The sequence below is a fragment of the Melozone crissalis genome, unplaced genomic scaffold (assembly GCF_028551555.1).
Source record: "Melozone crissalis strain CALT ecotype California unplaced genomic scaffold, PUWL_Pcris_2 ptg000111l_1, whole genome shotgun sequence".
NCBI classification, from domain to species: Eukaryota; Metazoa; Chordata; class Aves; order Passeriformes; family Passerellidae; genus Melozone; species Melozone crissalis.
Window position 1 is genome coordinate 8,738,991 of NW_026535888.1, and position 119,031 is coordinate 8,858,021.

A 119,031-nucleotide genomic window follows, 5' to 3' on the forward strand; every position below is an offset into this window, starting at 1 on the left:
CCGTGAGATCAGCCAGGATAACTCCTCCGCCGCTCCCATCCACCACACCAACCGCGCCCAGCTCCGCGCCGGGGCCTTGCGGAAACTTTCCTTTCCCCTCCCTGCCCCGAGCGCCCTCAGCCCCCCCAAAATGGCGGCCGGGGCCTGCCCGCCCTCTCAGGGCCGGGGGCGGGCGCCGCGGAGCCGCACGGCGGCCGGGCCGGGCCGCCAGCCCCCGCCCGCTCACCGTGACGTCAAGCACCGCCCGGTATCGCGTCCCTCCCCTCATTGTCAGCGCCCGCACCCGCCGCCCGAGCCCCGGAGCCCCTCGCGGGCTGCGGCTGCCCAAGCCCGGGCTGGGAGGGAGCGAAGCCTGGCCGCTCCTGCTGCCCAGGTAGGCAGAGGTGCGCGGTGAAGGGGCGGAGGGCGGGGGTTGCCGCAGACCGGCGGGGCGGGGAGGAATTTGAGGCATCCGCTTTGTCTTTGACCGCCGCCGCCGCCTTTCCCGTCCCTTCCCGTGCGGGCGAGCGGCTGCCTCAAGGCCGGGTTGCCCGCGGTGTTGGCGGCGGCGGGGACCCCCCGCGGGAGACCCGGCCCTGAGGCGCCCGCCGGGGCCTCGGCTCCCGCTCGGAAATGGAGCCGCCGTCGGGCTCCTTCCGACGGGACCGGAACAGCCGCTTTCCTGAGCGGAGATCGGCCCCGTCCCCGCCCGGGAAGGGCACGGTCCCGCCGCTCCTCGCTGTAGCGAGCTGCCCGCAAGGAAGTTCCTAACTCCATTGGCTGCGGCTTGGTTGAGGTTTTGAAGGTTTCCAGGCGCTCGACGCGTTTTCTGTGGATAACCATTTTTTTTCCCTTGCTGCAGCCACATACTCCCTTTCCTGTTGCTTATTTTTCCCGAGTTCCCCCTTCTTTCCCAGTCCGCCCACGTTTATAATATAATTAATAACGTTCTTTTATATATATGCTTTTCTGATGCTCTGACTTTGTTAATCACTTCGTTCTTCTTTGCTCCCCCGTCGTGAGGGAGTTAATTAAGGGAGCATTGTAAAACTTTTTTTTTTGCCTCTTTTGGAAATTTCTGAAACTTCCCTCATTTGGCTTTGTCAGGTGTCCCATGTGCTGGCATGTGAAGCCAGTGGCACAGCAAACCTTTGCTTGTTGTCCTTGGTGATTGCGCTTTCATTGCCTATCTGCATTTTTCCCCCTTTGTAATGCCATATCTGAAGCCTTTAAACCAATTAAACGCAAGTTAAAGTTACCATCCCAGTTTGAGTTAGGTGCGGTGGGGTTAGGCTTTAACTGGTGCGTAAATTCTGTTAAAATATTCCACAAAAACCGGGGGAAGGAAAGGAGTGCTCGTCGCTGTCGGGGCTGTTGCTTTATCGAGCCTCTCGCCGGGGTGGGTGATGACAGTGGGAAGGGGGGAATTTTACAACCTGGAATGGTCTGTGGCATTCCGTGTTTAGAGGGGGAAAAAATGCAGTAACTTCCCACATGCCTGCAGCCTCATGGCAGAGGTATGCATCTGCTGACCTGCGGGACACTGGGGGGAGGCGTCGTTCCCCAGCGTTACAGTCCGTGCGAGGACGGAACCGGCAGCTCCGTGCCCGGGTCGCTTTGTGCAGCCAGTACCAGCTGGCACGTTTCGGCAGGGACAGCGTGCTCTGTGGCTGGTTTGCGGCACTTGCAGGAGTGTAATTCCTCCATTGTATCGGCTCTGCAGCGGTAAGGACCGCACAAAGTCCCTGACACGCCAAGGGACCCCTCCTAGACATGGGACCCTCTCACCAGCATCGTGCCTGCACCCTTGGAGCTACTCAGTGCTCAGCCCTCTGTAGCCCTGCAAGGAGGAGGAGGACATGGAGAGCTGATTGCTGTGTTTCTTTTGGATATGAGTCTGAAAGTTCCTGGTAGAGGAATGAGTTGGGGTAAAGGCAGTGTGGGAGAGCAGCACAATTCAAGAGTAGTCAGGTCCCTATTAACCAACCTCTGCATCTCCCGATTGAAGTAGTTCTTCACCCTCAGCTTCCTCATAATGCTATGAAATAATAAAGTTTCTGCACTCCAGTACAGGCCAATCTGACCGATGTTGACTTCCTAAGAAGCAGAAATAAGTTACAGGAGTGTAGACTTTTCGCCAGCCTTCTGGCTGTCTCTGTGTTCTGAAAATTGCCCAACGAGAGGAAGTTACTGATTTTCTTTATTTAATACGAGGCTAGGAATTGTAGGCAAAAATAACTCGTGTTAAAAAAAAGAGAACTCTCAAGAAATGATAATATTTAAAAGCACGTATGCCTTGCAATCTAGGCCACATTATTTTGTATTGGTGATTACATCTTTGAGCATGACCTTACCAGAATATTGTACCAGGGACTCTGAGGCTGTGCATGTTCCCCATAGGCTTTCCTTCCCACCCTGGGCTGCAGTTGGTGAGGAACCAGAGATGTCTTTCCTCATGGGAATTTTTCATAAATGAGCGAAATGACAAAGAAGGACAACTTTGATACAATTGTTACACTAAAATGAAGCATATGATGTCTTTAGGCGGTTGTTTTTATTGGAAGATTCCCATGAGGGTGATGATTTGTAGCAGTAATATGTTTTATACTAAATAGTGGACTGCAGATCATGGGAGCCTTTAAAACGTGATGGAATGGAGAACCTTTGTTGTGATGGCTGTGGCATGGTTACATACATCTTCACACCTCTAAGGCCTGCTGTACAGATTTTTGCCTTGGGTAATGCTTGTATTTGCACACTTGAAGTAGAAAGCATGAATGCTTTCAAATACTTGGTGGCAGCTGATGAGCAGGTGTTGCTTGCCAGCACTTCTTGCACTCCCAAAGCTGGTTGTTGGCTTTGTCCTTCCACACTGTTGTTCTCTCTGCTTTCAATGTGCTGAATCTTTGGAGTGCTTTAGTCTTTTAACTTGATCTCCTCTTCCCTGGTAGCCACCAAAGGTGTGATTAGTCTCCCTGCCCAAGCTCATCTGTTTGCCAGGGTAACAGGGCTGGCAGCCTTCTCCTGGTGGTGACTGCAGCCACTCACTGCACACTCTGTGAGCAGTCACATCTCTCTGGATTTGAGGGTTTACAGCTGGTGACTGAATCAGTTTGGTGGAAAAGCCACAAACCCATTTGCCCTTAACTGTCCAGATTTAGGAGCCTTCATAACCACCCTGCCTGAGCAGGCATGCCAGGCATGCCATTCCTGTGAAGTCGGTGAGGTTTGGCTTGATTCAGCAGCCTGAAAACCAGCGTTTTTGAAATGATCCAATATAAAGTGTGGCATTGGATGTCAGCCATCAGAATGTGGCAATTTAGGCCTTAATGCTTTTGTGTGTTAGGTTTTGGCAGTGATGTTCCCCTGCTGAGGCCCTAATCTGGGCAGATAAGGGTTTGTAAGATGCCTCAGCCCTGTGTGCATTAACCCTCACCAGGGTGGAGTAGGATATGCAGGTGCAGCACTCAGCTTTACCTGAGCGTGACAAAAGTGTGAATGCTGTGCACAGGCAGTTTCTGTTTCCTTTTCTGTAAAAGAAAGCTGAGAATATTTTTGCTGTGCAGAGAATGTAACATTTGTGTTCCTGAACATTTGAATTTTGCATAGAAACACAGTTAAAGGTGAATGCACTCTGTGAGTGATGGGCTGAAAGGAGAAGGGGATGTTTAGAAAAAGGAAAGTTTTAGTGTTGTACTTAGCAGTCAGCCTACTCTGCAGCTTTGTCTTTTCTCCTAATAAAGCCCCCTAGGATCCACCCCAATAACCCAGGAATGAAATGCATCACTTCCTTGCTTAGGAACAAAGTTGCCAATGCACAGGTATAAAGTATAAGAACACTTAAGCTGGTAAATTTATTTCAGTGTGACTGTGGGCGGATGAGAGTGGCTGCTTGCTCCTGTCAAGCTGGAGGAGAGATGAGTTCTCACATCCTCTCCAGCCTTGGATCTGGGAGGAGCTGCATCAGTGCAGGTGGGCGCTGTGCCTGGAGGAGGTGGGTTTGCCTTCCCCCTTGTCCTCTTTTCTCCTCCAAGTGCCCTTTCCAGCCCTACCCCGGCTGACAAAAACTCCATGTAGCCGCGTTCAGAGAGTTGATCTGGGTGAAAATTAACCATCAGCCTCCTCCCAATCCCTTTAGCCCTGCCACATTCCCAGCCTGGCTGCAGGGCTGCTTTACTCTGGCCAGGGGAAGGAAGCATGAGGCTAGGAGGAGGCAGGCACAGTGCAGGACCACCTGAAAATAACTATAAAACTTAAGTTTGAGGATCTGGTCCAAAATTTGTGAGGTCACTTGTGCAGTAATAGCATCCCTTGAACATTTAAGCATTGCTGTGTTGAGGTCTGTCACCACCATGCTTTTGCAGTGAGTTTGGATGTGCTACCTTTGCAAAATTCCTGCTTGCACAAAGTGCTGCCCAGGTTTGGGCAGAGGAATGGAAACATCATATTAAGAGGACTTTAGTGGAAAATTTTCTACATTTTTTAAGTCCCAATCTTTTTGGCTCTGTTTGTCAGAGCTTCGTTGAATTGAGCAAACCTCAATGTCCTCCTCACAAAGTAACTTCAGAGTCCTGTCATCTGGGCTCTGAGCAGCTCTGCTGAATATGGGCCAGCAAAGTGCACCGGTCCCACGTGTGTAAATACTTTGTGTGAGCTGGAAACTTCTGTGTGGCTGCTCCTTGGCCTGCTGCAGTGTGATAGCTGTCATGCTGCCCTGCCCTGTGTGTCAGGGCTGTGCACAGCCCAGCCATGCCCACTGCCCTCCCTTGGCTGCAGGCCTGGTTCCACGCTTCCTTGTCTGCTCCTGAGTGCCCCAGGATGAAGAAATGGGGGACATGCACTGTCAGCTGTGGATAATTCCTCATCCCTCCTTGCTGTCTGCCTTGCTTTGTGGGGAATGTGGTGGTTGAGCTGCTTCAAGTCACAAAGTGGAAAGCTTTAAGGATTTTTAATCAGTACTGGGTGGACAAGCCCCTGCATGTAAACATTTATAGTTCTGAATTTACTTAGCTAATTGGTTTTTAAGTCATAGTTTGACCTGCTGTACTGCCCAGGCCATAGTATCAAACCTTACTTAGTATTGAATTAACTCATTAACTCAGCCAGTTTTGAGGTTTGTGATTTCAACTTGCAAACTTGATGCCTGGAGGAGGGGGAGGGGGTGTTGATCTAAATAAGATTTTTTTGCCACAAAAACCCCTGTGTGTGTTTGTGATTGTTTGGCTCAGAAGCAGTAGGACTGATTTCATTCAGACCCTTTGCAAACAGTGCTGTGGCCATCCTTGATTGTGCTCTGCATGCCTCTGAGAAAGCAGAGCAGCAGGAGATGAGAAGCAAGGCTTTCTTACCCTGCTAGGATTCAGCTTTGGTGGTTAATATTACAAAACCACTGGAGCTCGGGGCTCATGTGTCAGGCTGTGCAGTAGAACAGCATCTGTGGCTGCAGGCAGGTGATGTGAGAGGGCTGCCTGACCTGTGCCGTGGCACAGCAGCCCTGTGGGGCAGCTGAGGAAGGTGCAGTCTGGTGACACACATCACCTGTGCTCCAGACAGCAGCTGTCCCACTCTGGGACCAGTGGGCAATGTCTATCAGGTCATCCCAGTGACTGCTCCCATGTCCCCTGAGGGAGCAGGTGACAGCAGGGACCCTGCACTGGAGGTGCCAGGGTAGGTGAAGGGGGTGTGGGAGCAAAAGAGGGAGCATGTTGCTGTGTGACAGTGCAGGGCCTGTGTTCCTGCTCCTCGTGTGAGTGTTGCAGTGTTCTAATTGACCTCTAAAAATGGAAGCTTCATGCTAAGCTGAAAATGTCTTTCTGCATGACTGATCGCGATGAACAGAAGCTCGAGCAACTCTTTAATTAGCTCAAGAATGTTTCTCTTTACCTCGAATGTACCTCTGGTTACCTTCCTTTTCCCATTTTCCCCTGCTGCTGCATGCAATGCAGGGCTTGCAGAAGGGCAGCTCTGGGCTGTGCAGCAAGGCTGGTTGTGCCAGGGGGGTTCTGAGGGTTGGTGTCGTCAGCCCTGCCACCCTGCTGCATGCAGCACAGCTCTGCACGATGGGAGTGACAGCTTTTGCTGCAGTGCTGCACCCTCCCTACGTGTTGCAGCAAAATCTGTCAGCCACGTTCATTCTCAGGATTGCATTCATTAAAATTGCTTCTATAAGCATTAGCTGGCTCGTAAGGTTCAGCGCTGCTTTGTGTCTTTCCCCTCTGGATTGATTTGAAAATCACAGGATGTGTTTCTGAGGCTGCAGAGGCTCCAAGGTTGTGCTGATCATCTGATTCCACTGCAGCACTTTCTGCTCTTGTGCCTTTGAGGTGCCTGTGCCTCACGTGGGAGTGCAGTGGGTTACCTTAAAGGGAAAATCTGATGAAACTTCTTCAAGAACTTGTTGTTACATGTGATATCTTAGTGGAATTTACTGGAATAGAATGGAGATTCCTGACCTAGGATCTGGAACAGAGCTGCAAACACATTAATTTCTCAGGTAGTGTGAATCATTTGGAACTATGTCTGTTTTTACTGGAAAACAATAATTCCTGGATGATAATAAATAACTACTAGTACTGCTTTGTGGTGAGAATTTGAACTTGAAGCAATTGTGAATTCCTAATGAAGTCTCTCACTCTTCTGTCTGCATCCTATTCTGTATAGCTGCTCTTCAGGATTGTTTTTAATGTTACTGAGTATGACTAATGTCCTTGCATAAAGGCATCCTGTGTAATGTGGGTGTTGTTTCTGTGTGAGTTTTGGCTGCTAATATATTGTAAACTGCCTGCATGTTTAAAAATTCTCTGAACGTTACCTTTTATGCACTGGGCAGAGCATAAAAGGTAGTAAGGAGTAAGAAGAACTGGGAGTAAGAAGCCCAGTTTGGAATAGATATTTTCCTTTTGTCTGTAATCACTGTCAGAGGGGCTGTGAAGGGAACAGTGCGTATCAGCAGTGCTTTGGGGGAGCTGTGAGATTGTGTGTGAAGGTGACTGCAGGAACAATGCTGCAGTGGAGGTGTGGAGCTCCTTTCCAGCCCTGTTGGGAAGCTGGGGAGGCTCTGTGGGGTGAACTCCGCAGAGCACAGAGCACAAACAGAATGCTGCTGTGTGAGAGCTGGGCTGAGGCTGCCTGGAGGTGCAGGCAGAGAGAAGCAGCAATGCTGAGTGCAGGGAAGCAGCTGTGCCCTGCTCACTGCCAGGTGGCACTCCCTGGCTCTGGGTCACCTGCCCCTCATTTCCCTCCTGCAGCAGCAGGAGTGGCCAGCCCCATTCTCTGCTGGCTTTCTCTGCCTGCCTTACACCAGGAGCGCTCTCCCAAGTCCTCACACACGCATCTCCATTCACTTTTCCTCAGCTGCCTACGCCTTGAGCTGATTTGCAAAGCTGGGTGGGTTCTCTCTTTTTTTTTTTTTTTTTTCTTTTTTTAGTAATCTCTGCTTGTGTGCCTCTATTGAGTGCTGCAACTGCTGGGTTTGTGGCTGAGAGTTCAGCACAGTCCTTGCTGTGGAGCCCAGCTGTGTGTGAGCTGGTGGGGCACACAGAGCATCTCTCTCTGCAAAGGCAAGAGTGGCAGCAGCAAGCTGGACAGGCTCAGCACAGCAGTGGCATGGACTGAGTGCCTGTGAGGCAGATCAAGAGAAGGTTTTTCTTTCCTGCTCAGTACTGGTGAGATGCTGTCTGAAGTGTCATGAGGTTCAGGTGGATATTTCACTTTAACAGGTTATCTAAATCCCCATCCAATTTGACCTTGGACACTTCCCAGGATGGGGCATCCACAGCTCTTTTGGGCAACTTGTGCCAGTGACTCACCACCTTCACAGGGAAAAATTTCTTCCTAATATCCAATCTTAACCTACTCTCTTAGTTTGAAACCAGTGCCCACATCCCATCAGCACAATGCATGGTAAAAAGTCTGTCTGTGTCTTTCTTATAAACCCTCTTTAGATATTGAAAGGCTCCCCAGAGTCTCCTCTTTTCCGGACTGAGCAACCCCAACTCTCTCAGTCCTTCTTCACAAAATTATTACAGTCCTTGGCTCTTTTTTGTGGCCTCTTGTGAACCCACTGCAGTCTTTCTGAGGACACCAGAACTCCAGATGTAGTGCTGCAGGTGGGGTCTCATGAGAGCAGAGTGGGGAAATCACTTCCCTTGACCTGCTGGCCATAATTTTTTTGATGCAGCCAAGGATCATTGTTGGCTTTCTAGGCTACAAGCACACATTTCTGGGTCTTGTCCAATTTTTTGTCCAGCACCCCCAAGTCTGTCTCTGCAGGGCTGCTCTCAATCCATTCATCCACCACTCTGAGCTGATGCTGGGTATTGCCCCATCCCAGGTGCAGAAAGTGGCAGCGTGGTAAATTCTGACTGAACATAAAGGAAAATAATTTTCTCCCTGAGATTGTTCTGACAGGAAACAGGGCCTGAAAGATTGGGGCATTTCTGACCCTGGAGATTTTCACAACTTAATGCAGTCCTGAGCAACCTGCTCAGCTTTCAAACCCTGTTTGAAATCAGAGCTGGACTGAGGTTAGCTTCCTCCCCTTACTCTAAGATGAGAGAGAAAATGTGAATTTCCTGCTCTTTCCCTCCTCTGTAGAAAGGAGCAGCATGGGGTGGGGGAAGCAGTGAGGTCCTGTCTCAGTACAGCCACACCAGTGCTTCCTTTCTATGAAACATCCTTCCTTCCTTCAGCCCAGGGAGTACAAGGGGAAAAAAACATGTAAATAACAATGCAAGTGAGCACGGTGTCCTGGAGGGAATCCTCTGCTGCCATTTTTGCTTCGTGCTCTATTTTTCACTCTCCACTTCTTAAATGTGCTGCAAGAAAAGCCTATGCCCTCTTGGCTCTGATCTTCATTTAGCATAGGATTCAGATAAATTAATGCTTGGCATTAAGCCTGCAGATTTTGTCATTAGCATCTTGTGTAATCCTTGCAGGAGAACCTGTGCTCCAGGAGAATTTGTCTGTTTGTCCAGTAGTCAACAACCTTGGATTACCAGTGGGCTTAAAAGCAAATGCAGCTGCCCTGTAGAACTGCCTTGTTTAATACAAAGTAATTCAAGATTGTTGGTGTTCTAGCAGCCTGAAATGGAGAATTTGGAGCAAAGTTTTCCCATAATACTCATGAGTGGAGTGGCATCTTTAACCCTTTCATGACCTATTGCCAAGGAAGAGCTTTGAAGTTGCTGATGTTATTCAGCCCTGTCTGTGGAAGAAGTTTGGCTCAGGACCTTCCTGATGGAAATCCTGTGCCACACTTCTGACCCCAAACAACTTAGCTGCCTGCTGGAGGGGGCAGCTGGGTGCTGGGATGGTCTCTCTGGGGTGTTACAGCTGTTGTGCTGTTTCAGTGCCCTCCCTAGCCAAAGGAGACACTTTTCCCCAAGCAAATAGGGAATTACTCTGGCCCATTTTTGAAAGAAAGAGCAGAGGCCAGCTATCTCTCTGCTCTCTCTTTCTGCATGAAGGAGCATCCCAACAGTGACTGCTGAATGCCCCAGCCAGTTCCCACACCTTTCACCTCTGGCTTATGGAGAACATCAGGTGCCCTTGCAGCTCTTCCCAGAGCAGAGTGTGGTGCAGGGTGTGTGGCTGCTCTCTGCCTGCCAGGGCAATGAGGTGCCCTCACTTTTATGTCCTGTTTGCCCTGGCACAATGCTGAATGTCTGTGTGTGAAATGCCTGTTGTCATTTTGAGAGGCTCAGCCTGCAAGTGAATGTATTCCATCCATAAATCCATCGAGGCTTTCAAGTGGGCAGTTTTCAGTGGCAGAGCTGCCCAGTGTCATAACACCATCTTGGCAGCTTGTTTTGGAGTCTTCCCATTGTCCATGGAGGGTTAATTTTGAGGTTAAAGTCCCCACAGCTACAAGCATGCTCTCACAAAGGCAGCATATTCCTGTTTGTAAATGTTATTTTATTTACTTTATTGTTACCTGAGGGTATTTTCAGCAATAAATTGAACACAAAGACAACTGTTAGGATCTTCTGTCCTCATTGAGCAAATCATATTTAAGAGTGATTTATAAGACATTTTTAAGTTCCTGAATACTTCCTTTCATTTGACTTCACACTTGCCAGTGAACAAAAAAGCTGCAGGTTGGGAGCTGAGAGAGGAAAGAAAAGCTGCTTGTGATATTAGTATTTGTGGTACAGCAAACACTAACAGGGACAGAGTTACCAACTGTTTGTGTTGGGTGGCCTTGGAGGATGGGGAGATTACTCAGGGTGTGTGATTACCCAGCCAGCCCTCACTTTCCTGTGCAGGTGCCTGTGAGACGCTGTGCCCGTGGTCCACCCAGTTCATGTGACTGGGGAGAAACCAGCCAGGCCTTGGCTGCCCTGCCTGTGAGTCAGAGCCTGCTCTGCTCTGCTCTGCGTGGGTACCTGGTGATGGAAGGTGCCCTGGCTTGCCTGCCTGTTCCTGGCCTGGCTGCTGCTCCTGCAGGGTGGCTGTGGGATCTCAGCACATCAGCCCTGATGTGCAGAGTCACTGAGACAACCCTTGTGGGGCTCGGAGGTCCTGGAATGTTGCCAGGAGTGTCTGGTGGCTGGACTTTGATCCTGCACAGGAGATGACACCTGTATGAGGATGGGAGGATCTCACTGGGATAAATGGTGAAGGGATAGGTTAATTGTAGTGTGAAACACAGGGTTTAGAATCCCGGTACAGGGGGGTCTAGAGAAACAAGATGGAGGAATTGGGGCGTGTCCTGTCCTCCTTCTTCTTCTTCTTCTTGTCCTCCATCTTCTGTGGTGGTGGTGGCACTTTGGGATTGGTTCTTACTAAAAGTGCACTTGTCAATAAGGGTGAAAAGCATTGGGGAAAATAGGTAAATATCTTATAGGTAGTTTTGGGTATAAAGATAAGTGACCGCCCCGCGGGCTCTCAGTGTGTCCATGGCTGACGTGCTGTGCGGACCTCGAGAGAAAATCTTGTAGATAAAAACTAATAAACACTGAAGACCGAGAAAAAACCTGAAGACTCTTTTCGTCCTTTGGAGCGCAGGCTGTCCCAAGGCCACCCCGAGCCTTTCCAGGCCATCAAAAACAGCCGAGAACGGGACAGGTGGCCAAGCACCCTGAGCTGGTGATGGTGACAGCACCCGGTGTCTTGCTCCAGAGCATGTGGATTTCATGAATTGCAGCCAAAGGTTTCCCTCAAGCTGGCAGTGATGCTGCTGCTGTAACCCGAGCTGGGCAGCCTTTATGCCAGAGGCATTTCTAATGGCTGACAGCTTCCTCCTGGGCTTTTCATGACAGCACTGTTAGCCCTGCTGTTCCCCAGGCTGCTGAACTGAGGGGTGCTGCTGCTCTCTCCTACATCTCTACATCCTACATCCTGATGCCTAAATGTGAGAATTTCCAGAACATGGCTCAAGAAGCACCACATTGAAAGACTGACTTTCCCCATTGCCCTCAACACAGTGATCCAGCTGTTGGGGTTTTACTGCCATAAACGATGCCAGTCTTAAAACATCATTATTGGTGGACAATGTTTGTCCAAAAGCTGCAGAGTGGCACAGCTGCAGTGAGCTCCAGCATGTGCCACTCTGACACACAGCCTCTCACTGGGAGTTTACAGCTCGAGTCCAACCCCTGGTTTGCTCCAGGAGCAGCAGCAGTGGCACCTCTAACCTGAATCAGATTCCTTGGCCTCCTCAGGGGCCCTTCCACGAGTCTGAATTGCTGCTAATTGCAGACTTTGTTCAGCTCTTTGCATTTTGGCTGCAAACACAGGGCAGGCCAGGCTGTGAGCTGCCTGCAGAAGTGCTACTGTCCATCTATCCCAGGGCAGGGTCCTGAAAACCTGCCAGCAATTTAATCTGCATCTGCACTAAGCAGGGCAAGATGTGGATTTGGATGTGTTAGCCAGGCCAGGGCAAGCTTCTCACAGCCAAATCAAGAGAAACAGCAACATGCCCTGATGAGGGATCCCCTCAGCAAGAGAAGCTCTGCAGAGACTTGGGGTAAAACTTCTACTGATTTGGGAGATTTCTGATGATTGTGTTTCTTTCTAGCTGTAGGGCTGTTCTGTTCAATGTATGGATAGCAATGCTAATGATTTATAAAGTTGACCTACAAGACAGAAGTTAAAATTGGGTTTATTCTTGAATATTGAATTTTATCAGAGTAATTAGTCTTAGATGTCTGCTTAGAATTTTTGAGTTACAGGGCTGTTAGTAAAGATTAATGGAAAATTAAATTTTTGACACTTACTGAAATATGAATGATCATTTTTATTTCAGGTCCCATTTTATTTCCTTGTGCTGCCATGCCAGCAGTCTGAGGGTCAGTGCAGTGCCTGCTGGACCTGCTCAGAACAAAATCCTGGGTGCACAGAGCAGAAAGAAGTGCAGGGCAAGGTGTGCAGAGAGGACAGGGCACCTCTCCTGAAATGGAGTTTAAAGGTGACAGTCTGAGCTGTTCCCAAAAGATCTTCCCTGCTAAGGAGTGGGGACAGTCCTGACCACATCAGTGCTGCCTTATGTTTGCCCAGTTCTTGGCATGGCTTGGCCTGGATCTTCCCAGACAAGGTCAGTCATGTTTGGAGGCAAAGCAGGTTTAAAAGGGCAGGAGTTGGTGCCAAGGACAGACCTAAGCCAGGTTTATGTTCTGGTCCAGGTGAACCCTAATGCTCTTCTTGGTTGCTGATGACAGTGCAGTCTCCAGGAGCCCATTCATCCAGCTGGCCTGACACGCTGGGATCAGCTGGGTGATTATCTGACAGTGCTGCAGATTGTTTTTGTGTGTGGAGAATGCCTGAATGTTTTTGTATTGAATGCACAGCTCTAGCAGATTACATTTTGGGTACACAGGTACCACACACAGGCTGGGCGCCTGCCTGGCCTTTCATTTTTGCCCAAGGCAAAAAATTGATGGATTGGGAGCTGCAGCAGTCCAGTAGCTATGGCAGCTCCCCAGGCTGTTCCTGTGCCAGCTGTAAGAGCTGAAAAACTTTCCTTTTAGCACTTACAAACTTCATTGAATAAATTCTTCCAGGGAGAAAGTCACAAGAGTTGCCAGTTGTCTGTGCTACAGAGTTCATGAGCTTGATTTTGTGGGACGACCTTTGGTTAATCCCAGTTTTGTGCAGGGTTTGTAGGGATCTACATGGAAACCTCTGAGTGCCTGAACAGATCTTTTAGCCAGAAAAACTCACAGCAATCAAAGGAGTGTTCCTGCAAAGCTGACTCAGATGTCCTTCTACTCTGTTAGGAGAATGGAATGTGCCCTGGATCAGAGAGGATGCAGAGAAACAAACAACACTCCATAAATTTAATGCCAGCAGGGATATGTTTGTAGCCACGTGGCTCTTGGGTATAGTATTAGGGAGAATGTGAAGGTTAGAGCTGCCTATGCCTAATCAGCAGAATGATCCAAAGATGGTTATGAATACTTGAAGCTAATCTTATTGTGTATTGTACCAGGCAGGCCTTTCCCAGCTCTGTAGGTGCTGCTGGATGAAGGATTGTGTGTGATTTTGGGTGTGTAGCCACTTTGCAGTGTGGCACTTGTCAGATGTGCAGTGTCAGCCCTGTTTCACCTGGACAAGTGTTTGTGACAGGACAATAAAGGAGCTCAAGAAGATAATAAAAGCTCTGGTGGATGAGAACAATGCTGGAAATGGACACCTGGGAAGGAGGGACAGCAGCAGGGGAAGTGTTCAACCGTGCAGATCAAAGGGTTCTTCCAACCTGCAAGTTTTCTCTCAAGTGGTCTTGCTGAACTAGGAGTGGGTCCCTGTAGGAATAACCTTGAGGGATTTTTCTCCCATGAATGTTTCTCATTGCTGCTTTATGACCCATGAGGACTTCCAGCTTCCATAACATTGTGCAGCAAGAAGTTCCCTCATGAACCACCACATACAAGCAGAAGGAGGGCACTGAACACAGTGAGCCCAACCAGAGACAGGCAGAAGGCACCAGGATGGGACAAGGGAGTGAAAACAGCAGCAGGAACTGAGGTTGATGGTACTGACCCAATTTTCAGCACAAGCATTCCAGAGGAGGGTGGAGGGAGTAGCATTGTGCTTGAAAGGTAAAATTTATAGTGGCCAGATGAAGAGAGGAGCAAGTTCAAGAGTCAAGGGACAATGTCTGAGAAGAGCTTTTACTCTGTGCTAAATATCTGGGAATAATGGAAGTTTGAGAAGCACAAAAGATGCAGTGATGCAGGAGAGAAGAAAAGGAACAGAGGAGAAGGCACTGTAGGTGCAGCTGAGGTTTCTGTCTCCTCAGCATCCTAGCTGTACCCATAGCCCAAACCAGCTGTTGGGGAGGAACATGGAAATAATGAATGTGTGTTTCCCTATTGTCTGCTTCCAGGGGTGTCCTGAGTCACAGAACTTTGGGTTCTTCACATTCAATAATCTTTGACATATAATTTTATTCGTTTTTCTAACAATTTTCTGGATCTTGCTTGCTCTGAATCTCCCCTGAATCTTTTCAGTTAGTCTGGGCCTTTCAGCCAGCCCATGGGTGGCTCAGCTGATGGATCATTTGAGCATCCAAGAACAGACACCTTGGTATCACTCCTATGCTATGGTTGCAATCACCTAATGTTTTTTGTCTAGCTGTGGCCATCTTCTAGCACTTCAGATAATGGCAAACTCCACCCCACAGCTTCCCTTCCAGCCCTGCATAGTACATATAAAGCTGAGTGTGTTGTTCTCAGAAAAACAAAATCATTCTAGGTTTTGGGGGTGTGACTGCATGAACCTTGCAGAGCAACAAATTCTATAGGTACACCTAAGGTGTCTGCTCTGACAGCTCTCTCTGGAGACCTTAGGAAGAGGTGAAGAAGACATTATGAAAATTTATGGGAATGTACATTTTCTCAGCAATATTTAAGACTGATAATAGTGAAATAACAGATTATAAAAGTGCTTTTTCTTGTGCTGTTTCCACAGTTGTACAGGATAGACACCAGTGCCAAGGGACCAACAGTACAAGAAGTGGCTAGCTACCTCAGCTAGCACATATTTTGGGCCAGTGCCAAGGGACCAACAGTACAAGAAGTGGCTAGCTACCTCAGCTAGCACATATTTTGGGGCTGAAGTGATGGTGAGAGCCATCCCTGAAGTCCCTTCAAAGCTGAGCTGATGGAGATGGGAGGGAGGATGGAGGGTGAAGGAGGTGGGAGATTTCTGTGTCCAGTAATGATTACAAAAGCACCACTGAGCTGGGGCTGCCTTTCCCATGCCATCTGCAGGATGCTGCCAAGTTTGTGACTCGCTCAAGAGATGCCTGCATAGTGTTTGTGAAATCAAATGTGACAGTCAGATCTGCTCCTGAGGACAGCACAAGTGGCAGCATGGGAAGGAATAAAACATCTTTCTCAGCTTTGATTCCAGTGCAGGGTGGCACATAGGAGCAGCACTCTGAGGGGCTTTGGGAGTATCAATCCATTGCTGAGCAAGAGCTCCAGAGCATGGGAAACATCTCCCTTGTCTTGGAGCTCCCAGGGCAAGGGTGCCACTAGCAGCCCTCTGTTTGGCACTTGTGCAATTCTGTATTGCTGAAAGGAAGGTGCTGCAGCTGGCCAGCAAATGCTCAGACCTGCTTTGAGTGAGCATCAAGCAGTGATTTCAAGGGGGAGCTGGAGGAGAGTGGCTTTGTTGAGGAAAGCAGAATCTCTGCTGTGCATGATAAAGCACAACTGCTCAAACCCCAGTGCTGCTCAAAGCATCTGCTGTGAGCAGCCCTGGGTGGTTTTATGCTCTGTTGCTTTTTTTGGTCCTGCCAGCTCCATATAGGGAAATTTATTTTATGTTGCAAGGGGAAGAGCAATGCTGAGGAGTTCAGTGGGTGATTAGAGTGTTGACGTAGGGTCAGTGTGACTCAGTGATGTGCCAGATCCTCTCTGGCATCTGCAGAGCCTGCTGCAGTGCCTCACATTGCTGTGGATGCTGTTTGGTGTCATAATTTGAGTTTCCTTGAAGATTGTGGTCACTGTGGTTATTTTTGACTGCTGTCTCATCATTTCACATCTCTAGTCTCACATTGTATTGGTCAATAGTCAATCCACTTCCAGATTGCTGAGCTTTTTTCTGACTTTTAGAATTTCCTGCTCCCTTTAGATGCAGCAATTTCTGAGACAATTCATCTCTCAAAATATGTGCATCCCCCAAAAGTCACTTTGTGTTCAGTGGGACCAGGGAGCCCCTGTCCCTTCCCATGTAAGCAAATCCACAATCTGCCCCCTCAGCTGTCCCAGGTTGTTGGATGCCTGCAGGGCTGATGTCACACAGGGGACTTTGGCTCTTGTTCAGTCTGTCTTGTTTTAGACCCTTTTTATGTTCTTGAGAGAACAGGAGTGTTTTTCTCCTGTTCTCATGACTGTGTGTCATTGTGTCAAGTCAAGAACCAGGTGCTGGGAAGAACTTTCAAAAGGCAAAATCCTATGAAGAAAAACTTTCCTTCTTTCTGTTTTTAACTGATTGAAGGCTCTGGCTGCAGTATTGCCATTTGCTGCATTTTGTGACACCTGTGTCCTTTTTCTGTATAGATGGCAGAGAAATTTTACTTTACAAATGAAGGATGACATGCTGGACTCCTCCCAGCCCATTCACCCTGGGGCAGGGAAGAGAAGTCCCAGTGATGCTCTCACCACGTTGAGCTGTGGTACAAGCATGATTCATCAGCAGCATTTCTGTTTGTGAGCATGACATGTTCACACTCCCTTCCATACCTGTGCAACACTAGAAATGTTGTAATTAAACCTGCAGGTGTATGTGCACATGGTGCAGAATCCAGCAACACATCTAACCTATACCTCAGGTGGAAAAGTATAAATTAGAACAGTTTCATCAGCTTCTCCCTGACCTGCTTGGCCACTGGGGACTGCTCAGAGAATTCCCTTGCTGCCCCAGGTTTTGCTGATGTGCACCCACAGAGCTGCCCTCATGCCTGAAGTGACTCTCAGCCACCTGATGTAGTTTGAATTCATAGTTCTGGAAGCATTGCCTGAGGTTCCATTTCCCCAGATGTGTCCAAACACTCCTAGCATTCTGATCAATGCAAAAATACAGTTTGCAGGGGTATTCTGAGTAATAGTTTAGCAGAAAATAGAACAGGGGGGATTAAAGTTCACCTCAGCATTTAGGGAAGTGGAGGGAGTAGTACCAGATCTATGCTGCATCCATAAAAGCATGGACAGTAGCCCTGCTCTGCTCCTCACTCTGGGCCACCTGTCAGCCAAGGAATGCAAACCTCTGTGTGCTTTCACAGCACAGGGCATCCCAAGGACTCAAACTTCAATGAGGCAAATTGCTTTTCTAATCTCTGATTATAGCTGTGCTTGCATCTATTGATTTCTATTGCCTTTGATGAGTGCTGCTCTCAGAGTCTATGGGAAACCCTGGCAACTGCAAGAACAAACAAATAAATTAGTAAAAAGAGATTGGAGACTAAGGCATTAATAATTCTCATTCACCTGTAGGATTGGGCAGAGCCACATGTGTCATATATGGGGGCTGTGACACACCAGCTGTGCCATCCCTGCCACCTCAGGCTCACCCAATCACAATGATCTTGCATTATCAGTATAAAAGTGCCAGCAAAAAGATTAAAAAACCCCAAAGATTAAATGCAAAATGTGCTTGTGAGAGATGTCAGTCTCTCCTAGTACTCCACAGACGTGTGGCAGCTGCTGCATTTCTGTCTTGGCATAACAGAGGGCACAGCAGGAGTCTGTTCCAAGTTATTTTCCCAGATGAATGTTTTGGGGACATCCTGAAATCAGGAGCAGTGGGTGCCTGTGGGACTCATCCCAACAACCAAACCAGAGCAAGGATGTGTAGGGTGAGATGATTCTTACATCTGGAGAGGAGCAGCATTGCAAGCCTAAGGAGCTCTGGCTGAGATGATGTGAGCAGGTCTCAGGTAGCAGCCATTTAATTGTTGTTTCTGAAAGAGATGATTCTTATCTCGTAATTCATGCAGAGTTTAGCTAACACAAATGTTTCTAGCTGCAGGTTTATTCCCTCTGTTCACAGCTGTGAACTGACTGTATGTGTTTTGTGCAGGCAACATAAAGTTATTCCAAGGGAAGTTAAGTCCAACAATTCTGCTAAAGAAAAATTTTTATAAATAGTAGATAATGAGCAAAAGTGAGTGTGCAGAAAAAAAAAATAAATGTAAGAATATTAATGGTAATTGAGAGTTTTAACTCAAGTAAATGTCTTGAACACTGAATTCTCACAGCTGTATAGCCAAAACCATGCAGAGTCAGAAGAGCCCTCCAAAGGCTGAAAAGGCTGCCTTAAACTGTGGGAGCAGGCAATTGATAATGCTAAATATGAGTGTAGTTAGGAGATAAGCACACTTGTTGAGGAAGATCAGAAAACCCAATGATAAATCTGTGGGGAAAGCAGGATCAGAATGAGTCATTTAAATAGTGAATCCTGGTAAATCACTGCAGTGTTTGGTGTTACAGTTCTGCTTTGAATTGGTTAAATGTGTGAAATTGGGGTTTGACTCCATGTGCTCTAATAAAGAACATTTTAGATCAGACAAAATGTTTTTCCTTCTTTTTTCTGTAGGTAGTTACTGGCCACATATTTTGCCTTGGTGTTTTATTTGAGTACCAGGTATTTGGAGGCTCCCCAGGCTTCCTGTGTGTCTCATTTGAAGAATGTTCTTTCAGAACTCAAATCCAAAGGGATGCTGTTGTGCCTCTTGGCTTAAGGCAGGACTGCCCTTGTTGTTGAGGCAAAAAATCAGATCTTTAAGTTTTAAAGAGTCAATAATCACACTTGATTGCTTTTCTGAGCTTTTCCAAAGCTTTCAGTTCATGTTCTTGATGCATGGCCCTGCAGAGAGAGTGGCATCATTGCTGGGGGACAGCTGCCATCAGATCCCTGAGCCCCCTTTGTTGTCAGTAGGGGAAGAGTTCTCCTCCTGTGCAAAGTCCTGTTTCCCTGGCAAGGTCAGGTGAAGACAGCTGAGCATCTTTTCCTCTTTCAATCTAGAAGACTTAAGAGCTGAGCAAAAGGAGATGCATCAGTCTTGGTGTGGAAATATACAGTCCAGTACCACATAAAAAATAATATCATCCCTATTGCTGTAGGAGCATTTCTGTTCAGTATTTCCTCTGGTACAGCCATGAGGAGCTGTCCTGAGCTGCAGGAGCACATCAGCTGCTGCTGTGACCACTGAGCTTTTCAGTGTGTCCAGGAATGCAACCTGCCAGAGTCTTTAATCTGATTTTATTGCTGACTCAGATGGCTCTGTTAAACTCAACTCCCCCTACTACATTTGCCACTGCCACAGTTTACTTGCTGTTATGAAAGTTATCATCCTCTTTCCTTCCTGTGGGTTTTTTGTTTTGGTTGGGGTTTTTGTTTGTTTAGTTTTGGGTGGGGTTTTTTGTTGTTATTGTGGTTTTTTGTTTGTGTGTGGATTTTCAATTGTTTGGGGTGGGGTTTTTTTTGTTCGGTTGGTTTTTGGGGCTTTGTTTTGGTTTTTTGTTGGTTTGGGTATTTGATGGGATTTAGTTCCAAAAATTTTAAGATAGAGATAGGCTGAGAAAAATAGAAGTCCATACATCCATATCAGATTGTTCAGTGCATTTACAACCATTAGATTTATTTAACATCTCCTTTTTAAATATCCACCAACAATATTAATTAGCATTAGTAATAGTCCCAGTGTTTGAATCCTGTACCATTTGCTCTGATTCTTTAATATCATTGACAGACTGGAGAAGGGCAGTCACAAACAACCAGAGTAGTTTAGGTTGGAAGTTCCTTTGAGTTCTGTGGTCCAAGCCCTAACCCAATTCATGACTTCAAAACAGGCAGATATCTCTATCTCTATATCTCTATATCTATATCTATATCTATATCTATATCTCTATATCTATAGCTATATCTCTATATCTATATCTACATCTGTATCTGTATCATCTATATCATCATCTCTGTGTATCTATGTATATCTAATATAATATTTTATATTGGCCAATTCCCCTCAATCTTATACATGTGCACTTTATTTGTAGTACTGATTTGGTCTGGTTCTGTCTCCCAGCACTGAGGTTACTTCTGGCTATGCCAGAATGTTAAAGGTTCTCCAGGTAGGAGATTTGTTGTAGATCCTTTTGTTTGTAGCTCTTATTGTTTGTAGGTGTTGCTTTACATCTTCTTCTCCTTATTAAACTAATTAGATTGAGCCTCTTTGCTCTCTGGCAGTAAATCATGTCAGCTGGGGAGGTTCTGGGACATTCCAGAGCCATCTCTGGTACAGCTCTGAACCCCTCTGTGATGTCCCCCAGCCTGTGTGGAGCCTGTGGCAGTGTCAGAGCAGTGTCACAGCCAGCAGCCCTGTGCATTTCTGCCTGCATGCTGCTCTGGCTGTGTGGGGAGGAGGCTGCTCTCACTCCAGCCCAGCTGCTGCTGGGTTAACCATTAACTCCCAGCTCCTGGCCTGGCAGGGACAAGCTTTTGTTTTCAGACTCTCTGTGGCCTTTCCTGTGCTGGTCCAGTGCCATTCCTGGGGTTCTGCTGGGGCTGAACAGCCTTTCCTGCCTGCAGGCAGCTGCAGTGGCCTCAGCAGTGTGGGGAGAGCTTGGGGGAAGGTGGGGCAGGAGCAGGACATGGCCACGGTGGTGAGGGAGGGGACAGGCACGTGGCCAAGGCTGTGCTCAGGACACCAAGGTTCCTCTCCTGGTACTGTTTGCAGTGCTCCTTCAGGGGCTGAAGAGCCTGAGTTGAACCGTGTGGGATTGACCACAAATCCTCCAGTGGTCCTTCAGGAGATGGTCCCACAGGTGCCCAGGGTGCACCAGGAGGGTCCCCACGGTGGGGACAGCCTGGGCCCCCTGCCTGCCTGGAGATGGATCCCCTGCAGCCCAGGGTGTGCGTCAGGGTGCTGCTGCCTCCCTTGCTGGCACTGCTCACATCCTGCTCATCACACTGTGCCGTAGGAAACTCCTGCGTGTTTCCTCTGCAGACAGTCCACAGAAATTCTGGAGGTCAAGTTCTGTTCCAAGACAGATTGCCTGAGCAAGGCTGAGATCAGAGCTGCAGTCATCCTGCCTCCACTCAGCTTTGCAGCAGCCCTCTCATGCCTCAGGCCCCTCAGCCCAGTGCTAATGCTGAGTGCCACAGGGGACTTCAGATCCTCCCAGGGGTCCCTTTCCTGCTCCTCCCTCAAAGCACAGAGGGATTGTTTAAAAACCACCCTGGCAGCTCTGAGCTGAGCTGGAATAGTTCACACTGAGTGTGTCAGTGTGCTGATGAGTTCTAATTGCTGCTCGTGTCAGCAGCAGCAAGGAGAGGGATAAGCAACTGCTCATCTCCTGGGTGGGTGAGTGGGTGGCAGCTGAGGGCAACAACAGCTTTGGAAATGGGAGGGAGAAACTTGAAACTCCACTGGTAGAGTGTCCTTGGGATGTGACTACAGCCCAGGTGAAGATTTCTGCAGAGCAGCCTGAGATGCTGGAGAAATACTGCAGTGTCAAATGGCAGCAGCTCCCAGTCCCCTCCATGTGCCAGCTGGCATGGGGGGCCTGCCCCATCCCCAGTTATGGCTGGGGTTTGCCTTTTTCTGATTCTGTTTGTGGCTCCTGAATCTTCATCACCAAGGTATCCTCAGGAGAGAGGTGCAGGGCTGGAAAGAGAGGTGTCTGCTGCAGGTACAGGGACCTGAATCCTGCATGAGTGTGACCCTCTCCACACGAGTGTGACCCTCTACACACGAGTGTGACCCTCTGCAGCCTGGGGTCTCACAGTGAGCAGCTGCCCTGGCTGGGGAGCCCTGGCTGAGGCTCCACTGGAGGTGCCCAAACCACCTGGGCAGAGCAGCATCGAGGACCCTTCCTGCCCTTAGCCCTGGGCAACAGGCTGCTTTTGGTCACAAAGGAACAAAACCCAACTTCAAACCCCAACAAACCCCAACTTCACACATTTTAACCAACTCAAAGCAGTAATCTAATATCAAACACTGCAGAGTTTTGCTAGGATTCACTATTTAAATGACTCATAGTCACAAAGTAAATGGACTGTGGCTCTTCTCTGCAATTTCATTTCACCTAATGTAGCACTCAGAAATGTGTTTAATTAAAAAGTTATTTATATAAACATTGATAGCCTAACTTAAACTGTGAATATATTTTATATTATGAGCTCTTATATTGATTTGGAGCATTTTTTTCTTTCAGGGTGAGATTGCCTCCACTCAAAGGAACAACAACACACTGGAAATACACAAGGTGTATACCATTCACCCAGACTAAGAAAAGCTCTGTTCTGAAAGGAATAAAAGAATCATGGCAGAATGTACAGGTTACAAGGAAACCTCAAATCGACACCTCCGTTTCAAACTGCAGAGCCTCAGTCGCCGCCTCGATGAGCTGGAGGAAGCAACAAAAAATCTGCAGAAAGCAGAGGATGAACTGCTGGACCTCCAGGACAAAGTTATCCAGGCAGAAGGCAGCAACTCCAGCATGCTGGCTGACATTGAGGCCCTGAGGAAAAGAGTGCTGAAGATTGAAGGCAAGGATGAAGAAATCAGGAAGGCTGAAGAGCTTTGCAGATTAATGAAAGAAAAGCTTGAAGAGGAGGAGAGTCTCACTCGAGATCTGAAGTCAGAAATTGAACTCCTTCAGAAGAGAATGGCAGAGCTGGAGAAGCTGGAGGAGGCTTTCAGCAGGAGCAAGAATGACTGTACCCAGCTGTGTCTTAGCCTCAATGAAGAAAAGAACCTGACCAAAAAGATATCTACAGAATTAGAAATACTTAGGGTGAAAGTGAAAGAACTGGAATCATCTGAGGACAGGCTGGATAAAACTGAGCAGACCTTAACAGCTGAGCTGGAAAAGCTGAAATCCTTAGCCCTGAGCTTTATCACCGAAAGAAAACATTTTAATGAAAGAGAAAAGCAAAATGAAAAAATAATCCAGGAGCTAACACAGAAACTAGAACAAAACAATAAACTAAATAGGGCAGATCAAACTAGAAATGCATCCAACTTGCTAGAAAGGTCATCCAACAATCTCTTGGACAGAAATGATATGAGAATTGAAGATGACTTGACTTCTGCACTGCCTTCTAAGGAGACCAGGAGGAAGGGAAGTGTGGATTACCTGAAACATGTAGAAAATGAAACCAGGAATAAATCAGAAAACCAAAAGAATAAAAACCAGGAAGACAACAAAGTGAAAGATCTCACCCAAGAAATTGAGAAACTTAAAATTCAGATCAAACATTTTGAATCTTTAGAAGAAGAACTTAAAAAAGTGAGAGCCAAAAATAATGATCTGCAAGACAGTTACTTGAGTGAGCAGAATAAGAACAAACTCTTAACAGGTCAGCTAGAAGAAATAAAAATGCAAATAAAGAAACAGAAAGAGCTGGAGAATGGAGAAGTTGAAAATGAAGATACAAGCTTTTCTAGCAGGGGAAAGCATGACAGACCTAAATACAGAGGTGTCCTGGCTGATTTGGCAGCTGCTAAGCACAAGCCAAGGGAGCTCTCACCACAGCAGCGCCGGGAAAGAGCGCGGAACAGAGACTTTGCTCTCAGCAATGACAGCTACAGCCACACTGCTAAAAGGGTGCCCAGTCCAAGCTTGATGAACAGAAAAGCAGGGAAAGCTTCTGCTGCATCTGCCCTTTTAGACACTGCTGTCACAGATACAAGGAGACTGGAAGAGAAATCTTTAGTTTCCACTCTTTCTTCTGGTCAGAAGGAAAGCTGCGTCGTGCAGAACGAGGGGAAGAGATCCAAAGAGCAGCCATCTGTCCTCAGCCGGTATCCTCCTGCTGCACAGGAGCAGAAGGCTTGGAAAGCACCTTCCAAAGCCGTTGGTGACACAGGCCTGAGGTGCAAGGTGGAAAAGCCATCTCAGGTGTTCCGTGGGAGCTGCCAGAATGGCGCTGACGCACGGGATGAAAAGCCAAGCAAAGGAGAATCAGTGGGTTCTTTGTCTGAGAAGCTGAAGACAAGTCAGGCTGAGGTCAGTGAGGGCTTGGGGGACCCACAGCTCGCCAGGGGTACCCACAGCTCTTCCAATGGCACAGCCTCAGCATACAGGTACCACGTGTCCTCCAGCGGGTCAGCCTCAGACTCTGCTGCCTCCAAAGTGGAAGCAGCGAGCACTTTTGCCTCATCACACAGACAGCCCTCAGAGGGGAGGGCCAAAAGGGCAGTGATCTCCCAGGAAAGAGAAGCTGCAGACACATCACCTGAAAGTGGGAAGTTTTCAACGCTGACAAAGCGCTCCCATCACTCCAGGAGTCAGGAGGACATTCTGCAGCTTCTCACAGGTCTTGATAAAGAAGGCACTGAGCAGTCTTCAAGCTCAGCAGCAGATCATGTAAATATGGGTTTAAAAACTGACTCCAAAACCATACAGAGTAACCAGGAAAAAGTTAATTCAGATGAAGAATCAGGGAGAGGCAAAAAACCAACCACTCTGTCAGATTTTGAGACGAGAAAGAAAGTCAGTTCCAAGCAGTTCTCCAATTCTAGGGGAGTTTTTAGAGCATCACTTTTTGAAAATGACAGAAAAACTGTGAATGATGAAGACTCTACCAAGTGCATAAAACCATTAGATTCCAGCACTGGAGAATTGAAATCCAGAAGATCCTTCAGCCCTAGAGAAGCTCTGAGATCAAAAGCCATCATTAAACCTGCAATTGTTGAGAAGGATATGAAGGCAGTCATGGGAGGGACTGTTTCAGAGGCAGAGTCAGAAAAACAGAAGTCTGCTGTTAAAATGGTAACAAATAAAATGACAAGCAGCATCACAATCTTTCCTTCTGAGCCAACAGCTCCAAGGAGCACTGCAGATACAGCAGCAAAGGAAAGGCATGTTACCACCAGCAACATCAGAGTGGCTTCAAATGAGCCTTCACCACCAATAACAAACAATGTCCCTTCACCCTTTGAGGTGTCAATAAATAGAAGTGCTCTGAAGCCATCTGAGGCAGACAGAAGTGGAGAGGCAATGCTGAGGAGTAAAGCTGAAACAGTGGTCTCGAGAAGCAGCATTATGCTAAAGACCTCTGAACTGACAGAGAGGAACAGTGGAGAGAATCAGCTCTCTTCCAGAGAGCCTGTGGAGACAATCAGCTGGAAGAGTCACAGCTCATCAGATGCAGGTTCATCCGAAACAAAGCACGTCACTGTCAGAAGTTCCTGGAGAACAAGGCAAGGCCTGCATTCCCTGGAGGACTCTCAAACCAAAGTGGAGAAAAGTGCAACTTTCAGTGCCACAAACTTGTGTAGATCCTCAGTGGACCTTTTAGAAGGGGAAGGGAGTAGTTCAAAACCAGACTTCATGGAGCAGCCTTCCTCAAGGACAAGTGCCACAGCTAATTCTTGGAGTGCCCCTGAGCTGGGGTCCCGAAGGACCAAAAGCAACTTGAGTGCCCCTGAGCTGGTGCCCCGCAGGAGCTGTGCCAGTGACCCTGCAGCAGCTGCTGCCTGGCAGCGCTCCACGCCACCTGTGAGTATCCTGTCCTGGCACTCTTGCACTTGATGAGGTTCTCCAGGTTGCCTGTTCCTTGTAGGCTGCATGATTTGAAATTTTACAGCTTATTTCCTGTCTTCAGCACTGTTCCACTTGGTAAGGTTCTCCAAGCTGCCTGTTCCCTGTAGGCTGCATGGTTTCAAATTTTATTATTTCCTAAGTGCTGCCTCTCCCAGCTCCTGCTGTCCTCCTTCAGCGAATTCACAATTCACAGCGCCCACAACTTTCTCATGTGTGAATTACCAGATTTAGACTTCTTGAAATGAGATCCATCTGCTTGGGGCTTGTAATGCCATATGAATAACCACATAGTAGCATCAGAGAAATGTAGTCACAGCTTAAGTAGGACGTGGCATGCTTTTCAGAGTGACTTTATGGAGCATTTTAAATTTGGAGTAGCAATGAAAAAATGATGGGAACGAGCAGATTGGAGTGGGGTTGTGCCTGAGGCAGAGTTGTAGCTCTAATGGCAGCTGTAGAGATGGATAGAGCTCCATGGTTTCCTCATGTGAAACCAAACTCTGGTCTGCAAATTCCTCCTGGGCATCCCCATACCAGGGGGATGGTGGTTGGTAACACAAAGCTGCTCCCTCCTTGCTCTGTGTCAATATTGCACCTGACAAGGAGCAAGAGCCACAAGGAGAGCTGTGCTTTCCCTGTTCCTCTGACTGGGGTCCCTTGAAGCAGTGACACATGCAGACACCTGCTCTGGTGGGATGTGCTTGCCACTGGAGCTGAGGCCCTGGCAGATTTGAACTCACTGGCAGCACTCACTGGTGCCCTTCTGGCCATTAAACCCACACTGGTTCTGCTGCAGCTCCTGCCTTGCTATTCCTTCAGCACTTTTCTGAGCAGCTCCTGCTGTTGGCAGTCTGCAGGAGGAAGCAGGCTGGGTAATCTGACAGGGCTGGTGGCAGAGGGGATGGGGTCATAGCTGAATGGCTTTGGCATTGACAAAATGAACTGGTGGAGGTAGGCAAAGAATTTTACATTTTCAAATCTCTTCCGCTTCTCTGGCTATGAGAAGCACAGAAGAATTTGCACTTGGCTTTGCAGAAAGTTTGTTAGCTGGCGTTAGAAAGTACAGGGTGGCCTTCCAGCTACATTTGGAAACTGAGAATACATTGTCTCCCTGGCCAGGGTGGGTCACAGGCAATCTGTTCTGTTTATTCATGAATCCAAGCAGAGCTGATATAATTGAAGTTGTTCTCCTGCAAAACAGCAGTTTGTGTGCTTGGGAAATGAGAGATCCATTCCTTGGGTGTCCTTTATCCCAGGGGTTTCAATTCACTGAGTTCATTTACAACTGAGTTCATGTGTGGTTGGTTGCAGACCCCCAAGCAGTGGCACTCAAGGATTTCTTTTCAGTTTTCCTCCTGGCAGCCCACCCAGGGCTGAAGTGGCTCTGCAGGGCATTCTGCAGGTGCTCTCCTTGCTGTCAGATAAATTTGCCAGCTGTGCAGTTTAACTTCCCAGCAGCTGAGGAGTACCTGACACAGCAACCTGGTCAAGCCAAGTATATCCAGGATTAGCTGGATTCCAGCCTTTCTGTGTCAGGAGAGCAGCCATGGTTGGTTCACACAAAACTGAGCTCAGGATCTCTCTCTGTGTCAGACTTTGCAATAAAATCACACTTGGCAGCACACAGTCACAAGCCTGACTTCATAGATTGTGCACTGTTAGTTTGTAAATTATGAGTATGAAGTTAACCTGAAAGACTGCAAATACTCAATTGGACTAGATACAGCAAGTTGTATGCAACTTAAATTGTTGCATGTGCCCTTGGAAAAAAGCCCTTTGAGAGGTATCTTCAGGCTTGTAAAATGCCTCTTATCACAGCAGCTTGGATTTGTGTTTCAGTTAAAGATGGGGCTTTTTCTCTGGCAGAAGGCTGAGCACTGAGCTGTCCTATGGAGGTATCACTGTCACCTCTTCCCAGCTCCACTGTCCACAGTCTGACATTGCCTTGAGAATCTTATGTGGGAAACATGAGATCTGTGCTGGTTTTGCCAAAATCTTCCTCTCTTCCATTGCAACCTTCCCTTTGTGTACTGCTGATTCAGACAAATGTCTCCAATGCAGCTCAGGAGTTCCTGACTCTCTGGAACGCTGCTTTGGGAGCCCCAGGGAGCAGAGCTGATGATGGTGAGTGGGTGTTGCAGCCTGGGGAGCAGCTCCCTCTGCTGCCGGCAGCCAGCCTTCCCCAGCTCCCTGAGCACCTGAGGAAATGCAGGGCCTGGAGCAGTCCCTGAGCTGGGGTTCATGTTTCACAGAGTGCAGCCTGTACTCCCCTGGTGTGATGTTTGATGAAGATTGGTGCAGATGTGCTGGAGGCAGGGAGCAGATGAGCAGCAGCAATGTCAGATGAATGCATGGTTTCTCATGCCTCTGCCATTGATCACTGGAGCTGGGCTGTCTGCTGCATAAATTGGCAAAATTCTAAAGTAGCCTTGTCTTCAAGGGAGGCCATCATCACTTCTCTGATGGTAGAAGTCTCCCAGGCAGTGTCCAGGGATGTTTTTGACCTTTCTCTCCCCTCCTTTGGATACCAATGAGGGCATCTCTAGTGGGTTGACCCTGGCTGGATGCCAGGCTCTCAGCAAAGCCCCTCTCTATCACTGCCCTCCATAACTGGACAGGAGAGAGAAAATAGAATGAATCTTTTCTTGGACCTCAGTAATTCTGTCAAAGGGATCTGTCCTGTTTTGTGACCATGCACCCATAACTTGGGTTAAAATTACTGGATGGTTCTTGAGAAAAGCTCTGTATGAAATAGCACATAAATGAGGCCATGGCAGAGCTGGCCTGGTGGTTTAAGTCCCTCCTTGCTAAAAGGACTCAGACCCACACCTTACACTGCAAACCTGGCACTAGGACCCCAGTGCTGTTCCAGATCCTTCACAGACCCTGGATCCCAACCCTTTTTATTTTCCTTTGCACAGGATGAGAGCAAGGATTTTGTGTCCAGTTCCAGGAGGAAGCAGTATGGCTCTTCTGAGTACCTCCTCCAGGCTGACACTCTGGGCAAAAGGACAGCCAAGGTGGAGCTGCAGGACCCTGAATCCAACTCCCCTGCACCACCAGGGCTCCAGGGAGAGGAGCAGGTATGTGAGGGAAGGTAGTTACAGGGCAAGAAACCAATATCTGAACTGACCTCCCAGTAACCTTAGAGTTGCTCAAAAAGTCTTCATTCTTGTAGGAGAAACCAAGTCTGAAGTTAGCACTTGCCAGGGGTGGAGTGGCTGCTGTATTTTCTCTTATAAACTTGTTTCAGCAAGCTTTATGGTTAAAAATATTCTTAAATAACTAAGAGGTACTGCATCTAGTCATCCTCTGGTACATGAATCAATCAGGGATGGAAAAAAACATTTGGAGAGACAAAAGCAGAGTCCCTGCTTCAGCTGGCAGCTTTACTGCTGGAGTGTTTGCTGCTGTGCCACCTAAAGAACTGTGCTCCTGTGGGATTTGGGATGGTTGCCAAGGGCATTGGCAATCTTGTGTGCAGAGCAGGGATGCCCAGGGCAGCTGGGGGCAGTCTGTGAGCTGTGGGTTTGCCTGTGAGCTGTGGGTTTGTGTGTGAGCTGTGGGTCTGTGTGTGAGCTGTGGGTCTGTGTGTGAGCTGTGGGTTTGCCTGTGAGCTGTGGGTTTGTCTGTGAGCTGTGGGTCTGTGTGTGAGCTGTGGGTCTGTGTGTGAGCTGTGGGTTTGCCTGTGAGCTGTGGGTCTGTGTGTGAGCTGTGGGTTTGTGTGTGAGTGTGGGTTTGTGTGTGAGTGTGGGTTTGTGTGTGAGCTCTGGGTTTCTCTGTAGCTCTGGGTTTCTCTGTGAGCTCTGGGTTTCTCTGTGAGCTGTGGGTTTGTCTGTGAGCTCTGGGTTTCTCTGTGAGCTGTGGGCAGTCTGTGAGCTCTGGGTTTCTCTGTGAGCTGTGGGCAGTCTGTGAGCTCTGGGTTTGTGAGCTCTGGCTTTCTCTGTTGCAGGGCCCTGCCCGCGCTGGCCGCACATCACGGAGATGAGCTGTGCTCCCCTCTCAGTGCCCATGGTGAAGCAAGAGGCAGGACAGTACCAAGCTCAGAGGTATCACCACCTGTTTGTGACCTCTCCAGAGGCTTCAAGCAGCCTGGAACCAGTTTTGTAATGAGATTTGAAAGGTACAAGAGCTTTACCAGTGAATTCTTTTTCTTCATTGCTGAAGAGGCAGCTGCAGAGACTTTGCTCAGGGGACTCCCACTTCTCATCTCTGTACCTGCAATCCTTACCTTCCCTGTAGGATGATAACTCTGTCTCCATATGGAAAGTCTGACTACCTAGCCTCTCTGAACAGTGGTACTCCTTGCACAAGAGAGAACTTTTTGTTCACTTGCATTCACACAAGATCCCAGCAGTGTCCCTGTGATTGCATCCACCAGCCCATTGCATCCACCACAACTGAAGGCTTTCGGTTCATATGGAGTTTGCATTTTCCTTGCTGGCTGGGGCAGTGGTCACCTCAGCAGCTGTGTTTCCAGCACCCTTGGGCAAGAGGAGACTGTTCCCCACTGGGTACTTTACAAATTGAGAGGGAAGGAGAGCAGAAAATGTTTAGAAGGAGTTGGTTCCCTATCACTGTCAGTCTCTGCAACAAGCTTTGCATGATCTACTCATCACCAGGTGAGATCTGCACCAAGAAATCATCCAGTGAGCCAGAGCAACACAGCAGTGACACCTCCTCCTCCTGGGCCCAGGTGCCATTTATCTGGAGCTTTGTGTTACACTCTGCAGGCAACAGCTCTGTGCTGGTGCAAGGAGCCCTATGAGAAAAAGAAACAAGTGCTTTTCCTCACAGACAAGCAGAATGTCCTTGTTCCTTCCCACAGCAGGATGGAGACAGCTGGATTGGACCCTGAGCTGATCTCTGGTGGCTTTGGTCTGTGCCTCAACCCCTGTCTGCCATGCCAGGTGTGCTCAGAGACTGCTCACACACAGAGCTGTGTCCCCACCAGTGCAGCTGCTGTCACTGTGGGGCAGACAGGTCCCCACAGCTCCAGGAGCTGCTCAGGTCACCAGCAGCTTGTCCTGAGCAGGGTCATTGTCCCTGGCCCTCACAGCAGGGCTCTGACAGTCTTCCTTTTCCTTTCCCTTTCCTTTTCCTTTTCTTTTTCCTTTTCCTTTTCCTTTCCCTTTCCTTTCCATCCCATCCCAGCTGCTGGGCTGGCCCCCACACAAACACCCCCAGTGCTGCCTGTCCCTCTCTGCAGCAGGACAGGGAGAATTCTCCAGACACAAAAGGTCCTTGATCTGTCTCAGAGGTGCTGTGGGCAGAGCTGCACCCCAACAGCTTCCCTGAGCTGCACCCCACACTTGTGCCCATGTCCCCCCTCTGCAGGAGCAGGGACCAGACTGCCTGCACTGCACCTCCCTGTGCTCCTTCTGGCCTGGGAAATGCACACCTCAATTCTGAGAAGAGAATTAATCAAAAAAAAAAAGGAAAAAAACCAATAGAGCTGGTTGCAAAATATCTATGAAAACATTTCTATAAAAGGGATGTGTTTTAGTGACATGATTATTTTTTTTATAAAGATTGTTTGGAGGAAGGGAAAAATTATTTTTGAAAAAAAAAAAGTTTCCTTTTGGAATTTTAAAGATGCTTTCCCAAGTGTATATTTTTAACCCCTCATTTTATTCTTTTACATATCATGACATATGTGTCAACTTGCATAACAAGGCAAAAAGATGCTTTTAAATTAGTACTGAGTGGCAGCTCTAATAATCTTTAAATTATATTAAAATAAATTGCATCAACTGCTCTCTCTTACCATTGACATGGTAGTGCTAGTAGAATGAAATAATGGGGAAAAAAAATTTAAACTGAAACTAAAAATGAAAGAAAGTGAAATTCTGAAGATAAATTCAGACTTCTTACTGCCTCCCCCTGCCCTGTTTATCAGGAAGGATTAGAAATCCTTATGGATTGTGCAATCTGAAAGCAGTGGATGTATCAGTCCTGTGCATCCTTCCTGAGCACCCTGCTCTGCCCAGCACTCACTGTGTGCCAGGCTCACCACCCACAACCAGCTGCATTGTCTGAGCAGCAGCAGCAGCAGCTTCCCTCACCCCTGTGTGCCCAGCCCTGTGCCCAGCAGTGCCCAGCTCTGCTCTGCTCTGCTGCTGGCCCTGCCCACCACAGGCTGCTGCTGCCTCTGCCCCTTCTGTGCCCTCCAAACCAAACCTGTGCCTCAGCTGCCTCCCTCTGTACCTGCCTGCTCACCCTGGGAGCAGCTGGGAGGCAGCTTGGTGTGTCCCTGCCTCCTCAGGTGTCACAGGGAGTCCCTCTCTGCTGGGAGCAGCTCTCCTGCTGCCACCTGGACCAGCCACGGTGGCTGTGGGAGAACCTGCAGGGTGTGGGGCTCCCGTGCCCTCCAGAGCCCTGCAGGGTGTGGGTGTGGGGCTCCCCTGCCCCTGGGCCACTGCTGCCCACACCTGCAGCCTGGACAGACAGCTGGACAGCACGGACAGACTGAGGACAAGGATCACTCTGGGCAGTGACTGAAGCCTCCCCTCACAGTCCCAGCCCCATCGTGCTGCAGGACACGGCCTCACACACCACAGGACGTCCCTGCACATCCAGCAGCTTCCTCCTCCTCCTCCTCCTCCTCACCTTGTTGGCGTGGATGTGGCTCAGAGCCTCCCAAGGGAGGTGGTTTCAGCTGTGCTGAGGAAATCTCTGCATCCCTGTGAGTCAACGCAGGGGTGAGATCAGCTTCCCTGAGCCTGCCCACAGAACTGGCTTACCCATCAGCTTTTCTGCTCACCCAAGAACACAGCCCTGTGCCTGAAGTGCAAGGGAAGAACCACCAGCAGCAATGGCTGTTGGCTTTTCTCCTTCTGCCAGCCAGGACAATGGGAGGGCTTTAGCCCCAGCTATTGCCCCAGCAACACAGAGCTGCTGGCACTGTCTTCAGGCGCTCCTCACAGATGATGTCTCTCCTTTCTCCAGCTGCCTCAGATATTTGTTCAATATTTTACAGCAGATACCTTGAACTGCTCTAGACTCAGTTTCACTGCTTGTAAATACTGGACACAGATGTCACTTGGTAACTGCACACTGGTTGTTTTTACCACAGCTGAGATGAAATCTGAGAAAGAAAACCCTACCTAGTATGGAAAGGGGCCATGCCCTCTAGTCAATGAGTGCAATAGGAGCTGATTGTATTATTAATCTTATAGCAATGACTTCAGGAAACACAATGTGTTGACTCGAATTGCACACTTTTTTTTGAACAGCTGTAAAATAGAGTATATGTGTAAATATTGCCATCACTGAAGAAGTATTTGTAATTTTAGCATATAAATATAACAGGCTTTCCAGTAGGCTCGATGATGCACAAGGCCAGGCATCGAGCCTTGGGTAATTCCAAAGTTGTAAATGTATTTGCTGTACAGAGGAAGTGTGTCAGTGCTTGCTGCTCCCAAGGAACCTCAGCTGCTGCTCCCTCTGGAGAGCCAGGGCTTTCCCCACAAGGGCTGGCTCCAGTCTGAGGGCCCAGCAGCTCACTGCTTCATGGAATGCTTCCCTCACCTCTGAACGCCTCTGCAGCCTGCAGAGCTGCCTGTCCAGCTCCTGGAGGCTCTGGGGACAGCCTGGCCCCTGCTGCTGTGCAGGGCAGCCTCTGCCAGGCCCCCAGCAAGGGAGAAGGGCAGGAAGCACAGGGCAGAGCCACGTGCCTTGCTGCTCCAAGAGACACTCGACACAACAATCTCCCAGCTGCAGGCTGAAGCAATAGTCACACTGGTGTCACTCTAACCTAGCGGACCTCATCCCTGCCACCCTTGCACACGGCTGAAGCAATCAGGGCACTGCTCCAGGCCAGCCCCAGGCTGAGCTGTGCACAGAACACGAAGCCATTGTCAGCAGCTGCCCCCATGGCCAGAGCCCAAAGGATCCCCCTGGGCTGCAGTGCCGGCTCCTGCTTTGGGGAAGCAGCACTCCAGGCTGCATGGAATGTATTTTTAAGAGAATAAATCTATTTTTTTGTATTTGTGAACATATATTTGGGTGGGGCGGCTTAGTTAGAAGACAAATAATGCAAGCAATCTTTTCATAATCACAGGTTCATCCGAGTTAAGCAGATTTTCCAGGGTTGCAGTATTGCCTTTCCCCCTAAAATAAACTTTGTGTCCAACAGAGCTATGAGCAGTGTTCCACCCTTAGAACTTGCCCTGTCTCAGCATGCTGAGTAGAGGAAAGCCAGCACTTTCCTCCCCAGGCTGCCCATGCAGTGGATACAGATGGTGCTCACCTCCTTCCAGCGACACAGTGCTCTTAGTCTGCATGCCAAATGTAAACACACTCTTATCTGCATGTCTCTCCTGACTCAAACACTGTCAGTGCTACAGTATATAACCAATAAACACTCTTCTCTTTTTACACGGTGTGATGTGGTGTTTGCAGCAGTGCCCATTGCTGCTGCCCCTGGGAGAGGCACTGAGGCAGCAGAGTGTGTCTGTCTGTCTGTCTGTGTGTGCTGCAGGCTGGTTCAGTGCTGGAGCTGAGCACCTTGCAGTTCTTTTTGTGCCTTGGTTGAGGCAGATCTCAGATCTCAGATGCCCATTCCAGGATGCATCCGAGGCAGGGATGGTGCACAGACAGTTGCACACAGCCATTCTCCACTGAGGCTCCCTGAGCTGGACATGGCACTGCTGGGAATGGCCTGTGCTGTGTGAGGGGTTCCAGGAGCAGGGGGTGTTTGCCACGAGCCTGGTGTCACAGAGGGCAGGTGCACACAGAGCATCCCCAGAGCTGCTGCAGGTTAAGGCAGGGGGTCACAGCCAGACTGTTTCTGTACCAGGCAGAAAGGTAAAACTACAACCAAGGCATTATAGCAATGTCCTTTCATCAGACAGCAGCCCCAGAGCAGGGATTTCCAGGCTGGGGATGTCCCAGCTGGAAATTGTTCCTCTCATCCCAGCTACCACTGCCTGTTCTCCTGGTCCTGTTAAGGTTACCTGCCCTGGGATGATCATTTCCATCTCCTTTGGGATGTTTAACACACCAGGAGCCATTCAGTGGTTCCATGTACTGCAGCAGGGGGTCAGCAGCACAGCACCAGGCTGTACCACACACAGAGTTCACCTCAGGACACTGGAACACAGTTCAGCATCTTTTCTTTTGTTGGAAGTATTTAATAAATCAGTATGCTTAGCATACTCAGTGATACCAGGTTACTCTACAGCAGAATGCAGGTGGTGTAGCAGCCAATGGACCATTTTGGAGAGCTGTGATTTGCTACCAGTAGGCAAACAGTTGCCCCAAATTCTTGAATGCCAGACAGGAATAGAATTGGTCAAAAATATTACTCTTCAAAACAAAGCCATAATAAAAAAACCACAAAGAAATTTACATACATTCTACACTAAGCTAGTATTCATAGCAACCAGCTTCTAGAGGCCCTTGTGCAAGTACCAAATTGCAAATACACACATAGGTAGAAAAAACCCCCAAACACCCTAAAAATTTCTCCAGCTATTTTGTCTTCCAAGAAGTATCTGCAGAGTGAAGCTTTGCAGTAAAGGATTCAGTTTCAAACAGCTCTAAAAGGCTGCCAAGCCAAAGCTTCTGTAAGGCCATCTCAGACAAGGCTCGTCCAGCGACTCGGGCTCCTCTCAGCAGACACCGCTACAAACCACTCCAGGCTCCACTGCAGGTGCTCTTCCTCTCCTGCAGGGCTCCCTCACATGCTGGCAGCCTGCTGGGGGGGCACCCCGGGCGTGGGCTGCCGGGGCAGGGTGTACATGGCCCCCAGGAACTGGTCGGCGATGCGGCCGGCCTCGCGCAGCCCGCTCAGCAGCGCGCCGTGCACCGTGGCCGGGTAGTTGCGGATGGTGTGCTCGCCCGCGAAGAACAGCCGAGGGATGGGCTGGGGGAAAACACAGCAGGGCTCGCTCAGCAAATGGATTGAAAGGTGTTAAAGGTTCTATAATCACAGCAAATCTCTGTTAGCGTGAAGGTGGTGGGCCATACCGAATTTATTACAAATTACCAAGAAAAGAAAGCGCTATTCAATAAGCAGTGTTTGTAACTGGAACTACAGCCAAAGGTGTTTAGGGAGAATACTTTCTAATCCTGGAATATGAACTCTAGTTCTTTACTTTATTCCTAAGATGGAGCCTGCTTTGCTCTATTTCTGGTCACATCACAGCAAATCTCTGTTAGGGTGAAGGTGGTGCATACAGGATGGGCCATATTGAACCTATTACAAATTACCAAGAAAATAAAGCGCTACTCGATAAACAGTGTAACTGGAACTCTACAGCCAAAGGTGTTTAGGAAGAATACTTTCTAATCTTGGACATGGACTCTAGTTCTTCCCTTTATTCCTCAGGTGGAGCCTGCTTTGCTCTATTTCTGGTCACATCACAGCAAATCTCTGTTAGGGTGAAGGTGGTGCATATAGGATAGGCCATACTGAATCTATTACAAATTACCAATAAAAAAACTCTATTCGATAAACAGTGTTTGTAAGTGTAACTCTACAGCCAAAGGTGTTAAGGAAGAATACTTTCTAATCCTGGAACATGAACTCTAGCCCTTTTCTTTATTCTTAAACTGGAGCCTGCTATTTCTGGTCACTTCTAGCCTAGAAAGGTGCTTCCCTGGCACAGCAATTTTTTCCAGTTAACAGAGAAACCTGTCCTGCTTATGACAGAATGGAAGAAAACCCACTGCTCACCTGCTAAACAAGTAACTCATTTAATAATGCTCCTTATCATCTCACAGCAGACACTAGGGAGAATGTATTTTCATGGAGCACTGGCATTGTGCCAATGTCAAACCATGACAGTAAGTCAATACAAACTTCAAAACTTCATTTAAATCAGCAGTTTCTTTTTAAACTGAGACCTTCAACAACTGCTCACAGAATCATAAAAAGTGGGAGAAAAATAAATGTTCATATAATACATTGAGCAATCTAATCCTGGAATATTAACTCTAGTTCTTTCCTTTATTCCTAAAGTGGAGCCTGCTTTGCTCTATTCCTGGTCACACCTCACAGCAGACACAAGGGAGAATGTATGTTCATGGGGGCACTGTGCCAGCATCAAACCATGACACACAGTAAGCAAACAAAAACTTCAACAATTCACTTAAATCAGCAATTTCTTTTTAAACTGAGACCTTAAACAACTACCCACAGAATCATAAGAAGTGGGAGAAAAAGAAATGTTCATATATTATATTTTGCAGGGAATCATTTTAATAATAGCTGTGTGTATTAATGACTTGTATCATTAAAACAAGAACTCAAAGCCAAAGCCACACAGCCTTTCCTGGCAGTGATTTCAAACTTAAAATCTCTCTATATGATCTGGAGATAACCCCTGCCTTCATTGTGTCTGCTCCCTCATTTGGAAGAGACCTTTTGATACTTGTTCTTCTCTGGCCTTTACCCTCTTTCAAATCACTACAACTCACCTAAATATGGTAATGGACAATAAAAATATGGAGTACAAAACACAGTATAATATTAAATACTCTGTACAGACATAACCAAACTGGCTTTCTGAATAAAAATGCCTTTTTTTTTAGCAAACAAATGACACCAAACCTGTGATAACAGAACGAATGAAAAAATTAATTAATTTTGTTCTAAGCTTTTTCTAAAAATAATGTCTCACCTGTGGAGCACCTGGAATGGCTGGTCCTGGAGTGATTGGCTGAGCCATCAAATCATAATCATTTCCAGAGGATCCAGCAGCCACATAGGAGTATGAGCCCCGGGCCCAGGGGTCAGCACGCCAGCGGGACACCACGGTCTCCTTGGGCTGGGACAAGACAGGAGCTTCAGTTGTTGGCAAAGAGCAAATTCTGCACTTTGTGACAAATACAAACAATGCAAACTGCAACAACATAAGGGACAAAGTCCTTGGGCTGACGTTGGTGATGAACTCCACGTTTATATTCTATGAGAACACACACTAAGGTGAATTTTTGATGGCAATTCCTTAAGGCTTTCCAAAACATTACCAGACCCTGCTGCATGTAGATCCTCAGCTGGAACTCAGACATTTATAGTGCTGTTTCCTCTGTTCCTTCTCCCACTTCCCACATGGTGGCAATGCACTCTTCCCCCTACTGACCTGGGGCACAGCACTGCTGCCAAAGATGCCTTTGAGGATGGCCAGGCACCGACCCACAATGACATCATCACTGATGTTCTCCATGATCCCTGCTGCTTCTCCTGCCACCAGGGCCAACAAAATCGGTGCTGGAGGAGGGTAGGAGAGAAAAAAGAACAATTTAATTAATTAAATTGAATATTTTGATCAGACGAGTTGGACTTGGATAGAAATGGATCTGCAGTTAAGGCACAAAGTTAGAGACTAAACAAGTTCAATGAAATAGTCCTAAATTTTCCACCATATATGGAAAATTTTCCAAAATAGGACTATTTTGGAAAATCCAAAATAGTCCTATTAGAAAATTAGGACTACTACTACTACTAGTATTACTACTATTAGTACTATTAGAAAATTAGGACTACTACTAGGAGTATTACTACTAGAAGTCGTCCTAAATTTTCCACCATCATGTCAATATAACAAAAAGAAAATGAATTTTTATATGCCATGGTACTATTTACAATTATCAAGAGAATCGATGTATTAAAAAATAAATAAAAACGCCAGGAATGATGTTTCAGTGTTTCATAATCTAATCACATTAACTGAAATGTTAATTATTCTTTTGGATTTCAGCCATCTGATTTGTGCTTCAACACAAGGTTTTACTGCATTTCTGTTTCATTTCTACCTGCTCTGCCTTCTTCATGAGAAGGAAGGATGAGAATGCAGCATGTGAAGCTGATTTGTACATGACATGATCTTTCCATCTAAACCAAAACCCTGACCCTACTTGTTAACTCCCTAATAGAGACACAAAGCCACAAAAGCCACATGAACAACCTTGCTATCCAAGGCTCATTACTTGTATTTCTCCAGTAAAATCTTACCAAATATTTATAATTCAATAGCCTAGAAAGGTGCTTCCCTTGCACAGCCAATTTTTTCCAGTTAACAGAGAAACCTGTCCTGCTTATGACAGAATGGAAGAAAACCCACTGCTCACCTGCTAAACAAATAACTGATTTAATAATGCTCCTTATACACATCTTTGCTTTTAGTCTGGTCAATGGCTGTAACAAAACCAGTACAATTACTGCAGAGATCTCCTGACAATCTGTTGTGGCAGCACCAGCTACAGAGAAACCAAAATTACTAATGCAAACTACTAATCTAACTAATGCAAACTACTAAACTACTAATCCTGCTGTGGTAGTAATGCAATTTAAAGGTACAGCCTGGAACTGTCTGCAGTCAGTACTGTTCTCTGCTTCCATTTGTCTTCCTAAAAATACAATCTCCTTATCATAGCCACATGTGAACACTAACAGCATTTTAAAAAGATTTTTTCTAGATCTGAAACTATACAATAAGACACTGGCAAAAGCAGACATGCACCACAGCTACCTTTGTACAGGTTCCAAAAGAGGAAAAGTTCTCCTCTGCTGGCAGTAGTGCTCCCAACATGGCCAAACAAATTGACACTGGGATCCCAAAAAACACGGTCAAAACACAGCACAACCTGGAAAGAAAGAGTAAAAACAGTTAGGGGGAGTGAAGGGAAGAAATAAAAATAAAGATAATTACACTCATGGATGTTTATCACTGGACAGGTTGTGAAAGGGAAATGTGGTGAATATAGAGTGCATATACATAAAAAATAGAGGTGTATGCCTGTAACTGCCTTCCCACAGGTTAGTGTGCTCTCATTTTCTGGTTAACAACTTCCATCATTCTGCAAGTTCCCCAGACAGTTTTCACCACCAAACCCCAGCAAAGCAGCAGTGGAAAGGCATTTTGCTCTTCCCCCAGCAGCCACACTGCACCCACATTTCAGGTTCTGTCTCTGACAGCCCTGCTCTGCTGCAGCCCCCAGGGACCATTGTTACCTTGTTGAGGTTGCCAAACCCCATCCTCTGCACTGCTGAGGTTTTCCACTCTGGAAGAGGTGGCACAAACTGAACTGCTGGGGGCTGCTGCTTCAGCACTCCCAGGGGCAGAGTGCACAGCACAGCATCGCACTTATAAATGAAGGTCTGGCTGGTGGATCTGGTGTTTACAGCTATCACTTCACAGCCTGGAAAGGGGAGAAAAAACCACTTTAATAGGCCATGAGGCAAGAGCATTGGATTAAAAATGAAATAAATTACCATAACCACATCAGAAAGTATTTTGTTTGTGGAGACAGCTTTACAGTAACAGCACTAAACTTGCAGGCAAGCTGTTACTGGCCATTTAACTCTATTGCAGGAAACACAATTAAAGCAGCATCTGAAAATGGCCTTACTGGGATAAGCCTAAAGGTTCATCCAGGTGAGTAAATATTATTTAAATATATCCATAAATAAACAAGGAGAGTGTTCCTCTCATTACATTGCTCTCCCAGCTGACAGTTTCCCAAGCCCCATGTTTTGAAGAACAACAGACACATTCCTTCCATTACATTCATTTATACTTCTAATACCAGGTCCTTAAACAGGCCCAGACCTCTTACTCCAAATGCTTCAATCAATGAAGTAAATAAGTAAGAGAATAAATGTGAACAATCAGTAAATACAACTGAAACAGACTGTGTCAAATGAGACTCAGAAACAATAAAAAAAAATTCAAGATTAATAAACCTCTAGCAACTAATTACAGAATTCCAATAAGAAATGTGGCTGTTTATTTAGCCCAAACATGTCATGGGAAGGGTTTTACAATTTCAATCCTCACAAGTGCTTCCAGCAGCACAGAAATCTGCTTTCCATGCCCCCAGTCCCCCAGATCAGGTACCTGAGGCCGTGTAGCGAACCTGTCGAACTGCTGTGTTCAATTTAATGTCCAGCCCTTCAGCCAAGGCCACTGGCACACAGGAATATCCATTCCTCACAGTCAAGTGACTGCCTGTGAATTCAAAGTCATCATCCTAAAAGGAAGAGGCATAAAAAAAGCATGCAGTCACATAATGAAGTCCTTTAAGTCAATAGAAAATAATCAACTCTACACAACTGCAAAAAATATTTCAAAACATTTTTTAAAGATTCAAACAAATGTGGAATTATTTCTGATTATTTATCAAGTAATAAGTATGGAAACTTTAAGCAGAGAGTACTGTTACAGATTGTTTTGGCACTAACAAAAAGCTGTCTGGAATTTCATCATCAAATAATAACCACATAAGAATTCAGTACCTGCACAAAAGCAGGTACTTAGTTAAAAACTCTTAATATTGACAAACTTTCATGAGAATGAAATAAACATAGTTTATTTCATTTTTGGCTACCTACCTGGTCCCAGTGCTTCAGTGACAGTGTAGAAAGGGGTGTAGCATTAGCAAATTCTAGGTTTGCAAAATGCCAGTCAAGTATTTGCCTGTCTCTTGATGACAAATAAACATCACTAGAAAAAAAAAATATAGCACAAAGACATTCAGCTTGTTAGAACAGGATATTGTAAATGCATTGCTTCTGAAAATTTCTTCACAAGTCATTTTTGACTCCCTCCTTAGCCCAGAAATAAAAACATTTATCAGACTCTCTTTTGAACATCCAGAGCTCTCTCATGAAAGCTGAGTATCAAAATCCAGCAAATTCAGGTTTTTAAAGCAGAATTCATGTAAAATACTCAAAGGGAAGCTAAAAACTTCAGAAATAAAAAAGGTTACATAAATAATGGCTTGAGTTGCATGCATAAGGACAACAAGAAAAAGCCTAGTGAAATTGCACAGAATAACAATATTCTACCAATATAACTAGGATGGTATGCTGTCATTACTGACAGGAATTTAAAACCTCAAATGCCTTTTGGGATCAGGCACTGATCACTGCCAGGATTTCTACAGAATCACTCTCTCAAAATCAACTTTTCTGTTTGAGTCATCTCTAAAAATGAGGAAATTGAATTCTAAAGCTGAGGGAACTCAAACTCCATGTTTGTGCCTTTGTAACCTCTTCAGTTCCCATAACACCATAGCATTTCTGAAACTCAGGGAAAAGGCAGTAAAAGAACTGCTTTCCTAAGTGTTTTAACTTTTAGTTTGTCTCTTTACCTTGGTGGATTGGCTTCAAGTTCTTGTAATTTCTCTTCCAGCTTTCCTTGTGTTTCTGCCAATTCATCATACTCCTATTAAGATTAAAAGGTAACATTAAAACCAGTTTATATACAAAAGGACCTGAAGGCATCATGCAGCATCAGACTGGACCTGGTCTCAATAGAAATCACCAGAAAAATCACTTCATGGAACTAGTGGAAGCTAAATCAAGTTTGTTACTTTTTTCAACATTTAATCCAGCATATTTTGCTCTTCTGCTCTTTGGATACACAAAGCTCTGTGCCATACTGCAGAAAAGATTCGTTTGGTGATATTTCAGGGATTTATACACTCAGAACTGAAGAACATGAGGGTCCATTACACTGTTGATATTTTAAGGGTTCCTATGGTTCTGAGAGCTTCATATTCCACAAACTGCTCCTTCTATTCTTCTCCCCCTTAAAAGTTTAGAGCTAATATTGATCATGAAGATTTCCAAAGCAGAATCAATCACACTTAAAAACCAAAGACATGATCTAATTCAAGCTTTTATGCTTTCCTTTTTAAGGCACATCTCTACATCAAGATACTCCCAGAGAGGGGAAGTAACTCTGCTTGTCAAGACAGAGTTCTGTACATTATAATCTTTAGCTAGAAGGAAGTATTTTAGTCAAGAAACCATCTGATTTATCTTAGAGAAAAGTTATCTCTCTTCAAATGTAGATTTTATTTCTGGCCTATTTTTTAATTATTATAACTGATATGATAACATTTATATTATATTATATTATATTATATTATATTATATTATATTACATTGTATTACATTGTATTGTATTATATTATATTATATTATTATATTACATTACATTATATTATAGTATGTTATATTATATTATGTTATATATTATATTATACTATATTATACTATATTATATTATACTATATTATATTATATTGTATTGTATTATATCGTATTATATCGTATTATATCATATCATATCATATATATTGTAACATATATTATATCATATTATTATATTACATTATATAATATTATATATTATAATATATTTATGATTGTGAAATCCAGCTGTATTAATGACCAAATCTAAGAAAAATTCATCTTCCAAACATTACATGCTGACATGAGCCAGCACATTTACCTAAACCTGAGCTTTATCATTCCCCAGCTAAAGGTACTCAAAGCAGATCAGTGTTAGAACCCAGAATTATTGTAAATTACATTCTCTTGAAAGCACTGGATCATAGAGAGATGTGGAAACATTTATATTGGCTACTTTTATCTCCTGAAAATATGGCTAATTGGATAAGTTTTGGCTGCTGAAGTCCTGAGAAAACACTGCCACTGCATGTGTGTGATCCTTCACCTTGCAAAGTGCAGTCAGATCTCTGTGCTTGCTTTTCACAAGGAATTCTGCTGTGATATCCCGAGGTGGCTTCACTTCTGATGCCTCCTTATACTGCTGATGAAGCTCTTTAATCTTCTCTTTTAAATTCACCATCTTTAAAGATAGAGCATGAAAAGGAAGAAAGAAAGAAAGAAAGGGGAAAAAAAAGTCAAAAGGCAGATTTCAACAAGTTACTGTGTAAACTGGATATTCACCTCAAACTGTGCCATTATAGCAAAGAGATTTCCTGGTTTTGGCAGGTATCACTTACACATACAATTCTACCTCCAAGAAGCCACAGCAAATACCACCAACCCTAAACAACATGGCTGAAACCCAACATCATTGATTTCTTACTATGCTGCAAGTAATTTGAGAGCAGCCCACAAGCATTTTTAATGTGAGAAACATAGAAAAGTGAAAACATCATTTACCATGAGCAAAAATAATGGAAGTTGTCCTAAACCACTGTTTCTGTACTACAAATCAGATGTGTAGTGAAGAGAGAGAACATTTTTAAATAGCCCCCAGAAGCCTCAGCCAGTATCAGCATCTCCAAAGGAAGCTCTGAAACATCACTGTTTATTTGTCTGTCCTCTTCCTTTCTTTTCCACATTCTGTTTTATGGTTTTCTGCCTAATCAAGCAGGTGACACATTTGTCCCAACAGGGCTTCTTTGTAGGTCTTAAGCAAAGACATATTTTAAGAACAGCATTAACAGCAATTTTCTGATATTTTTCTTTGGATATTTTTGTATATTTTGCCATTTTCTGAGGCACACAATGCTTATCATCTTGTTCTAAATGTCATCATCTGACCTTGTTAAGAAGATCTTTCAACTCCTCCTGTGTTTTCACAATTTTTTTCCAGTGCTCAATCTGTTCATCCTTCACATGCTTCTCCTGCAATCTGGAAAAGGTGAGAAGCAATTGTCAGCTCAACATAAAATCCTTGTGTTAATGAGAAAACTTATTATAACAATCTAATTAGTGGAATGCAATAAAACCACATGTCATGGGGTATTTTAGCAAATACTTGTGTGGCAATTGGAAAATTAATGGAAGTTTCTGTAAATAAGAGATATATCTGCTATTAAAGGCCATTATAATTGTCATTAGCTTTCAAGTAGTGTGAGTGCACTGTATGGACACCAAGCACACTGAGCCACTCCAGCAATGATTTTTAGGAGTTTTAAGAAGAGAGGTTTGCTCCTTTAAACCATCTGTGATATTAAGTATTATGTAATGCTTACATCTAGGAGCACCACAATTGTTTGAGGTATCTTTTGGAAATTCACCCCCAAAACAAGAAAGTCTACCAAAAATAAAAGTCACTTACTGTATGACAACCTCCAGAGCCTGACCTAGGGAGACAGGTTTATTATTGAGAACATTAAAATCCAGCTGGTGGCTGAGATAGGATGTGGCTTCCAGCAGACGATTAAATTCTTGTTCCACCATTTCATCTTTCTCTTTGGGAACCTAGGAGACAAAAGAACAAGAATTGTTCTTAAGTAATTCATAAATAATTCAGCTGCTGAGAGTAGCCCTTGGAAAAAAATAATTTAATACCCTCAACTGTCTGAAATGGTCAGACCCCAAGGTCTGTAGAACACAATGTCACACTTTGGCAGGATGGGCACAAGAAGAGCTGTCAAACCACAATGACAACAAATTTCTCTGGCAGGAGAAAACCAAACTGCCTTAAGGGCTCAGAAGATTTCCAAACTGGAAAGGGAGGTGTGTTCATCACAGCTACAGAAGCTTGCCAAAAGCCTCTGATGGCAGGATGGCTCTACACAATCACAGGGCTTTAGGAGGCTTGGCACAGCTCAGTGAGGTACAGACAGTAATTTATCTTCTGGAATGGTTATTGGGAGTAACAACTACCAATCCAGCTTGTCTAGGATGATGGTGGAAACACTGCAGGACACACATGGAAAGGTGGATTTAACTGTACTGAGGATACTCAGTTAAATAGTGAGTGCTGCCAGTGTGAAAATATCTGTTACATGGTGAGAGCTCAAGTGCTGGAAAGAGCAAACCTCACATCTGTTAAACCACTCACAGGTTAAACAAAGGTGAGAGAACTTGACTTCCACAAAACCTCTCAAATGCAAAGGTAAAAACTCTGTGGAAAGAGCAGGTTTTAGAAGAATAGGTGCAGGTATGCTACAATATAACTAAAATGCCTAAAAGGGGGGACACAATATTTCCTTTTTCCCTCTCTCTGGAAGCCATCTCAAGCTACACCAATAGCCTGGTAACAAACAGAATTGAGATATTACTTCTGTTTAAAAGGTTCATGGAAACAGTATCAGACTTACAGCTTGCCCATTTGCTTCATAAAGTGGACACTTTTGTTTGATCTTTGCCAATTCCATATTTACTTGTTTGCTGACCACAGCCATGGGATTTCCTCCTGGAAAAGATTTTATACAGTTAACAGAGAGTCCTGTAAAATCTGCCTGCAATTAAACAAAAACTCCACAGTTAAAGCAATTTCAGAGACTAAAACACCAATTCCAGTGTATGCATTCCAGTGACCTGGTGTAACCCTGCCAAAGGTCTGCACTTCACAGGGATTCCTGCAATGAGGACATGGAAAAAAACCACATTTCTACTTCCAGGACCTGCAGGGATCCTACAGGGCAGCCATGGAGGGACTCCTTGTCAGAAGCAGCATTGGTATGACAAGGGTAATGGGTACAAACTGAAAGAGGGAAAATTTTAGCTGGATTATTAGGAAGAAATACTTTCCTGTGAGGGTGCTGAGATACTGGAACAGGCTGCTCAAGGAGGTTGTGGATGCCCCAACCTGGCAGTGTTCAAGACCTTGAGCAACCTGGTGTAGTGAAAGGTGTCCCTGTAAAGCAAGGGTGACTGGGACAAGATGATCTTAAAAGTCCCTCCCAACCCTTAAGATTCCATGATTTTATGAGTTAAACATAAAAATATTACAGCCTTTCAATAGGCAAACTGAAATCTGTTTTTCCATGACTGTGCAAGTTCAGTTCTTTGGAACCAGTTTCTGTATGCAATTTAATAAGACTGATCATGAGACAGACACCAAATTTAGGCTGTCAGTAAAACCAGGAATTTATTATAGGTTTTACAGTATTTTATCATTTCACTACATTGCTGAAGGATATTCCACACTAAACAGTCGCCCATCTTCTCAGCAGAGTAACCATGCCAATAACTGATGCCATCCCATAAAATAGTAACAAATAAGTAGAAATGTGGCTTGTTTGCCATTATTTTTACAACTATTTTTGAAATCATATGGAGAAAGTACTTTTGGGGTTTCAATCCTGAAGAAAGGCTTTCTCTTTAGAATGTCTCCATTTCTCTTCCTCCCTTGTTTTCCCATGTAAATTGAAAGAATACATTCTGTCTCTTTAGGGTCTCTCCTATCATACAGCTTTGCTATTTATGAAAATACTAACTGCCAGAAAAGGCTGAATGAGAACACACACTTTGAAAGAGTTACAAGTACCCAATTATTTTGGCCATGAAAGAAAACAGCATTAAGATTTCACATTTGTAGCATCGAGATTTCACATTTATAGCATCTTGGCCCCCTGTTTTCCTCCCCTGTCTTTTTGATTTTGAAAAACTCACCAAGTCCTGTCACCACCATTGCTCCCAGATCAGCCACGTAATTCCCTTTGCGAAAGGTGGCAACTCTTCCTCCTACTCTGTCCTTTGGAAAGCACAAGATTTAAACTTCCAGTTAGTTACATTCAGTAAGAAATCCACTGAAATATAATCCCTGAAACATCTACAAAACATGGTGCAAATATTGTCTTAACTGAGGGTTCAATAAACAGAATGTACACTTTTCCACAAAAATCTGCAAATGAACTCTATCACAATTAATTTGCCTAAGTTAAGGAATAAAATATTTAAGTAGCATTTAAAAAAGAAGAAGGAAAGAAAAAAGGAAAGAAATAGAAAAAGCTATGCCTAATCTGATTTGGAAATATTTCACTATTTCTACAGTAGGATCCACTGTGATTCCAAAGCCAATCTCTTCACTGTCCATGCACAAATTTAGTTATGTACTAGGTTTCCTCCTCCCCCTTATGCCTAAAGATTTTTAGTTTTTTATATATTTTTCATATATTTATAACTTTGTAGACTGTCAATACACAGAGTACTTTTCCTGCCCTCTCCCACAGTTTAACAACCCCTTAATAATACACTCTTGAAATTCTGTTCAGTCTTCCCTTTAGTCTTGCATTCTGCTTTCTGATGAAAAACCAATTTCTAATCATGAAAGAAGTTATTTTAAGCTATTTCTGGTGTGAGCACACAACATTAGCATCTGATCATCCAGCCCAGCTCTGAGAAAGCATCAGAAGCTCCCAGCAAGGACAGATCCACTCACTCCTTGTGAGATAAGTTCAGTAGCACAATTCCTCCTGACTGCCTGGAACAGCCCACAGTGACCCCAGCATGCTGCAGGGACACAGCCCTGCTCCAGTAATGAACAGGTTAAGTTGTAATAAAGTAAAATAGCACAGAAATTCATACTCTGGCTTCCAGAACTGTGACATCCATTCCAAAACTCTGCAACTGGCGAGCTGCTGCCAACCCAGAGACTCCAGAGCCAATAATGATCACCTTTCCTGTCTTCTTGGCTAAAGAAAGAGAAAAATCAGCTACAGTAGTCCTTAATATGTGCAGTATTAAATTGAAAACAGTCTTATAAGAGATACCAAGAACAAAAAGCAGCTTTCTTCTCATGAGTGAGAGAATAAATTCTTTAACAAAAAGAAAACTGAAGTAATTCTGAATGTCATGCTGAAAAAGGGACAAGGAAAATACTCTAGCAGTACATCTGGAACAAGGAAAAAACAGGAGAAAAATGCTTCCAGACAATTGTCTGAAGAAGAAAGCAATTCATATTAATTATGGGGGACAAAGTATCATAGTCTGATTTCTTTCTGCCCCAGAAGAATAAAACTTAAAAAGGGCAGAGAAGTTCACTTGCAAAATTCCAGAATCACTTAAGCATGTAACAGATCTAAGTACAACATTGTGTTTCTGACTTTAGATATTCAAATGAAGACCCAAGATAACTCATTAAAAAGTGACAGTCACTGAATTATCTACAGATTTGCCAACAGTTTTTCCTCTTAAAGTGATTTACATAAATATATGGCTTCTCTATGCCAAAACAAAACACATTAACATCAATAGCCAGATGGCCTTCCAGCCTTTTTTTATTTTCTTAGCACTGCAATTCTAAAAAAACACTCAAAAAGCTGTCCTAAGAAATCATGGAATAATAAAACAAAATTTGAACTAGAAACAATGTTCAAGGCTCTTACTTGGAAGGGGTTTGACTCTTTTGTAGATGCCAAAGTTGATCAGCCCATGGCGCTCCAGGTAGCTGTGAACCCTGTGAACGAGCACTGTGTCACCTGAAAAATGGAGAAATGTCCAAAATTATTATTATTATGCTCAGCAGCACATACATACTGAGCAATATTCACAGTAACCTGGTCAAATCCCACTAAACACATCCTGCCCTACAGCTCTGCTGCCCTACTGACCCACTCACCTTCCTGAGGAGGCCTGATGCTGCTTTTCTGAAAAACACCCATGTGTACTTCAGTCCTGAATCCTGCCTGAAAGCAGTACAGGATATCAGGTGCTTCTTCCAATCTAGTGCAGAATAACACCTTTTCTGAAAATGACTGCAAAATCCCAAGATCATGACACTGTGATGTGATTTGCCAGTATTATGCCAATACTTACTGCAGCACTGAATTCTCATTTCTATTTTTAAAAGCACAAGAACTCACTGTTTTGCAATCCTTGACAGGATATTTGCATTCATTTCAGCACTATTTTCCTCTTCAATTATATTTTTTATGGCTACCCTCCACCTTTTTCCAGTTTATTGGGATTTTGTCTGAGAAGTGTGGAATGGTCTCCATTTGCAAGCAGCAACTCCTCACTCTTTTACTGCCTTCTTGCATCATATCCAGTCTGTTTAAGTCTTGAAAAACCCTCCCAAAAACCATGATTAATACTGTTTTACAGCTGAAAAAACGATTAATAATGTTTTACATCTGAAAAACCACCAAGAAGCTGTGGCAAACCTTAAAAGCTGCACGTGGATTAACCCTACTGTAACAATCCATTTTTTAGCAGCTTTTATGAATCCTGCTAGTGATATTTCTTTACCAGACAATGAACTCTACTAAATCTGAACCAATATCCCAGTCTGTACATGACCACTCATGGAGCTCCACTAACAAAGGACTCAAACATCTGAAGCAGCTTTTCCTCAAAAAAAAGTGAAAGAAAACAGCAATGATTCATACAATATGATTTTGGCAATGAAAAAATGACTTACTATTATAAGGTGCTTCTAATTGTTGGATAGTTGCTTCAAATGTCAGCTGAATCTTTGGGTTATCCAACCAGAGCTGCAGCTGGATTTAAACAAACACAACAAATCATTTTAAACAATACAAGAGGTATTTTCCAGCCCCATGTTTGCTACCAAATACTGTCAGGACATGAAACCCCCTAATGAATTAAATTTTGGCAGGACTACCAAACTACCACACTGAACTTCACCTTCCAGTGTTCATCAAGGTGCAATACAGTCTGTTTGAAATTTCCACACTATTTCAAATACTGGAAATGCACCAAAGTAGCACAAAGATGTGTGATTGTCTTTTTGGTATCAGATTTCATGTTTTCCTCAAAGCTACAGCAGTACTTATGATGTAATAAGGTTTATTTATCTCCAATATTTAATGATCCAATCCATCTTCACTAAATAAGACACAATCATGGACTATACTGGCCACATACACACAAAAAAAGCACATTTACAGGTCAAAAACTGAGCAGGAAGAATTGTCTGTGATATGTTAGTAGGTCAATTCATGCCAGAAAAGACCTGTTTTCCCAACAGAACTCTTACTTTGTAGCACAGGATTAAATAAATAATTTTACTAGGTGATACACAGCATTTCCACTCCATTTTGCCTTCCATAATTAGTCATTTATTTGGATATTTCCCTGGAGTTGCATTACTGAGATTCACAGTTCCTCACAGATACCACATGAAAGTCGAAATCTTACAACTATAATGAATAGGAATGGTTAAGAAATATTTTCTTTATAATTTGGGAGGCTATTTGAGGCAAATGGCTGATTGAGAGGCTGCACACTGCAGTTTGCTGAGCTCTGGGTTCATATCAGCTGTTCCATTCTTGCTGGAAGAGTTCCTCTCACAAGCCTTCCTCAAACAGGATTCCTGCTCAGGAATGTTCCTCTGTAGTGAATAAGGCCCAGCAGTGCTGCTTTCCCCTGCAAATATCCCTCTCCAGTAATTTCCTAGTTTCAGAGGAAGGCTCTTCTGCTTCCAACACATTTGTAAAAGGATTACTCACTGTTCATTTTGTGCAAATTTGTTTTCAAAACTTTCTGGCATGCTCTGGCCTGTTTTTACACATCTCATGGCTTCCCAGAAGTTACAACTTGAGTTAGAGGAAAACATGACAGGAATAGCAGAAGTCATGCTACTCCACACATAAATTTTAAATAACTTAAACTTATTAAGCACTGGGTGTTACCATGGTCAATGCCCCATGATGTTTCTTGATCATCTTTAGTCTGAAAAAACTGAGTGGTGTTTTGTCTCTTAACTATGGTAACACAGCAATTTTTTAAACATTTTTTGCTTTCCCACTGTAATTTTTCTAACATTACTTCAGTTTTCCAAAATACAGGAGAAAGCCTTGATCCCTGTTTTGGATGTTGTAAATACACTACAGATTCTTTATGTTGCTCACAGCACAGATCAAGAACTGGCTAGCACATTTCTAAACAACTTAAGAGGATGCCAGAAATGAAACCCCACTGCCTCAAAACCAAAAATTCAACTAGACATGGTAACTACCAAAAACTCTTAGCAAGGCCTTTCCTGCCCTTTTTTCACCAATATTTTTACCACAAACTTACAGTGCGGTTCCTGATGTACAGAAACACCTTCTGAGTCTGCTGGGGCCCACTGATGATGTCAGGGAAGCAGGCAGCCTCTTGGGATGTCATTCGGTCATGGGGGAGTCTGCTCTGGAAAGCTGCACCCTCCACACCTACAATAAAAACACAAGTAGTGTACAGGCACTGCCAAGGAGATGATAAAATGGCCGAAATCATGGGATGCTTTCATTTATATCTTTAATTAACTTCTGCAAGATGTACAGGTTTCCAAGTCAACAGTTCTTTGAATTATAGGTATCTAGAGATAATGAAAAAGCTATACTAGGAGGATAAAACAAACAAGCAAACAAAACCCTCCAAAAGAACAAAGTCTTAAAAAATAAGTGTGGCAGGGGCACATATCAATACATTATATATAATACACACATATATATGTGTGAACAATATAGACCCTGTTCAAAGCCAAAATATCTGTAATATATAAGCACAGCATGCATCATCCTCTCTCACCTGCTTCTTAAAGTTTAATTTGCCCTCACCTTCTCCAGCTACAGGAACCCACACTAAACTCTCATTTATATCTGATATATTTACAGCAGGCACTGCAATGAAATATAATCACATTTAGGCATTTCCTGTGCTGCCTACAAATAAGAGATTTCCTACTGTTCTCTTTAAATGCTCCACATGTAAAAGACCTGCTGAACCCACCCAGGAGAGCTTTTCTCTATGGAAAGCCTTCATTCATACAGGAACCTGCACTTCTACCAATTCACACACTGGCAGTGTTGTAACTGCATTTCTGCACCCTGCTTTCCTCAGTCTCTGCTATGCTGCACTACAAAAAAAGGGACAAACTAAGACACAGCTGCATCCAGTGCTACAGCACAAGTGCAGAAAGCAAATCCTGCAGGCACAGCGAGCAAAATAAAGCACTGAGATGTGAAATACAGCAAGAAAAACATAAATCTCCCTTGTCCTAGAAGTGACTTTGATGAGGATAGAGGACAGGGCATTCAATCTAGAAAGACAGAAGCCAATACATCCCAGGGGCAAAAACCCCACAAGTAACACAGGATGATTAAGATCACTTGCTGAAACTGGAATTGCTCAAAGATCACAATAAATAGCAAAGAAAATAAAAGTTTGCAGTGTGTTACACTAACCAAGACAACTGTTCAAGAGTTTGAAGTTCATGTACAGCAGTACATGGCACTGCACCAGGGAGAGGAGTTCCCTGCATTTAATTCTGGTGCCACCACACCCCCCTTTAACTTCCAAGCATTTTTACTTCCCAAAGGTGCTGAAAAAAAATCAAGGAAGGAGATGGCTGTGAAACTAACAACCAAACCAAAAACCCTCAAAATAAACCAATCAAAAGCAAACACACAAAACACCCAAACAAACAAAACCCACAACCCAAAAACCCCCCCTGAAACCTAAAGCCAAAAACAAAGAAACCCCAAACCAACCAAACAACAACAAAAAAAAAACAACAACCAACCAAAAAAACACCTCACAATCTAAAATTAATTCACAAGTAAAGATCAAAAGATCTGTGTGATGCCTCAAGGTAGAGAAAACTGCAATCGTTGACACAAATTTTGCAACAAGAAGAAATTAGTAAGAGAAGCTACAGAGCATTGCTAGTAAAATAAAAGTAACCATAGGACAATGTTTCCTACACTAATATTGAGCTGTGGAATAGAACCCATAGCTCCACTATGACTTCAGTTTCTCCAGGAACAACCACAGCCCAGCCCTTCTGCTGTCCCTCCATCTAACATGGCCCAGATGTGCCAACACCTGTGCAGGAATGCACATGCTCAACTGTGAATTCTGTAAAACTGGAAATCAAACCAGCTACCAATTCTCTGATGCTTCATTAATGCTAACAATCTTAATTAAGGCTCTAGATGCTCAAGTGCTAGCAAAAAGCTCAGCAGCACAATTTTCACAGAGCTAAAATGCTGAACCTGAGTCCCTGACTCTTCAGGTTTGTGCTAAGAGAAGTGTGCTTCTCCAGACACCTGCTAAACAGCCCTGTAGTCATCAAACACCAGCAAACTCTCAGATGTGTGGATTTAAGGCAACTTGGCAGTGTCTTGAAAAGCTTTGGGATTTATTTTTTCAAATTGAGCAGCCAGAGATCATGGTGCTACTAATAGTTTGGAAAAGAACTCCCAAGGTGGGTTGAGCTGGGGGGGCTTTCAAGGCCAAATACCTGTCATGGCAATAACCCAAACTTTAAAACTAGAGTAACAGAGAAGCTCCAGATGTGCACAGGTATTCAGGGGGGAAAAAAGCTAATAAAACAACCCACAAGAGTGTTCCATACAAGAATTTAGGAAAAGCATAGCTATTAATAACAAAGATAGCATTTTTATTTGGCCAACCACTGCAAGATCTAAGAACTAAATGTTCTTGAATTTGCTTCTGCAACTACACAGCTCAAATCTAAATGGATTTGGATTTCAGGCTGACTACAACCCATTTCCCACCCTTACTGCTTGTATTTCATGAAAGCTACACATTCCAGGGATTACCAGTTCAAAACTACTTGTTTCTCCTTGGAAAGGTTCTGCCTAGACTGGATTATCAGCTCCTCTTCACACACATTTGCACACACACACACACACACACTTGGCAATTCCTGACATTCATCACTAGCAACTAACTGACTGAAGTTTTGAGTACATCCTTGCTCACAGAAGAAATCCTGAGGGATGCTGCTCATTTAAAGACTTACTGAAACATCTGCAGATGAACACACTCAATGAAAGGATTTTGGCTGTCGAATTGGACAGTTAGAGCATACTCTCAGCATAAAATATGCAGAATTTCCAATCAGCCAATGCCTACCTAAAAATGAAATAGGCAAGGCATCCTTAAGCCCATGAGGTATAACAGCCAGCAGCTCCATGCAAGAGGTAAATCCATAACAGTATTTGGCTCCCTTACTTACAACAGCAAAGGATGCACTCTTAGATGAGTTTCTTGAGTATCAAAAAGAGCTACTTGGAGGTACAGAATAGGTTCTGTAGCCTTTGACTCTTGTCTAAAACCCTAATCCTGAAGTGAGAGCAAAAGCAGCAGAGTTGGAGGAAGATTTTAAGTAGCACTCCAAGTACTTAGGAGTAAAGACAGCAATCCTGTGAATGGAGCAGTGAGTGAGTGCTGCCAGCAGCAGCACCAAGGCCAAATGGAGAATGCAATCCACAATCCAGCCCAGTGACAGCACACTATGAATGTGCCCAGCTGACAATGTCCTGGGCTAAGTGCTGGCACACAGGTCAAACACAAACCCTTTCAAAAGACAAAAAGAAAGGAGCAAAAGGAGCAAAAAAAAAAGGAGGTATTCTGTGCTATGTTTCTTCAGCAGATTAGAAAAAAGGGCACACTGTTCTAAAGCTCTGTGTCAATCTAGGTGGCACAGCCTGGCTAGATAAGAACCAGTTTATTTTATGTTTAGACTCCTCTGAACATGGAGAGGAGTGGAGGGATGAGAGATCGGCCTGAGGCATTTCAGCACAGCTTAGCTAGCACCCTTTTCCATAATTGTTATAGCCCTCAACTGCAATCTGAACAGCCCACACTTTGAACAGGTGGGAACACAACTCCTGCACCTCCTGCTAGCTCGGGGACCACCACACCCATGCACGCTTGCAAGCATCAATCCCTAACCTGGCTACTCAGTGGCAAGCATCAAACGCCACCCTCACCTGATGCTTGGCCGTCTCCATACCCTCCAGAACTGTCGTCTTGAAGTCCTCCTGCTTGCCCTGTGGAAGGAAAGAGGAGAACTCAGGGACCTTACTCCATAAATTAAACCATACTGGACATAAAGGCCCGGCAGTTGGCGTTTTAGGTGTTAAATTTCACCAACTAACTAAACCCGTTTTCTGAGAATCCCATTTTCTGGAATCTAGGTTCAGGGCATCAAAAAATTATGTTCTAAAGTGTTATCCAGGTTACTGGAACGCTTTACATCAGATTTTATGGGAAATAAAGAAGTATATACCATATGTAGCATTCCTGGTGGCTAAATACTTATGATCTGGCAGATGGATACCATCAGATTCTATGGATCTCAAACCCTAAGAATGAATAATCTTGCCTTTGGTGCTCCCAAGTCTCCCCATATCCCAAGGAGATAGTTTAAAGCATTTTTGAAAAGTCTCTTATGTTCAAAAATAGGAGATCCTATATTTTCCCCCATAAATCCTTCCTTTTAGCTTGAAGCTAGAACAATTCTTGAAAGGCTCAGACCACTTATTTGGCTTCACCCTTGATACACCATCAGTGTTCTAACACACCAAGATTGTCTCTGAAGCCAAATACACATCATACCATTGATCAGTGATGTGATCAATACCCAGCACTGAAAGACATCAGTCTTTCAACATTCCCAGTGGTGGAAACATGAGGAAAAGGCTAAGCACACACATCTGAAGAAGTCTCAGAATTGCCTCAGCCTGCATCTAAGTCCTAAACAGGACTGCAACACAAGCAGGAACAGAGCATGCTGAGAAGAGAGATGGGAACAGCTGCAGTGTCTGCAGGAACAAAGCCATTGCACACCTCACACACTGCTCCCCTCACAGGAGGCACTGGCTCTGGGTGAGCTCATGAGCAATATCCTTCCAGCACCAGGAGTCTGCCTGAAATCCCATCACCTGCAGAGCCCAGGAAGCCAAGGCACACCCCAGAGATGGCCCAGAGCTCTTCAGATGGCTCCTGCTGTACCAAGGTCCTTCACACCACACACCTCAACAGGCATCAAGTCCAAACCAACATGCACTGAAACACCCTGCAGTGGTCACTGCAATGAACAGCTGCTCCCTAGAGCACTGCTCAGGTGATATCTCCAAACAGGTAAGAGCAAGGTCTAACCTGAGGCTGAACACACAACTGTTAATACTCTAATTTAGACTCTGGATGGACAATTTTTCCAGAATGTAACTTAAGGCTCTCAGGGGATACACTAACTGAGAAGAATTTAATCTGAACTACAGATTTAACCCCTAAAGTGAGACACAGAAAGTTAAACCAATGTTTCCATGCTGTGCTAAACTGGATTAAACTAGAATGTCACAACATTAAATACCTACAAATAAAACACAATAGGAACTGAAACAAGACAGACATTCTCCCTCAGCACAGCAGAGGAGCCATAGTTAGTACTTGTATAAAATCAGTCTGCCAGCAGGGAAATAAAAAACTCACAGAGAGACTGTGACAAATAATTGTATTTTGAAAGGCCTCACAAGACCCAAGTTATGATTCTGTGAATAAACATATCTGCAACAGCAGGATGTAATCCTTTACTTGATCTGCATTGCAAGTATTTTATTTTGCAGGGAACACTTCAAGACTTGCTTCCATTCTGGGAGAGACTAACACAATTGAAATATTAATATTAGAGTCAAGCATAGGCCACTAAGAGTTTGCAATAAGAGTTTCACCTGTGCCTTCCATAAACTAAGAAATTAAACAGACTCTGACTTCAGTCTCTGGCATTCACAATCCCTGAATTAACACTGACAATGAGCAGAGGGGAAAAATTGCTCTCAGCTTACTTACAGAAAGAAATCAGAATCTTCCTCTTCTCATCACTATTACTGATTGCTTGGGTACAATTCTAAAAATGCTGCTCAGTCTGAGCAGAGAAGTGTGGAAACAAGGCCTGCTAGTGAAGATTGCCTCTCCTTCCCTCGAATAAAGATTGAAAAGGAACCAACAGCAAGCAAAGCACGGATCCCTGCTAACACCAAACTCCTGCAGCTCAACAGAACATGTGTGAGAGCAGAATCTGCTCCAAATCTCAAGGCAACAGAAAAACAGATCATGAGCTGAGGAGCAATGAGGAAGAGAGTCCAGAAGGGAATCTACTTCAAATAATTATCCACTGTCTCAAAATTAACAATAGCTGGACATGAGTATCACAGAGTATTGAATGTATTTAGGAAAACAGACAAGTCAGATAAAATAAAGAGACAAAGCACCACTAAGTTTGACCATTCCCTTGATCTTAATCTTGATCATATTCAGTTCCTCGGAAAACAGCACCTAAAAATACCACAAAGTAAGAATACTGACAACACTAAAAGGCCAGGAGCTACTAAAAATCTTCTGTAGTTCTAAAAATGAAAATCCAATTTGGTGAGGAAAAACAAAAAAAAAGAAAAAACAGAAGTGAGCTCCTTGATTCCAAAAGGGATACTGGCAAACAAGAACACAAATGTCATCAGTCAGCACTGAAAGGGAGTTTGGAAGCTTTTTGCTATCAGACAATATTCCTCAAGTAAAAAAGGAGAGATACCCTAAGAAAATTCTCTCTATCATGAAATAGGGTCACACCTTTTAAAACTGCTCTGCAATAGCATGCAGCATATCTTGCAAATCCACCCTGTAACAACCAGAACACCTGGAATTCCCCACAGCTGAACACATGAATGGAACCTACTCAAGGAAGATCAGCACTGTGCTGTCACCTGTAGTGTGACATTTAATATTCCCCTTCCCTGTAAGCTGTCTGAGGGGACAGGCTAATGAAATACCAGACAGTAGCACCAGGACATTTTTAAGCTGCACAATCAGGCTTTTCAGCTCAAAAGCTGTAATGTGACTTCATGCTTCTACACCATTACCTGCATTTTACAGGCTTTAAACACAGAAATGTTTTAAGGTCTGCAATGAGAATAAATTAAAATACCCATGCTAACTAAAATTTCCCTAGATTTTCAGTATGCAATCCTCCACTAGTATTACTGTCCAATTCAGTATTTCTTATTGAACACTTCAATTTTTCCTTCAAAGTGACAGAGAGAGAAAACCTCAATTATGAGCACTGCTTTTATACACAGCAGACTCCATGCTGCCTCCTCCTTCTAAAGTGTGGCTGAATTAGAAGTTTCAATGCACTTTTAACAGCCAGCATAAGATGGCCTGATGTTCTTGACACCTACATTAATAAAGACAAAAATAGAGAGATCCAGAAACATAGATAGCCTCAGAAACCTTTAAAATTACAGCAAGACTAGCTGTGGAATGACAGCTTGAAATTTGTCTTCTTTCTATGTTATTGCTTCATGCATATTCACAGAATTTCTAGGAATAGAAAAATGATATGATGACCTTAAATCTACTCATTTCTAGGCAGCTAGATGCAGCCTGTTTGAAAATTGATTGCACTTGGATGGCTAAATACAGTGTTTGTAAAATTACTGCCCAACAGGCTGCTGTGTGTATAGAACAGCATCATCATCACTGCTCATCTTCCATGTTCCTTCCTTCTTGGGACAAAACCTGTTCCACTGTACCTCACTGATTATGCCTCAAATTCATTTCAATAATCATTCTTAAAGGCACAAAATGGAATCTGAGAGAAATAAAAAGTATATTAATATTAGGTCTCAAGGATTAAATACAATATCTAAGCTAAATTAAATAGTAAGTTTAAAATATTTGCTTAAGTATACCTATTAAAATTCCATTTTTGCTACATTGGGGTGGCAGGATTTTTATCACTGCAGGTATTTCAGTCAAGCATATGAGCTACAGGACTCCTGTATCAAGGCAGGAGCCACCAGCTGCAACAAGGAGAGGTTACAATGGCAAATTATAAGAGATAAAACACACCCACAGCTTTTCATATTTTTCCTGTGACTGAAGGTTGGTATCCCCAAGCCAATATCAGTCCAATGTTCTCAAACCTGCCAGCCAAAAAGAAAATTAAGGTAACTGAAGGCTAACAGTGACTCATATCAGTAATGAACCTGAAAAGATTCAACTTTCAGGTTAAATCTTTTCAATTTCAATTTCAGCTCTTGTCTAACACCAACTATACACATTATCTCATGAAATCTCTTGACTCTGAACTTTGCAAAAGCATCACCTTCCAGCAGCTGAGTGATACCAACAGACCTCGCTCGTGGTGGCAGCTAAAAACACAATGGAGGTAAAGAATAGGATACTGCCACTGCCACAAATTTCAAAAGCTGCCTCTCCTGCAAGACTGACCAAAAAACAGCTCAATGTAAAGGGAAGCTCTCTCTAAGCTAATAAGGAAAGCACTGAATACTGAAATTTAATACTGAAATTTAATACTGAAATTTAAGCAAACAGTATCTAACCAGAATTTAAGACTAGAGTCATAGTTTAAAGCCACAGGAATCACAGTAGTTTAAATCTGTTCTTCTGCATAACAAACCCCCCCTAAACCCAAGGTCTTTTCTCTCTGAGGAATAAATGAATGTTCATACCCAAGCAGGTGTGGCAGCAGAGCCAGAGAGGCTATTCTGGTCAATAAACTTCCAAAGACAAGTCTAAAGGATCATGAGAATCTAGCACAAGAGGTTTGGCTTCATTTGGAATTACATTAATGCATATTCCTATCTTTATCAGCCTGTTCTGCATTTCTCCCCTCCTTCCACATATGGGGCCAGCAAATAAAACACAGTAGAACAATTATTCAAAACCAGATTGAAACCAGACATGGGATTCATGATGCCACACCCAGCCCTACCTAATTTCTGTTAACAAATCAGGTAAATGGTTTCAGAGAAGGTCTCTGTGTACTCACCAGACGGCTCCTCTGGCTCACTTTCATTCTCTTCTTCTGCAGGAGCTGGTGGAGGTGGTGGGGGTAGCTTCTTCTCTTTCTCAGCTTTAGCATTTCTCTCTTCTTCAGAGTAATACTCATCTTCTGACAGGTTTGCAAGGCTCTCATCCATCTCTCTATACTCGACCTGTGAAAAGCACAACAGAACATGAACACACTGAAGATGCCTTAATTAATTCTGCAAGTATTAACATTACTGTAACATTAATTTAACATTAATTAACATATTAACATTAATGTAACATTAATGCTGTATGCAACAAAATTGCTTCCAGTTTAAAGAAAAGGCCTGAGTTACCTTATGCAGACTCTTATTGCAGATAACATGTTGTAAAATGCAACAAAGCTTAACAAGTTCCAAATGTTTTTGCCTCCTTCATCACCCTGTAGTAGGAGCTTTCATCAAGCCCAGTTTATGTGTGTTATATTATCATTTAACCTCTCTGGATTTCTTCCCCTCCTTCACACCCCTGCCAAGGGATGAAAATCAGCCTCTGTGTCCACTCCATGTGTTCAAACTTGAATTTCATCTGCTAAGCACAGATGACCAGAAGCACACACAAGATTTCCTGCAGAAATCCCTCTGTGCCCTGTATGGTCTCCTGCTTACTGGGAATCTTGTCCTGGTACAAAGGCTCACAGCTCTTCCTCTCCAGAATGGTCACACTTGTGGCTCAACACAAGAAACTCCCCTTCCCCTCATCCCCCCAATCTTCATTGCCATATGTATTGTTCTGTTACTGCTCCCCAGTAAAATTAGATAAAATTACCAGCCAAAAAGACTCACTTGAACTTGGAGGAACCCCAAGAACTAGCCTGGGAGGGCTGCATCTCACACTGCTTAGTCAACCAAGCTTTAATCCAAAATAAGAAAGATTTGTATATTGCTAGTGAATTTCACTACTGATTGTAAAGGAAAAAAGCACTTCTCTATATGCAGCCATGGGAAAAAATAATAAAAAAAAAAAAGGCAGCTTGTGATCCCCCAACATCCAACAGGTCAGGACAAAAACAACTCTGGATTTCTCACCAAAAAAAAAAAAAAAAATCTTTCATAGTCTAAGTTGAGCCACTAAAAAGAGCAATAATGGGCACAATTCAAAGTAGCTTTGGGAAGCATGTGTACAGGAAACCCTGGATTCTTCAAGATACTAATATAATCCATTATCTGCTATATTTTAAATATTTACATTCCACAATGTCCAGCATATTTCAGGTTTTTTGCACCTCCAGGACCTCCTGTGAACTCCCACTCTGAAGCAATAACAGTGACCACTCAGCCCATCCATACATCACCAGGGTAATGAAGGCACACAGCTACTTCTGCCCACGGGCCCTGTGAAGTCTCCCATCCCCTTTGAGCTTCTACAACTTCTGAACAACAATCAAGTTCAATAAAAAACCCTAAACTCTTCCCTACATTTATTTTTAATCTAGATACCCTCTCCCAGCTAAGTTCACACCACAAACACTCATGGGAAGGTGACCTCATGCTGGAGAGCTCAAGGGGACAGATGGTGCCACAAGAGACAAACAACCCTTGCAGATGGGCACTGTCAGTGCAAATAAACCACCAACACACAACCCACACAGAGCACTGATTCCTACTTGTTACCAGAGCACTATAAACAAGGAATGCTGCCTGTGAAGATCACAGAATGGTGTGGACTGGAAGGGACATTCAAACCTATCTCATTCCACCCTGCCATGGGCAGGGACACCTTTCACTAGACCAGGGTGCTCCAAGCCCTGTCCGACATTTCCATGAACACTTCCAGGGATGAGGCAGCCACAGCTCCTCTGAGCAACCTCAACACCCTCAGTGTAAAAAATGCCTTCCTTATATTCAGTCTGCACTCACCTTATTTTGATTTAAAAGATGCACGAGACTGACCAACCCAACAGCTGCTGTGTTTGAAGGAGTAGTTCAGTCATTACATCACACAATGGCTCTGAAGAGCCACAGGACAAAACAGTTCCAAAAAGTACTTTCAGCTTCCATATCAAACACCCTGACCCCGGGCACATTCAAGATCTATCTTCTGAAACAAGTTTTCACCAAAAAAAAATGTAATGTTCTTATATATTCAGAACAACAGATGAGAATTACATACTACACACACAAACTACTGGAGCCCTTCCACAGCTGTTACATTTCATTGTTAAATTTCACCCTTACACAGCCTTGACTCAGCTCTCCAACACCAGGGGAGGGAAGGTGAGGAACAATGGACTGAGCACGGCCATCACCCTCACAGCCCTGCACAACCAGCATCACCCTGTGCACACGAGCCTGGAGCGGCTGCATCCATACATACAGCAACAGAAGAATTTCCTGATAAAATACAAACTCCCGAGCGCCCCAATGCACTGCCATGGATTTGGGGTGTTTTTACTGCTCGGTATCCGCTCAGAAACCGCAGAAAGTTCCTAAACAGCTGCAGGAAACTCTCCTTTATGACAGGCCACAAGCCCACGAAAATGAGCTACAACAGGGGATCCGGATCTTAATCTTAAGCCAGTGTGGCTCCCTGCACGCCCGCGTGTCTTTTACACTCACAACACCGGAGCCCTCGGTCCCGAGCACGCCACCCGCCCGCTCCGGCAGGGCCCGGTTCCGTGCCGAACCCCCCGGCAGGGCCAGGACGCCCCGAGGAAGGGCCAGGGGAGCGGGACCGGACCGGGACGCCCCGGGAAAGGACCGGCCGAGCGGGGCCGGGCCCGGGACGCCCCTGCCGGCCCGAGCACGTCCCGCACGAGGCGCCGGCGGGGCCCACAACCGGGCCGCCCCACACCTACTTTGGCTCGCTTGCGGCGGCTGGTCCTGCGGCCCTCGGGGGTCTCGGCGATGCCGGTGGTTTCGGCGCCGGGCGCAGGGGCGGCCCCGACGGCCGAGGGCTCGGACACACCGCCCGGCGGCGAGGCCCGCGGCGGCTCCTTCTTGCGGGGCGTGCGCTCCGAAGCCCCGCCGCTATCCGAAGAGGAGCCCAGCGCCCCGGCGGCGGCGGGCGGGGGCACCGGCGCCTCCGGCCCGGCCTCGCCGCCCGCCGCCGCCTCCGCGCCCTTCTTGCCGCCCGCCAGCATCGCCCCCGCCGCACAAAGGAGCCGCGCGGGGCTGCGGCCCCGGCCCCACGTCACATCCGGGCCCGCCGGCAGCAGGGGGCGCTGCAGCCCCGCGGGCGGGCCCTGCGCCACAGCGCCCCCTGCAGCTCAGGGGTCGGCCTGGCAGCCGCGCCCCGCCCGCGGAGCCGCCTCCGCTCCGGCCTGAGGGGGGCCCGGGGAGCCTTGAGGGGCACGGGGCTGGCACTGAACGGGCATAGGGCTGGCTCATCGCTCCCCCGGAGCCTAAAGCGGCACAGGGCTCGCACATCGCTCCCGCGGAGCCTGAAGGGGCACAGGGCTCGCACATCGCTCCCGGCCATCGCACACCGAGCAGCACACACGGCCTTGCCGCCGATCCCCAGCCTGCGCACCTGCCCCGGGACCCAGAGCAAGGAGCCCTGTGGCCGTACCAGTCCTGTGAGTACAAATGGAGGCCCTTGAAACGCTTTGTAAAACAGACATTTATGCCTATTTCATCACAGAATGGTTTCGATTGGAAGGGACCTTAAAGATCATTTTAGAGCATGATCCACTAGGCCAGGCTGCTCCAAGCCCTGGGCCACCTGTGCCAGTTCACCCTCAGTAAAGGATTTCTTCCTAACATCCGATCTAAATCTACCTTCAGCTTAAAGCCATCCCTCCCTGTCTGTCACTATAGGCTCTAGACCAAAGTCCTTCTCTTGCAGCCCCTTTATGTCCTGGAACGGCCTCTAAGGTCTCCCTGGAGCCTCCTCCAGGTGAACACCTGCAGCTCTCCCAGCCAGAGCAGAGGGGCTCCAACATCTCTGTGGGGGAAACATCTCTGGTCTTCATACAATTTTTACACAAATTATTTTCTCAGAGCACACTTCACGTTTTCCATAGCTTTAAACCAGCCATCAGCTCATTCAAAACTTGACACACTTATTTATTCTTCTGAATTGACAGATTCAAGTTAATGCTTTTGAGGGCCTTTTATTAAATACAGTTCACATGACAAATATAGGCTCTCCAGATTTGTAAAACTGTCTCCTAAATCTGCATCTATAGCTAAGCTCCATATTTGCTGGGGTATAAACACAATTAGAATAAGGCATACAAAGGGCTTTAAGCAACATCTTGTTTCACCCAAGACATCATTGTGCCCATCATCTTATAAGGCATTTTTCCCTATGATCAGAAAAACAAATGTAAGCTGACAATAAAATATATGAGGATATTCTGACATGTGAAACAATGACAATTTGCTTTGATGACTCCTCTCTTTGTACAGAGCTGAGCAGAACTTTTTATTTTCCTACAGATAGAAAATCTGATTTTTATATGGAGTTTGTATATTCACGCTGGTTAAAACATTTGTATGCACATGCAAACTTATATCTTACTTTTATTTTTACTTCAAAAGTAAATATAATCCTATTTTTCATCAGAAAAGTCTGAGATAATCAATGCCATTTCCAGGTTTACCCACTTTTTTCTTCTTTAACTGATGTGGGCAAACTGTTTCCTGGGCTTTTTATATCTAGGAATTTTTATATATAAGAACAATGATGAAGAAAAAGTTCAGCTACTATTTCAGCTGGATTCCTATTAATGAAAAACCCTCAATGGAATGGAGGATAAGCCCCCTCAGAATCAAAGTGTGGCTTTAATACACTGGCTGAGCAACTGGACACTCCCATACACACAAGAAATCTAGGCAAAGTAAAGCAGAAATGGAGGAACTCAGATATGGAAAAAGGGAGAACAAGAGAGAATTAGCAATTTTCTCAAACCTGTGGGTCCCATTCTGATTCTCTGTAATATTCTCTTCTCCCTTCCATACCCCCAGCAGCCCTGGGGCAATAGGAGCAGCCTAATCCTACTGTAATGCTACTAAATAATAATTCTCATTTTCAAGGAAGACATGGTACATATCCTCAGCTATAATTCATCCTTCTTCCCACACTTCAGAGAAAGAAGGTTTTATTAAGTAGCATTTGTCATTCTGACAGACAGGAATGCAGGAGAAAAGCCTGCAGCTGAATTCAGCTTTTTCAAACACACTGGCAAGCACAAGTATCATTATACAGGAAATCAAATCACCCAAAGCCTCTTCACTGTGAAGAGGGTGAGACTGGGAAGGTTCACAGAATGCTGAGAATAGAAAAAGGATCAAAAGCAATGTTCAAGGCATACACAAACTGAAGAAAAAGGTGCTTTGAAGTCTACACTTGTTTTCCTCCCTTTAAAAGTCTATACTGTGATATGGAAATAAAAATCAGTGTGGTGGGTGGGGGGGAAGGTCATCACCCAGCACTTTTTCTAAATTAAATTCCACAGTTTTGTTTTTGTTAAAAAGAAGTCATTTATAATTTAATACCTGTTTCAGGATACTCAGATGTGTGGTGCTGTTAACAGCGTGCTTAATTTGCATTATCCATTAAAAAAAAAAATTAAAAAGCAGCTCTGAACTTTGCTTCTGAGATGGAAGCACTGTCTCTGGAGCAGCAATCACTGCTGTCACTCTTGCTTTGCATCTTTCAAGGCCTGAAGTCTTTCTAAAAGGGGTGGGTGGGAGTAATGCCACATTGAAAAGATCCAGTCAGAAACAGGGAATCCTAAATTATCTTTGTTTAGCTTGATCAAAGCAGAATATAAGTCCTTGGCCTTCCCAAGCTCCTTGGCAAATGCATCTGCTTGAAACTCAAATCGTCGGCTTAATACTGTCAAACAAAATGAGAGAACCTGTGGAGAGAAATGCATGAAAATTATTTTAAAATTCAGCTATCTGCAGATTCCTTCAGTGACAGTAAATTACTAAAAATATTTGAAAATGATTTAAAAATGATTTAAAAATGATTTTTAAATGATTTAAAAATTATTTTAAAATTATTTAAAAATTATGCTATCTGCAAATTCCTTCAGTGCCAGTAAATTATTAAAAATTATTTTAAAAATTACTTTAAAATTACTTTAAAATTCAGCTAGCTGCAAATTCCTTCAGTGCCAGTAAATTATTTAAAAATGATTTAAAAATTATTTAAAATTCAACTAGCTGCAAATTCCTTCAGTGCCAGTAAATTATTAAAAATTATTTTAAAAATTACTTTAAAATTACTTTAAAATTACTTTAAAATTCAGCTAGCTGCAAATTCCTTCAGTGCCAGCAAATTTTTTTAAATGATTTTAAAATGATTTTAAAATGATTTTAAAATGATTTTAAAATGATTTTAAAATTATTCTAAAATTATTTAAAATTATTTAAAAATTATTTTTAAATTATTTAACAATTATTTAAAAATTATTTAACAATTATTCTAAAATTCAGCTATCTGCACATTCCATCAGTGCCAGTAAATACCACCAAATCTAGCTTCCCTTACCCCACACATTGCTGTGGCTGCAGGCTGATCTCACTAAGCTTTATCCAAGCCACACCTGAAACTGGGAGTGCTGCCCAACATGCTGCACTAAGCCTGATTATCAAAATGAGACACCCAACACAGCCCCTAGAAATTCAAACTTCCCCTGACAAAACAGAATCATTATTTAAATAGGATGATACTTCAGAGTTTATGTCTTGAAAACAATTTACCTCATTGTAAGGTGAAAAAATGAACTGGAAAATAATCATCAAGCCTATCAGGGTAGGCTGGGTGTCATAGAAACCAAATGCAGCAAAGAGTTCTTTCTGACCAATTAGCACAGCAAACAGGAAGAAGCAAAGGAAGGAATTCATCTGGAGAAAAGAAAAAACATTCTTGATTAAGGTAAGTCATTACATAACATCACATTATAGATTTGCACATGGATGCCACTGTAAAAAAAAAACCAAGTAGATTATTTTGAATTTATTAATGCACAGAGAGGAACAAACAGTTGGTCTTCACCTGCTTTCTGAAAATGTAACAGTACAAGAAGCACTGTTTTCTGCCAGGGCGCAAAAAACAAATAATGAAGGGAGATGAAAAAGCAAGAAGAGAAGAGAGAAGGGAGTACAGGATAGAACTCATCTCCCTGGAATTAAGTACAGGTTCTGAAAAGTTTAAAGCCAAACAAAATGTGTCTGTGTTTTCTTGCACTTCTGGTCCTGGAAACAATCTGTGCCTCCATCCAAGCTGTGCAGTGTCCTGTACAAACACTGTGCCTGCCTGGCTTTTCAGAGCCAGAGGCAGGGCCATGCCTTACCAAGTTTTCTAGAGGGGGTGATTAGCTGTCCAAGTGGTTTTTTGGTCTTTTTAGAGTAAAATAGAAGGTACCAGAATATTGTTTGTTATTGAAACACACAGAAGAGAAAAGAAGGATGGCTGTGATCCAGAGCAATTTCCTGTCACACAGTGTATCAGGTGAATGTACACTAACAAATCTGGAAAAGGGCATTTGGAAACAGCTGTAATTACAGATGCTCCAAGAAAAAAAAAAATCCAGTTTAAAATAATTTACCTGGCTGATGATTATATTTTTGACAGTATGACCTAGTTTCCAGTGACCCAATTCATGACCGAGTACAGCCAGAACTTCTTCATTTTTACATCCTTGTTTCTTATTCTGAGGGAATAACAAAGCAGAAATATTATCAGGCATGTCTGAACACAACCAAATTAATTTCTTACTAATTTGTTTTTTCTTGATCACCTAAGTGTCCCTAGATCAGGCCATTCCCTTCTAATACCAGAAACACACATATAATTTCTTGCTGAGCCTTTTTAATGAAGATCCTTACAGAAATAAAACTTTTTAAGGTTAAGAGGATTTCTACTACGAGGTGCTGTTCTCTTATTTCTATGTATGCAGACATGCTGATGCAAACCTGAAAGAACACTGGAAGATTTGCCTTCCAAACTCTCCTATCCCTTCTCATCCTGTTTCTTTACTCAAGCAAAGCTTGACACTGCAAACAGGAATTCAGACTTTCAGAGGGGAATTGAGAGCAAAGCCCTGTTCCTACTTTCCTTCAACACCCAACGTGTAGCCTTCCTCCCAAGGCAGTGCTGCTCCTTTTAAAAGGAGCTGTCCTCTTCAGAAAGCCCTATGACACATCTTAAAGCTTTAATTAGGAAGGACATCTGCACCTTCAAAGCTCCGTTAGCAAGTCAGAAGCAAAGGCTGAAGAACCTGTTGAAATGGAACACACTCTCATCACTAGATCAGGTGAGCTCAACATGCCCTCCTCTCATCATCCACTTCTGCAGTGTTTGCCAAACAGAACCCTGGATGTGACAGTCACATTCTCTGAAAAAATTCCTTCACCCAGGATTTTTCTCCTGGGAAGCTGAGAAGCCTCAGAGAAAAAAAAACCAATTCTGATCTCATTTGCTTCTCCTGTGTTGTGCTCACGTGGAATGTGTTTGGAGATTGTTTACCCACAGGTGATTGTTCCATTGGATTCTGCTGGGAGTTGTTTTCACTCTTTGGCCAATCAGGGCCAAGCCGTGTCAGGACTCTGGAAAGAGTCACAAGTTTTCATTATCTTTTAAAAATTTTGTAAGTATCCTTTCTGTATTCTTTAGTGTAGTTTAGTATAGTATTCTTGAATATAATATAGTATTGTAAAGTAATAAATCAGCCTTCTGAGAACATGGAGTCAGATGCATCATTCCTGCCTTCATCAGGACATTCCTTGCAAATAAATACCTGGACATCACTGACATGGTGTCAAGGAACAGATCCAGACATTGGCCTAACCTTAGGCTGCACAAGGCCATTTGTTTTTCTCAGAATAACTCCTTCAGGCTATTCAGAAAGTATTCTACTAGCTTTAGTCATTTCCATACTCTTCTGAGGCCACAACAGCTCCTCCAGCAGACTCAGGATGTGCAGCTGCACATCAAAGGAGAGGTCAGTGCCAGGCCACCATCCTGTTCTTGAGCAGAGCATGGGAGGATACACATGTGCCATCTGTCTGTCCTCCTGCACCAAAACCTCAGCACCCAGTAAAAGTGACAAATGACACACAAAGAATTAAAAGTATTTCCTCAAAGGGAACCTGTGGTATGGCAGTCTCAAGAGAAGATGAGCTAAAACCCTGAACAGGTCCCTTATTCAGACCTAGTTTTTACATGCAGAGAATGAATGTTTTGCTAAAGCCCAAGTGGATTTTTAGAGTCTTTGGTGCTATCTGCACAACTCACACAGCCCCAGAAATTCCAAACAGCAAACCAGGCATACTTTGGTGTTGAAACATTAGGGTATGTGTTTTAGCAACTTACTTCAGACCTTTAAAATACACTAGGAATATCTCACCAAGAAGTTAATATAAACAACACAAGACAACTCACTTTGGTTTTAGACTTTGTTTCTTCACTCTCACCATCCTCTCCTTCTGCTGGTTCTTTGTTCAAAGCAGAATAGTCTTCCAGGAGTGTGTCAAAGAGCACTATCCTCTTGTTCTTGAAGAATCCATAGAAATAAGCATTGCTGTGGGAAGAACGCTTAGAACCTGATGGGGAAAATTTAAACATCATGATCTGAATAATCCCATGCACTGAAGCCTGCACAGTATGACAGATCAGATTTTTCCAGAGGAATTCTCCAAGTCCCCAAATGAACTGTAGACAAACTCAAGCAGATCTGTTTGGAAGCTGAAGCATATTCTAAAATCTAAGTAATGATGACTCCAATAGGGAAATGTAGCATGCAATCACTAAAAGCAACAAAACCATAAGAGCGGTCATGAACATCTAATGTCCAAAAAGAAAAGCTAATCCTATTACAATTTCAGATTTAGAGTGGAAAAAGCATTCTGAATTGACACTGCTCCAGGCAAAGAACCTGTGCCAAATTATGTAGAATTCTTTCAAATGTGCCAGCAAAGGTGAATGGAAACAGATATTCCTTTTGTTTTACAGTTCTAAAATTATAACCTTGACTATTTTTGTGCTTCCACTCCTGACTGAGCTGTGCATTTCCATTCCACAGACCTAGGAAAATGCTCCCAAACAGAAGATGAGTTCAGGTTGTGCACTGAGCTTCAGGAAAATGCTACAGACATTGGCAAGTACTGCAGTATCTGAGCAATGCAATCAACTGCCCTACTACAGCATCCACAATCAATGCTAAAACCCCACAAATTTAAAACTACAAAGCCTTTTTATTTAAAGAAACAACAAAACCTCACCTTCAACAACATACACCTTAGTTAGTGGGAAGTCAATGCTCTTTGCCATAGTTTCAATTTGCTGCTTGAGCTCTCCCTCTGGCAGCGGAATGAATTTATCAAACAAAGGTGCAATGTAGTCTGCATAGATTGTAACCAGCACCTGCAACACATGCAGACAGTAAGAACAGGGCATGCAAACCTGTTCAGTACTAAAGGTGGAGCAAACAGTTCAAAAAGAGGGCACAACTTCAGAAAAAAAACTTGACAAAGCAGAGTCCTGTATGAAGTGGGATCTATGGGCAGGCTCTCTGTGAGCTGCTTTGGTGGCCAGCCCACATTTCAGCAAACTGTGCACAAACCACATTTCAGCAAACTGTGCACAAACCACCTACACACCTGAGCAGAACTGCTGTGAACAGGGCAGAAGACAAAGCCTCTGGGAGCAGGGACTCATCAGTGAAAGGCTGTCACTTCCACACACCTCACCAATCCTAGAAAACTCCGAAGTGCTTCATACTCAGCTGAAGAGATGAAGGAACCAAGAGATAGAAACAGTGGGACTGCTAACTTGCAAAACAACTGTCTAAAAAGAGGCAAGAAATTTTATGTCCTCTGTTTTCTTTGTCTCCCAGCTGTCTGCAGGGCTCAGGGAATTGCCTGCCTGATGCCTCTGGCTCCACAATGACTAATAGCCTTGACCTAAAAACATCACTACAGTGCACCTGCATCTCCTCAAACTGGCATCAGCTGCAGCCCAGCTGAGAAAGCCAGAACTAGAATAATGTGATGGAAAGGAAAGCTGAACTCCCTTTCCTCACACTCTGTGTGGATCACCACAATATTATTTTTATTTATTTGTTTTATAAGTTTAGCAAAAAAGGAACAGGACATGAGAGGCAAATGGACATCAACATTAAATTCAAAATTATCATTTTACTTCACTGAAAACAAGCTCCTGGACTTTTGACAGTGTGTGCACTGCTGAAAAAGTCCAATGAAATTGAGAACCAGAAAAACTGACTTTTGCAAAGTCACAGCAAGTGAGGGCATCAATACCAAACATCACTAAAATAAGTTTTGTTACTGTAATTTTTAAGGGCTTAAACCTCTGCAGATATTTTGCAGAAGGTGTAGGAGGGTATTTCATGGAGTAGAAAAATCAGCTTTTCAGCCCAGACTACTGTTTCAGACCATAGAGCATGTGGGGCCTAATTTTCAGGTTTTATCTCAGATCTTTGTGTCATGCCTTGGTATCAGCAGGCATGACAGACTAGTAGGAGAATGCAACTCTAACTCTGACTATAGAGTTATGGAACTGGAATTTTTCCCAAAACCAGACTCTAAAGGGTGAATCTAACACCTCTTAGGATGATTTTGCATGTCAAAGGCTGCTCAAACACATCAAGGCCTGAAACCCTATAAAGCTGCACTGAGGTGGCAACACCAACTTGTCTAAGCATGCACTTAACCTCAGGGGTGGAGGGGACTCAGAGAAGAGTGAGCCAGGAAAATGTTCTTTCAATACAGCAGTTTGCAGCTCTGCCAAGATGTTTTATTTTCTAGCTTTTGTAGTATAAAAGATAGACCAACCCTTGTTATATCAGGTTCTAAAGTATCTGTAGAACTTCAGAATAAAATCTATGTGGACAGCTAAACGGGGAGGCACAGGCAGAGCAAAAATAAAACACTAGTTCTTGATAGGAAAGAGAGAGAGAGGAATGTGGCTTCAGCTGCATATGTTCTGGTTCTCACCTCTATCAGGAGAAAGGAAAACAGATCACCACGTAGTGCTGTATTTCCAGTACCTATTCTAAAGCTTTATCAGTGCTTCTCTTTCAATTAATGAAGACACTCGAGTATTAAATAGATTTTATATATATATATATGACATTAATGTAGATAACTAATATGAGCTATTATTCCTGAACAAGTACATTGAGAGCAAGACACTCTGTTAAAGTTTGTAGACATTAAAATTCACAGGAGATTTAGATTTTTCTCCATTTCCTTTCAGCTGCATTCAGCATGCTGAGCCATGCCAGTAAGCTGGAGTCTGGAAGAAACCCAAACATCTTCTCATACTCACCAAGGAAACAACTAATGTGAAGAGCCAGGCATAGATAAAAAAGTAGTCTCCCCCTATTTTAATAATGTAAAGCAGAAGGGATGTCACTGGCAACAGAATGCACTGAGTCACAACAAACTTCTTGATAGCATCCTTAAAAAAGAATCCCAGTGTCTGCAAAGAAAGCATAAATTGGATCAGTGACATCAATGTAAATACCAATATGTCATTCTGGTTAGTGAATTGATCCCTTCAGGTAAGACAAATGGTAAAACAACAATGCCAGTGTCATAAGAAAATCAGTCAGTGAAAAAGGAGCTCTCCCAGTGGCTCCTTACATTTACACAGACTCGAGCCCATGCAGATGCCCTCTCCCTCAGTAAGGCCTGACCCACACCATTATTTTGTGTTGCACATTCATGAAGGACCAGTCTGTGTAACCAATCTGAACCAATGTGGTCAGTACAAGTGATCTCTGCAATACCTGCTGATTGAAGCCATGTTTCTCTTCTATGACAAATGTATTATACAAACTCCATGGGAGACCAGTCAGTGCACTGAAGAGTGTTGCAAGCAGCAGAAATACCAATGACTGAACAATCTAAAAAACAAAACAAAACCACCTGATATTTACTGACCCGTTCTAACAAATATTCCAGGTGTTAAAAATAGCTTTTAGGCCAGTGGTTTAACTGAAACCAGTTAGATGATGCTGGATAAATTCACAGAATTAAATTGTTCATGATGACTAATTATTGTTCACTGTAATAGCTTACTAAGGATTTGGAGCACAAATTTGGATACATGCCTCATCCACAGCACAAAGGTAACATAAGCAGTAGACTTAAATTTCTTACCCTTTTAGTGTGCAAGTAGAACAATTCCAGGATTAGTAAAAAGAAAACACCCAAATAAAGAGCTCCCAAAAACCAGCCCACCACCTCATTTGACTCAAGCAGCAGACTTTGCTTTAACACATAAGGCTGTTTTAATTAGTAAGCTAATTTAAAAGCAAGCTAATTTACTGTTACCAGTTCTCAGAATCACAGAGACACTGTGTGCACCAGAAAATATCTATTATTTTTACTCTATTACAGGTTAGCTAAATCTCACTTTTAACTAAATACCAATTTAAAAATAATGATTGCAGTAGGGACCAAATACTTTCACAGGAATTTAAAGCCTACTTACCTCATATTCTGGTCCAAACCCTGCACGACCAGAGATCTGACCAGACAGTTTCCATAGAAAAGGAATTCCTCCACAGAGGAGAATCATCTTAAAAACAAAACCACACACCACAGAGGCAGTGTGAAACACACTGCCATCTTAGCCTACTAACATTTCAGCACAAGAACCTTTTAAGGGTGAATAAGACAAGTTTTATAATTAGCTTTTTGCCACCCCTGTGATCTTAACAGTGATAAAACAAGCCTGGAATATCTGGCATTAATTAATACCTTACAAAAGTGGAGAGCAGGTAATTAATTATTTTTCCAGTGATATACAAGCATATTTCCAAGCCTATTTTCTGTACACTTTGCCACTGTACTGGCTTAGACATAAGGTGTATATTTGTGGTTGTATAAAGAGGAGCTGCCCTCCTCTCCTAGAGGTTCACCTGAGTTCCCTGCCCAGAGAAAAGCCCCAGTTTCACTTTCAGAGTTGCTACAGCCATGTTGAAGAAAGATTTGTGGTCTCCTCCTTGTGCCTGCTCCCAACATCTCCTGATGTACTGGCTGCCAAGGAAGGGAGTGAACATGGGGTACATCACCATCAAAGAAATGCCCAAGCTACAGCTACTGAGGCTCTCTGCAGCTCACAGCCAGGCCTGGCAGCATTTCTCAAACAGCCCAACTTGTAAATATTTCAAGTTTGCTTTCTTAGCAAGTGATGCATCTCTATATATAAAAATCAGTTTTCAAGCAAATAGCCTTCCAATATTGATGACACCAGGGGTGTATCTATTTCTTTCTTTTGAAAAGGCTTACTCTTACAACCTAACACTTAGGGTGCATTTTCAGTGTCAGGAGAAGATGGAAAGGACCAAAGCAAGTGTGGTGGTTTTAAAAGCTTAATGGAGAAATGAAAGCCACTTCAACTACACCTTTTCTTTTTTTTTTTTCTCTTTTTACCTTCTACTTAAATTTTATCTAAAAATGAAAGTAGTTGATTCCTCCAAACAGGGAAAGATCTGTATTTTAACAATTTAAATAATTCTCATGCTGCTTAATTATTTTGCAATGGAAACTACTATAGAACATAATTAAAATGTAAGCTAACAGTGTAGTTGTGCAGTATGACTCAGCACTGCAGAAGGAAATTACATGGTTTCTGAACAATTACTTCTTTTTGTGTAGCAAATACAGCCACAAACAAAACCAGAATATAAATATAAATGTCAGTGTTCACCATACGACACCAGAATGCCAATGGTGCAGCTGCATGGGTTCACTAAGAACCAAAGTACTTCATAGTTTAAGTACATAAAAAATATCATATGAAAGGTACTTACAGTGCCCTCAACTTCTGAATAGAGGCCTGACCAAAAGCTGAAAGTACTTTTGTCCAACTGATAGAGGCGAGATTTTTCAAATGTTTCTGAGTCCATGATCTGTCCCAGCTCCTCGGGTACATGTGTTGTTGTTCTATACACCCGCCTCTGAAAAAGTGAAGACAAAACTTAAAGTTTACACCTAATATTTTAAAGGAGACAAGATTTAAAAATAACACATAAAATGATCCCATGGGCCACCACAGAAAGTTAAAAAGAGAAAACAACACATAAAGGAACAATTATTCCTAACTTCTGGTTTTCTATGAAGTTCTAAATATAAAACTGAAGCATAATTATTATGTTGTAACCAGGAACTGAACTGGTGACTTAATAACTTATCTATGTGTGATCAAATACAGATCACACAAGCCGATTTTTCCACAGGATGTTACTTACCACACCACAGTTAACAACTAAGCTCATTTTGAAACCAAACCCCCGATCCTCCTGTGCAAACCCTGTGACTTCACCAGAACACAGAGCTACAGAGCGGCTGCACAAACGAGGCGCTATTTCCTTTTCAGTAAAGAATTTTTCACTTGAAAATTTTTTAAAACTAGAAGTCTTTTCCCTCAGCTGTCTTGTTTCAGTATACTTACGCATTCTTTAAGGAAAAGCTTCTACCCTTTGTCACTTCAAAACACATTCTGTCCTGTCCGTGGCATCAGGCTGCATGTCCGACCCCAGGGCTCACACACCTCGGTGTGCGGCTGCTGCTAAAGCTGCCAGGTGGGCAGGCTGGGGAGGGACATGTGGCTGGCAGGGAACAGCCGGGACCGGACAAAGGGACACTCCGTCCTCTATGCTGTATTCTGCAATAAGAAGCGGGGCTGGGATGTGCCTTCCAGGGCGGCCATCGCTCGGAGGCTGCCAGGCATCACCTGCTCGGGGCCGTGCTGAACGGCGGCCTGTGCAGCGCTTCCTTCCTCTTTCCTTCACCGGTTCAACTGTCGCTATTTAAACTCATGCATTTCCTCATTTTTCCTCATACCGCTGTCCCGGGCAGGAGAACCGAGCTGCTGGGGGTGCCGAGCCGCCGTGACCCTACCGCACTCACCCCACTCGCCGCTTTGAGCGTTCCCACCACCCGCTACAGAGCGGAGGCCACCCCGGGACAGGGCCGAGCCCTCCACAGGCAGGTGACAGACCCCGCGTCCCCCGGCTCCGGCTCCAGCCTCGGCTCCAACCCCGGCTCCAGCCTCGGCCCCAGCCCCAGCCCCGGACATCCTCCACGTGAGGCCGGGCCGGGCCCGGCACAGCCCCGGCCCGCCAGCCACCGTCCCCGCCAGAGCCCCACCGACCTGCCGGTGCGCCAGGAAAGCCTCCCAGAGGTAGACGGCCCACGAGAAGAGCAGGACAGAGCAGAAGATGCGGCGCTCAGGCGGCAGCTCTGCCCACAGGTCGCCGGACAGCGCCATGGCCGCTCCACCCGCCGCACGCTGCAGCGCCGCCTGGCGGCCGGAGGAACCGAGGGTGGGGCAGGGCGGGGCGGGGCGGGGCGGCCGTGAGGGGCGGCCCGGCGGGCTCCGTGCTGGGCTCCGTGAGGGGCGGCCCGGCGGGCTCCGTGCTGGGCTCCGTGAGGGCCTCCATATGCTGGGCGGCCTCGGCGGGCTCCGGGCTAGGCTCCGTGAGGGCCTCCATGTGCTGGGCGGCCTCGGCGGGCTCCGGGCTAGGCTCCGTGAGGGCCTCCATGTGCTGGGCGGCCTCGGCGGGCTCCGTGAGGGACTCCGGGCTGGGCTTTTTGAGGGGCCGCCGCGGCGGGCTCCGGGCTGGGCTCCGTGAGGGGCTCCATTGTGGGCTCCGGGCTGGGTTTCGTGAGGGGCTCCATTGTGGGCTCCGTGAGGGGCAGCCGTGGGGGCCCCGGGCTGGGCTCCCTGAGGGGCTCCATGATGGGCTCCGGGCTGGGCTTCGTGAGGTGCGGCTGCGGCGGGCTTTGGGCTGGGCTCCGTGAGGTGCTCCTTGGTGGGCTCCGGGCTGGGTTCCGTGGGCTGTGTGGTGGCTTCTGCCCACTCGGGCTCAGCTCTGCCCGTCACGGCCACCCCAGTGAAGCGCGTGTGGGGAGCAGCATGGTGAGGATCTGAGCAGATGTTTTAATTATATTTCTTTGGTACAAGTTACTTAGACCGCGCACAATAACGCATATAAAGCCGCATTAGTACTTGTCTAAAACCGTTTAGAGAAGCACTAAGAGAAGTACAGAAATTATCACTGACTGCTGCAGGACTTGCTGATTTATTTAAAGCCGAAACGTGCACTTGAGATTTGGCCTGTGTAATGCTCGGTGCAGACAGCACGGTGCTGCCTGGGGACAAGGTGCCATGCAGGGACTGTGTAACCTGACAAAAATACAGTAAGAAGGGTGTTAACATTGAGCCACTTCTAGATATGGCATTTTAGTGCCAGTCCTTAACCTAATTCCTACCAGTCTAAAGTATAACAGAACATGCCTGTGGATTTTTAGTCATTAACTTTTAATAAAATAATGCCAACTTAATGTTCTTATTATCTATTAGTTAGCTTTTTTAACTATATAGAAGAATGACCTGTCAAATATATTGAAGCCCAGCGTTTTCTGTAACCTAATATATCCCTGCAGAAGAAAAGGGTACATGAGGAAGTGCTGAGAGCTCTGCTGGAAAGAGAGGTCAGACTGGAATGTCTCTCATTGTAAAGGTATTTACAGCTTTTTACTACCGATGGGAACACGGCAGGGCAGCCCACAACATGTTTTTGTCCTACAAAATCCACACACTTCAAGACAACAATTTAAAAAATGGAAGCATCATTCCCTATGAACTGTGTTTTCTGAGGTGTCTGCTCTTCACATTAAGAATTTTTTTTGGAAAGTCAATGCAAGGGTGTTCCTTTAGTGCAGAACAAAATGTTTCTCCCATATGTTTGAAAGCAAGAAGCTGGAAATGTTACCTCATTTGTAAGACAAATTCTGGTAGCACTTGGGAGGGAAAATGATGGCCTACCTCATGGCATGAAAACAGAAATAAGACAGTAAAAACTCTTCAAACCTTTACCCTTTTGTAGCTTTCTTCTCAGATACTCATGTGTGCTAGGCAATTAGATCAGATAAAAAAGCCCAAGAGAAAATTTGCATAAGGATGTAGGTTCAAGCTGTACATTTTTGATGGTGTGACACCTATTATCTCATGGAGACATGAGAGCATTTTGTAGATGATGGAGTTCAAAGACTGAAACACACTGACAGTCTCTGAAATGGGAAATACATAATTTTTGTAACAAGGAAGGAGCTGACCAGTGCTGTACTAGTATCTTTCAGCTGAAGTATGAACACTCTATGAGCCCACATGACTAAAAATCCTGGCAGTGCATGGAGTGCCACATCAGCACAGGAAAATGCCTCCAAGCTGCTTTTGTGCAGCCCAAAGCAGCTCAACCATTTTCTAAATGCAGCTCTTGGGCTGAGGAATGTTGCAGGACTTGTCTCCATGCCTGGCAGACAGAAATGATTCCTGTCTCTGTCTTGTCCTGTGGTATTCCCAGCCTATGGAAAGAGCAGTGACTGAACAGAAGGACCCTGCTCAACAGGAGCAGGCTCTGTGACAGCAGAGTGCAGTGAGTACAGAGTGCACTCTGCAGCCTGCACTGGGTGTGCTTTGCAGGCACACAGGAGCTCATTTGGCAAAAGCAGAATTACATCTGAGTGAGTGAGTTTCACATGCAAATTGTTTTGTGGGAAATACAGCTGCTTCACTTGAAACTGGTCTCCAAACCTCAAAGAATTTACTGTTCATGCTGGCCACAAAGGCACAGGTTCTTCTCTGGGATACCCAAACCCTGAGAGGGTAATGGGGTCTCTCTGGCCCAATTCCTGAAGCAGCCATCACAAGTCTATTAAGTTTGCTGTTCAATGCTTCTCTTGTTTTGAGGTCATGAAGATTCGAGTATGTTAAAACATGACTCAAACTTGAAATTAAAAGGTATTTCATTATTACTTTGGAGCACATTGAAGGCTGGCTGATGATGTTGCAGTATTGAACCTTTTGACACAGCTTACTTCCATTTTTAGAACTTCGTGAGAAGATTGATGCACCTTATTTCTTTCATTAAAAGAAGCTTAGAATTTAGAGAGGAAATTACATGAAAGGCTAGGCAGTAAGCCACACTTCTCTTGCTTAGTGCATGATTTTTAACCTAACTTTTAAGGATGCCCAAATAACTTTATTTTCCTAATTGCAGTATGAAGATGCCATTTCTGCCTCATTTTGGTCATACCACAGTTCACTGTTTGATAGCTGCCATCATTTCTGCACCCAACAGAAACATTTCCCAAAGTTTCTTCCATTTTCTTTCCACTGCTGCTTTTCAGATCACTGTATAAAACCCCAGAAGCCCCAACAACACCCAAACCCTCAATCAGATTGCTGCTTGCTCATTAGAATCCCCATGGAGATGGGGAAATACCCCAGTGATTCTGAGCCTCCTGATGTAGCCATGTGTGGTAAGAAATGAAATATAGAGCAAGAAACAGAGCTTAAAATATTAGCTGACTCTTCTGCTGAATCTTCCAGCTAGGTTTCATCATTCATTGTCCAAAAAGCTAACCAGGGAACTCTAGATGTATACTGGCACTTTTATGTGACAGAACCTGCTTGGAAGTCTCAACAACACTCATAACACACTCAGGTGGTGCCAGACAGTCTCAGAAAACACCCTCTGCCTTTAAAGGAACAAAGACTTTCTCATGCAGAAGTGTAATTAGTAAGCCTGGACTAATTATAGTTCTTTCAAGTCTAAAAAAAGCACAGAGAATGTTGTAAAATAAAATGTAATACTTTACTTTTCTGTATCTATTTTATCAGTCTGATAAATTATCTACAAATGCATAAAACTTAAGCAACACCGTCCAACGCACTCAGAATGGTCCCAAACTCAAGTACAAGTAAAGCACATTAAAGATTTACTGTACAGTAAACAAATGGGTGAAAAACTGTAATTTATTGAAACTCATAACTCAAAAAATATAAGATGCTGTAGTGTACAATATGTTACACAAAGCACCCTGGGGTGCACATTCAAGTCAAGTAATAACTCCATCGCCCCCCAAACCCTGGTACCCCAGTACTTTTTCCATATACAATCATGCACATTTACTCTTCAAGAGGAAGCCCCCAGTATTCTGATGTGTTAAATAGCACCAAAATCAGCATTGTTCATTGAAAAAAATGGGGAGCTAAATTAACTTGGCCATTACTTTTGACAGATATTATACATTCATGGAATTAAACAGTCAAAACTAACCTAAAAAGTGTGTACTGTAACAATTAACTGTTCTAATTTGAAGTTCTCCCCATACAGCAGTAGTGGAGGCTATCTGCTCTAAGCAAAGCTACTTATGTACTTCCTACACACAGCTCATCTGCCTTTTTTGTTGGAAATAAATCTATGAGAGGTGTGGAAAACTTGGATCTTTCAAGAACTACTACTGGTCGTAAGTAATGCAGCTGTTTTAAGGCAAGGTCTCCACAGTCCATTAGGGCCTTGTCCAAGATTGCCCTCAGATTTTCTAAAGAAGGGGCAGAGGAGGACTCTGACAGCAAGGGCTGGATCTCTGATAGCTGCCCAGGATTATTTGGGGTTATGATTACATTTTCATCACTTACAAAGTTGTTTACTGGTGTATTCCCTTGACTGTCTCCCTCTTTTTGCAACATTTCATCTACTGGCAACTGCTCAGGAGACTCCCATTCTACGACCTCATCACAATCATCATCATCATCATCATCTTTTCCCTCACTCTCCTGAATAAATTTTAAAAATGAAGACTCAAATCCCATTGGTTTATATGTCTTTAAGTCAAATGGTTTGGACGCAGGAGGCTTTTGAAATTTGTCTTTTGTAGCACAAAGTACATTTCTTTTTGCACTCTGATTAACAGCACTATGTTGACATCCTTCTGGGTCTTTCTCTCTTGGCAACTGTAATTGTAAACTGGACAAGGAAGAGCTATTCTCTCTTTCACTGCTTTCAGACAGATCTTCAGTTTTACACACAGTTGTCTCCCTGCTGTTAGGCTCTTCAAAAGAGGAGTTCTTGGAACTGTGGTTATATTTTAAAGTGCCTGAATACACAAAGGCACTGGCATCACCATTCACACCGCTCGGTGAACGTTGTTTTTGGTCTTCATTACTCTCATCTGGAGGATCACATGCTGGGTTTGCAACGAGGGGTTTGTCACTCTCCTGCACTGGCTCAGAATTAGCTGATTTATCCTCCTTAACTTCTACACCTTTATCCAAGTCTGAAGCTGAGTTAGAGCAGGACTGCTTCTCAATCATGATGCCACATTTGACACAAAGGACGAGTTTCTGAAGGCGCTGCTCGATGTACATGTTGGTCATCTGGTGTGTGCGCTTGTAGTGCCGCACGATGCTGCTCTCCAGTTTGACCACAGACAGGCACCCCTGCACCATGCAGGGGTACTGGGTCTGGTTAGACTTCTCTTTGCACATTTGTAGGGCTTCCTCTTTTGTTTTGAAATTTAGCAAATGCTTTTCCCTGCTTCTGTTAATTCTTTTAGCTCTGTCTTTTAATTGTTTCCCATTCCGCTTGCTTGTGCCAAAGCTGTCTTTCAAACAATTTTGTTCATTTTTATCTTCATCATCTTCCTCCTCTTTGTGATTTCCAAAGAGACTATCATAATATTCACTGTGTCTGAAATATACATGTTGAGAATAGTGACTGTAATTTGTGAAAATTCGATTGCAGCCATTAAGGTCACAATGGATTTCAAAATCTTTGTTTAATTTTTCTTCATTGGCATGTTCTTCTATTAGGTGCCGTTTAAGCTTATTAAGTGTATAAAATACAGCATGGCAGTGTGCTTGGTTGCAAGCAAATCTGGCAGACTCAGCTTCAGAAAGCAGTTTTTGATCCTCTAATATTTCATTGTGGAAGTCACTACAATGTTTAGCAAGAGCTTTAGAACACAGAAAACGCTTACCACACTCTTTGTGTTTGCATGCAAATATTTTTTTACATTTGACAAGTTCCCTTTTTGTTCTTGCTTTGTCTTTTTCTAAGCAGAGCTGTTCCTTATTATACTGGTGAACAGTTCTGTAATGGCGAATCAAACCTTTCTGGTTTGTGAATGCTGAGTTGCAGCTTTTATGTATACAATGAAATGGTTTGTGGTACTTATGCAATATGTAACATAAGTTTCCTTTAGCAACTGTTCTTTTGCTTCCTCTTCCCTGTCTTGCTTCCAGTTCTTCCCTATGACTGTCCAAGGAAGTTATGTTAGATGTTTTTCTCGTTACATCATTGTCTGTCTCTTCATTGGACTCCAAATCAGTCTCAGAACAGCAGTCTTCCTTTTTTGGGTGACACAGCTGTTCAGAGTCGGAGTGTCCAGAGAACCCAACGCTGTTTGCACAGGCAGGCACTGGAGCAGTGCTATTCTTATGCATGTCCTCTGTACACAAACCTACATGATCATATTTTTCACTGGGACACACCTTGTGAGCCACCCTCTGACAGCCAATTTGATGTTTGTTTCTGTAGTGAATTCGAAGATGTGTTTTTCTTGTAAAAGATCTTTGGCAAATATGACACTTAAATGGTGAATATCGATGCTGAAACATATTTAGCTGAAGAACCATTTCCTTTGAATAGTTATGCTTTTTAACATAATGCATTAAGAGAGCTTCTCTGGTCACAAACTCACATGTACATCCGTGACATTCACAGAAAAATGGTTTAGCTGCCAGTTGAGTAAGGTACTGGCTGGGTAAATTATCTTCTTGATCTTGAAGGTGAAATTTTGAGGTAGCTTCATCAACTGACTCAGAGCACTTGGCATCCCTAGATGAATAGCCCAGGAAAGATTTCTGTCTTGAAGAATTCTGAATGTTATTTTTTAAGCTGAGGTGTTTCAAGCCTAGCATTAGTTCCAACATGTTATCTTCAATGTCTAGTTCTTTAGAGCTGTCATAAAAAGATGTTTCTGGAGAAGAAGGACAAGTTTCTTCCCTCAGGCCACTGCTTCCTTTAGCATCTACAGCACAACACACACTTTCTGGAGAGTCAGCATTTGTATCAGAATTATGACCTAACTCTGGACTCATCTCTGTAGGGGATTTACTGTCCTGAGCATCATTCAACAGATCAAGAAAGTATTTAGTTTTCATTTCCATATTTCTTTTACCTTTAAAGTTGTATGGATGGACCCTTCGAAGGTGCTTTTGCAAACTTCTGGAGTTTTTGTGGGTGGAACAGCAGCCTTCAAAACCACAGGAAAGATTTTTTTCAAAGCAAACTGCCACATTGGAACACTGTTCTTTCATATCTGCTGGATGGAAGACTCCTTCCTGGGACACGACAAAACCTGGAACTGACTGGTTGTGAGCCACTGTTCCAAGGAGCTGTGGGGATGTCTGACCTTGGCTTGCTGCAGCATCTGCCCTGTGCTTCCCACAATGCAGGCTGCAATTACTTTCACTGTTGAGATCTTCACTGTCAGAGAGAGATTCTTCCTTCACCTGTGGAATTTCCTGAGAGCCTGAGGGATCCAAGTTATCATTCAGATTGGAATTTTCAGATTGTTCGAGCAGCCGAGACTCTGGAAGATAACTGGATTTTTCTTCTGAAACCAACCCTTCAAGGTTCAGCGTTTGCTTCCCTTCCCCATTTGACACTTTAATATCATGTGCTGCAAGGTGATTCTGAAACTCAGTCTTTGAATAATAAAACTTCTTACAACCAAAATAGTTACAAGTGTACGAGGCATCCCTGAAGTGCTGCGCCTCGTGATGGTACAGCTGCCCCAAGTCACTGAAAACAATATTGCAGCCATTGAGCTCACACTTGTAGCGAAGGTCATCGTGGGTCTGTTTGTGGTTGAGCAGCTCATTGACCGAGCCAAACCTGGCGTAGCAGTCCATGGACACGCACATGTAGGGCTGGGGCCCGCAGTGCACGCGCTCGTGCTCCCGCAGGTGGAACGAGGTCATGAAGTGGCGGCGGCAGAACGCGCACTTCTCCCTCCTGTTCTTCATGTCCAGGTAGTGCTTGGCGTTCTCGTCGTTGTTCTGGTGTTCGGCTTTCAGGTGTACGCTCAGGTACTTGAACTGTTTGAATACTCTGGAACAATCTGTGCCAGGGCAGGGGTAGATGTCTCTGTCTTGCAGCTGGCAGTTTTCCAGTTGGCTGAAGGTGACGTATTCCTCTGTGTCATCGTCGAAGCTTTCAGGGAGCTGTGTCTGGTGTGACCTTTCTGGAAACGCTGGGGGTGGGCTGCTGGGAGCTGTTACCTTTTGTGGTGATCTCTCTTTTTTCAGAATTATTTTCTTTTTAGGTCTGTGTGTTCTGCTAGGTGGCATTTTAACATGTTCCATTACGTGTGGAACAAAAAATTCCTTTCTCTTGAACTTTTTTGTGCAAACAGGACATGTATAAATACCATCTTCCATGTGCATCTTAGAATGATGCAGTATTCTGGCCTCTATACACTCCCTTTTGCAGAGGACACAAAAAAACTTGTATTGAAGCCATCTCTGGTATCTTTCTGAAGAACCAATTGGTTTTTTTACTCTTGCTTTTTCCTTAGGGTGGCTCATTGTGTCTTTCCCATCATAATATTTGTGTTCTTTTGTCTCATCATAGTCACTGAAGAAAGTTTCTAACATGTCAGTTTCATTGAGTGACAGATGACAACCTGCATCATCCTCAGAATCAGAAGCTACCTTCCCTAAGAGTTTAATACAATGCCTCTTCAAAGTCTTCCAGTCCCAAAATTCAGGATCAAATGGCCAATATGCTTTCAAAGCTAACAGCAGTTCACAGCGGAGTGAATTCGGAACCAGTGCGTTCTCTTCATCAAATTTTTGGTCTGGCTGCATATAGAGCTCCTCCAAGGCATTAAATCCATTCAAAGTTGGCTCAAGTAAGAATTCTGTGAGCTGACAGGCTCTTCTAACTTCAAGGTCTTCTGGTAAAAGGCAAGCAATTGTTTTGCACACTGATGTCTTCATTTCATCGCTTCCGTTGGACCTGATCTGAAGGGCTCTCACACACAACAACACAGACACAGCAAGTCCTGCTTCCTCTGCCTGTTTAAAGAAAACAGAAGATTTTTATTAGTATGTTCTTAGGCATAATCAGAGAGTATGAATAATGAAATAAGCTATTTTTCCAGTTCAATAGAATTATTAAGAAAACAATAAATTCATGTAGACAGCTCTAGCTGTGTCCAAAGATTCAGGACTGTTACTTACTTCAGATTGTATGACTCTTATCAAGAAAAATAAATGCTGTAGTGTCTTGGCAATGATGCCAAACTGACGACATCTCTCCAAAAAGGAATCTAAGGAAGGATCTATTCTTCTCTGCAGTTTGCTCCAGAAAAGTGTCAGCTCCCTGTGAAGAGTTGAAAGCAGAATGTAAGAACATTGCAAATACACACAATCTGTGCACTCACGGTGTGTCAGTTCAGAGCTGATGCCAAGAAAAATTTAAGTGTTATTCAAGGACAGCACACACTTCAATTAGGTCCTGATCTCCAGGTGACACTGCAGAGAACTGTTCCTCTGCTCCATTCCAGCATAAGATCAAACCCCAGTGCATCTCCTGATCCTTACAGGGGAAAGGCACTGGGATTCATCTCAATGCACACATCTACAGCTGCAGACTTCCTTTCCAGACAAAATAAACCCAATCTCACACTTCCTGTACCTCTCACATAAAAATTTAAAATGGATAAAATCAATCATAACACAAGGTTGCCTCTTCTCTTCTAATAAGCAAGCAGCTGCACAAGGACTGGTAGGTACAGTACCAGAACTTCAATTTATACATCTCTGCAATGTCAGCATCACCACGAGACAGAAGACTTCATTCTCCCATCTCATCCCCAGGGAAGGCAGCTGGAACTCGAGAATTCTTGAGGTTACAGAAATTATAAAAATATAAAAAGGCTCTTGGAGGGGAAGTGGAGAGAAGGGTTGGCTCTTGGAGGGGAGATGGAGAGAAGCAAAGGGTGTTGCCTCTGCTCATTCCTAATATTGACATCTCTGTGGAACAGGTCAAAAAAATGCACCAGGTTTTCATGGGGCCAAGAATTCCCAAGGGAAGAACAGACTGGCAACATCCTCTGTGGAACCACAAAGCCAGGGGTTTAACAGCAACCCTGAGAGCACTGACAGATCTATCACCCCACAGCAGTACCAGTGTTCATGCCAATAGTGTGAGTGCTGTTTCAAATAGTTTAAACATTACTTTTGCTATGCTCTATTAGCACAGCAACTTGTGACAAAATAAGTAATTACCTAGGAAGAGCTTCAGTCCAATGCACTTCTCAAGTAAAGGATAAATTCACCTTCTCTACATATTTTTGTACTATATTCACTCAATTCTAGCTAGAGATGAACAGATAGCAGAGGCAGCTTATACTTACCAAGAGCAATACACATTTGCTGTTTGAAGCTGATGGGTAAGATATGTTGTACAGAGAATAAATGCAGTGTTTTCTTGTCCCTCAGACTCCAGATTACATATGATGTCTAGTACCTCTTTGCAATCCACCTTTGCAATCTTAAAGAAAAAGAAAATTAAAAAGAAAAGGCACTTTATTCTCAAAATATGTTTATGTTTATAAAAGAAATGCACATTTACTAAATCAAATCTCACAAACAAAACATTACATCTCTGTACCCAGAGATCATGCCACACCTTTCAGCTACAAAATGGTGTGAGAAGTTCACCTGTTAGTTCTGATCCCTTCTCAATATCAGTGTTCTTTGGGACAACCTTCCACTTTAGCAGCTTAGCTAAATTCTTGCACACAGGCAACCATCTATCTAAAACTTCCCATTCTGTCTCTCTGCACTTATAGGGACTCTTGTGTTACTTTTGAAAATCAGAACCCAGGTCCAAAAAGATCAAGAGTTGTGAAAAAGCCAGGCCCTTGTTCTCCTCATCCCTTGGTGCTGATTCTGAACAACCACATCTCAAAGCATGATGGCAGAAACAGCAGTGTTTAGAGGAGTGTGCTGATTTTGGCTGGGGTTGTTAATTTTCCTCCTGGCTGGTGTGGGGCTGTGTTTGGAATTTCTGCTGGATACAGGGTTGATAACACAGAGATGTTTTTGTTATTGCTGAGCAAAGGAGGCTGGAAGGACACACAGGCAGGACAGGTGACCCCAGCTGACCAAAGGATGTTCCAGACCATGGCATCATGCTCACTGCATACAGTGAGGGGAATGAGAAGGAAGGGGAGCATTTGAGAGATGGAATTTGTCTTCTCAAGTCTCTATTATTCACAATTGTGCCTTGCTCTCCTGGAGCTGCCTGCCCATGGGTAGCAGTGAATTAATTCCTGCTTTTGTACATGGCTTTTGCTTCACCTATGATATTGTCTTTACCTCCACCTACAAGTTTTCTCTTTTTACCCTTCCCTTTCTGTCCGTGGTACCACTGGAAGGGGAGTTGAGCAAGCAGCTGTGAGGGGCCTGGGTCCAGCTGGGGTCTGTTCCCTTAGATATCAAAGCACTGTCACCTAAATAACTTACTGAGGTTTCTCTCTTGTCAGGGGTGAATCAGTGACACTCCCTCCTTCCTTCCCCCCCAAAATCTGCTGTATTTTACTTTATCCAGTGCAAAACTGACACATCTCAAGCCCTTGCAGCTTGTGAATTGCTCTGGAAATGTCTGCTGCAAGAGCTCAGTTCTGGGGCTCAAGTTGAACACCAGAAGTCACTGGACCCTAGAAAATGCTGGCATTGCTGAATGAACTCCAGTGTCAAGCCAGAATGGGAAACTGGGTTAATATTCCTGCTTCTGCTCTCCTGCTGAATGAGGTGGCTGCAAAAATCAGTTGAACTTCCTGTTGTTTGTTCTCTGTCATTCTTATTCATGATGAGCAAGAAGTTTGAAATGTTTATAATATCAACAGCTGTTTAAAGTACATATTGCTAGAACACAGTCTGTTCTGTGAAGCAGAATAGATCCAGTGAAAAAAATGTATTAAAACATAATGTTGTTTTAGTAGTAAATGTTCTTCATAATTACTGTTTGTGGCTTCTATCCAAGCTGACACCCTGGTTTGATACACAGATATGTTCCACCTTAAGCTGACATTGCTGAACTTGCTTGGGATTTGTTTCCTTGTCATGGTTTAACCCCAGCTGGACCCAGGCCCCTCAAAGCTGCTCAACTCCCCTACCAGAGGTACCAGGGACTGAATTGGAAGGGTAAAAAGAGAAAACTTGTGGGTGGAGGTAAAGACAATATGATAGGTGAAGCAAAAGCCATGCACAAATCAAAGCAAAAGCAGGAATTCATTCACTGCTACCCATGGGCAGGCAGCTCCAGGAGAGCAAGGCACAATTGTGCATAATGGAGACTTGAGAAGACAAATTCCATCTCTCAGCACACTCCCCTTCCTCTCACTGTGTGCAGTGAGCATGATGTCCAGGCCTGGAACGTCCTTTGTTCAGCTGGGGTCACCTGTCCTGCCTGTGTGTCCTTCCAGCCTCCTTTGCTCTGTGTGAGCAATAACAAAAACATCTCTGTGTTATATCCCTGTGTATCAAACCAGGGTGTCAGCTTGGATGAGAGCCACAAACAGTAATTTAAGAGTTAAACATTCACATAATATATATGTATTTACATATTTCTAGAGAAGTGTGCACTTACAGATGCATATGTACACTTGTGTGTGCATATATTTGCTATTAATTATAGATACAGATAGAAATAGTTTAATTTCTAGGAGCTCAGCAATTTACCTTGCACACCTGACTTAGCCAGCCCTATCACATCCAGTTCCTGCAAAGGGATGACCACACATTGTCCAATCTTTCAAAACAATCTTTCAAAATTCCTCTTATGCAACAGTTTCACTCTTCAGCTTCAGTGCTTAGTACTACACAAATAAATTCTAAAATGCTTCAGAAATATATATTAAAAAGGGACTGTAGGTTACTAACCTCCTTAATGGAATCTTCATTAGGCAGCATTGAACACACACATGTGATGTAAGCCTGGCGAAAAGATGAAACATTTGCAATTTCTGGAGAATCTGCACACAATTTTGACAAGAAGGTGGCCTGGGGGATGCAGTTGGACTTCATCAAATGTTTGATTCGCATCTGCAGAAAGGAAGGCCCTTCTCGTGTAATCAATTTATTAGCTAGGAAAAGAAAAAATCCTTTGAGAACAGACCAATTTACAGGTGACACTTCAATGAAATTGTCTCACTGCATTCACACTACTTCACAAATTTGTGTAGGGACTGTGTTTTTAGGAAACTCCAGGCATGGTGACAAGTGACAGCAATGGATTCTCTTCTCCCAAACTCTGCAGCAAGAGAATGCTGGGCTACAGAAAACAGTCCCCCACACAGCCACCCCCCTATGCCTCCCAAAAGACAGCACCATTAAAGATTACGTCCTTTAGCAATGGCTAAAGGTCTCTGATCACACCAGATACCAGCAGTTTAACTGAGGTTTGGAATCATCACCTTTCAACTGCAGTTTTATAGTAAAAAAAAAATTAAGTCATTCATTACTTGCTTTTCAACTGGAAAGTTTTCCACTCAAACTGTTAAAACCCCATGCAATGCCAAAATAGGTAAAATGAAGCTGAGGGTCAAAATATTATCTTTGTGGAACTTTGGAAGAATTGTGTTAAAGACATTCTAGGCTTATGTCTTAAACAAGCAGATACTACTAATCATTATGAGACTTGAAGAACTAATTCAATAGTAGAAATTCAGATTATTTTTGTAAATAGCAAGCAAAATTTACTTATTTGGATTAAATACCTCACAGATTTAGTTTTGTTCTCTTCCCAGATGTTTATCATAGAAACAGAATTCAGTTGGAAGGGACCTGCAAGTCCTGCTCCTCAAAGTACTACCTCAAATTAAACTGTGTGACTAACAGCATTGGCCAAATGCTCCCTGAACTCTGGCAGGTTTGGTGCTGTGACTGCTTTTCTGGGGAGCTTGTTCCAGTATCCAACCACCCTTGGAGTAAAGAACATTTTCCTGATGTCTAACCTGTGCTTACCCTGACACAGCTTCGTTCCATGTCCTGCTGTTGGTCACCAGACACAGGAGACAGCCCCTCTTCCTCACAGCCTTTGTCTGGATCCCCACAGGCTGTGGGTGCATCTCTGCATCCCCCATTGATCCCCAGGGCTGTGGGTGCATCTCTGCATCCCCCATGGGTCCATGGATTTCAGGAGCACAGCTGTTCCACCATGGTCTCACCACAGCCTGCAGAGCAATCTCAGGTCTGGCACCTGGAGCACCTCCTCCCCTTCCTTCTCCACAGCCCTTAAGTGTTTCCCTCACATGTTCTCACCTCCTCCTCCTCTCTAGCTGGAATTCAAACTGCTCCCACTTTGTTTTGATTTTCTTCTTAAATCTGTTATCACAGAGGCCTTTCCATCATTTCTACTGGCCCAGCCTTGGCCAGCAGCATGTCCATCTCCAGAGCCATCAGGGACTGGCTCTGCTGGACATGGTGGAAGGTTCCAGCAGCTTCTCACAGAAGCCACCTCCATGCCCCCCTCACTATCAAAAACCAGGCTGTGCAAAACCAACATGATGAAATCATGCACTTCAAAATATCTGTGGTGCTATTTCCAGCTTTACATAAATATCTTCACAAAGCCTTGGTACCAGTCTCCAGATCTGCACATCATTCAAAAGACTCTTGTGAATTAAGAGATGGTTCAACACATGCTGACACTACATGCAGTAATGACATGAACCAAAGAACAAACTGGCTGATGAACTGTACAAGAAATCATGGAAAAGCATGAGACATTCTGATAAAACACAAACTAGAATGGTGCTCTGCAGCAACTGCAGTCAACCAGTTACCTCTGGTGCCTGCAAGAGACTCTGGATTAGTAAAAAAGAATGCCTGCTTTAGACTAACAGCTTGAGAAAATATTTCTGTTCAACGGCTCTTCCACTGTGCTAGCATCTCATTATTACTATGCAAGATGGATGTTAAGAAACCAAAATGGTATGTACATTTCTAAAAGAGAGGATGGCACATAACAAGAAATTTTAAGTGCAGAAAGCACGAAAACTATTGCCCAACAAGCAACAGTGTGTTCTAACAGACACTACACTGGTTGGCAGAAAACTCACAAGGTGCACCTGAGCAGAAAACTCATTTCAGGTACCTGTAGTGAAACTTGTATTCTGCAGGAGTCAGCTTAGTGGTCCATTAGAGAATCATTTTAAGATTTAAATCTATGGTAATGGTTTCTGTTTTTCACAGGATAAACCTCTGAGCATTCACTCTTGATCCAGCTGACACTTCACATTAAAGGAACTTCAATGGATAAAGCAAAAAACTGCCTGACCAAGAGGCAGGCTGCAGTAAGATCTCCAGTTGCTAGGAAACAAGCTCCTCTCTTCCTTAAAAACTGCATCTGTATGACATTGCTTGAATACTCACAGAGGAAAGCTAACAGTGCTTCAAAATGGATATTTGATGTTATTTGATGCTGCCACAACAGATGGCCAGGAGATCGCTGTTAGGGAAAGCTCCCACAAAGCTGCATCACCCTCTATCAGATCAGGCACCTCTTCAAGTGGAACTGCCATTCACGGGCCTTAGTGCCCACAAACAATTCAAAGCAATTCTCCAAGTCCCTATTTCTACACCTCTTGGCTCACAGAATATTCCTCTTATGGATCTGGAAAAAAGAAGTAAAGGACATACTAGAAAACAAAAATACTCTTTTAACCTCCTCTAAGAATTAAGATTTCCTCTTGTTTACACAGCTAGACATGCACTTGGCAACTGCTTAAATGAAGTTTTACTCAAGTGTCAGAGCCAGCTAGTCAAGACATGGGAAATATTTTAAGACTCCTTGCAGTCAGTGAAATGAATCACTTCCAGTTTAACAGTTATAATTTATCTTCCAGCACAAATGAGAAGCTTTGATGGAGGTGGATGCTCTGCCAGAATGCACAGGAGGGTCTCAGCTGGCTGCAGTGTTTGAGAGCAGTCAGTTATCACATGCTCCCCACAAAGGGGGGCAGCTCTGTGCCCTCAGGCCAATTCTTTCACACCTAAACGAGTGTGTAGAGAACTTTGCAAAGGAGACAAATGACAAACTGAGCTCCCTGTCATGCAGATGTAAGGAACAAAATGCAGAAATGAGTCACCAGTCAGACATCTGTCCTAGCCCTTAGCTTTACTCTAAAGTGGAAAGTTCCCTCTTTTCCTGAAAAAGGAACAAAAACTGAGGAATAGACAGCAAAATGAGAAGAGATGTTTTCCCTCAGAGAGCCTAATTTTATACTCAGTCCTAAATCTGTTACATTTCCATACATGTCCATGAACAGACTTTCCTGTTCCTTCTCTCCTAGCTCTCCTGCTGTTATGTGTTCTGTCACAATGTTCTATCAAACTCCTCAAGACTAAAACAGCTTGCTATAAAAATCAGCACAGACACCCTGCAACCCTTCCCTCTCCAAGCCCTTTAGCCAAAAGGGCAGTGCAGATTCCAACTCTACACACGTCTTAGGAGCTCTCTTATGCCAGGACCAAAAAGAGATAACAATAAGAGATTCCTCTCTCACCCTAAACACTTGCAGTGAAAGATAATTTAAGTTACACCACAATATTATGAATACAACCTTTACAAAGCATGAAAAGTCTCTGTGGTCACTATGATGAACATTCCAGAGAAACATCATCTTGGGTGAGCATTTCTGCTGAAAGTCCCAGTGGAACAGGACAACAGGACAGGTGCTGATGTGCAGTAGGATATGTTAAGGATGCACAGCTGGCACTGAGGTCTGTGTATTTTACAGCAGCAGTTCTTGCATGGTTATCCCAGCTGTCCTACAAACCAACTCTTATCGAGACAGACATTCCAAGTTGTTGGAATTCATCTGCTGCACTCAACAAGCTGACTCCAACCTCTTTGGTTCTGGGTTTGTTAAGACAAAAGTTGGGGGGAAGTTTTGGAATCAGCATTAAAGCTGCCTGAGGCACAGAACTACATGGGATGTCACAAATTCAACAGCATCAACTATGGTCCCATCAGGATGCTGGTATTGGTTAGTCATAAAAGCCCAAAAGCCCTAAGCTGAAATTATTTTTTAAAGCCCTTTCCTCAAGCAAATATTAATGACCCAACCAACCATCCTCAGCAGCTGACAGAAAAAATTAGGAAATATCAGCCTAGAACATCAAAGTGCAATTTATTAACAGTAATAGAGCATCAGAACCCACTGCAATGCTGCTATGAAACTTTTGCTGGAACAAATTTGGCAAACCATATTTATATTTGATGTCAGTTCCTTTTCCAGGCCAGTGCATTAAAAACCAGAATTAAAATGAAGAACTCTAAACAAGAAAGGCAGGAACCTGACACACCTTTAGGATTGTTCACTCAAGTAAGCATCTGATGACCATTAACATGAACTGCCAGTTCACAAAACACAGCTTCAGCTGGGCACACTGAGCTACTCACATCTGGCAGACAGCAGCAAAATCTAGGAATGCTATTCAGGTACTCATCACAAAACCCCAAAAAGCACAAAACACAGACTGTTCAAAGAAATTAAGCTTTAGATGACTGAAAAAGACACTTTGTGAAGCTGCTGTTGTACTGAAGGTTAAAATGGCAGCTTGACCAAGGCAACTGAAAATCCATTGCACTGGAGCTCCTTCTCCCAAGTCTAAAAGCAGAACTGCCATCCCCTCTGGGACCTGCAGGAAATACACTTTGATTCCTCCTATTTTTATCAAATAAAGCCTGCTAGCACAGAACATGCAGATCAAAGAAGTGACACAAGTGAAAGAACAAAGACAAACCTTGTAACTCATCAGTGACTTACAATCTATTACAGAAATTAGCATTTACTTGATAAGATTCTGAAAGTAACAAATGATTAAGATAATTTAGTAGACATTTAGAGATTTAATATCAACTCCAACCACATCCTACACAAGGCCAAGAGACCAATTCCAGCTGCTCGGACAGAGCAAGCAGAAAAACAAACCAAGGTCTCCAAGACTGCCACAAATGCAAGACACGTGGGAGAAACAACATTTCAGGCAGATATTCAACTTCTCAGAACTACCCTTTACTTAAAATGTCTAACACTTTACTTGTGAAATGTGCTTTTGCCAGATTTGTCTAATACAGGATTCCTGAGTCACATTCAGACTGTTTAGGTGTGCCTGTGGAGTATTCCAGACTACCTAAAAATGCACTCAGTGAATGTCACAAAACCAGAATTAATATTGGAAAAGACCTTTGAGATCATCAAGTCCAACCTATGAGCTAACACCTCCTCATCAACTAAACCATGGCACTGAGTGCCACATGCAGTTTGTTTTTAAACACCTCCAGGACTGAGACTCCACCCCCTCCCTGGGCTCACCATCCCAGTGCCCAATCCCTCTTTCAGTGAAGAATTTTTCCCAATGTCCAGCCTACAATTCCCCTCATGCAGCTTAAGGCTGTGGCCTTGGTCTGTCACTGCTTGCCTGGGGGAAGAGGCCAACCCCACCTGACTACACCCTGCAGGTAGCTGAGGAGAGTGGAAATGTCCCTCCATAGCCTCCTTTTCTCCAGGTTAAACAACCCAGCTCCACCAGGCACTCCTTCACCAGCCTTGCCCTTCTCTGAACATGTTTGAACACCACAATGTCCCCCCTGAGCTGAGGGCCCAGAACTGGACACAGCACTCGAGGTGCAGCCCAGGACTGCAGAGTACAGGGGCAGCAGCATTTCCCTGCTCCTGAAACAGAGATTTTTGGAGTTCACTTGAATTAGCAATATGAATCGAGCAGTTAAAGTTTAGCCTGTAGAACTATGTGTTGAATTTTAGCCTTTTTACTTAAGAAACCTCTGCCATGGGTCAAAGGGCATAAGAAAATGCAAATTTCTGAAGCTTCTTGCATAAAGAACAATACCAGAGAAGAGCAAGTGATGCAAAGAGCCCAGATAAAGAGACTCCTCTGTTTCCAAGCTGATCAAGGCTGACAGATGTACTCAGATAAGCACCAAGGGACCAAAAGCACATGTGCAAAGGAGAAAAGCTCAAATGTGCAACCACCACAGCAAACAAGGCATGCCCAGAAGGGCATGGATCTGATTACCATGCAAGGACAGGCAGGGCCAGGGGCTGAATATGCATAGAAAAGTTGTGCAATGTAATGAATATGGAACACCTCTGTGAATAAAGATATGGCTCAGACTGAGGCTCAGGGCACAATTTTCAGAGCTCTCTGGCTTGTGCCAGGCACTGACATCCACACCCACCTCAGAACTATACCTGCTTGTGGAGTTTATTTATTTATTTATCCCATGTATTGCTTCACTCCTGCTGGCACAGCACTCCTGACCCTGGCCAGGTGCCCGTGGCCTTCTTGGCCACCTGCAGCCACCCTGGCTCATGTCCAGCTGCTGTCCAGCAGCACCCCCAGGTCCCTTTCTGCCCAGCCACTGTCCCCAGCCTGCAGTGCTGCAGGGGACTGAGAAACTCCCACACTTTGGCCACAACAGAGTGGTTTGGAATGTAATCACTTCTTTTATAAACTATTGGTATTCTGTTGTTCATTTCCTTATCTCGTTGCTGTTTACAAGTAAATTGTTCTTATCTCAGCCTTCATCTCCCTCTCACCAGAGAGGGTGGGGAAAAAAGGGAGCAGCTGAGTGGGGCTAAATGTTTCCAGCTGAGTTTAAACCACAACAGTTCAAATGTTTCTGCCATGCTATTAATACCTGACATGAAGACTGCAGTCCAAACATGCTGCTCTTTTTTTAGCACAAGGAGCAACATATTGCCTCAATAACTGTAACATGTTTCTATTTATTTCTTAAAAATACTGACATACTTCAACTCAAAGAGAGGCTACCCAAAGCCAGAACGGAAGAAAACTTAAAATACTTTTTTTTTCTCCTCACTTTTTAAGAGTTTATTTTAAATTCTTCCTTCCTTCTGTATTATTTTTAACTTTAGACTACCAGAGGTAAACCGCAGTCTAGTGCACTGTTAATGAAACAGATAAAATACCTACAAGTACTTAATACTTAATGGCACCACTAATTGGAAAAAAATTCAAAGTAAAGAAAGAATTTACTAGAAGTCATTAGAAAGACTATATTAAATAAGGTGACACCTCCTGTTCCTCACCTCTCAGCAGTTTCTGAAACAAGATCTTATTTCCATACACATTTCTAAACACAAAGTGCCTCCCAACCTAGAGTAAATAACACTCCACACTGCCCTTCCACATCAATGTTTTATGCCTCTGAAAGGTATGGACGTACTCAATTCCTCCTTGTGAAGAGTTCAGGAAAACATTTAAAAGCACAGAGTTATGAGAAACAAAGCATCTCAGGCAGAAAAATTTCTGTATTTTTATGATTGAAAAAGAAATAATTATTTTTAAAAATGGAGTTTCAAAATAGTCAAACTGATGGATAGTACAGTCCAAGCAGAAATGCTTTGATTGTACAGTTGGACACATTATTCAAAATGCCAGTGAGACAGTTTCATAATAAATATTATTCAGCAACATATGAATACTACCCCACAATACAATTCAAAATACAACTCTTCTGTCTTCAAGTCACTGCTTACCCACCAAAACTGCCCCAAGTAATTTCTGAACAACCACACATCATCTCTAGAAACACACTCTTACCTTCCTCAGTTTCTACTGGTTGCTGGGATAGAATTTTAAGAAGAACTGGATTTTTCCACACCCCTTCCCTTGTGATATCCACCAATATTTGGAGGTTGTTATTCCCAAATTCCAGTAAAGCATCATGTGAATCCTATAAAATGTAAAAAAAAGTCATTAAGAGTCTTAGCTAAAAATTAAGCCAATGTAATTTTACATTATCTATCCCAATATTTCCTATATGCTAATGCTTTCACACTATTCCTCTCAGCCATTACTGCTGTGACAAGTTTGCATTGGGATTTTATAGTCCAATGTCCTTTCACTTTTCTAATCCTACTGCAAAATGTTCCAGTTTCAGACTGAGCTGACTGAAATGGCTTAAATCAAAAAGTCTATTCTGCAATTTTTATGGTTCTCCATGTACATGTCTATATATTGAAAAACCAGGAATTGTATAAAAGACAAAGGAGGACTTTGTATCAAAGCATATAATGTTATTGAAAAACTCAGAAGATTAAATAATTTAATTAAATAAATGAGTAACACAATGGTAAGAGCCTAAAATTGCACATTTAGTGTTTACACTGAAGATGAGCCAGTCAATTCACTTTGGGAGTCATGAGAGCCATCAGTCACTAGTTGAAGAATGCCATGGGATATTTCATCATTAAAATGAAAACTTTCTTCTACTAATGAAGATGCAAATTTCTTAGAAACTAATCTATGTGCAATGCATTTATTCTAAGATCCAGGGATGATTTGCTGCTGTGAAGCCTGACCCAGAGACTCTCCATGACCAGCAGCTGAGGTTCACCCACAAAACCCTCATACACAGCACACTGCTCAGAGTGATCAGCAAATTCTGCTGCTTTGAATTCTGGAAATCTGAGGAGTAAAGGAGGAATTAAAAAAAGACATTACACATGGGAAGGATCTAGAGTCTAACACAGAAAAGAAAGCAGCTTGAAACAAATTCCAGGCATTTGATGTCCCTGTTTGAGAAACAGATGTAGGTTGACTTGAACTGAAAGCATTAAATATCATCTTTCAGAATTTCCTAATGCTGACAAATAAAGCCAACTAACTGTAAGCAATTTGTGGCTACACCTTCACTAAAAATGCTTCTCACAGCAGATCTTAAGTTCAATATGTGGCAATGCCACCTCCTTCTGCTGAGCTGTGGGTCAAGTTTGTATTTTTAACACAATCTTTAACCTCAGGCTTGCTACAGATATCCTCTGTTGTACCTTTACTGGAGAAGGGTTTCTAAAGACTTGTAGAGTAAGAAACCCTGGGGAACTACAGGCCAGTCAGCACAGCCTGACCCCATAAAAAACATGGACAAATTCTCCTGGAAACTACACCCAGCAATCTGACTACCTGCTGTGATGAGCTACAAATCACATTAGTCATACTTGGCAAGGCTTCTGACAATCTCCCACAGTATCTTGAAAACAAAATTGTTAAAATAAGGAAAAGTGGACAAAATACAGGTAAAAAACCAGCTCAATAGCCAGACTTAAAAGGCTTGTGACAAACTGTACAACCCCAGCTGGCAGCTGTCTCCCAGTAGCACTTCTCAGGGTGAGCTGGTATTTTAAACACATTTATTGTCTGAATAATGGGAGAGAGCACATTCATTAGCTGCCAGTCCTACAGAACCAGGAGAGCAGCTGACACTGCTGGGCAGGCATTAGGGCATTCCACAGGCTGCAGAACATCCCTGCAATTCCACAGGCTGCAGAACATCCCTGCTGCACTCAACAGGCTGCAGAACATCCCTGCATTAACAGGCTGCAGAACATCCCTGCAATTCAACAGGCTGCAGAACATCCCTGCAATTCCACAGGCTGCAGAACCATCCCTGCATCCAACAGGCTGTAGAACATCCCTGCAATTCCACAGGCTGCAGAACATCCCTGCTGCACCCAACAGGCTGCAGAACATCCCTGCATTAACAGGCTGCAGAACATCCCTGCAATTCCACAGGCTGCAGAACATCCCTGCTGCATCCACCAGGCTGCAGAACATCCCTGACAGGGACTCAGTGAGGCTCCACACAGCCAAATGCAAGGGCTGCACATGGTACAACCCCCAGTATCAGAACAGGTTGGTCACTGTCACAAAGGCCCAACCTTTGGCCAACAGCCAAGCTGGCTAGGTTCCAGTTTGGCACCACAGGTCTCTAGGGTCTGTAATTTATGTGTAGGTCAGCAGTGAGACCTTACTGCAAGCAAGGCTGGCTATGCTGAACAGTCTCAAACAGAACACGATCAAGATATTCCTGAAGTGTTTATTCCTGTTTGGCACTTTGAAATCCCACTGCAGTACAACACCTGGTTTGCAACTGTCCTGTACAATTCATTTGCCACAGTAATCCACATCCAGCACAGACCACCACATGCAGAAGAAAGGGTGAAAAGGAAAACCTTAGGGCTGTCTTTATCTTCCCTATACTGCCAGAAGGTAGCTGGAGCTGTCTAGGGAGGGAGTCACAGGAAAGGAAATTCTCTAAGTGTGTGTGCAGGAAGTGTTTCCATATGTAAACCCTCATTTTGAAAGGACTAATGAAAGTTTGTGCATTTTCCATTGCTTAAAGACAACACCTGGTGGGGCAGGACCCTAAGCAGCCTGACTGAGGAAAGCCCTCTCACTCTGAGTGAAGAGGTGGATCAGGTAACTGAGCCAGCACACTCGTGCCTCTGGCACAACAGAAACCTTCAGAGAGCTGCAGATTGAACACACTGAAATTTCAAACTGTGTCTGAAAGCACACTGAAACTGTCTGTAAGCACATTTTGTGGAAGTCAGTGCTTCTGCCCTAAATGAGCATTTTTCCAACTGCAAGAAAAAACTCAAATCAACATCAGAGTGAACAAAACCCCACACATTAGGAGTTTCCAAATGCAGAACTACAGTTCCACTTTCTAAGGACCATAAAATTAGCAGTCTCATAGCTGAATGCAACAATGTTTTTGGTTTTGGTAACTTTAACAATCCCAATCTACCTTAGCTGTACCAAAGATTTTCTGTAGCTATTGTCTCCAAGTTAATTTTAGTTTACATGTTGTAACTGTGTTCCAACTGTTAGCTCACAGCAACCTGCTAACTGAAATCATGAAAGACCACACTACTCCTAAAAGTGATTATAAAGGAAGTAAAACTAGGGAGAGACTTATTGGGAAGACCTCCTCAAAAATCAGGTGTTGGTATTGGCAGAGGAGTTGGTGTTAATTGGAAGATGCAAAGACAGCCAGGTAGATGCTTGCAAAGACTGATTGCTGGTTTTGAGCCTGAAATGCTACTCACAAGGTTAAAAGTAATTTTGGAATGTCACATTAAAGACATGAGGGACTTTACATGCTCCTGACCAGAGCTCAAACTGCTCTTAGCTATCAGCACTGAGAGACTGACACACAAAGGTTTCAGGCTTTGAATTTGAACTGGATTTTCCTTTGAATTGAATGATTTGAGAACATCACTTAAACAATCCTTAGGCTCACACAGCTGTTCTTCCTCTCAAGCCTTTGCTTCCACTGCATGTGGAACAGTGAACAAAACTCACCACAAAGACCCTCAGAGAAGAAGTGGGGTTTTTGTTTTCCTTTTTAAAACTAAAATATGATCAAGTCCCCTCTTTACACTGAACTAAATGACATGCCAATAGAACCAGCCAGGTGAATGACACACAATGCTTAACACAATGTTACTGTCAAAAGATGCTCAAGTTGCAGCCTCAAAACAGCTTTAAAAACATAATTGTAAAACAACAAACTGATCTAAATTTGCATCCATGAAGCACCTAACACAGCCCAGTTTCTGTCACTGGTAGTTATTTCCTATGGGAAGTCTATGTTTATTATCTTCAGTCTTGAGGATGATTAAGAAAACAGCTACAGGTGTGCAGATAGACAAGATACTGGATCTCACCTAAAAAATCAATAGAAGCCCATTTCAACAACCTCTACTTCAGCCTTTCCCAACTACATGTCACACAGCATTAAGTCTTTTCAGCACAACATGATAAATTCTCTTCCTTCACACTAATGTTAAAGCATTATTCTCAGTCTCAACTATAGATCAGGTCAAAGACTAACTCCAAAAAACCATCAGCATTTAAGAGCCTGTGTGCTCAAACTTGACCTTGAAGACTGAATTTGATGAGCTTTAATCAGCTTTATTCAGCACAGGTTTTATGCCCTAGAAAGGGGTGGAATTACCAATCAAAGCACTGAGGAGCTCAGAAACAGCCAGAGCAGCCCATTGATCTGCCATCACTGCTGGAATGACATGGCTGACAAAAAAAAATTAAAAATTATACAACCTGGACAGAGGTTAGGTACTGAAAATGCCACTGTCCCTCAGATTATGACATTCAATGATTCAGACATCCAACATAAACCATGTCATTCCAATAGCAACTGTTCCCTAACAGAGGGCTGCAGGATGCACTACAGAGCCAGCAGAGCCCAGCCCAGCTATGGGGATCCATCACATTTCAGCACCTCTCTATTGAGGGCTGAAAGGACCGGAGAAGATGAGAAAGGAGAGGCTTTTGATACAAGCTGAGTCAGCACAGTGTTTGAGATTCAGGGTATCAATATCAAAATACCAAACATAAAATTCACCAACATATGTAGCATAAATATTTAACTACTGTCACTACACTCCCCTTCCACTACAGTGCTTAGCTAAATTAGCTAAACCATATAAAGTTAATACTAATGGGAATATATGCAAAAATCTATTATTTATACATATATATATAATACATATTTTTATATATATATGTATATATATATATATATAAAATACATCAAAAGTCCTTGAAGAAACTTAATGCAACATTTACATATACAGATCTCATTAAGTTACAACAACACCATAAACAGGTTCTAAAGAGCAGGACATAAAACATTTCAGTCTAGATGAAGTCAGGAAATAATAAAACAGTAAGAGCCTATAGACAAAGTCCAAAAGAAAAGACAAGCCTTGAAACAGTTTACTGAAGGCATCAGGATTTTTCAGTCCTGGCAGTTTAGAGTGATCAGCATCTACTACAGCTTCACAGAACTTTTTGGCTTATGCTCTCCCTCAACTCAGAGTTTATCTAAATACAGCACTGATGCTCTTTGTAAGGCTTGAAGGGAACCCTGTTCCACAACCCATATTCAATACCCAAAACAAAACATCTCTACTCTCACTGAAGATGTTTTTGAATGCAAGTTTTACCTTCTTCACCTGACTAGATGATATCAATCCACACTTCTCCACTGAGCTCCTCCTCCAGATTAACAGTCTACTTGTATCAAGAGCCCTGTTGTAATTCTGCCCAAATCCTTTCACTCATCTTTTACAGCATTTCCCCACTCATGCCTGCATCTTTTTGCTTGCTGCAGCTGAATAAATCCATGCTGAGACTCCTGCCATACAATCTCACATCTTGTTTTCATTTTGCCCAAGCTGCCTCTGATCTTGCTTAGGGATGAGGAAAACTGGACTTGTGGGTGACTGCAGAACATAACTGCTGTTATTTAGGATACCAGAACAAACAGGTTCAGGCACCAAATAAAGATTTTGACAGCATTTTGTGTCCAGTATAAAATGGACATCAGTGACACTCCCAGGTCTAGGACAATCCCCATACCTTGATGCTTTGCAATGCAAGCCCTCACTCACCTGTCACATTCCTGGGATGAAAATTTATCTGAAGTTTCACTGACCCCCATTACCTGTGTAGATTCTTACAGAGCAACAATTACTGCAGGCAGATCCAAAAAATACCTCCCAAAACAGGAGTTACAGCCCTCTGAAGTCACGCTTGCTGTTGGGAAATTTAGGTGACTAGAGAACGGAAAAGTACAAGACCATGGCTAATTCCAAGTCCTGCACCTGTGAGATAGCGTGTCCTTGGGCCTAGCTGAGTATGACAACAAATAGTGAAAGAGACATGAGAAAAGAGAGATGTAACCCCTAAGGAATGAGGAAGAGTTCATGGCATAGTTTAACCAATAGATTGCTTGGCTTACAGAATATTCATAAGCTTATTATTTGCTGTATAAGTGTTTGATGCTTTCTTCAATAAATGGGACCTGTGATGAACCAGCTGGTGTCCTGGTCCCCTTCCTACGACAGCTTGTCTGTTTTGTTAGGAAAGCAAGAAGCACATTTACATCCATCAGTCTTGGGCATGTGCTAACATCATATTCTGTGGTGCTTTCCTACTGGATTTGCCTGGAGATCTGCACATCACAGTCACACACAGGTTTTTAACTGCAAGACAGCCTACAAGTGATTCTGGTCCCTAGTGCCCTTCACATGACTCACACACTCCTGTGGTGACAAATGGGTTCCTGCTGTGCTCCAAGGCAGGGTACAAGTGTTGTCATTCTCATCCTTCTGCCAGAGTTACTTCAAAATCTTATTAGAAACACCTGTTTGTAAAAATCCACAAACCTCTTCAGCAAGTTTTCAGAACATTACCTCGTTTAATCCATTCACTATCTGAACTATGGGCAGCATTAGGTGAGTGCTTAACTTGGAAGCTGCAGCTTCAAAAAGTCACTACAAAAGCCAAGTATATATTACTACTCCTGGCAGCAGCACATCTTGAATTTTCCCTTAGTTCTAAAAGCTGACATGAGAGATCTGAGCTTTGCCACTCTTTGCAGAACCCCAGAAGAGAAGGGCTCACATGTCTCAAACACCAGTAGTGAGATGCTGAGGATCCAACAAAGTTGTTGGTAATAACACACAAGGATTGATGCTAATAAAACATTGTGAGAAAGAACAAAATGTGGCTGGAGGAGTTACCTTAACCCTTGATCCAACCCCCCTGCTGTGTGCCTACATAGCAGGTAAAGCACTAATACAACAATTTCCATGTCAAGCATGTAATTTACTAATAAAATGTTGGGTTTGTGCATCCTCTGACTTCTGTAGATTCTTAAGGCCACAAGGGTTTACAAATCTTGGATGATCTGTCCCTCTTGAGAGTGGGACATCACAGCCTTCCACCACTGAAATTTAACAGCTCCCTTCCAAAATATTCAGCCTCAATTTTTAGTCTGATGAACCATCTCATCAGATTAAAAATCTGCTCTCTATTGACAGATGCATCAATGTTCAATCACTCATTTCAAAATCCTAGAAATGCACAGATCTGTTATTTCATAGAAATCACTAAACTTGGTAACAAGAATTCTCCTTGCAGATCCCTCCAGTTAAAAGCTAACAACTTTTAGAGCTGCACTGTAACTCTGCTGTAATGAAAAAAAGCCTGTATATGCCCTCCCATATTCCAAACATCTTGTTTCAGGTCTAGGCCATCTCAGTTACAAACACATTTGCCTTTTAGTGTAAGATAAGATCACAAGGCTTAGAGGAGACCTTATCACCATCTCCCAGTATTTAATGGGTAGCTACAAAAATCGATGGATATTCCCTTTTTACAAGAACTCACATGGAAAAGACATGGAGTAATGGGTACAAGTTACTCCTGGGGAAATGCTGATTGGACAACCAAGGAACATTTTTCATGATGAGAAGATTCAGCCACTGGAATCATCTCCCCAGGGAAGTGGTGTATTCTCCAGTGTTGGACAATTTAAAGATTTAGCTGGACTAAATCCAGACAGATCCTTGTCACCACTAAGGCAATAGGATTTAAACTATTCAAACTGAATTTCTTTCTATTACCAAGTACATGCCACACACAACTATTTCATGAGAGTAAATATTCCATGATATTTCAGGAAAAGGAGGTTTCTCTACACCTTGACTCACTCAAGCACAGCCCATCTCTGTCCCTTCTGCTACTGGCAGGACTACAAAGCTCTGCTAGACTGCTCCTCTCAGTTCAAAGTGACAGGTTTATTCATCTTCAGTCTACTGAAAAGCTTTCACACCTCTTGTTTCCTTGACTGCAGGGAAAACAAAAATAGAAACTCAGTATTAGCATCTTCAGAGCTAAAGCAGCAGTAGTGAAACCTCAGGGACTGAGAAATCCCCAGTCAAAAAAATCCCCAGTCAAAGGGGTCATGCAATAAGGACAGCTGCAAGGTCTAAGTCACTTCCAACTATTTCCTGCAAGGATCCTCACTTCAGGAACTTATAACTGAGATTAGTTGTTCTAATCTGTGACTTCACCAGTCACAGCTAACAGCAGAAGCAGAGCAGTCCCTGGTGCTGGAATCCATATCCATCAATATGAACACAGCACTACCACTCCTGTATTTCAGCTCCATGAGGAGCTCCAGTTCCTGCACACAGCTAGGTACAACCTCCAGACTAAAACCCAGAAAATATCTCTTCTTCCTACACAGTCTGCATCAGCCACCCTGATTTGAGTGCAGGAATGTTGTAATATGAGCTTATTTCAGCACCACCCATAAAGAAATCCTTCTTAGAACCACTTGGACTAAAGACCTGCCCTACCGTTTCCATCCCTCTCAAACCAGGTACAGACACTAACCTGCCACTCAAGCCTCCACAAAAGCTCTTTTCTCACCAAAGCCATGCTTCAGAGCTGTTAAATCACTTCATTTAGCTCTGTCTCTCATACAAACCATTCAACCAAGACTCAGTGAGGTTTTTCTGCTTAAGCTGCCACCAACAGTGAGATATAAATATGCTCTTGGGCATTAAGACTCCCAATACAGTTGCTGCAGTCAGACTTTGCTGCTCAGAAATTCTTGCTGCCTAGGTAACAGCAATGCAGGACAAGTGGAACTCAGGGGAAGGGTAGAAGAGAAGGAATACAACTGCAGCCTTTTTTTTGTTTTTTTAATGTGTAAATTGCAAAAAAGAAATTCAGAAGACTTACCTGAATGGATTGATGGAATCCTAACCACACCTCATGTGGCAATTCACTTTCAGGAATTGAAAGCAGTAGCTCAAAACAACTCCTGGAAAAGCAAAAGGCAAGTAAACAAGCTACCTGAACACATTCTCTTGGTACATTAAACAACATTTCTGGCACATGCTACTCAGTATTCAGCTAAGCAATGACAATAACACTGAAACATGTTAGGTTGTGTACATCAATTAAAGGCTGAGACAGCCTGTAAATCAGGCATGATTCATCATATGGAAACAGTGCTCTTTTTACTACATGTAATCTCTCTAATTTAAGATTGCAGCTAAGATAAGTCCATTCAATGTAGCTCAGGGGCATTGCATCACAGAATTTTATTCTTTCTTCTCAAAGGAAACCTAGTAACCATTCTAAATAAAGCTCACTGGAGTCCAGCATGGTCTCTGCCTAGAGGGAGAATGAAAGCCAGCTTCACCTAACTCAACATTTCAGCACTGACACAGATAAGGAAAAAACCCCTAAGAAACAGCCTGACAGAAGACACATGCACCAACACCAAAATGGACCTGAACAGGAAATGTCAACAGAGCATCAGCACCTGGAAACACCTCCTGAGCCTTTGATACCAACTGAGGAGCATTCCGATGCCTACAGCACAAACTGCAACCTGCCAGGGCAGGACTGCTGCTGCCTTGTTCTCCAGCAGGAGCTATCCAGCCTTGTACAGAACACTGCCTAAAACCCTGCTGAACAACCCTGGTCAAACTAAAAATGTTAACCATGACACTGCCTAGACATTCACAAGACTTACACACAGCAAAAATTTTCATAAATTGTGACAATATAAGAAAACTAATCTAGGACACCATCTATAAAAAAGCACTATAAGCTTTTTCATAAGCTACATCTACACTGTTAGATAGTTTCAACTCTTGCTACTTTTTCTTCAAAACATCCTTTCTCAAATATTAAATAGAAGAATGATAGGGCAACACATTCAATCTTAGACACACAGAAGAACTGAGCTGGAAGTGGAAAAGGAAGAGATGACCATGAAGCAAACAGGAGTTTCAGATTTGCTTAGAACTCAAAAATAATGTCCATCTTCCTCCTGACTAATGCACTGAACAGTTACCTACCAAATGCTATGCCTACTCAGATTCAGCAGCCATATACCTCAACAGGACCAAATGGATGAATATTGAATGTATCTGGCCATCCTTTCCACATATCTGAGTTCACTCCCAATCCTGCTTCCTTGAAATAGAGGTTGCTGCAAAAAGCTCTAAGCATTTTTATTAGATGGGCAGAAAACACATCAGCCTTCAGCACTGTCATTCCATCATTATTCACACCATTAGGACAGGACTTTGCTGATGATGAAAAAGCTGCCAACAGGAACACCAGATATTCCCATTGTCACAGGTCTCAACTTAATAAAATAACCAGGACTTTGTTGTGCCTTCTAGTCCAACTTGGCAGTACAAGTTAATTCACCAGCCCAAATGTTTAGACCCAGGTGGTTGCTAACAAACCATCAAAATCAACTTTATGAAACACCTGAACTCTATTTTAACGTTAAAAAACCTAAAACTTTAAAAACTCAACAAAACAGCAACAAGAAAAACAACAAAAATCCTTAAACAAAAAACCAACGACAAATTAACCAACCAAGAAAATCCCTATCTATGTGTTCTGTTTTCTTCTAACTCACACAGACTCTGCACCCAGTAACACATTTGCAAACTTCATGATCATTGTGCTTTTGTAAAGTCTTTTGATGCACACCTCACTTTTAATCAATCCTACTTATGTCCACTTTTAATTCCTAGAATTATTTTCTAGAACATTTCATATCTATTACATTGGTTATGTAAAATAGTAGACTTGAACAAAATGTCAAAGTGAGCTTTTAAATATAATTTTTCTAAACTTAATGCTTAAGTTGCTACTTGGATAGTGAAAAAAATCTGCAATTACATTTTGAAAGCATTGTGTATACAGAGTGAGATAGTTTAGGAAGACAAGAGGATTTAATTTATGCCCCCAGAGTTACTGTCTGTACAGGACTGATCTGAACCCAAAGGGAAAAGTTCTTTTGCTCCTCAGCATTCCAACACAGAGAACTCTGGTCTGGAAGTCACTCCTTAAGAAATCTGGAGCTCCAGATTACAAACTACCACATAAACCAACTCACAGCACATTGTAAAAGCAATATCCAGGATATTGCAATCACAATTTCCTTGGCAGAAGAATAATAAGAATTCTAAGTCAATTAACAAAGTTTTTTTGTAAAAATTGATTCAAACACACAAGTGCAGAAAAACTTCCCACTGCCAAGGGGAACAAAACACTATTTAACTTAATTCTTTCTGTTTGTCCTTATTATGCAATACTTTAAAACACACTTCTGCCCCTGAATTCCCATTGCCCTCTTTATTGTAATGCAACTAAGGGGAGTTAACATGTCATGGCTAGGCCACAAATCAAAATTAAAGGATCATGCCATCAAGTCCAACCTTTCTAACCCTACTCCACCAGGACCACCACAATCCCTACCTGTACAAAACTCAATTCTAAACTTCAATCACAATTTTTGCAAATAAAATGTAGTGGGTGCTTGAATATTTACATTATTATAAAAAAATATTACCCATCTGAAACACTCAACCTCAAAATATCTTTTAAGCAAAGGTGTCTTAGATATAAATTTATTTTGGAACAAATAACTCTGCAAAATTCAACATATTATTTGCATATAATTTTTCAGTAATACCTCATTTCAATTATACCTCATTCACAGAAACTTTTAAAATCTTTCAGAACTGTTTATCTTTAGACTGTAATAGAACACTTTTCTATGCTAATCTTCTCAGAGACAAAAGATGACTCATTATACATTGGATCATCAGCATGCATTGTTCACTTGTTGTCAGGAATCATCCTGTGCTTATTAAGAGTTGAATTAGCACCTAATGATAGGCAGCAGAGTGGTTGAATCAACCTGCAGCAGTGGATTAGGCTGAGAAATGCTTTGTGACACAAACAGCTCAGTGTCACCTGTGCCTGCTCACAGAGTGCTGAGGGAAGCAAGCACACTCTTCCTGGAACAATATTATTATTATTATTATTATTATTATTATTATTATTATTTAGTCCTCCATAGCTGAGCCAGAGCCTCAAGCTTGAGGCAGACTGGTCTGATTGGTTCAATACCGTTTTGCTTTTTAAAACTGATGGCATTCACATCTCCTTTCACTTTTTATAAAAAGAAAACCATACTAACACCTTCTCAAAGTTGTAGAAGTGGTGAATTCCCTTTCAGTTCAGTGCCATCAAAGCACACAGGAGAAAGTGCAAAGCAGTTAAATTTTAGTTACTGTCAAACACCATGTGACTTATGACCAAATATTTGTTCTTTTTTAATCTATTAATCTTAGCATCTGTCACAGACACATTTTCTGAAAAATCCTTTCCTTAGGATTTTTCCTCCTGAGAAGCTCAGAGGCCTCAGGAAGAAAAAGTAAACAATGATTATCTGCTGCTGTGGAATGCAACAGGTGCATCTGGGATTGGTCTCATGTGGTTGTTTCTAATTAATGGCCAATCACAGTCAGCTGGCTCAGACTCTCTGTCCAAGCCACAAACCTTTGTTATCATTCTTTCCTTTTCTATACTTAGGATTTCATCAGAAGGCTGGCTTTCTTCTATTTTTTAGTATAGTTTTAATATAATATATATAATAAAATAATAAATCAAGCCTTCTGAAACATGGAGTCAGATCCTCATCTCTTCCCTCATCCTAAGACCCCTGTGAACACTGTCACAAGCATCAAATAAACCATTTTCAGATGGAAGTAAAATTTCCATACTGATGGTAACATGGCACCTTCCCCCTCACACCAGCCTCAGAAATAAAGCACCCACAGAAGCCTGAGTGAATAACCAGCTTCAAGGGTCTCCTCAAGGAGAGCCAGCTGTCAGTGAAGACATCTCTGATATGGTTAATTCTTTATTAATTCTTCTACAGAGAATTACCTTTGAAATAGTAACACTGAGGGGTGAGGGGAATGCACTGTGCTTTGGGGCTGTGAGAATAACCTGTCCAAATTCCACCTGAGCAAAGCAGCTAAGTCACTCCATGGCCAAAAAGAACATTCCTGTTTGCCACCCACACACCCCCAATTGTTTGTCATTGTTTGTCACACCTGGAATCTACAAGAGCAACCACTCCAAGCTTTCCTTTTGACTCCTGAGGTTGGACAGTGACCCAACAATATCTCACACTGCATGTGAGGTAACTCACAGTTCCTACACCACGTCAGTGGGAGCACAACCAGCACCCAGCAGGGGAAACCACAGCACACTGAATTTTGCTGTTACTGCCTCACCCTGCTGAGAAGGAAATCAGGAGGAAGAAGTTCTTTTCCTCGTCTCCAGGAGGAATGTTGGAAGGGAAGGAGGATTTCAATAGGAAGCAGAGCACTTCTGCTTTGGTACAGCAAGTTTGCTCATTTCACTTCCAATCAAAGCTCAATTCTGAAAACACAGACTTGAAAACACAGTGGGTATGATTGCTGTGGGGAACCCAACTGTCTCCTCAAAAATCCCAATTTCATGGGAACTCTATGTTTTCGTGTCCCTAACTAAGTAACAATCTTCCTCCCTCATGGAACCTCAACTTTTATCTTGAATTCCCTGCTCTAACTTCTCTCACACTCCCTTGGAAACTTATGAAAAAGAAAAACTGTGGGAGAGTTAATTCGGGTATGCCACTGTCCTCCTTATCTTCCACCTCACTCTTTGTATTCCTCATTCTTTAGATTCCTTTCAAATGTAATCATTGTAAGAAAGAGAAGATTTCAGCAAGTCAGCTTTTCTACTGTCCTCTAACACAAAGTTTTCTGAATATAAAGGCTACAACAAAATCCTCCCCCAAAACCTGGAAAAAAACATACTAGCAAAAGCAGAACATTCTGATATTTCCCAACAAGAGAAAATCAATTTTGTTACAGAACTGGGATTTACACCCCAAGATATCAATATACAGAAAATAGTCCAAGTAGAGATGCCCTGCAAGCAAACACTAAATGACAAACTTTTAAAATTACTTAAGTATGAAACACCAAAATACACAAGCTAATTAATGATAGTATGATGAAGACAATAATACTCTATCCTTAAGGGGACAGACTGAAAAAGCAATGAAGATATTTTGCCAAAAATGTGTATCATGTACCAGGTAAATGTAGTTAAAGTTTTAGGTTTCCACTGTAAGAACCTAGGACACATGTCTCCTGATTTCATGTTTTCAAAGAACCCAAAACCACTCCTAGTTCACATATTTCTCACAATTTAAAAGAAGATAATTCAAGGCATCATTTGGAGATAATCTGCTTCTGAGCTGTTCATTTATACTGCAAGTCAGTCCAATACAAAATAAAAGCATTTGCCCAAGGAGTTCACTGCTAAAGTCCATCTTAAAGAGAATATCTGAGTTCAGACCACAGAAAAAGCAGGAGACTGATAACAAAAAAACCCAAAAATTGTCACAGAATCACTTCTTTTCTATGATCTTCATATTCAAGGTTCTAGATTTTCACCCTCCCTCCTCAGATGAAACCTCACTAGCAAGGAACAACCAGCACATCACCTTATCACATCACCTTATCACTCTCAGGTTATATTGATTATTCCCAGTGCACATAAAACCCTCAGTCTACACTCCTCAATTACAAAAAGCTGCTTTGCACTTAGGACAGACTTTGAGGAACTCCAAGTTATCCCAATTCAGCTGATGGACTGTAAAATGATCTCTATCCTGTTCCAGGAATTGCTGTGCTTTAAGTCATGTCTAGTCTGCTTTGCAACCTTACAGCACAACTCAGACTGCCATGAACACAAATCAGCTTGTCCTTTTCAACAAGGGACACACTCAGGATGTCCCTGCACTGAAGGGGACAGGACACACAGCTCCAACTGCAGAGCAAGGAACAAAGTTTATTAATTAATGTGTGAAAGTCTCATATTGAAGCTTTGGTTTAATGAGTACCACACTAAGCTTCAAGAACAGAACCCTCCTAAAACCCACATGATTATCCAAATACAGAAGAATAAAACTTGTCCACATTAATTAATTAAAAGCTCAAACACATTTTTGTGGTATAATTAAAAATGTACTAAATGTACTAGATAATTGCAAATATAGTTGTCACATTAAACAATAAACAATTTCAACAGCTTGCCCTTTCATTTATAAAGTTCAATTCTTTTTAAAACAACAAAAAAAATTAATATACCAACTTAAAACTTACAGCACTAGCCTGCCAAGTACCAGAAGAACATCTTCACATTCTGTAGTCAAGTAAGGTCTTGCATTAGCAAAGCTTTGGATGGAGATTCGATACACTTCCAAAAAAGGTAAAATATGTTCTGATGCACCCCGACTGCCAGCATACTGGAGCAGTGTCTGAAACAACAGGATTAGCATTAGAAACTCTTGTAGCACACTGAAAAACAAATATCAATACACAGCAGCAGACACATGCAGTGGAATCGTTCTGCAAGTGAGAAATTCTTACTCTGAAGAAGAATTTAAAGTGACAGCTTTTCATCTCAATTCTCATTTTCATCTCAATTTTCATCACAATTCTCCTTTTTATTGAAATATATTTTATTTAGCTTATAATCTTGATAAAGTTATCTGAATTTCTCCCTGGGAGAAAGCCAGATGTAATTGGCAGAAATGTGAGCTACTAAGTAGAAAATTCAGGGAGAAGTTTTACACTTGGCTCCTTTTGTACATCTACCATAGAGACAGAACCATGTATGTAACACACTTTTGCTTAAAAACAAATATATACACAATATCAAACACATACAGTGGAATCATTCTGGAAGTGAGAAATTTTTACTCTGAAGAAGAATTTAAAGTAGCAGCTTTTCACCTTAACAGAAATTCTCGCTTTTATTGAAATATATTTTTATTTTGTTTAATAAAGTTACCAGAATTTCTACTTGGGAGAAAGCTAGATGCTTGAAATTGGTGGAAATGTGAGCTATTAAGTAGAAAATTCAGAAGTCCTACACTTGGCTCCTTTTGTACAACTACCATGGAGACAGAACCATGTAAGTAACACACTTTTGCTTAAAAACAAATATAATACACAATATCAGACACATACAGTGGAATTATTCTGGAAGTGAGAAATTTTTACCCTGAAGAAGAATTTAAAGTAGCACCCGAACAGAAATTCTCCCTTTTATTGAAATATATTTTTATTTAGCTTCTTATCTTGATAAAGTTATCAGAATTTCTACTTGGGAGAAAGCTAGATGTAATTAGCAGAAATGTGAGGTATTAAGTAGAAAATTCAGGGAGAAGTCCTACACTTGGCTCCTTTTGTACAACAACCATGGAGACAGAACCATGCATGTAACACTGGAATCTTTATCACTAGTGAGAATGCACAAACTCAAGATTAATAACATTACTTCAGGTGCAGTGTTTTAAACATCCATGCATTACCCACACAGCAAACATGAAGCCACCAGAAAGGGATCCAAATCCCAGATCAGATCATTATGTAGGCATTTTTCAAACACAAAATTACTCCAGATTTTACTCCTTGGCCACAGCAATCCCACATTATCTGGGCACTAAAGCAGCAATATAAAATCTAGTCAGGTTTAATGAAATCACATCAACACAGGGACAACACCAGTACATCCCAAAAAAACTGGGTAAAAGGATAATTTTAGAATAATTCTAGAAGCTTGGGTGGGCATAGTCCAAGACAGCTCCATTCATGTAATGTTAATTGCAATTAAACAGAAAGGTTGTAAGATAACAAATGCTGTGGTGAGTTTTTAGAGTAGCTGTTTAGTATTATGTCACCAGATTGTTTGGATGGATTTGTTGTCCCTGCCGATTTTGCCTTCAGCAGTTGTACACATTGTAAATGCCTCAATCACCAACTGAACTGTCTGAAACACTTCTTTTTATTTTGGAGGGCGACAGTGCCACCTCTCCAATGACACTGGACAAACTAACAGTCTATCAAATATCCCTTCATGTATAAAAGAATGCAAAACAATAAGTTATTTACAGAAAGTGTGTGAGAAAGTTTGCTACAAGAATGTAAATATCAGAAGGCTTAGAAAATCTTAAAAAATCAAAGTGACAATGTGGCAGTCAATGCCAGGGTTTAGTTGAGGTGTTAGGTGAACACCCAGGTATTTAGGTGAGGCATGGGCTGGTCCCAATGATCTTTAAGGTCTCTTCCAACCCAGTGATTCTGGGAATTCTGTGACTGCATGGGGAAAAAAAATAAAAATTCAGAGTGCTTTGCCCTACCATTCAAAACAAGTCAAATTGTCCTTACAAGGACATTTACAAGCCCACATGATGTTATCAGAAGGTGAATGGAAACAGCAGCTATGGAACAAACCCTTTGACAGGCTTGCTAAACCACATGCAGTCACAACAATGACCAACACCTACCCTCCATCACAGCAGGAAATGTGGCCAGTACCCAATGTCACAGCAGTGATATAACTACACTATTTTAGTCCTAACCTAAAAACAGTGCAGACCAGCAGAATCAGGTGTTACACTTGAGAAATCTATACAAAAATACCACCTAAGAATCAGTAATCTGCTGTTTTGTGGATTGTTCTCCAACAATAAATGAGCAGAACTTCTGGGTGAATGGAAGTTAGAAACTTTCCCCAAACCCCACATGATATTAATAGTTATAAGACTTAAGCTGGGGCAGGGAATTGGAAGTTTGCAGAAATCATCCTTAAGCACAGCACAAATATCATTAGCTGCAGCATGTAATGGTAACACCAGTCTTCAAGTTTATTTAACAGATTAATGGATTTGATAATATAACTCAAATCACACATTGCTTTGTAGCATTAAATCCCATTCAAAGACTGTCAAGCTGCAATCCCCAGAGAGTCAAGTGATGACTATCATAAATCAGCTGTTTGGTAAAGCCAGCAGTAACACTACCATCACAGTGACTAGAGAAACAGATCAAACACACCAATCCCTGCACTTTTCTAAAAATATATCCATTAAAACCAATCTATTTAAAAAGCCAAATTTAGCACTCAATTATTTTGACAGACACTTTGATCATAAACTACCTGGTCTATGTAAACCATAAAACACAGCAGAATACTTTCTAAGATTAAATAAATTTTCTAGTAAACACTGCAGCCTTGCCCTGGGATCAAAGTCTTAAAGCTAACATGAGGAATTCACTGAGTAACTATTTATGAGAAACTTCTTGTCAAACACATAAACAATGGTTTCAGTGTAAAAAAACACATTCAAGGTGACAGATTTATTAATAGCTTAGACTTCAAGGATCTAGTTTGGAATATTATGATGCTGTTAGTATAGCAGACTGACAAATAAGCCAAATGTAGTAATTGTATTAAAGAAGTTCTTGAAAGCCCTTGTGCTGTTTCACAAGCCATGGTTGTTTAGTTGTCCCCTATGGATTTCTCCTGGCAGTCTTTATAAAAACTATTATGGAAAAATTATTAATTTGACAGAATTAAACTACATGTTTAAGGGGTTCTCAAGTAACAATTTAGAAGCAATTAGTACCTTACAGTATAATTACCTGAGAGAGTATTCACACATTTAAAGTCTGGCTCACACACACCCATTTACACCTCATCCCACCCTCCTCTTCCATTCCAGTAACATCTCTGATGGGCAAATGGGGTGAGAAGGGCAGAGCCCACACCCCCTAATGAGTAACACACAGGCCAGCCCAGGTTTTCACTCTCTGCAATGCCACAACACCTCCTTAGCTGCACTTCCTCAAAACTGGAATATTTTAGCTCAGACCCAATTTAAAGATGAAGATCCCAAAGTTCCCTGACCTGTTGGTACAGCTTTGAAATTTTAAAGAAAAATAATTTCTTGTCTTCTTAACCATATCTGATTGCACTCAACCTGTCACCTTCAAAAATTTCAGGAAGCCAACAGCTGCTGGGCACTGGCAGATGGGATTTGACATCCTACAACCTCCCCTTCAGTGCAAATTGTTCTTCCTATTTATGACAGCACAGCCTCAAACACTCCCCTCAGTTGTTCTATCTGCTCATTGGGTACATACTGCTCTCCACAAAGAAAAAAATATAATTTCCCAAGGTGAATGTGCAAAGCATGACTGCCTATACAATATAAAGCTGCAGAGTCGACCCATGATTTAGGCTTCAGCAGTTTCTTTGTTTTGTTATCCTGGACAACAGCAGCATTTCCCTGCTTGGAAATGGGATCTTCAAGGAAATTGTGACATCCAGCATCACCCCCTGTATGAGCTGCTGGAAAGCTGCACACAGCAGCACAAGTTTAGCAGTGGTAAAACAGCATTCAGAGAGCTCAAAGCAAAGGGAATTCCCTAATTTGGTTCAGTTTGCCTGGAAATTACCAGCCACGGTCATTTCCACAGCAAAACAGTGCAACTTCCAGGCCCCTGCCTCAGCTGTACTCACAGGATGGCAAACATAAAACATTTCAGCTCTCCTTCCCAAAATCAAACTTAAGCCCAGATAAATTCAGCTTCTTTCTAGGCACATTTTGCTGTAGTTTAATAATTTTATAGCAAGGTATCAATGGTAGCTTCCAAGTAATTAATATAAAATTGAGCTCCCTAAACTTCACTCACGGGCAGACCTTGAGTTATTGAAGTTATCACAAACATCCCCTGCTAAGAGAAACCCAGACATAAAATTCCACCCCACCCACAGTGGTCTGACTGCACAAAGACATCACAAATTCATCCTCTGTGGAGGATGGAGCTGCTTCAGGATGGACCAGCAGCTCCATGGATGCATCCCCTGCAGTCCAGGCATGACAATCCAACAGGTTCCAGACTGGTGGCAACTCAAAACAAATCTTTTCCATTTTTATCTGTGCCATCACAGCATTTTAAAATGAAACAATAACAGCACAAGGACCCAGAGGGCTACATTATTTTGGGGCATGGTTTGGGGTCTTTTTGTTGTTTACTTTTTTTTTTTTAGGTAGCAGAACTGTCTTTCACCACACTCCACTGATCAAGCATCTTTAAAGCTTCTTCTGTACCCAGCTAATCTGGGAAACTGGACATGCACACACAGAGATCATCCTGACAGCCACGATTAAGGGTCAGCTGAATACTTGTCTCAATGTTCTGACACAATGTTCACCACTGGAAACAATTTTAGCAAATCCTGGACATAGACAGGGTGACACTTTGTAGCAGGTTCCATGTCAGTGCAAGGTCACACAAAATGAATTCGGGACAAACACAGCAGGAGGCAGCTGCACCCCGCAGCTTGGAAGAGTTTTGAAACATAGAAATTACACTTATTCTCTTGTTGCAGTGAGTGATAGCTTAACATCCTCCCACAGTGGTATGGCAAAGCACACAACCTGTGGATGCAAAATGGAAGACTGGGAAGGGTAACACCACTCGTACATAATTTGTGACAACCCAGCAAGCTTTTTTTCTCTGATTTTACCATTCATCAGTCAAACACTATAGCTTTATCAGCTGAGAAAACAGATTTTTTCTTTCTTATTTAAAACCCACAATCTCTCCAGACTCAGCAGAGACAAGTTACAAACTCAGTATCATAACAATTTTTCAACCTTAGAGCTCACAGTAAATGATGCTGTGAGGGTGGCAAAAATTAATAATTGGAGGAATTTACTTAAGAATGAGTTATCTCCATCACTGGTGGCTTTAAACAATATCAGCTCTTGTTCTGGAACTCAGGGCCCCGATTCAGAAATTGGAGATCTCCCTGCGGGGTCCACTAAGCAGGTATTCAACATATGACATCCAAACCACAGCTCATCAGCGCCTGAAGGGCCCTGCAGGCCCCGCAAGCACTGCTTACACATCTTAAACAAGGCGAATACGCAGATTTGATCCCGAGACAAGCGGAACAGTGGAACAGACACCGGAGGTGTCGGAGCCGAGCCAGGACTGCTCGTGCCCCGTTGCCCCAGCCAGGCCGCCCCGCTCCGCACGATGCCCGAACCCAAAGCCGAGCGCTGCCCCGGCCCCGCTCCGGGCTGGCGCCGCAGAGCCCCGCTGGGCAGGCGGGCACGGAGCCCCGAGCCCTGCACGCCGCCAGCGCCGGCACAGCGGGGGCAGAGCGGGGGCAGAGTGAGGACAGAGCGGGGGCAGAGCGGGGGCACAGCGGGGACAGCCCGAGCCCGCCCCGCCGCATCCCCCCTGCCGCCCGCGCCGCGGCCCGCCCCGCCCGCCGCCTACCTGGCAGAAGCCCCGGCAGTAGGCTCGGGACGAGGCCTCCGACACCTCCTGCTCGCGCAGCTCCGTCTGCAGCTGCCAGAGGCGGGCGCGCAGCGCCGGCACCACCCGCGACACCTCCGGCCGCGCCGCCGCCTCGGCCTCCGCGTCCGCCATCTGCACCCGGCCCCACTGCGCGTAGGCACCGCTCACGTGACCCCGCCGCTGACCTCATCGGCCAGGGACGGCGCCACGTGACGCGCGCACGTGACGAGTGGCCGGGCCCGCGCGAGGGGCGGGGCGGGGAGCGGGAGCGCGCCCGTGACGCGGCGGCGCGCGCGGCCCTCAGAGCGGAGGGGGCGGGGCCACAGCGCCCTGGCCCCGCCCCCCGCGCCGTGAGGGCTCCGCGAGGGCTCCGTGAGGGCTCCGTGAGCGGGGCGGCGGCGCTGCCGGGAGCGATGGCTCCTCTGCCATAAAGATGATTGACTGCAGGGCTAGGAGACTTGAAATGTGATGACAGACACCGGCCAGAGCCGGCTTTTTAACTCAGATTGCCGTTACTCTAATCTCCCGTTAACAGCACGGTGTTGATAGCAGAACGTTCGTGTCTCTAGGATAGCCCTGAAGAGGCTGCTGCCCAGACACGGGGACAGGGAGGATGGTAAATAGCTTTTACCAAGAATTTGCAATGTGTCTGGTGACATGAGATGCTGGGCCCATGGATCGGAGCAGATCTCTCTCTTTATCTTAATTAATGTTCTTATCTCGATGAATGAAATACATATTTTCTCCCCACATCACGTTCCTGAGTGGACTGACAGGCTTTGGTGGGAGCCTGGCATCCAGCCAGGGGCATTCCACTACAGGAAGGGAAGGGAAGGCAAGAGAGGGATAAACAAAGTCAAGACAATTCAAGGGAGGGATAGGCAAGGAATGGCAAGGAAGTATTTGGCAAGAAATGGAAAGAAGGTGTAGGCACGGCTTGACAAGTCAATGAAGTTCTAGGCTCTCAGAATCTCTGCTTGTCAGAGTGACTCTGAGATACGTACTCTTTTTCCCAGCCCAGAGTCGAATAAGGAGTCAGGATTCTTCTGTTCTCATTTTCAAGGTTATTTATTATTTCTTATCTATAACATTGTTTCTCCGACGTGCCGAGGTCTGTCTGGCAGGTCGGGTTGAGGCACCCTGACGGCCTCAGAGGCAGTGTTGTCTTTTTATATTAAAGACTATGTGTACATTATTTACAATAACTCCCCAATACCTATCACCTATGTTAGACAGTGAGTTTCTACTCACTAAACCAATCCACAAGTGCCAGCATCACTTAGAACATGGAGGCTAGGAAGAAGAAAGAAGGAGGACAGGGTATGCCCAGATTCCTCCCTCTTGAGGAGGAATCGGGAGACCCCGAACCCCCATTCTAAAACCCCAAAAATCTATTTTTCATCCTGTGACAAACGAATTATTATTTTGCTTAGACTGTCTTGACTTTTAATTCTTCATATAAAGGTTAGTAACTGTTTTTTTCAAGGGCTAAATTAAAGGCACAGGTGTGTCTTGTGCTCTGTGTGAAGGTCTCTGAGCCCCCCGGGCAGGGTCTCAACTCCTCCAGGGCAGCCAGAGGAATGTCCTGGGTTCCGAATCAGCCGTCCCCATGTCCCTTCCAGGCATTGCCTGCCTGCCCAGCCCCGCGTTTCCCCCGTGGGCTCCGTTCGGGCGCCGTTACCGGAGGGTCCCGCACTGGGGCCCTGGGGCGGGCACGCAGCGCCCCCTGCTGGAGCTGTGAGCGGGGAACGGCCGCGAGGGGGCGCTGTGCCCTCGGGAGAGAGGGCACCGGCCCGTGGGGTGACGGCTTTTGGTTCAAGTTTTTATCTTTTTATATTTTTCAGGTCCTGAACTGCATCAGTGTTACTATGGGACACGAAATAACGCGGCGCGG

At 43.5% G+C, this 119,031-nt stretch overlaps 4 protein-coding genes across 5 annotated transcripts; 1 reads left to right on the forward strand and 3 right to left on the reverse strand.

Annotated features, from left to right (window-relative positions):
- The first annotated feature begins 284 nt into the window (after window positions 1-284).
- LUZP1 (leucine zipper protein 1) lies at window positions 285-30,329 on the forward strand. Of its 2 annotated transcripts, none has more exons than XM_054292608.1 (4): window positions 285-373; window positions 22,143-25,433; window positions 28,400-28,561; window positions 29,431-30,329. In XM_054292608.1, the coding sequence occupies exons 2-4, from the start codon at window positions 22,251-22,253 to the stop codon at window positions 29,464-29,466; spliced, it is 3,381 nt and encodes a 1,126-aa protein (XP_054148583.1). In that variant the 5' UTR covers window positions 285-373; window positions 22,143-22,250; the 3' UTR covers window positions 29,467-30,329. The 2 variants fall into 2 exon arrangements, with proteins under 2 accessions (XP_054148583.1, XP_054148584.1); XM_054292609.1 differs by lacking the exon at window positions 285-373 and adding an exon at window positions 6,241-6,472.
- Window positions 30,330-34,385: 4,056 nt separating this feature from the next.
- KDM1A (lysine demethylase 1A) lies at window positions 34,386-62,671 on the reverse strand. Its single transcript, XM_054292543.1, has 20 exons — window positions 62,372-62,671; window positions 59,534-59,699; window positions 54,672-54,731; window positions 50,968-51,101; window positions 49,346-49,424; window positions 48,312-48,404; window positions 47,512-47,618; window positions 46,597-46,678; window positions 45,300-45,394; window positions 44,312-44,454; window positions 43,792-43,882; window positions 42,953-43,087; window positions 41,580-41,653; window positions 40,819-40,930; window positions 40,325-40,457; window positions 39,439-39,626; window positions 38,957-39,071; window positions 37,568-37,695; window positions 37,106-37,252; window positions 34,386-35,346 (listed from the first exon to the last, which is right to left on the reverse strand). Exons 1-20 carry the CDS (start codon window positions 62,654-62,656, stop codon window positions 35,161-35,163), a joined length of 2,553 nt encoding a protein of 850 aa, XP_054148518.1. The 5' UTR covers window positions 62,657-62,671; the 3' UTR covers window positions 34,386-35,160.
- Window positions 62,672-63,602: 931 nt separating this feature from the next.
- ZMPSTE24 (zinc metallopeptidase STE24) lies at window positions 63,603-75,793 on the reverse strand. The gene is made up of 10 exons (XM_054292564.1): window positions 75,658-75,793; window positions 74,315-74,461; window positions 72,991-73,077; window positions 72,284-72,400; window positions 71,821-71,973; window positions 69,753-69,894; window positions 68,914-69,074; window positions 67,079-67,183; window positions 66,231-66,374; window positions 63,603-65,380 (listed from the first exon to the last, which is right to left on the reverse strand). Exons 1-10 carry the CDS (start codon window positions 75,772-75,774, stop codon window positions 65,156-65,158), a joined length of 1,398 nt encoding a protein of 465 aa, XP_054148539.1. The 5' UTR covers window positions 75,775-75,793; the 3' UTR covers window positions 63,603-65,155.
- Window positions 75,794-79,192: 3,399 nt separating this feature from the next.
- On the reverse strand, window positions 79,193-117,269 carry RLF (RLF zinc finger). The gene is made up of 8 exons (XM_054292587.1): window positions 117,117-117,269; window positions 111,138-111,292; window positions 104,833-104,914; window positions 96,028-96,160; window positions 88,315-88,517; window positions 85,782-85,918; window positions 84,604-84,745; window positions 79,193-84,438 (listed from the first exon to the last, which is right to left on the reverse strand). The coding sequence occupies exons 1-8, from the start codon at window positions 117,267-117,269 to the stop codon at window positions 79,723-79,725; spliced, it is 5,721 nt and encodes a 1,906-aa protein (XP_054148562.1). The 3' UTR covers window positions 79,193-79,722.
- Window positions 117,270-119,031: the final 1,762 nt, after the last annotated feature.

Bases quoted from the DNA above. Each gene is read 5' to 3' on its own strand.
- LUZP1 (XM_054292608.1), top strand. From the start codon at position 22,251: ATGGCAGAATGTACAGGTTACAAGGAAACCTCAAATCGACACCTCCGT. The intron at 25,434-28,399 runs GTGAGTATCCTG...TCCTTTGCACAG, and splicing joins GGCAGCGCTCCACGCCACCT to GATGAGAGCAAGGATTTTGT. The intron at 28,562-29,430 runs GTATGTGAGGGA...TCTCTGTTGCAG, and splicing joins GGCTCCAGGGAGAGGAGCAG to GGCCCTGCCCGCGCTGGCCG.
- KDM1A (XM_054292543.1), bottom strand. From the start codon at position 62,656: ATGCTGGCGGGCGGCAAGAAGGGCGCGGAGGCGGCGGCGGGCGGCGAG. The intron at 39,627-40,324 runs GTACCTGATCTG...TCCCCTTTCCAG, and splicing joins GGTTCGCTACACGGCCTCAG to GCTGTGAAGTGATAGCTGTA. The intron at 35,347-37,105 runs GTGAGACATTAT...GTTTTCCCCCAG, and splicing joins CCATTCCAGGTGCTCCACAG to CCCATCCCTCGGCTGTTCTT.
- ZMPSTE24 (XM_054292564.1), bottom strand. From the start codon at position 75,774: ATGGCGCTGTCCGGCGACCTGTGGGCAGAGCTGCCGCCTGAGCGCCGC. The intron at 74,462-75,657 runs GTCGGTGGGGCT...TCACTTTTTCAG, and splicing joins CTTTCCTGGCGCACCGGCAG to AGGCGGGTGTATAGAACAAC. The intron at 67,184-68,913 runs GTGAGTTGTCTT...TTATTCCCTCAG, and splicing joins AAACAAAGTCTAAAACCAAA to AATAAGAAACAAGGATGTAA.
- RLF (XM_054292587.1), bottom strand. From the start codon at position 117,269: ATGGCGGACGCGGAGGCCGAGGCGGCGGCGCGGCCGGAGGTGTCGCGG. The intron at 104,915-111,137 runs GTAAGTTTTAAG...TTGCTTTTCCAG, and splicing joins GTACTTGGCAGGCTAGTGCT to GAGTTGTTTTGAGCTACTGC. The intron at 96,161-104,832 runs GTAAGTCTTCTG...TACATTTTATAG, and splicing joins GATTCCATCAATCCATTCAG to GATTCACATGATGCTTTACT.